Below are 144,179 nucleotides of genomic sequence, written 5' to 3' on the forward strand. Positions count from 1 at the left end.
TTGGGGATCAATAAAGGTTAAGGACACTTTGTTTTACATCTAACGGGTATTCTAACATTCTAACCTCCGTTAAAAACCCAATGAATAACGCAAATATGGGTTAACACCGTACTGTATCTGTCATTCTGCTTGTCACAGTAAGCTGCAGTTACAGTTTCACAATAAGGAATGCATGACTGTCTGTTTTAATGTGGCAAGCTTCCTCTATAAAAGTCTACTCTGAGGTCAGATAATCACTGTGATAATCTGACGGGCTACAATCGACCATCTGTATTTGATCTGATGGTGTGGAGTTTATCATGAACACTGAGCAGTATTGTAGGTATAAGTCTGGAGAGAATGGAGATTCTTTACAGTGGTCTAAGAAGGCCTTACTGCTGTGGGGCCACAGCCAAGATCAAACTGCCTATGGGTTGTTAGGCTGTTGGAACAACTTTATCTTTAGAAGACGCAAAGCTAATTATTCTTTTTTTAAGTGCGGTTTCAGAAATACAGCCTCGAAAGCCCTTGGCTTATTCTGTGCGTCTGCCGAGCAAATTCAACACAGTGTTTCTTCTCGGGGGCCATTTTGTCCTTTATTTTCGATGCAGTTTGTCCACCGCAGCGCATTTCTGACTCAGCTTACCCCGCTAATTGATTTGACATGGTAGATCCAATATCCTTTTCATGATAGTCAAACTTTAGTATGATAACTTTCCTCCCCTCTCCCCATTCCTTCTTTTATGGACATATAATGTTTCCACATGTTCTGTCTCGACTGCGCACTTTTTCTACATAAAGTCTTACAGGGAGAATGAAATATATACCGGGCCACATACAGCAGTTAAAGGGACGGAAAGATGACTCTCCTGCTATATAGGGTCAAATGATAGAACAACATTGATATACCAACAACATCTTACAACCATTGTGTCCCATAAATATATAAAGTTTATTCTTCTTTATTTTTTAGCAAATTCAAAATCTGTTAAAACCGCTGGTGTTGCTTATTATAACATGTCATGTGTGTGAGGTTCCATCCATTCAGAGTTTGTTACAATATTGTTTCTTGATCATTTTTGTGTTTAGACAATAAAAGAGCAAGTATTGACTAATCTGATGGTGATCAATGCCGCTCGAACGTCAGCACTGTTGATGCATCACTTGATGCTTACAGAGGTCGTGACCAGCCAGTCACTCATGGTATGCAGCTTGAGAAAGCCTCCGAACGAAATCAGTCCATATATGATCTTATTCCTAAGGGGGAAAAGAGGAGAAAAAAAAATGTGCCGGTCTATTAAACACGCCTAATTATCATAATTATCACAACTCCACCAGCTTCAGAAAAGTCAAATGATCCCTCATGTGGTTCTATGTGTCCATAATTGACCATTTGCACGGATGTGTTACACTGCCGTGTGGTTGAGCCACGGGTCCGAGCGGCACCTATTGTTAAATTCATACAACCAGCAGATGACCGTGCAGTGCTTCTGCGTGGGGTGTGGTGCAACTGGAAGGGAAAATAGATCCTCCTCCGCTCCGCTCCGCGTCCACACCATATCCATCCACCCCTGGCGTGTATTCTCAGTGAGGTGGACAGAAAATATTTGACTTATTAGTTGGTTAAAGAATTTTTTGCCCTAATATACATTTCGGTTAAGAAAATACAGAACACCATCCAGTATTCACAAAAAAAAGGATCCATTCGTACAAGTGACCAACTACAAACCCCTTATTGCATATACAGACTTGTAACAGTGGATTATTAATAGCTATATTAATGATGATAAAACCAAACATAGCATTCTACGAGATGAACTTCGGGATATCCTTATATAATATGTAATATAATTCTCAATAATTGTCTAAACCGTTATTAATGTCCATTTTGAAGAGTAAAAGTCGATGATGAACCGTTTATGCGGCAGCGTTTCTGCGCACAAATGAGTGCGCATTGTGCGCACATCACTAACGCGTCTACAAATCTGCTGTGTGGGGAAATATTCTCACGTAAGCGACCTGATTTCATAACACTTCTAATCTCTCAACACCCCAAGAAAAACATTCGTTTTCATTCTTCATTTTAACGTAATTAATATAATGGGTAGCGTACACTAAAAAAAAAACGTCCAAAAAACCCCACAACTACCCACAACTAGTTATACTAACAACAATAAATGCTTGTTTATATGTAAGGGAAATAATAATATGCAAGATTGTGTGCTTGTGTGCGTGTGTGTGTTTACACCGTAAACGTCTGATTAGTATGTGAATGCAGAAGTGTATGAAACCAATATGTTTCGTACTCTTTAACATAGTAATTACGATTTTTTAAATACAAAGAAGCCTTCTTTACCGGTCCAGCTTCATCCATCGTTAAACTTTCTTCCAAACGGATACTAGACTGCAAAAACGATGAGCAAAACTAAAATCCCTTTTGACGACAGACCCATACTCACATATAATAGTTATTTCATTGTTTTTATTGTTTTTATTCAAAGTCTCACTCGGCGCAAAGTACCGCGCGCAGCAGCAGAAGCGTGTGACACCACAAGCTGACCTCGCGAGGTCAACGCAGACAGAAGGGAGCCCTCCGCCACCCAATCACAACGCTCCCCGAGCCTCCCCACGTCCGGGTCGCCGACCAATCGGGAGGCGCGGCGCGGAGTCGGAGGGGACAGCGAGCGCGGATAAAATGTTTGACTCGCATCCATCCCGTTCAATCCTCGCAGGACTGTCAGTGACCTGCTCTTTGACAACAAACTCTCACCTCGGCCCTGCAACAATCCGCCACCGGATACCGGTCAGCGGCGTCTCCTCGTCTGTCCAACCTGTTACTGAGGAGGGGGGGGGGGAGGGAGGGAAGGAACGTGGGGTGGAGGCTGCAGAGCAGACGGGCCTTCACAGCGGCAAACAGAAGGCTGTTTTGCGGGATTAAAAGGGACCAACAAAGGCAGCATCGTTGAAAAGTGTTACCTGACACAGAGTCAGGGAGTCATGACAGCGCTCGCGGGAGGTTTACCGAGAATGATGAGACCGACTCCTCACCAGAACTACCCGCGGGGAGGATACTCTCTGGAAGGTAGGAGACCACCAGTTGCTGCTCACTCTCTGGAGAAAATACCATTTTTTCCATAACGGAAAAGTTATGAAAAGTTTTTCATCCGCTGAAATGTAATTATTGACGCCTTGTTTTAATGTGAGAGCTTTTATAGTTGTAGCCTAATGAAAACTATAAAAAATCAAACCGGTGTCCCCCGGGTTAGATCGATATTTACACTTTGTCTGACGTATTTACGTATTTATTCAATGTATTCTTTTAAAAGTGGCATCCCCTCCGAAAGTATCACGTCAATTGGGAGAGACATGACAAACTATTTTTGAAAAGTAATTCATTTTATTTCCTCATGCAACTGATTCAAACTCTCTCCTCGGCAAGAAAAAAGAAAAATATATATATATTTATTCTTTCTTTTTTTCGATTGTCGATTGTATTAAAGGTGTACTACTCGTGGATCATATCCAACAGGTATAATAAGGTCGGGATGAAAGTTATTTCTCACCACTCAAACTGAGCCCGTATCTAAAAACCACGCGCACGCACCGTACACGCTGTGAGCGCTGAACTAACTGAGTCCCACGCACGGCTGTGCAGTCTCCACTCCGCTAGGACAGGGTCGGGTCAACCAGCTCGGCGGTGTCTTCATAAACGGCAGACCTCTCCCCAACCACATCCGACATAAAATCGTGGAGATGGCCCATCACGGGGTCCGGCCGTGTGTCATCTCCCGTCAGCTGCGCGTGTCCCACGGCTGCGTCTCCAAAATCTTGTGCCGGTACCAGGAGACGGGCTCCATCAGGCCGGGGGCCATCGGAGGCAGCAAGCCAAAGGTGAGAGATCTAAGGACCTACAACTACTGTTAATGTACATCTGTAAAGGTGGGGAAAGTTATCCGAAATTCAGAAGTTATTTTGGAGAGGAGACACTTTATTTTTGTAATTTACAACCCACGTTGTCACTCTGTGGGAAATGTCATTTGAAAAGCGCACAAATATACAGAAACAATCTATAATATAATAAAATAAACAAAGTAAATGAGTTTATCAATACTTTTGGGTAAATAATCTTAGGATATTTATTACAACTTGATCAAGTTTGACATTAAGACAGTAAATTAAATCCCTATGATTCACATCCAAATTATGAATCAACTTTTCTGTCTCGCCTGTGATGAAAACCTTGAACTTAAAAAGACAAAATGTTTCCCCCTCCTTCCTCCCATCAAAGCAAACATCTACTCCAGAGGTGGACAAGAAAATCGAAGATTACAAGAGAGAAAACCCGGGAATGTTCAGCTGGGAAATCCGGGACAAATTACTGAAAGATGGGGTCTGCGACAGAAACAACGTTCCCTCAGGTAGGCGATAGTTTCTGCAGCTGCTATATACATTTTTTTTAATAACTCAAAAAATTCATTAGATTTCATTATGTTCTTTGTTATGATTGGATTTCTTGTGCAACTTATTTTTTTTAATTTTATTTTCTTCTCTAAGTGAGCGCCATCAGTCGCATCATGCGGTCTAAATTCGGCGGAGCCGGTGATGATGAAGAGGAGGATGATGACGTGGTAAAGAGGGAGATGGAGGAAAACGAACCACGGACCAAACACAGTATCGATGGCATCCTCGGAGACAGATGTAAGTGCAGGTTTATAACTTTACTCTGTTTGTTGTGCAATCCCAACGAAATGCGCCGTGGGGATGGTTGATTTTTTGGACTGCCGACTTGGACAGAGAACTTTTCAAAACAACAATAATGATACTAATTACATTAAGAAATAATGTGTAACATACTAATTTAATTGGTATTGTATTTACACGTTTTTTTAGTTAACATGCACGTGTTAAATACATTAAAGTTCCAGGTGTTTACGCATGCGTTTAGGCTTCTGAGATTTAACAAATGTGCAGAGTTTTTTTTTCTTTCTAAGTGGATAATCAAACATTTGTCTAACTTCCAAGCCTGAGAAACATTTTTTTTTTATTGCACACAATTGGACACTTGAGGATGAACTTCATGGGACAAAGGAGGGAGAGTCCATTGATACTCACACCTCAGTTTGACGAGCACAAAAGCCAAACTCCAGTGAGCGGCTCAGTGGTGTACAAAAAGACGCCAAGGCCTTTCAAAAAGGGGAAGAAAGGGAGAAAAAACTGTGGTGACAAAAGGCCGGGAGAAGACATTATGAACCCGCAATGAGCGATGAATTATTCAGGGACACCAATAGGCCCGGTGCGACCTGCTTTATAGACTCCTCAAAAAAGTGCCAATTTTGGGGGCTTAACCCCGCTGATATCAGTTTTTCGTTGAGAAAAAAAAAATGGGGAAAGAAGTGTCGACTTTAGGGAAACACCTGTTGATTTACGACCTGTTGGTGTTTGAGGAGTGCTGCCGCAAAAGGAGAGGTTGCTGTTGGAGACACACTGCCGTCTGTGGTTAATTATTGATGAGGGGGCCTGTTTTTGCAATAGCGTACAATGACGCACAGATTCATTCATGGCACCAAGCGTTGTAGGTTTGTTTAGTTTTGTTTTCATTGTCCCATGTGAAGGACTTGGTAACGAAAAAATACGCATGTCGCTAACGCATTTGAGGCGAAACGTCTGTTCGCCCGCGACACGTTAAAATCACGTCGGGCCTCGAACGGTGCCGTGAGTTTTGCGCACGGCGCTTTTGTCACAGTCTTTGCGCAGTGAGCGTGACGCCTTCTGCCAGTGAGCGCAGGGAAACCCTTCTCTCCACTAGATTCAACCTAAACCTTTTATTTCTCTCCACTTTCATCTCGGTCAAAGTCCGCCCCTTTCCTTTCCGCCCCGGGCGCACACATTCATGGCGTATCTGTGGGCACTTCCCTCTCCTTCTTTCTCTCGGCCAGGGGACTTCTTTAACTCGTTACTGCAAAACAAAAGCCCAAACTGGAACTAATAATCAGTGTACTGCAATTGATAATTAGGATGCATATCTACTTTGATTAATCTGCTTTGCAATGATTTTGTTGTTGTTGTTGTTGTTGTTGACAAATTAAAGCCCGGTGGTGTTTGACACAACCCCCAGAAAACACAAGGAAAAAAACAATTATTACTTTCATGCTGGTATGAATAGTTTGAAAGAAAACAACTAACATTAGCTATTTTACATCAAATAGGTGACATCCTACATGCAAACAGCTCAGAGGCACTTTCCCCCATTGATATACAGAGGAGCACTATTTCATTCTTGTGTCTCTTTGTGGAAGTAGTTGTTGTTTTTCTCTTTTATAGCTCTTCATTAGAATGTGAAAAGGGTGGTTTGGGGACTGAGAAGAGTGTCTTCTGGCCAAATATTGATTAAGTAGGTGTTTGCAGAGGCTATTGTTGTGCCGGAGAGAGGCCTGTTGCTCTCTGCCCCTTTCTCCTCCACCACTATTGTTGTCTTTCCTTAAGTGCTAAGATCAAAGCTGACTCATTTAGATTTATTTGTCTGGGAAAAGGACTGCTAAGGTTTGTGGGATAAAGTATACGGGCAGCCCCAGGTCTGCATGGCATTAGCAGGCTGGAGCATTGTGGGAAAAGGATGCTTGCTGGGATGAATCTGATGCTAAGTTGTTTACTACTCCTGCAACTGTTGTTTTATGGAGGTGGAATTTACTCCTGTGAAGAGGATTTTAACATCATGCAAGTTTGAGCTGCAAGCTTGAGAAGAATTATTATTATTATTACCACATTTAGCCATAAATCAGGATTCAGTTTATTTCTGGTAAAACATTTTTATTTGAAAAAGATTGAATGATGCAACAGTGTCCAGATTTTTTTGTTGTCGCCATGAGTGGTACTGAATTAATAGATCGCATCCTCTCCTCTATTTGTTATTGCTATAGCGCTTTAGCCTCATTTAACTAATTAAAGTAACTTAAGTCATGAAAGGGGAGTAGCTACTCTCGCAGGATCCATTTATGGCAGTGGGGGTGAAAGAGAGAAAGACGAAGAAGAAAAAGAAAGCTCAGAAATACAAACAGTCAAAGGGATAACTTTTCTTTAAAGGGAGTCCTGTGGTGCCAAATTGAATGAGGCCAGTTCTTTCAAATCTGCCATGGTGAACGCAGTCAACATGTAATAATTGGTTTCATTGAGGTGCATTCCAACAATCTGCTGCCATTCTCCTGTCTCCATTGTCCCAAGGCAGGCAAATAGCCAGAGGGACAGGAGGAATCAACTGCTGACAAAACATGAAAGATTTAGCTGCTTTTGTCAAAGGAGCTGAGTAGGACTTTGTTTGTGTAAATAAACTGGGTTACTGACTCCCTGTGATTTTGGCAGCCAAAGAGGGAAATTTAGGAAAACCATATTTGTGTTTGAGCGTTCACCATTTTTTAAAACCAGTTAAAACTTGTTGGTAATATATTCCGAGGAGGGGGGGGGGGGGGGGGGGGGGGATGATGACGGCAGCAAACTTCCATGAGCAGCTGCCACATTCAAGCCATCTAATCCAATTTGAAAAGTTTTCATAATTGATATTCCCATCAGACGTCTTAGAACCCTACAACCGATGAGTTTCTCTCACGTGCAGGGAGCAAAAAACCAGCCCAGCAGCACGGCCATAACCCACAACTGTGTACAGGGAGATAGACGTTAAGTGACCACAACTTGAGCCTTTGTTAGCGGCCCTTGCGTTTCCACGGTGAATTGAGTTGAAGATTCGAGGTTTAGAGGACACACAAGGCCTCAAATGTAACCAGAGGAATGTCTGCTACAGCTGCGTCTCCATTTTCCTCCCAGGGCTGGGTAACGGAAAATGTTTTCCCGTGTTAATTGTGCAAATGATGCCAGTTTAGCCTTGTGGGACGTTAAGTGAAAAACAACCCCAAATTCCAAATACATATTTCTTCCCTTCACAGCCTCTCCCTCTGTAGACCTTCTCAAATATAAAACGCTCAACACTTTCACGTTCTGCGTCGGAATCCCTCAGAAGGCAAGAGGAAAAATCCACACTGGCTGATCTGCAACTGAATGCAAACTCTATGCTTCATTAAAGCCTCTTTCTCAGTTGGCACCCGCATTGTGATCCTCCAATATTAATTCAAAGGACAATTAATGAATGCACGCCAACTTTGAAGTAATGGGCCGAGGTCCTGCCCTGAGCCGGCCCCTTGGCGCTGATGTACTCTCCACATTCTCCCCACTAACCCCAGAGACACTGTGAAGTGACTGAAAGAGAAGCAGTGAGCAATGGAAGGTCAAGGAGAGGAGCCCCAGTAGAAAAAGAGCTCTCTTTTTCCTTGGAAGTATTAGCCAAGCAAAACTCTGTGATGGGGAGGATAAAGGAGCGTGAGGAGAAAAGGGTCGGGGGCGCGGGGACTCTGCAAAGAGGAGCACAATGGGATAGTTAATTGAGTAAAGCCAGACAGCGTTGTCAATCACTTAACTTTGTTTAGCCCCAGTTTTTGTGGAGCGGTTTCGTCCAGGACGCTGCACATTATGGACACGCCAGTACAGCCCTGTTTCTGTTTTGATTAATGCCATTTCCCCTCATTCTGAATAAAGATATCTATAAAAAATATAACAGAAATGTAGCATATAAGTAAATGAAAAAAAAGTTCCAAAGTGCCGAACTTATTGAACAAACACAGGCATTAAAGCAACAAATAAAGGGGAAAATGTGCAAATGCAAAAGCTCAAATAATGACCAATAGAAATGCACATTTATTGAGGTGAAAGCGTGGAATGGGATGATGTCCTTTGCTGCGCGTTCGGTGCCACGCCGTCGTTACCTTCGGAGCAGTGCAGTAGCTGTGAAAAGGTCAGAGGCTGACCTCGGGGGGGCGGGGGGTGGGAGGGGGGGGGGGGGGGCGGGGGGGGGTCAGTTGACTGTTAAAACTATCAGGCCCCAGGAGAGGGAGGTTACAATAATGTTTGGAAAAAGACGACAACTGACAGACTCCAGCAAAGCACTTCTTTTGATGACCTGCACCTCTGAAGATACACAGTCTCGCTTCCGTTGGGTGAACCCAAGTACACTTTTTAGAGAGTAGGCCGCTTCTCCCGAGCGAGGTAATTGCCTGCTTGTTGGACGGGCCCAAAGGAGGCCGGGCTGAGGCCGGACTCCGCTGGTTAGTGCCCGTTTGACCGGAACGTGCGGCAGACTGGCCTGTTGCTTTGTCCCCTGCGTGGGCGCCGTGCCGTTGCTTTGTCCATACCCCGAGGGTGAAAATGCCACCGTGAAACTATCACCTAACTGCACCCCGGTGGAACTAAATAATAACCACCGCACACTGTGCGCACATAATAGCCATGAAGGGCCATTTGTGGCTTTTTGTCACCTCACCAAAATTAGACAGAGATACATCTTTCAAAGTCATATTGCCAGCTCTTTCTTTGTCCGATAAGTGCCAACCTCCTGCGCCTGTTCGCTTCATTTTCCCCCCCCCCCCCGTCCATCCCATCATCATCTTCGACTCTATACACCCCCCCCCCCCCCCTCCCCCCCGCCCCCCCCAACCCTCCATTCTCTTGTCCCGGGCAGCTGCGGGATCCTGGGGGCTCTTTAGCAAGTCAAGTGAGCTGCCCGCTCGCCCCCAGTTTGTCCCCTAACTGTTAACCCCAGCTGAGCCCATAAGCTGTCACTTCACTATTCTTTTCCTCCGGTGCATCTGCTCGTTCGGGCTCTACGTTGCGCGCCACCTTTTTATTCAGTGGCCCGCGCTCGCACCGCGCTCTGTGGCCTGAAAGGGCCTAGATCTACTCCCCTGGCCAAATAACTAGTTCATTTGTCTCCTCTGCCCTTTGTTTTGTGTTGCAAACACATGTCACCGGCTCAATTACCTTCTCCATTAACAGCCCCTGAGGAAGGGCTAGCCAGCCCCTACCAAGACAAGGCCGTAAACCGCCCCATATGCCCCGCTTCTCTTTCTCTCTGAGGCTGTTCGTCCCTTCGCTTTCCTTTCATTTCTGCCTCTCCTTTCACAATGTCTCGCTTCTTTCCCTCTCCATTCGGATTCTCTCTCCCTCGCTCTTGTGTCAGTCTTTCCACCTCCGTTCTTAGCTATGATCCTTGCGTGCATACACATGCGTGCATGTGTGCGTCTGTGCATGCCTCTTCATATTAACGTCAGTTGAACGCGCAGGGAGAGGGGGGGGATGCTTGGCAAGGCGAGCCTTGGCTGATGTAAACTACGCGGCGGTAAACAAGAGCAGTCTTTATCCTCGCAGTTGGAATCTTGTGCTTGTTTCTTTTGGCCTGTTTCGAGGCAGCACCGCAGGTGAAGCTAATGGGACTGGACGTTCACATCTGCGACCCTCTGGAGTTTATCTTCCCTGCCTGTCAGTCTCCTCTCTTGATCAATACATGGTTTACCTCAAGCTCTGCTCTTTTCCTGCTGAGCGTGCGTACATTGTATGTGTGCGCGCACACACACACACACACACACACACACACACACACACACACACACACACACACACACACTTGTAAATGCGCTTGTTTGATTTCATTTGTTTTTCATATTAGGTAAAGGAACCTGTTGAATGCACTTGTTGAATGCTCCTCTTCACTAAACTGTGCTACACCCCCCCCAATCTATGTTAAATCAATCCACCACCCTAAACCACTCCATAGCTAGTCTACAACTTTCTTTGTTTTGAAACGTCTGTTTTACGGATAACTCTCCAGCAGCCCCAATTTCCGCTTGAGGGATGATAATCTATCTTTCTATTAAGATTCTTGTCAAGGCCTCAGCCAAACCGTGAGCCGCTATGGAGTATTTTCAGCTCCCTATTGCTTTAGCTGCAGCGTAAAATTTGATTTGGGTGTTTAAGGAAGGAGGTCGAGGCCTCCCTTTGTGTGTTTTAGTATCCTCTTCTGCCATTTGTCGCGGGGAATGTGTGGGAACAACCCTCTCCGGGCTCCGCTTCTGCATCAACTTGCCTTGACATCAACCCACAGCAGCATGAGAGCCCCGTTTGAAATGGTGGCTGCAGCGAAGCCCACAGAGAGAGAGAAGTGAGGGGAATGGATCAGATGGAAAGGACAGGTTCGCGTTTTATGAATGACCAGCACCGACACCCCTTCGCCAGCATCTTCTTCAGGTGCCTTCATCCTCACATCCCCTCTCCATGTCAACCTCTTCAACCGCCCCATCCCCCCCCCCCCCACCCCCCCTTCCAGCTCTGTTCCCCCTCGGGGCTGGGGAGGGAGGGGGATGAAGGGGTGCTCCCCTGCTGTGCACCTCCACAGCCCCCAGTGGCCCTTCTCCGGACCCTTTTGTGCCCCCCCCCCCCTCCATTGCCCCCACCCCCCTTCACCCTCCCACCCTTCATTCCCCCACTCAGCCCCTGGCCTTACAGCCCAACCCCCCCCCCGCACTCCCCTGCTGGGCAGGTGACAGACCCCTGAATGCGGGCCCGGGCGTCCCTGATGGCTCCTACAGATGGAGCGTGGTAATCGGTCCAACAGAGGCCTGCCACAGGCTTTTCCCTGCTAAGATACAAAGGCTTGGCTTCATCACTTCCAAAAAAAAAAAAAAAGACAGCGAGTGAGAGAGGAAGAGACCTAAAGAGAAAGTGCAAGCCAGAGGATGACAAAGGCAACAATGTCATTTGCCATTAAGGGAGAGGCTGTGACGGAGTGTTTTCTCTGTAGTTACTAAAATAAAAACTGGGAGGGGAAAAAAGAGAGGGAAAGACAGAAATAAAGGGGGCAAAGGAGGAGAGATCCACCCCCACCCTGCAGTTAACGTGAGTTACAGTGCCAATGGGGAGCTTTATGAGCTCTTCTTCCCTCCCTCAGGAATCTTTTCATTTCTGCGTCGTCATTGGTTCTCTGCCTTATTCTTTCTTTCTCAGTTTCCTCCGTCATTAAAGTGGTCACGGCCTGTTACTCTGCTAGCTGTTTGTTTGCGCCTTTGTCGTGTGCTTTACGTGCTCATGAGTGGAAGTTTGACTTACTCACCCAAACCATATCGATGTGTTCAAAAGTTTATATTGGAAGAGTATAAAGTTGTCTCGCTGTGTGGCCCTCTGCTTGTTGCACCTAAAAAAAAAAAAAGAAGATCTCCAACTGGAAAGAAACCGCATCCCTCCTCATAGTGCACGTTCCAGAAGCATCTAAAGCCAAATCTGTGTGAGCCTTGATGCCAGCATGGAGCCCCTGGTTCCAATGCAATAAAGAGCTCCTCTCAGCCTCAGAATCTTGTGTGCTCGCGGCCTGGAGCACAGCAGCGTTCCCAGGGACCAAATCCTTGTGTAATGCCTGGTCAGACACACACTGGCAACCAGCAAAAACATTTCCTGCTTTGGCTCCAGCGGCTCCAGAGGCAAGGGGAGATCCCTGCTACCCCCCCCCCCCCCCTTCCACGTCTGACTTGGCACTTTTTTAATTAAAGCTTTGAATCTGGAGGGCGCAGAGAGAATGAGCACTCTGGGGAAACGGGCGAGTTTCAGTCCTTCTGTTGCTTACACCTGTCCGTATTTTCTTTCTCCCCCAAGCTTAGATGTCGGCTGCACAGTCTAAATTTCGAAAAGGTGCAGTGAAGCTTCCACATGAGGTTTAAGAGGTCGCTCTGGGGTGGATTTGGGAGCGAATTCCAACTCTCTCTCCCCGTCTTGTGTCCATCTGTGTTTGACACATTGTCATGGACTGCGCTCACTGGGTGAAAGCCCATAGTGGAGACGCAGCAGATGCATGTTTGTGAGTGCGCGGAGGCTTGAGAAAGAGATGGGGGATTGCAGACATGTAATGGCAGACAATGGCAGGCTGTCACGCTAGTTTGTGGAGCCTAATCATTATTTAATAGACGGGTAACCTCCCCCCCGAAAGGCAGCAATAGTCCTGTGTCTCTAGTCTCAAGCCCTCATTGATTCCCCTCTTCTGCTGAATTAGATCCCAATGGCTGTCTCACAGTTGCCCAGTCGCTCTTTGCAGCCTTCAACTGAACAAACAGATTAAGAAGCACCTGCAAAAGGCGCCCTGCTCTTTACTATGGGACCCTATCGTCATAGCGCACAGCATGGCTAAGACTGGGAGAGACACTGTGTCCCAGGGAATAGATCCCCCAGAGGGATCTAGTCCTCACTAATCCATGTTCAAGCAGCCTCTGGCTTTTGATCCCCTCAGGAACCGCTGAGGAGTTTAAGGGAGCAGGAGGACACAATGTAAATGTGCTCTGTGCCATGTGTTCAGCACTCAGCACAACGTATTCCAGTCTCAGCGCTATCCCGGCTTAGTATTTACCCCTAAAGTTCCATTCTATGTGAGCCCGAGTCCTCTGAATGCTGAAAGTGAAAACTGTCTGCTCTGCATTCGCAGCCAGCCACTCGGACGAGGGCTCCGACGTGGACTCCGAGCCGGGCCTGCCTCTGAAGAGGAAGCAGCGCCGCAGCCGCACCACCTTCACCGCGGAGCAGCTGGAGGAGCTGGAGAGGGCCTTCGAACGCACGCACTATCCCGACATCTACACGCGGGAGGAGCTGGCTCAGCGGGCCAAGCTGACGGAGGCTCGGGTTCAGGTCAGACACAAGCCCAGATGCCCTCTCTCCCCAGAACCTGTTCTCCACAGCGGAGATGTGTCGATCTGTCATGGGCGTGTGTCTTGTAGGCGTTAAATTGCCGAGGGTTGTTGCCAGACATTCCTTGCAGTCATTAGACATGTGTCCTCCACAACACCCTCGACCCCACGCCTGACCCCACATCTCCACATGTTCAGACACACAGACAAACACAGATACACTGAAACCACTGTGTGTGAAGAAGGCTCTATTTTTTGACAGACACTGTACAAAAAGGGCTATGTGTAAAGATCCCCAAATAGATGGCGGGTTTAGATAATGTGCTGATACAGGCTTTTGACTGTAACTGTTGCCCTCTGAACCCATTGACTTGCAGTAACACACAAAGATGTAATGTCCGTGGTTTTACTGCGTGCTCCAGATGTTAAGATCTTTATCAGTTCACCACCCTGTAATGGGCCAGAGAGGCCTAACACTCACACAGACACACACGTAGACACACAAATCACTTTAACATATATGGGCTGTACAAGGGAATTTATTAACTTATTAATTTGTGTTAATACTTGGGTCTCCGTTATGCTCCCAGGTGTGGTTCAGTAACAGGAGAGCCAGGTGGAGAAAGCAGGCAGGAGCCAATCAGCTGATGGCGTTTAACCACCTCATCCCCGGTGGGTTCCCTCCCTCAGCCATGTCTGGTCTGCAAACCTATCAGCTGTCTGACAGCCCCTACACACCCACTTCTATATCTCAAGGTCAGTTACACACCCTAACACACTTAAAATGTGGGATTTAGAAATGTGTGCAAATTTGATGTCGAGAAACGGGAAATAGTCTTCTAGCAGCAAAAGTATTCTGGATGAAACCGAAATGGGATTTCTAAGCCGAACCCTTTTGTTCTGTGCAGCGTCCGAGCAGCCCAGCACAGTCCACCGACCGCAGCCCCTGCCCCCCACCTCCGTGCACCAGAGTGGGCTCGGCTCGGCCGCCGGCTCCCAGGATGGAAGCTCGGCGTACTGCCTGTCCTCTGGACGCCACGGCTTCTCCGGGTACTCGGACAGCTTTGTGACCCAGACGGGGCACAGCAACACCGCCAACGGCCTCTCTCCGCAGGTTCGTCTCCACATCCACGATCACAATACAATATAGCAATGTAGGGAACGCAATGAATGCCTGCTTGTGAGCACGTTGTCATATTTGCACGTGAATTCAGTCTCAAACACACACACGTGTTGTCATAGCAGGAAACAGGGCACGGATGGAGTAATGAAACACACCAACACACACGGTCCCTATGACCCGAGAGGTGTCCTTGCCATCGACATTGATGAAAACCTTGTAACGCAAAGAAATACGGTAGCTCTTAATTTTTGTTTATTCCTGATGGGTTGTTTGATCAATTGAAAATGGGGCGAGCGTCAGTCTTTGAGGAGGGAAAAAGGACCAGATACGAGGAAGGACGTATGGATGTCGGACGATGACACAAATCAAAACTGAAAAGACAATTATGGTCGATTACACAGTCATCAGTGGGCATCGGTGGCGTCCTACCAGCCACGGAGATGGACTAACAGGCGTAAAACGAGCTTTTAACCGCCACAAAGGGTGGCCGGTCCACATGCAATGCATGCTGGGTACTAATTCCCATGAGAGAGAATCTCAGACTCCTGCCAGGCGTAGATAAAAAAAAAAAAAAAAAAAAAAAAAAAAAAACTGCCTCCTGCAGGTTTGTTACGACGTGAATGCCTAAGGAGGGATGCATCTTGAAAAAAAAGCAGAAGATCTTTGTTGTGGCCACAGATTGTAGGTGGCACCATTATGGCTCAGAAAAATGGACTGCTTTGATACACAAGCTTGAGTTATGGACTATAATTTGTTGTTTCGTCCTCTAGAACTAAACACATTAGCTCTTAAATTCTTGGTGTCGTCCTATTTAAATTGGAGAGGTAAAAGTAGGACCAGTGATGTTGACGGGGGGGACTTTTGCGAGTGAGTGGATGGTTTTCAACTGGAACTGAGGGCAGGCATGGTTGTGGTGTGAGTTCACACACACACACACACACACACACACACACACATAGTGACTTTAGCTCCAATAAAGAGGCCAAAGGTGCTGTGGGCCTGTGGATGGTTTCAGCATTAACCCTAGTGGGCAGCTCCGTACAGAATGCACATCTCATCTTGCGAGCGACGTTGCAGGCGTGGAATGTTTTCTCAGCCTGGAATGGCAATCATTGAACGTTCCAGTGTCTTAATTGATTGGAATGAAGTAATCTATCCCCTTGTAACAAACTGTGTAATTTATGCAAATGACTCACTTTGTTGGCTAATTTGTTTTAATTCATGTATTCATTGCAGCTGTTTGAATATATACTGCAATGCAGTTTCCCCCATCCCAGACGAGGAAAGAATTAATTCCCCGATTTTAACTTAATAAGAGGAAGGAAATGAGATGTGATTAAATTCTATGACATTGATAGTTAATAAGTGAAGACCTCTGCACTTAGAAAACTTTATGGCTTTTCGAGCCGTCACACAGCTCGGTCGATGTTGTGTTAAATCTTCCCCGGAATTATCCGTCAATCTCAACTCTCAACTCCTTCTGTGAAAGCTACTCCTTCTACGAGTGTCCAACAGGCGACTTGGGGGTCCAGTTCACTCCGGATTTTGGTCACCGTAGAGCAGATCCTTGATGTGGATAAAGTTGACTTCCCAATGTGGCTGTCTGAGCAGTTAGCAGTGTGTTCGGAGCAGGGCTTCCCCCCCTGCGGTGCGGGGTCTCTGGCGTCTCACCGCTGATCTGGTGCATACCAAAGAAACCCCTTTCTCACCAAGCAAGCGAGCGGCCGGGATTTGCACCCCCCTCGAGACCTAATCCCCGGAACAACCTCAAAACAGACACTGTCGGGGGAAACCGCTGCTGTTTTTCGGGGCTGCAGGCCGAGAGCGCATGAACGCATGAGCGTGTAGATAAACACAGGCATGAACTCTACAGAACACGCACACCACACGTTAACGTGTGATGTTGTAAGGTGATATGGCTAAACACCACTCGATAACCAAGTAAAAGAAGTCCTGTTGAATTCAAGCAATTCAAAAACTTGATTCTATATTGTAGTTAACAACAGAACGATGTTCTGAAATTACACTTTCAAAGGTTTTAAAGCAGCATCAAGATTTTTTTGTTTTCTGGGATCCATGCTCCTCACCTCTGTCAATACTCAAATTCAGATGGGACTCTGTGAGCGACAGACTTTTGTATTTTACGCGATATCACATATCTTTGGCAGAAGGATAAATATTGGCTGTGTCTTTGGCTTTTGACTAACTGTATTTTGTACACTGGAGGTTTCTTCAGTATTGTATAGATGTACATGCGTGTGGTTGCCAGCTGGTTTTCAGCTGGGAAAGATTCTTTTTTTTTTTTTACATCATCACATTATTTTTATTCTGTGCTTTATTATTTTTTCCTTTCCATTTATTTCATGTTTACTTGGGCATTTTAGAATTGTTTTGCTTGGCTTGAGATCTACTTTCTCCTCCAATGCCTGTGACTCTTCGTCTCTGTTCTTTAAATTAACATTTCAGATTTTTTTGTGACTTGGCTTCTCACGCAAACCCACATGCAGCTGTTCACCGTGTATCACCGATACCCCTACACCCTTGACATCAGAGCAAAAAATGCTTATATTACACATGACTGTGCACCCACGCACACACCACTACTGTTAAATACACAATTCCGCGCTTAGGAGAGGTAGCTCTCACACACAAACACACCCTCCTTGATCCCACGTACCCTTTGGCCTCTTCACCCCGGCCTCTCAAAGATACGGTGATTTCAGATGCACCAAAAGCAAGTGAGGGGTAGAAAACAGACCCAATACTTCAGTGGACACACTTAAAAAATAAAAAATCGTGATGAGGACATACACTCACCGGCCACTTTATTAGGTACCCCATGCTAGTAACGGGTTGGACCCCCTTTTGCCTTCAGAACTGCCTCAATTCTTCGTGGCATAGATTCAACAAGGTGCTGGAAGCATTCCTCAGGGAGTTTGGTCCATATTGACATGATGGCATCACACAGTTGCCGCAGATTTGTCGGCTGCACATCCATGATGCGAATCTCCCGTTCCACCACATCCCAAAGATGCTCTATTGGATTGAGATCTGGTGATTGTGGAGGCCATTTGAGTACAGCGAACTCATTGTCATGTTCACGAAACCAGTCTGAGATGATTCCAGCTTTATGAGATGGCGCATTATCCTGCTGAAAGTAGCCATCAGAAGTTGGGTACATTGTGGTCATAAAGGGATGGACATGGTCAGCAACAATACTCAGGTAGGCTGTGGCGTTGCAACGATGCTCAATTGGTACCAAGGGGCCCAAAGAGTGCCAAGAAAATATTCCCCACACCATGACACCACCACCACCAGCCTGAACCGTTGATACAAGGCAGGATGGATCCATGCTTTCATGTTGTAGACGCCAAATTCTGACCCTACCATCCGAATGTCGCAGCAGAAATCGAGACTCATCAGACCAGGCAACGTTTTTCCAATCTTCTATTGTCCAATTTCGATGAGCTTGTGCAAATTGTAGCCTCAGTTTCCTGTTCTTAGCTGAAAGGAGTGGCACCCGGTGTGGTCTTCTGCTGCTGTAGCCCATCTGCCTCAAAGTTCGACGTACTGTGCGTTCAGAGATGCTCTTATGCCCACCTTGGTTGTAACGGGTGGTTATTTGAGTCACTGTTGCCCTTCTATCAGCTCGAACCAGTCTGGCCATTCTCCTCTGACCTCTGGCATCAACAAGGCATTTCCGCCCACAGAACTGCCGCTCACTGGATGTTTTTTCTTTTTCGGACCATTCTCTGTAAACCCTAGAGATGGTTGTGCGTGAAAATCCCAGTAGATTAGCAGTTTCTGAAATACTCAGACCAGCCCTTCTGGCACCAACAATCATGCCACGTTCAAAGTCACTCAAATCACCTTTCTTCCCCATACTGATGCTCGGTTTGAACTGCAGGAGATTGTCTTGACAATGTCTACATGCCTAAATGCACTGAGTTGCCGCCATGTGATTGGCTGCTTAGAAATTAAGTGTTAACGAGCAGTTGGACAGGTGTACCTAATAAAGTGGCCGGTGAGTGTATATAAAAGTGAAAAAATGACCTCTACAACCACGAATTTGACAGGATAATTCAATCAGAAACCTCTAGTAGGCTGAAGGATCTCTTTAGCTACCATCAGCTCCCCAATCAGTCAAGAAGAGTAAAGGGAAACCATATGTGTGAGGAAGCCACTTTATTCATTTATTTCTGACAGACGACAAATAGAGTCCTACACGGCCACCTGATGGAACGGTGTGACAAAAGTATAAAAAGAAATATACCAATAAATTGTCAAATAGTTGATTTTGAAATGTCTCTCTGTGATTTTCTGTTCTAATGACCCAGTTTCCCTCTGTTCCCCCCCCTCAGGTAATGGGCCTATTGAACCCAGGTGGAGTGCCTCATCAGGCCCAGAGTGACTTCGCCCTCTCCCCGCTGACCGGAGGCCTGGAGCCCAACGGCGGCATGGCTGCCAGTTGTCACGGTTCCCAGCGCTTGGAGGCTCTACCCGGCCTGAGCAGTATGCCCACCTTGCCTAGCACCCAGTCTTACTGCCCCCCGTCCTACAGCACCCAAGCCTACGCCATGGACCACCACCCACCCTATCAGTATGGACAGTACAGTCAGAGCAAGGTATGCTTGAAATACACCTCACTCCTTAGGTGCTCACTGAACTTCTGTTTTTTTTACTGATTCAGGGCTTTCGTTTCTATATTTGTATTAAATAACCTATAAATGGTTAGAAGTTACACCCCTCTATAAACCCTGCTCTGGCTGTGCGATTTAGTTGATGTTTTCCAACTCACAACCCACGTTAATTGCTCGGCCCGCTCTGATGAGCTGGCGTCTCAAATCACCCTGCGCTGTGCTGAAATTACATGTATGACGGAGGGCACAAGTGGCCAGGTTACCTCAGTTTACATTATCATCATCCCAGTGTTCACTCGGCCTGATGCGGAGGCATGTACGCATCTCTCCCTGTCCTTTCATGAACCCGTGTGATGAGCTTTCCCGTCCAACCCGGCGAGTAGCGCACCTAGCCGTGTAATGACCCCTGTGTAACCAAGATAGCCGCCCAAATGAAAGGAGGCAACGTCCCAAAGCGTGTTTGACAGGAGGGGGGAGGGGGGGGGGGGGCACGGTGTGTTGCGCGGGGTGATCTGAGGTACACTACCACATGTTGACCGACCCATCAGTGGCAACATCTTGATTTCATTAATTTAGCCAGTCCTGGGAGAGACCCACATGTAGCTTTTTTTTGGGTGGGGGGGTTGGGGTAATGTGCACGTCTTTGTGTATGGGCCTATGTCAGTGCAGGCGTGTTTGTGTGTGTGTGTGTGTGTGTGTGTGTGTGTGTGTGAGTATAAAAGGAGTGTAAGGGGCTCTTTAACAGGCGATTATGGCCCTTGGCAGACCAGGATTAGAACCATGTGTCTGTCCCACTGGAGGTCAGATTTGGAGTTGTTATTGATCAGTGGAGTCTGACATACAGATCCAGGCAAAGGCTCACTCTCCGGCTAGTTTTGGCTACCACAGTGTAGTTTAGAAAAATATCAGGGACATTCCCAAAGCCATTCACCGGTTTTAAGAGGTTGGTCATTTAACATCGCACCCTAGTTCCCCATTCTCATCTGGTCTCATGTGCTCCTAAATGCCTCATATTCTTCTCGGACCCACCTCTTCCTGTCGACATGACACATCTCATTTGACTTCACGTTTTACTATGTTAACATCCGAGGAATCGAGCTGCGGAAAATTCAAACCTTTCCTTCTGTGTGTCCTTGCTCCCTTCAGGTGCCTTTCATTATATGAAGCCCCCGACATGGCCTGACCAGGAGGCTTCCTGGGCCGGCCTGACATGCATCGCTGGAGAACTTCCCCACCCGCTGCCTCTGCCAGAGCTCCTCAGGCCAGCAGGAGAGAAGCGGTTGAGGTGTTCTCCATCAGGAAGGGAACCAGTTTGAGGCGGGTGGTGCGGTGATGGCGATGGAGGCGGTTGGCGGGAACACTTCGGACCAAAGGGTGGCGTCTCTCCTGTTACCTGCCGATCGCTTTGCTTGTGCTTCCTGTCACGCTCCGAGGACCAAGCCCCGCAAGTAGTCTGTGCTTAAAGAGGAACAGAAGACAGGGGCAGGGAAAGGACATTCAAAGACATTTAAGATTGTGTGATAGATTTTTGTAACAAGTGGCAGAGAGGTGGACTTGGGAAAGCCTCTCGATGGGGGGAGGGGCTTACTCTTACAGTCTGGTTATCAAGAGGCCAGATGATGATGAAGTGTTGCGCTCAGCCACAATGCTCTTTCAAAGGATCTCTACATCATCATCTCTTAGAAAAGTGATATTTACTGGGCATTGACGTGATTATTTGATACGACTTTGCAAGTGAAAATACGACTACACCGGAAAAAAACAGCAGAACGGCATGAATCCAGGCAGAGTGGAGACATAGCGTAACCACAGCAACCCAAAGAAAGTGCAATACATTCATACCTCATGTGATGTACATTTACACGGATCAAATGTTCCCGACTATACCCTTAGAAAACCTCCTCTCTTTTTTAATGTAATTCATTTTGGGTTTTGTGCATTGATCAATCAGGGGAAATCATCAGGCGATGAAAAATAGAAAACCTATTAGTGATGTCATTATGCCCAAAACATTCTCTTTTTCAGTCTGACAAGTCATTTTTTAAATTTTGCTTATGTTCAAGATTTCACCAGGTACTTGCAAACATGAATTCCATTTCTTATTTATTTAGTGTTGCTCAGCTGTTATGTCTCTTCTGTATATTTTGTACTAAGTGCGCTTACGTGCTTAAATCTTACACAATGTTCATTATACATGATTTTTCTTTTGTATGATTTACAATTGCTTTGGCGTAAAAAGTTTTGTGTACAATACAGCACTATTTACTATTTATAATAAACTATATAAAATGTAAAGTTGGGACTTTGAATGTCATTCATGTGATACCATGGCAGTAACCAATGAGAAGACAAGTCATGTCCTCGTTTGTGTATGTCTTTTCTTTTCAGTGTGTTTAAATTAGACTTAGAGGCCAGCAAAAAGGTTTTAAATTAAATGCATACACAGCAAAGAGTTGAATTGACTGTGAGATTCAATTTGAACTCTAAGCTGGTGTTTATATTGGTCAGTGTTAAATAAACACTCAATGAAGTTTTAACAATTTAACTCGAAATAAGTGTCAAAATATATCCGCTCAGTGTTGAATAAAACGTCATTTAGCTGATGCTTTTATCAAAAGCAACTTATGTTGCATTTTTAACACATGGTGTTTACATTTTAGCCCAGGGAGTAATTCAGTGTTGGGTGTATTGCTCAGGGACACTTTGACATGGAACATGGGTAAGACAGGGTTTGAACCAACAACCCTGTGATTCCTGATGCACCCTCACCAATCCATCCGCCATATTACATTGAGTTAAGCCTTATACCAAGAACAGTGACACTATACAGTTACATTTCAATCCTATCAAAGAGTTAATTTAACTCTACTAAGTGTTGCAAATGAATCTGATCGTGACACTTGAAAATGACTCCAGCTCTTTCGTACAATTGACTCTGTAAGAGTTGAATCTTTTTGCAGTGTGATTTTATCTCTGCACTTCAACACTTTTGCCTAACACCGGAAAATTTTGCTATGTAGGATGTAAAATTCCACCGGAAGTGGACAGTACAAATCTAAGTGATCAAAAGATTACACAAATGTCATTTAATCCGGAACGTTTATCTTGTTTCCCTTTTAAACATGCTGTTTCCCCATCTTCCATCCAACTCCAGATGAGCAGCCCAGTGACAATGTGCACTCTGAGATCTGCACCCAATGTGCACGCTCCCTGAGCACTAAATTATAAATATATCCCCTTTCATAAACACTCCTTTTGGACAAATTCCTGCTCCCTAGGGGCTCCTTCACACCCTGTAATGACTAAAGCAGAGCTGCTGTAAATTATAAAGCACATAGTCAGTCACTGACATAGCTGCACAGGGTTATTGCTCTTAGCGCTACACACACACACACACACAAATTAAAACACTGTTCACCCAGTTGGCAGACTCCTCAAAAAGTTACAGATATCACTGATGCTTTTTTATCACTGCCTCGCAGTTTTTTTCCCAGGTATGCAGCTGTCCACGCCATACATAGTATATCTATAAAGTATAAATGCACCAAATGTTTTGCTCTAAAAACATTTTTGAATGCAATAATCTGGGTCTCATATTTGTTTGAATATATATGTTCGTCCAACACAGTCAATAGATAAGATCAGGGCAACATCACATTTTACTATTGCTTTACTCTCTATTTCTTTTTTTTTCTCCAACAAGTGCTCAACGTGTAGCACACAATGAGGGAGAAAGCTAAAGGGGTTGCTTTGGAGCGGAGTGTCAGTCAAGCAGCAACACACTGGAGACAACTTAACCCCTGACCCCAGCCCTCTTTGAAATGAGCAGACTACTTGACCAGCGCTGACAACAATCCAAGCGTCTCTGCAGCATCCAAGAACCCAAAATGAAAGAGAAAGACGGAGTACAAAGAGGACGGTCTGGGATGGAAAAAAATAGAGTTAAAAGGGAGCTTTAGAAAATGCTGTGAGCTAGGATGCGCTGGGAGACTTCGTATAGCATTCATTCATTCATTCATTCATAGCATATATGACTTATTCAGATTCGTTTCTGATGAAAATGACCAACAATTCTGCGGAATTCGTTCTTATTAAAAGGAGGTCAAAGTGGTTCTTTGTGGTCTGGCTGCATCTACCAGGGTGGAAAAGGATTGGGTTTTATCTCTCAAATGCCACCTTATCAAGTCTCTTGAAGAGTGTGTGAATGACTCACTGCGTGCCTTTCCTAAAGCGCGGAGCCTCTCATACTTTCCAGTCCCTTTCTCAGTCGCTCCGGTCCCTTCTCGGTCTAATGGTCATTTTGTTTCTGTCCAAACTCTCATCTAAGTCTTTTACTTTTGTCATGAAGCGTGTGAAGCGGACCATCCTGCTGTCTCTTCTCACCAGATGCCATCAGATTCTGGAGGACACTGGGATGGACGCCGACGGGCGGCAAATCAGCACGACCCCGTCCAGCCTCGCAGCGAGTCCACCGTCCGGCACCGGTCCCGTGTCCCCTATCACAAGTCCCAGGGAGACTTACGACAACGCTTGCTTTTACATTGTGTTTGTTATGGTCTTCTACTCCTTCCTTGCCATGACACTTTTAAAGTGCTTAGGCAGCGACGAAGAGCAAGAGGACCCCTCTGAGGAGTTCACGAGCGCACAAAAATTCAACACAGGCCGCATGGTGGACAAGCTTTCCTTTGAAGAGGAGAGCAGCTTGTGAGCTACGGGCTTTTTTTTTTTTTTTTTTAAGCAGAAGGAGGGAGGTTAAGAACGCATGAGGGGCGATGGAGGGGATGTTTTGACAGTCACCAAGCCAGAAAAACGTCAGTGCCGACCACTCAGGCAAGACCTGCTAGTGATTTTGCAAGAACCTGTAGCAAGTTCATTTTCCTCCCCCCCCCCTTCCATCTGACAATCAGAAATCTCATGTGAGCAGGCAGGCGGGAGGAGACGGCTGCCTCTGATGATCTGAGAGGAGGGTGGAAACATGGAGAAGTGTGGGTCAATGGCAGGCCGGAATCTCCTCCTGTGAGGCCCAATCAGGATCAATAACACCGGGCCCTTGGACATGCACACACCACGGGGAACCAGGGATATCTCAGCAGACAACATGGACGCTCTGTGTGTGTGTTCCATTCTCTGAATAAATTTCAATGTGACTCAACATATCTTTAAAGATTAAATCGATGTATACATTGGTCTTTAATGCGTTTATTTTAAGACTGAATTTAATATATGAATAAAAAAAGTGCTTATTTAAATGACTACGGTTGTAATACGCGTGTTCACTTAATGGTGCGCCATTGGTGCAGCATCATCCAGCACTTTAGCAAACTTGATGACAAAATACAAATGCGCTCAAGCAATGTTGCTGAATAAAATGACATCTCCCCTCTGTGAAATTGGCCCTAATTAGAGCTGAAAGGCCCGCGCGCACATGCGATGGACGGGACGGAGCGACATTCCTTCGCCATTACGTTGTAACTGATCTTCGGGGGACTGGACGCGCCGCTACGGGGCCGCTGCAACCTCCCGGTGACCTCACATGATCTAAGTTTACCAAGCTGTGGCGAAACGTGAACCCGCGACTCGCCCTGCACAATTAACTTCAATTGTGCTGCGGGATTTTGGAGAGCAGCTCGCGGAGAACACACGCTTCTGATTTGCGCCGAACAACGTGAGGGACGCCGTTGTTCGGCGCAAGACGGGAGGACGCATCAGGTCAACGGGGACGGGTTTTATTTATTTTCTGCATTAAATTAAAACATCCGGAGTCAAATGTGGGTCTGGACTGACGATGCTGGTCTAATTTGAACTATCCGCTCCTAGAGGTTATGCCGGTCCCCGAGGCCATGTGGACCTGTTTCTTCTTCTTCCCTCATAATGAAATCTCTGTCTCATCCTCCCCTTGAAGTGCCGGGGTCACCACATGTAGATCCTACACAGCCAAACAACACCGCCTGCAAGTTTGGGGCAACCTTCTTGAAACCCTTAACTAGTGCTGAATAAATACAAGGATCATTTATAGTGTTTAACAATTATCACATTATCTAAGTATGTTTTTTTATTTTGCACATTATTAAATAGGATGATGGGAAAATAATGTGATTGATACTTTTTTTACTTTTTACTTTTATACTTTACTTAAAATAATTTCACTAGTCTGATATGAGAGAAATTGATGAAAGTGAGATTTTAAGGGATCATCTTTATGGTCGTAATGAAAGTAGAAGTAGAAGCAATTCACTTTATTGCCATGGAATGTCCAGTAAAAACGAAGCATTGATGTCACAATTTAATTCCAATTCTGTGCACACAAATCACAGTATTGTAATTCACACACTTACAGCACTATGATATAAAAACCGCATAAGCTATCACTACTATTCTGACAGCACAAACTAAATGAGCTGCTAACTGCATAAGAATTGGTCTATATTTTGTTCATGCTAGTGAGACTGTGTGAATCTGGTCCAAACCTGCCTGCCTGGACAGGTTAAAATGGGTTGGATGTTTCCCATCTTCTGGGTGTAAGGTCCACAGCTGGATAGTTTTGAGTTTGGACCTGATACAATCTCTATGATCACATTATCGTTTTTCTTAAAATGGGGTTATAACGGAGACTATTTAACGCACAATCCCCGTTTTAACATGTGAAAATAGGGATAGGGGTGCCAATGTAAACATATATATTACCTTAACTCCTTTATTGGGTTACACAAATATCTGTTTCGTTGTTTTAACTATGGTCCTAAACTGCGGCCTTTGGTCGTACTCTGTGTAAATGCTGCCACCTGATGGTGAAGATGTGAAACTACCGGCAGATTGAACTATTGGCAGCTACCTCGAACCCAGGTGTTAGTGAACATGCAGACCCTGAAAACAACTTTCACAACATCTAGAATAGATGTATTCCAGAAAATAGGAGTTTTTGAAAGCGCGTTAATAAAACAAATGTATAATTAAATGTGTTTAGTATTGCAGAGTGATTTATGTTGGTTTTGTACTTATCTACTGGCATGGATGTGGCACTACTTTTTATTTCATTAAAGGTTAAAGGTTGGCAACGCTGCTGTGTTAACGTAAATCTATTCCTTCTATCCCATCCCATACCTTTTCAATTAAGAGTATTATTATCATGTGCATGTGTCCCATTCAACCGGTGCACAATACACATATTTAGACAGCAGAATATAATTATCCTTGATAATAATGTGGCACTGGCACAAATAAGACACATGTCATGTTTTGTAGTAAAACATGATAACACCCGTTCTAAAAAATATTTTTGATTAGTCGTATTTTCTGAACAAGAACAATTCCATAAAGCCACCGAAACAGCGCCCCCTATATTTTGGTGTAGGGTAAGTGAAACTGCACCCATGCAGTCGCAGACATACAGGGAAATCCAAATAAAGGGGGTTAGTAAAAAAATAAAAAATAAACTCAGTGTCGTCAATGTCCGCATTCCTGGAGAAGAGACTAAAGTGAGCGGAAGCCACGTGACAAAGCAAAAGAAAGGTGACACAAATCAACGTCCCCTGATAAATTAGTTGGCTTATTACTAAATTAGTTAGCCCCCGTTAGCAGCGATGCACAGCGGAAAGGAGGAGTTCAACAGATGAACCGAATCAATAAACAAACAAACGGCCACAACAACAACAACAACAACAACAACACGTGCATCTGTGGCGCATTCATCCATGACGGTTAACGGGCCTCCACGTCAGAAAATAGTGGCGTCATAGTGTCTGCGTAGCTTCTTGCATACGTTGTATTTGCCAAAAAGCATGCACTTTATGAATCATGTAATATAATAAAATACTAGAGCTACCTATTGCTGTGCTGGATTTTGATGGGCATTTTTGCACAACTTTTTAGCCATGGAGTACAGATCTAAATTTGTGAACATGTCTCACCCTGCTTCCCATTGAGATGACCTGCTGCCAGTCCCTGACCAACCCTGATGCTGAGTCAGAGTTCATTTAACAAAACCCTGCAGTTTAAATAGGTATTACAGTCAGTATTATTCAAATTCTGGCCCATCATCCTTCCTTTAAGAGTGGGAATATTCGCAGACCCTGATACAGCCTCTGTAGTCATCCAGATAACCCTTAATAGATTTGGTCTGATGTTCCTCCCCAACACCCATCGATACATACTGGATGGTATAGTTTTTTCTAAGAGTAGTGCAGATTATTACACTACATCTGCAGCCACACTGATGCTTTTATTGGTTTAATCATAGGCCTTTTCTCAGGCGATGTGTCTGATGGTCAGCAAACACATTTGGGCGACTGTAGTTAAGAAAAGTATAAATAAAGCTGTAAAAATGTTAACTTTATACCTCTTAAATACTTAACTGAATTTCCATGGCGCTGAAGGGACTTTACTTGAGCTGATGGTTGAATCCTTTTTCTGGTTTACAAAAATCTTTGCTCCCATCTGCTGGTGAAAACGGGACACTACTGGTTTCTTTCAGTGTTCTCCCAGCAACGAGGACAAGAACAGGGTCTCTGATGCTTCATGCAAAGAACAATAAATTCAACTAACAAAGTCGTATTGGTTGTGCAAGTGTACCGGTAGTACTGCTGTTTGTTGTGCAGGGTCCTGGAGAAGAAGACTCTGTGGAAGGTGTGTTGCTTACATCCACTGGTGTGGATATATTGCTGTTTGGTGACGCATCACAGACTGTGGACGTTAAAGTTAAGCTGGTATTGCAACCACACCGGGAGTTGCTGTTTGCTGTGCTGTGTGCTGAGGTACTTGAGACCTTGTGCTTGAAAATAAGGTTTAACAAAGGATTCTCGAAATAATGGCTGTTTATGAGTTACAGCTATAACTTAATTTCTATATTTTCTTTGTGAAAAGGGGTGTAATTTAATTTTTTCCAAGTCCTTTCTCCCAAAGTTCATTTAGACCTTTAGAAGAATCTTTAGGCTACTTAAAACCTTTACATAATTAAGCTTTTATTTTTATTTATATAAGAACCAAATTAGTTATTTGCTATTCTTAGTACCTATTTAGTTGTGAAAATGACATCAGTACAACTATAACTGATAAAGGACACCAACATGCGAGTTCTTCATTTAATTGCTTATAACATCAACTGAGGCTGCGTGTTGGCTAAAAACCTCAACGACAGAGACCTAATTCAGCAGGAGCCTTTTTTTTTACATTTTCTATTTTCGGTTGAACTATCAGACTATGTGTCAAGAAGGCAGATGAAGCCACACATGAGACTGAAATGATTTGAATAATAGAAACACAAATGTAACCATAGTGCGTGTTTATTAGAGCAAATACGTTTAAATAGAAAATGCACGGAGATTCCAATTACGCAGTACGACCAAGTCAAGCAACATTTTGTATAATAATTTATTGCACATTGATCGTCTTTCAAACAATAAGGGATAGTGATGAATAATCCCTTGTACAATAATAATCCCCCTTCATGCATTATCATTATTAAAGCATATGCACAGCTGTTTGTTTGGCAATGACACAAACAGTTGTCTGATATAAAGCCACAGAGTTCGATGAGAAGCAAAGATGTTTTAGATTTCCACCTTTTTAAAAATGAACTTGAAATAATCTTGAAAGAATGCAACATCTCTGATTGATGTGAGCTTAGTGTTACCCTGATACCCCTCTACCCAATGGTATTGCATTTATATCAAGGTGAAAACATTCCCGCTGAAGTTGTGTCTGGCAGTTGTGAGAGGAAATGTTGGCTCATTGAAAGATTGAATCAGCATCATTTCTGTCCGTTGGCTTCTCGTTAGCTGCCCCGATGATTCCTGCACGCGTCATTTTATGAGTCATCCTTGCATCATCTGATATTCACACTTTCCAGCTGTCTCCAAACTTTTTGATGCTCTTGGCCCTGGTACCATCCAGCTTCATCTGGTCGTTCCCTTTGTGGCCGTCAAAGTTCCCACAGAGACCCCCCACTTTCCTTTTATACAGGTTTGGTAAAATGATCTCTGTGGAAACAACATGAACATTGCAGTGTTACTCAATTCATGTACAACACTCTCTTAAAGGAAATAACCAATTAGGTTTACATGGGATGGAATGATATTGGGTTTGGGACTTCAGGATTTACACATTTTGACAGTGAATTCTATTGCTTAACTAAAGGGCAGATGAGTTACCTGCTGCGTCGCGTCCGTCAAACTCTACGGAGAGGCCGAAGTCGGTCTTCAGGTAGATGCGAGAGGAATGCAGGGAGATGTTTAGACCAGCAGTCGGCGAGGTGGGAGTTTTGGTTTCCCTTCCATCCACCTGGAGTGAGACCGAAGGACGACATTCATCATGTTTAACTAAACTTGTTTGATGTAGTTTTTCTATGATTGTGAGAATTCACAAAACATACATTTTTAGCAACACTGTCTTAAGGAGAGACTGCGGTGCTCACACTGAACTATTGAATGAATTCCCATGAAAGTGGATTCAGACATTGATGGTTTATAAAAACCTTTTTTTTAAAACAAAAATGGCACTCAAATTCATGCATGTTGTTGTACAATGTATGAAGTGGGATGCATATATCTGAAGAAGTAAAAAAAGAAGATGCATTTAAATACTGATTTAGACGTTGGGCACCATGTCATTGGTGAATGCTTTGAAGGATTTAAATTAACATTTTTTAAACTACAGCAAATTTAAAGATGATGCTGCTTGATATGCTAAAGCGTAATACCAGTGTTATTCTGCAAATAATTTAATAGGTGCAGAACATCTTAGAATTTACAGGACTCAAAATGACAAAATAAATCAATCCTCTGCATCACCGCTGCCTTAAAAATATGAAGGAGCAGTTATTTCCCACAGTGCTTTCACAAATGTCTGTGGGTGGACAAAATATGAGGATGTTACCCCATTAACAGAGTACCGTCGCTGAAAATGAAATTAGATGCCGGGAGTGTGTTGTTAAAATACCGTTGATACTCACAATCAGCTTGCGGTTCTTCTTGAAAACCACGGTGTGATCATACACTCTGATCTTAAGCTCTCGTAATCTGTGGTGTTCCTTATGCTCTTCACTGTCGTCATCATGTTTGCTGTCATCTTCATCATCTTCATCGCCGTCATCTTTGTCCCTCGAACGGCGGGCGTTGTCTTCTTCACTGCTATCGTCACCATGATGCCGACTATCTTCCTCATCATGTACGGTATTGGTGGCCTCGATGTAAACGTGTGGAAGGTAATACGGCAAGTTGTTGGTGCTGACCAGCACATAGGAGTGCTTACCCTCAAAGTCATGCTTCAGTTCATCAAATGTTCTGTACTCAGAATCTCCCCTGATAGTGCACTGTCCGAAGCCTGTCAAGCCACAAGTGCAGAGCGATTTATGAATGAGTGGACAAGATACAACATGGTTTAGACACTTCACAGGGTAAAATGTTGACATTTTCAGCACCTGTAGACTGGCAGTAATAATTTCCCTCCTCATTTTGAAGACAGACAGCCTTTCCACCGCACTCATCTTTGTCATCGCAGTCAATCTTTCCCACGCCGTCGTCTTTCTCACATTTACATTTCTTACTGCAGTGATCGGTGTACCACTCTTTATTGAACTGATGAGAAGAAAAACATTTTTTTTTTAATGTGAGAACATTTGTCCACGTGTTACATTTATGGCAAAAACCAAGTATTTGACCGTATATACGTCCGGTGCTATTGTACGAAGAGTCATTTTGACACTCACGTTTTGTCTGGTGCCGTTCCTGTCCATACAACCACATCGTTGGATAGGCACACAGGCTTTACTTGTACGCACAAAACCGCCATCACATACACATCCCTTCACACAACCCTCACTGTCACTGCAGTCTGATGGGCCGTTCAGGTGTTCACAGGTTGGACTGCATTGTGGTATGCAGGTGGTGTAATGACTGTTCTCAGGGCAAGAGGGTGCTAGGGAGACATAGTGGAAGGGACAGAGTACACTTTGTCAAACATTTATATTGTCTTGGCCTGGAAGCTAACATACGAGGTGGTGATTACACCATAAGAAACCCAATCCATGTTTTAATAGAGAAATACAAACATCAAACTTACTTGGTACATGTGTAGTTTGTGGTTGTGGTGTGGTTGTAGGCAGAGGTCTACCTATTGTTGAATAGGGTTTATTGGTTGTTGTACGTTGTGGGGCAGTTGTTGTTGTGGAATGTGGTCTAACTGGTGATAGGTGGGGTGCGGCTGTGGTTGGTTGTGGTCCATCAGTAGATGTAGCTGGTTGTTCAGGTACTGCTGTCATTTCAGGTTCTGGTTGCTCTGGAGTTCCAAGCCCTGGGTTCTCTGTTGTTGGCGGGTGGGGTCCGCCTGTGGTTGGGGGTCCATCAGTAGATGTAGCTGGTTGTTCAGGTCCTGCTGTCGTTTCAGGTTCTGGATGCTCTGGAGTTCCAAGCCCTGGGTTCTCTGTTGTTGGTGGGTGGGGTCCGCCTGTGGTTGGAAGTCCATTAGCAGATGTAGCTGGTTGTTCAGGTCCTGCTGTCGTTTCAGGTTCTGGATGCTCTGGAGTTCCAAGCCCTGGGTTCCCTGTTGTTGGCGGGTGGGGTCCGCCTGTGGTTGGAAGTCCATTAGCAGATGTAGCTGGTTGTTCAGGTCCTGCTGTCATTTCAGGTTCTGGATGCTCTGGAGTTCCAAGCCCTGGGTTCCCTGTTGTTGGCGGGTGGGGTCTGGCTGTGGTTGGGGGTCCATCAGTAGATGTAGCTGGTTGTTCAGGTCCTGCTGTCATTTCAGGTTCTGGATGCTCTGGAGTTCCAAGCCCTGGGTTCCCTGTTGTTGGCGGGTGGGGTCTGGCTGTGGTTGGGGGTCCATCAGTAGATGTAGCTGGTTGTTCAGGTCCTGCTGTCGTTTCAGGTTCTGGATGCTCTGGAGTTCCAAGCCCTGGGTTCCCTGTTGTTGGTGGGTGGGGTCCGCCTGTGGTTGGAAGTCCATTAGCAGATGTAGCTGGTTGTTCAGGTCCTGCTGTCATTTCAGGTTCTGGATGCTCTGGAGTTCCAAGCCCTGGGTTCTCTGTTGTTGGTGGGTGGGGTCTGGCTGTGGTTGGGGGTCCATCAGTAGATGTAGCTGGTTGTTCAGGTCCTGCTGTCATTTCAGGTTCTGGATGCTCTGGAGTTCCAAGACCTGGGATCTCTGTTGTTGGTGGGTGGGGTCTGGCTGTGGTTGGGGGTCCATCAGTAGATGTAGCTGGTTGTTCAGGTCCTGCTGTCATTTCAGGTTCTGGATGCTCTGGAGTTCCAAGCCCTGGGTTCCCTGTTGTTGGTGGGTGGGGTCTGGCTGTGGTTGGGGGTCCATCAGTAGATGCAGTTGGTGGCTCTGGACTTGCTGTTGTTTGAGGTTTCTCTGTAAATTCATGCTCTGGTTGCTCTGGAGTTCCAATTCCTGGGATCTTTGTTGTTGGTGGGTGTGGTCCGGCTGAGGTTGGAAGTCCATCAGTAGATGTAGCTGGTTGTTCAGGTCGTGCTGTCATTTCAGGTTTTGGATGCTCTGGAGTTACAAGTCCTGGGATCTCTGTTGTTGGTGGGTGGGGTCCGGCTGTGGTTGGAAGTCCATTATTAGATGTAGCTGGTTGTTCAGGTCCTGCTGTCGTTTCAGGTTCTGGATGCTCTGGAGTTCCAAGCCCTGGGTTCCCTGTTATTGGTGGGTGGGGTCTGGCTGTGGTTGGGGGTCCATCAGTAGATGCAGTTGGTGGCTCTGGACTTGCAGTCTCTGTAAATTCAGGGCCTGGTTTCTCTGGAGTTACTACTTCTGGGTGCCCTGTTGTTGGTGGGAAAGGTGTAGCTGTGGCTGTAGGTCCAGTTGTGGTTGTTGCTATTGGTTTTGATGTTATTGGCTGCCGTGGCTTTGTTGTTGGTAGATCCGTATTTTGTGTTAAAGTAGCTGTCAGTGTGGGCTGTGGTTTTGACGAAGGCGACGAATGTGTTTGTGTAGCAGTTGCGGGAAACTCTGGACCCACAGTTGCAACTACAGTCAAAGTTGTGAGAACAGCAATTGTCGGTTTAGGTAGGTCTGTGCCGTGATTTAAAACATTGTGTTGTCAGTTATGACGTATGTGATTGAATATTACTAGGAAGACAGAGTTACCTGTGCAGTATCCGCGATGAAGTATTACATCATCTATGGCAACATCAGACTGGTGGTTGGAACCTCTTCGGCCCTCAAATATGATCTAAAATAAAATACACATGTTACAATAGAACAACACGCTAAAACATTCTGATTCATTAAGTCCTATCACAATACTCTTGCAGGTAGAAGACATTCTAATTTCTAACATTAGATGTGTTTAATGTTCACCTGGAAAGCTCCAGTTGTTGTGATGTCCAACTGAGCAAGTTTCCAAATATTTCCATGGTCATTTCTTTCCCACCAAACAGCATCGGCTACTTTATTTTGTAGCAGGTAAACATGGAGGCCCATTGTATCTGCTGAGCCATACATATGGTACCAGAACTGCAGACATTGAGGACCAGATTCAGAACACTCAGAGCTGATGAGACGAGCCGTGTCTCCAAGATTCACACTGCTGGCTTCGATGTAAAGATAGTGACCATCTAGGAAAGAGGAATGAAATCATACAACTTTTCAATACCCCTTGCAATGTGATTACGATTTAGAATATTTCCACAATTAAGAATATATTACCACCAGTGTGGTCAGCAGATGGCCCAGTCATCGGGGTTGAGGTGGAACCATTTTGCCATGTCCAGTCAAAAGAATCTGTCACCATCTGATTCCAGCTACAAAGGTTGCTGTCAAAGCTACAGTCCATATTGCAGACTATAAGAGAAACGTTTGCAAAAAAAAACATGAACAAAATGTTTAGGCTATTATGCAACTTCCTAAATTTAGATTATACTTAACCTCAACTTATCATTAAAATTGTACAGTCAATATACATAATTGTTAATTTGTAACAACACTTGAGCTTTGTGATGGAGGAACAAGTGAACCATAAAATATTGCTTCCTGTGCACTTACTCGGAAGTGAAGGGATGACTACCGCTGTTAGGGAGGGAGGCTTAGTTCCACCAACCAGGCCAGGGAAGTTACCTAAAGCACGTCATTAATGATGTTGTTAAAACCATGAGATATCTGTTATTGCTATAAATATTGACTTGTTTGCAACATTGTGTTATATTATTATTATATGGTCAATCAAATGTAAAGTTTTAGTTGGAAGTGAATGTACCGGAACATGAGCTTAAGTGGATGGAAATGTCATCTATGGCCACATCTGATAGAGCATTAGAGCCTCGAATTCCCTCAATAATTATCTGAAAGAGGTATTAGTAAAGTAAAATGTGTTATTGCAAAAAAACAATGAAATATTTTAGGCTCTTTTATTGTCTTTATTTAGTGTTAGACTTACTTGGAATGGACCAGACACTGGAATGTCAACAATTCCTTGATGCCATTCTGGTCCCTGGTTGTTCATCATGACCCAGAGCTTGGTAGCTTTATTGTCTTTGAGCAGGTAGATATTGAGCGCCATGGATGTGGCTGAACCATACATGTGGTACCAGAAGCGCAGGCAGAGTGGGCCTTGGTAATTGCACATTGAGCTCCAAAGACGAGCTGAATCTCCGTGAGTTACATTATTTCCATCAATATACATGTAGAAACCAGCTAGAGAAAGTAGGAAAATAACACATTAAACATGAATGATGAGGTGCCAATGCAACAACACAACAGTGTGTGGCTGGAACTTTGGTTTACCTCCAGTGGTGTGGTCTTGGTCTGGTCCAGTCAAACTGGATGGGGTTGATCCAGAATGTCTTTTCCAATCAAAACTGTCCTGTAAGAGTTGCTCCCAGCCACACAGATTTTTTTCGAAGTCACAATTGACGGGACAGACTAGGAAAAATCATACAAACACAATGGAAATCATAAGTCTAAACAGCTGTTAAAAAGCCACTGATAATACACACCACTAACAGATAAACCCCCGCATTCCCTTACGAGAATGATCTGTTGTTGGAGAGGTAGCGGTTGAAGGTGTAGGATGAGCTGTAGTGGTTGGGGGCTCAGCTGCAACAGGGAGGACAAACAAAAAGCCAAACAAAAACAAACAAAAAAAGGCAAATGAGTTCACCGCCTTTGCCATTTTGGCACCCTAAAAGATATTTTGAGTTTGGCAAACCCATCAAATAACTGTACTATTTATGACATGTTTTTTCATATAGTGATGTTAATAATTAAATGGCCAACTGTTAACCGACCCCAAAATTATTTTGACTGATTAATCTTATCCTTCAAAGCAAAGAATACAAAGGGCATGTGTAATAATCAACACAATGAAAAGCAGTAGCTGGAAATGCACACATTGATCATCAGCCAATTGAAACCGGAAGATAATCAGCAGAAAGAAAGTTCTATTTTAGCAGAGAGTGGCAAACATTCTGTCAATCTATGATTGCACATATTTACATTTTATGTCACAATCATCCTCATATTTGACTCAAACTCTCACCGCAGGCTGTGTCTAACTGCCAGTTGAGCAGCTCAACTCCTGCAAACTGGCATGCTGCTGCATAGGACTCGAGAGAGTCGCATAGGGTGTGTTGGTCACCGTTGGTGGCGCAGTAGTCATAGACACAACTATTGACGTAGGTTTTTGGGTGAATGAGTTCATGGCAGGGTGTGAAGGCGTCCCCTAGTAGGGTGGAACACTCATTGTAGGCCTCATCCTCCTCATCATAATCACAGTGTCTGGGATCACTTGGATGGGAAATACACCTGGATGAAAAATGTTACAAAATGAAATAAACCTCTTCGACGTTTGAATGTATTGTTCGAATAAGACAGAACTGGGTTTATTAATCTGCAGTAGTCCTTGCATATAATACATAATTATTTATTAATCAGGTTAGCCAGGTTGTGCTAAATGCTTTCATCAGTATGCTAACATGCTCTTAAAGATAATGCTAACGTGCCAATGTTTAGCAGCTATGCTATGTTTTCCTTGGTCACCATCTTAGTTTGTGTGTTACAGAAACATTCAATAATTTGTTAATTAGCACAAAACACAATGGAAAACTGAGGCAGATTGGTGTATATATAGTTAACATCACTGGAAGCGTTGCAACCCCCCCCCCAACCCCCATTATGTTCTCCCCCTCTGTTGAGATGGCATATTGTTTTCTCCCTTTGGAGTGATTGAAATGTCCGAACAATCGTCCAGATTGTGTGTGCAGATACCCTTATTGTTGAAAGAAGAATAGCTTACTCATTATCGCCTGGCAGTCTCCAGCTGTCACCAAACTCAAATGACCCTGTAGCATTTTGTCCTCCTGGTGTTACGAAGTCATCATCTTGAAGTTCAGAGTAGGTGCCACACAGTCCACACAGTTCATGCATGTAACGCTCATCCACCTGCAGGAAGAGTCTGTTCCTTGCATCTATCGTCATTCTGAGGCCAAAGGTTGTCTCCAAGATGATATTGTTTTTCTTTAGGTAGACCCATACTGAGCCGATTGCACCATTGGTGGAATAGGGAAGTCGGACAAGGCTATTATTCACCTAAAAAGATGACAATCAAAGATAACAAACAAGGTACTTCCCCAAATAGCCAGACACAGTAATAACTGTCCCCTATAAACATGGGTGATCTGATACTAAAGTCACTAACCACAGTCATTAAGGAATAATGGTAGATAATACAGACCAATAACACTTTAAATCCTGTAAGCGGATGACTGATTTGTAAAACAGCCTCTGATTCACATGCCATAAACGAGCCAGGATTGTTTGATTCGTTTTGTAAGGAGATTTCATGCTTACATAGACCTCTCCGCTCTGATTCAGAGTGAGGTGTAGATCCTCAACCTGAAGAGCGACAGCTTCAAGCTTGGATCGGGTGAAGTCCTGAAGGCCGGGGTGCACGTTGTGTCCGATCACAGTGAACCGGACTGCGCTGTCCTCTGCACACGTGGTAGTCAGCGTGTAACTGCAGCCTCCTTGAAAGTCATATGCCAGCCCATCAAAGGTTATGTAGTGTGGATCGCCATAGACGCTGCATGTGGCGGGTTTAAAAGGGAAACAGCCTTTCACCCCATCCTTGACCTTGCAAACCTCTTTGTCTGTGCATTGCATTGCGGTGCATTGCATGTCATTGTTCCCCATGCACTGACACAGATGCTTGCACTCTCCCTTTGAGAATGTTGCTCCATTCTGCAAGCAAAAGGGGGTTGTGTGAATAAATTCACGCACTGGGGAAGGGAAAAGGTGAATATAAAACGATTATCCGCTAACCCACTTACCTCATAGTGCTTTCCATCATACCAGCACCCACACTCCTCTGCTGGGACACACTTTCCCCCACTGAGCTTTAAGCCAGAGTCACACTCGCATCTTTCCTCACAGCTTCCACAGAGGCCAACCATATCCAAACTGGAGCATACCTCGGGACAGCCATCGGCACATGAGTTATAGTGGCTGTTCTCACCACACAGTAGAGCTAACAGGAGGGCAAGAGAAAGGGTGGAAAGGTCAGAGGGCATTAGCTTACCTCTAATTTGCCACTATTCCGCATATTTTAATAACACTGGGTAACTGAATAATAGCACAAAGCAGTAAAGCTACATACGGCAGTGTGAAGAGTTCCTCCACATAGGTACGGAGGCTCCAGCCTCCTGGCAGATATCACTGTACACCTGTAACGCCCCACACAGTGCCGCCGGGTCACCATGGCTGGAGCACATGCTGGCCACACAGCCCCTGAAGTAGCTCTCGCCCTCCAGAACTGATAGGCAGTCAGCGAAGGGCCCACTGCTGGAGACGAGGCCTCCACAGTACTGCTCACTGGCATACTCAGCCACCTGCAGGGGGTCACACTGATGAGGTACAAGAATGGCTTCACAGGGGGAGGAGGCTTGCCCAGACTGCCAGCTCTGCGCAAAAGCTGTAGCGTTTTGGGCAAATGTTCCGTCGGGCTTTGTGAAGTCGTCTTGTCTGTCGTGGTTGTAGTTTCCGCACAACCCACAGACTTTATCAGAGAAACGAGACGGTAGGGTGACATGGACAGCGCCAGCGTTGTCATACGAGACCAGGAGGCCAAAACTGGTTCCCAGTTCGACGGCAGCGGGGTTGCTCTTGATGTTGACAGTGCCGCCGCCGAGTCTCAGCGGAAGCTTCTTCCAGACCCCATTGACCTGCGGAACAGTATCACTTTACGACATCTTATTGGCTGTCATCAGTAATATGGACTGACTATATTTACAGGTTAGCACAAAGAGCACCATTCTGGAGATAGATGCAACTTTGTGAATTGATAAGGCAGAAAACTCCCGGACACCATGACACTTAACTTGAAGATAAACTCTGTTTATCAGTAGATATGGATCTCCTTGATGCATTACAGTATAGCTCAACACTCATTGCATCACAAAGGCAGGGTCCTATAAAACTGAATTTGTACGCACCATATTAATGATGAGTTTTAAGGAACAAAAAATAGTTTCTTTTAGCCATGAAAAAAACAATTGTTGTGTGTGACATTTTATGTGTGATATCAATCATATAAATGATTAAACCAAACATAAACCAGTGCAAAAATGTGATAAAGGCCTCATAAAGTAGTGTAGTTTATAAAGCATAAGCCAAAAAATGTACTTTTTTGCACTATTTTTGTATAAACACAGAAAACTTGCCTCCCTTTCAAAGGGAGCATCATATTTTAGCTTTGGAGAAGAATTGTTCATATAATATATCGTCAGATGCCACAGGCATCAGTAATGGATCACGGTACTTCCTAAATTTCAATTCCCTTTTTCGAGTGACTCACCACAATCCGGCTGGTTTCCCTTTTCAGCAGTGACACTCTGAAGTTCCCCATGTTCACAACGACCTCCTCTACAGTTGGCAGAGGTGAGTTCCTGCTCTGCTTGTTGACCACTTCCACGGCGAACATGGGCATGGCCTCAGAGGGCGAGCAGGTCTTAGCCAGCGTGTAGGTGCAGGGCACCATGAAGCGGAGCAGCTCTCCATCAAAAGTGCTGCAGTCAGTGTGACTGTGCACAGTGCAAGTACCGGTGGACGCCTCTCTTTGAGGGGTGCAGGCTTGGCTCTCAGGGCACTGAGAGGGGGAGCAAGAGAGCTGGCCACCATGACAGAGGCAGCGGGTGGACTCATCGGTCCATAGCTCTGTGTCAGAGTCACACTGGGGTCCTACAGGGGACATGACATAGTAAATCACTTGGGAATGGTTATAGGAATAACTGGCTAATAACACAAACTCATTATTACATTTACTGTTAATAATATTACCTCAGTTAATCATTATTCACTATCAATCAAAGCAATTAAACACATTGTTAGTACCTTGGCAAATGATCAACTTCTAACACCTAAATTAAATCCCTCTACTTTGTTTTTAACATCTTTAATAGGGTTTTGTGGTCTTTAGCAGTGTCCCTAACTAGAATTGTCACTGTATGACAGTAATTGAATTAAATTTAACAAACCAAGTATGCTGTTCTCAATATTGTAAAAGACGACCAAAATAATATTTACCACATGAGCCTCTCCTTACACCCATCCGGTTAAATTCAAACTGTCCCTCCGTGGATGCTGCTTCGATAACGACCTGGTGTAAAAGCAGATTATCTATTTGAATATGCACAATGTTATATTTGAGTTACCCAATACAGTTTAATTACAGGTATGGCCATGTCACCTGAGTCCCTGGGTTGATGATGTCCAAGGGAACAAATACTTGTCTCCAAGCATCCCTGTGACGGGGAGGCAAGGTCCAGATTTCTATCAGACCACCGCTGCTCTTCAGCAGGACGCGGGGTTCTGTCCCATTAGTGGCAACTGGGGATAAGTACCAAAACTCTAGACAGGCCTCGCCCTCCAGTCTCAGAGGACCACTCTCTAAAGCTGTCACTCCGGCATCATCTGTAGGTGAAAAGGACGGTAAGAAAATGTGTTGCCTTAAATGCTTTCCTCCACATAATAAAAATGCAGATGTTTTTCATAAAAGGTCCTATGAAACACCGATGGGACAAATTCAATGACAGTGAACACACAAATCACACAATATAAACGGTGAAATACATTTTGTAACTACCCAGGTTCTGGAGGTGCTTTAATTTTGCATCACCAATTTAATCACATCAAAACTAGCAAACGTTGTTGTTATTGCAATAAAAAAAAGATGCAAATCTGTTTTGGTGCAGTCATCGTTAAATCCAAGATTGCTGTTTAGAGTGTTTTGTGCTAAAATTGAGCCTCAAGTGCAGGCCCCCTCCTTTCATTGTGCCTGGGAGAGCACCAGACTATAAAAGATTATTAGTCTGCCTGAGATCAGTTGTTGATACGCGGCGAGGCACAGTCATAGGCTGCCTGTAGATTAAAACAGAACTGTGGACCGATGTTCCAAATCCCCTGAGAAGGGGTGGGACCGCATTCAAGTTTACTACTCTCAAGTTATTTCTCGTTGTCAAAGCAAACTCTGAGCTGAACTGTAACCTACATTGATGACATTAAAAATTCAATCAATGGCTGTGCCCCTTTGCCCTGATCATCTGTACCTGTTGGTGCCTTCCAGTCGCAAAGGCGAGGGCCGGGGCTGTCGTGGACACACTGTGTAACATATTCTATGAAAGGAAAGAAAAAAAGGGGTCAACTATAGTAGTATGTACAGTATGCATGACTCTATCTACTTATGTTTGTTTATTTAATCCTTAAAATCCGTAAAACTTCATACCTGAATCTGTCCTCCAATCTGGTAAAGTAACTGATGAAAAGTCAATTTCACCTCTGAAAAAAAAAATGACCTTGACCTTAGTTACTGACCGTTAAATAAAAAGTAAACCAATCGAAACACAAACATCTTTCAGCATGATGACATTCCTATGATCACTATAACAATATTTAAATGAACACATCACTTTTAAACAGATTAATACCAAGTTATCCTGACACCCACCTGCACCGAGTAACTGTCTGAGTTACAAAGAGTAGAGTCCCTGTGACCAACACATTTGTGAGGATGCCTCCAAGCATAGCTGATCCTGTACCGGCAGGGTCTCGGCAGCTCTACCGTCGCTAATGCGCCTCTGTTTGCTCAGTCAAAGAATGAACGATGAGCAGGAACTGTTGTGCCCCTGCGTGGAAACTCACTGTACCGTCTGCACGGCGAGATGTGGACCCTACTCAGTCCGTCTCAGAACAGAAGGCGTGTTTTTAAAGCGTTAATGCCCCCCCCCCCCCCCCCCCACAACTAAATAGGTAACCTCAGCAGTGGGTGGAGAACGAGAACTAGTGGAGAGAAAGACAATGAGGGGTTGGACTTGGTCTCTGTGGCGTGTGTTCCCAGAGCGATACCGCAGCCGACACAAATGGTGATAGGCAAGGTCAGGGTTCATACTCAGTGAGGGACATTAATGACCTGTGAGTGATTTGGTTGGTCAGTACAGCATTTTTTTTGCCATGTTTGGTAGTGGTAAAGTTTGGATTATTGATAAGATATCAGCGCACAGCGGTAGAACAAGCGAAAGAAGAGTGATCAAAAGACACTTTGCGTGGGAGACTCGTCTCGTCTCCGATATTGTGGCATTCCTGAAGCCTGACGGCATGCGTCAACAGAGAGGACGGCCCAAGACAAATATTAGAACTCTTTAAAACTGTCCGGCTTATAAAAGAGGGTCATTGTTAGAGATCGCTGGCATAACATTACTATATATACATAGTGAACTCTTGTTGGCAAAAAGACAGCAATTCACTTACTATCTTAACTGCAGAGATAATTTACAGTAAAAAGAATACAGTCTGATTTCTTAACAGATAATACCTTTTTTATCTCAGTGTATCTTAAGTGTAAAAGGTGAGTGATGAATGTCACAGGAGTGAGTGAGTTACTTATAAACAACCACCCCCCACAGGTATGTACAGAGGAGCCCTGTTCTGTACCGCTACAGTCTGACAAACGGAATTATTGTACGCCCAAATTACACTTGGTCCATTGAATTATCACATGGGACCATGGAACCCTTTTTCATCACCATCATCAAAGGAACGCAAGTTGAATATCTTAGATAAAGAGTGGAATCCGTATGCCCAACATCTACCTGCTATTTACATCTTTCCTCTACTTTAGACCTCTCTCTCTCTCTCTCTCTCTCTCCTCCATCTGTTCAGCAGTCTGCAGTTCACTTAATTGTCACTGATTGATTAAACTGATTGATTAACCCGACACCAGTCACTCGACTGGTGTCGGGTTAATCAATGGTGGTTTAGTAGTCGCTCTGAGTGGTTTAGTAGTTGCTCTGAGCAGCACAAGATTCATACAGTATCTGTAGCAATAGATTTATTGGTGGTAAGATTTTAAATGTGACAAGAAGCAAACATGTAAATTATTTGAAATTCAAACAGAAAAAAAAGCTTGTGTTTCTTGACTTTGCATTTGAGGGTATCGACCGTATTCTCAATCTTTAATTCACTCGACTAAACCACTATGTCCAGAAAAGGAAAAGCCAGATCAGTTCTGTGCATGTGCAACTCTGAGCAAAAATGAGAAGTGAGTGGGACGCCTTAGTTACTTCCCTTATCACCTCGATGTATTACAGCTACTTGCCATTTTACATGTTCCCGGCAATGGGCAATCCTTGTTTTCGCACCTTGCTTTCTATTTTAGTAGGCCTGTAATAATTAGTGATTGGGAGTGTTCTGTCTGCTGATAAGGGTTAACCTGAGGTCAAGTGCATAAAAAGATATACCCACATCCGAGGAAATCATCATGATGTACAGTATCTGATCTGTAACCAAGATATTCACCAACATGGCAACGTTTCTGCCTCACCCCCAGTGTACGGGTTACATTACAATAATATACCAAATGGTTGCATTGTCACAATCCCCTTATGTTAAAATTAGAAAGATAAAATAATCAGCAAATTGTGCTGTTACATACAGTTCATATGAATTCATACACCTGTTTGGGGGAAATGTATCATATTGTGCTTATTAAATGTAACTTGCATTGCTTAGATCTGAACATATGTAGACTGGACCATCCAAACTCATCAAATATTAAGTGTTATCATTGCAACAGTATTTTATTTTGACTGCGGATGTAACATCCTGCTCGGCCCTCCCTTAACGCTCTATCATGGAGACCATAACAAAGCTGGGATCTCAGCCTTGGTGGAGGCCTCTGCTGACGGAGGAGGAGGAGGAGAATAGCTCCTAGATCGAGGGGGGCGTCAATATACACTGATATAAGAGCTCTGTTCATTCAGCTCAATGGATGGAGCTCTGGAGCTGAGTGAATAAATGAATGACCTGAATGAATGAATTATTTCCCTTTATCTGTTTAATAAATTGCGTAAATATACTAATATGCAATATACATTGTTATTGCTCATAGGGAGATTGAAAATACTTATTTCCACCACTAATTTGAGGAGGGGATCAGGACTCTAGATATTTGATTCCCCCATAAGGTGAGAGGCTCTCCTTAGAAGGACTTTGATATTTCCAATCAGATCCTGGATCTGTAAAAAGAATCCCGCCTGGGGAGAGACTTGTGATGCAGCGGATCTTTGTGGAGTCCCGCTTCCTGCACATTGTGTCCTGGTTAACTTACAGTACTTCAATGTGTGAATCCTTTGTTCGGACTATACATGAAGGGCACACTGCTGCACGTCTTCGGTCAAGAAATAAAAAGGCCATTAATTATCAACCTTGCTGACAGGAACTGGGGAAAAACGGAACAAGGGGCCAAGAGTTCAAAGTTCTATGATTTGGGCTTTGCCAAACATCGTTGTGGCCTGTAAATGCCCTGATCCATGACTAACAGTTAATAAGCTTACGTTGGCTCTTTGAAGTTCCACTTTGCCAGAGCCACTTAAAAAAAAGGACCCCATAGTAAGATAAGGATGCTATTTTGCAATAGAGGAGAAATTGTCAAAGTATATTATTCATTAGGAAACTCAAGTAAATATTTTCTCTGTGGGAGAGTAGTTAGCAAAATATGACCAAGCAAGTCTCAAGTTAGAGCAGTGGTTCTCAAACTGTGGGGCGCGACCCTCTGGTGGGGCACGGAGGTATTACAGGTGGGGCGCGAGGGGCTGCGGAAAATGTAGATTCTATTTAAATTTTCTTTTTTTTTTAATAAAAAAAGACATATTATTTTATTCATAATCCTTTATTAATCCCTCATGAGGAAATTATTCAAAGTGATTGCACTTTTTTTTTGTCTGATACAGCAATCTGGTTTACCTGAAAGTGACTTGAATTTTCTTTATTCTATTATTAATAAAAGGATGGATCATTTTGTTACATTTTTCTTCCTCCAAAGTGGGTCCAGACAGAAAAAGTTTGAGAACCACTGAGTTAGAGATTAGAATATGAACATACAAGATTATCAAGAACAGTTTCATGTGTGTTTGAATTAAGCAGCTAGTACGCACAAAGCTGACCTTACTGCTTAATGACAGTTTTGTTTGGCCACATCAAAATAAGGTCTCCATTTATAACATTTTCGGCCGTTCCCATAAACAAGAATAAAGGTGCAGGTGAGTTTTTTTTAAGGGTTTAGATGAGGTCCAGCCCACCAAACATAGTGGGGCTAATTCACATCCCTACCTTGCACCGTAGAATGGAGATTAATTAAACAACGCGTGAAATGCCACGCCAAGCTTTTGCGCTTGTAGAGAGACGGTGGAAATGGGCAAGACTGGTGAAGTGCAATCAAGATATCTACATATTACGTCGTCATTAGAGCTGCGTAATGAGTGTGTAGCAAGTGTGTGGTTGAGCGACGGAGAAGATCAGCTTGGTGAGATGGCATTAGTGGTAATGGTGTGTGTTGACCCACATAAGGACACACTTTAGAAATCAATCCACAGCCTGCAGTCAGGATTAAGCATCCTACCAGGGACAAGGAGGGCCGATTTTTAGAATATTTATTGCCGTTCGATGATGATGGGTCTAGCCTTTTTTAGAAAGATTTGTAACTGGCACCATGGCAGTTTTTCTTTTATAAAACTGACTTGCGTGGCTTCACACATGCACACAGACAGAAATCTCATTTCAGAAAGCAATTCCTTTTTTCAGAAAAACCTCTTGGTTTTTGCTGTTTAGCTGTTTGATAAGAAGGTTTGTTACCCAGCCCTCTTGTTGAAAATAATCAAGCCAAAACCGAGTACAAACTACTGTCTGAGGACAACAAAGCCCATTTGTGGCACATTTGATGAACCCCCTTTGTCCATGGTAAAACCTTTTTGCCCCATCTTTGAAAACTGTCCCTCACCCTTTCCATTCGAGCATGCTTTGACCTTTTGTTGGGGTTCAGTTGATACCAGACTGGCAGTCAAAGGTCACCCCTGATGAAAAACAGAAGAAAAAAAAATCAATCCACAGTGCAGCCTTTCATCTGAACAGGCCACTCAAAGGCATATGAAAATCCTCCTTGCACTGTGGTTGGGTCTGTGCTGTCTGCAGTCCCCGGAGAGGTCAAGGTCACTGTGGATGGATAACAAAGGTCAGGACAGGGCAAGCACTGAGCTCTCCCTCATGTCATAGCTTCAGCACTTTATTTCATTGGGATTTCATTCATATACTCCGTCCCTTTCCTTAGATTTGGGAATTAAATGTGGATGACTGGAATGGAAATGCTTGTTCTTTTGCTTTCTGAAAAGCAGATTTAATGTGTGGTTTAATGTATGGTCAATCCAAAGATTGCTTTCCCACTGGGACAGCAGGCCGGAAGACAGATTGTCATTTGTGTCTCAATGTTAAACAGAAATCCTTTCTATTGGTTCTAAAGGCCTTTTTTTAAATACATTTTACACATCAAATCCCTGTTGACTTCTGCCAAGGTAAGTGACAGTCATTCCCACAGAGAGGCTCAGGACCCACAGGTGGGGCACAGGAGTATTCCCTGCTGTCTTTAAAGGACATTTTTTATTCACATTCATGTCTGCAGTTAATATTTGCGTAATCCCAAATGTTCATGTTCCGATAATTTTAGTCTACTTTTAACAATAATGGATACAGAACATTCTGTTTTTTTCTGTGTGATGTTGATTTTACATGCAATTTGTGATTTATTAAACCAATGTCTTGTAAGTTTAATTATTGAAGATAGCTTGAGGTTATTTGAGGGAAATTACCTTCAAATGGACAGAAACGTTCATTTACACACAAATTAGTGTTTTTTTTTAAAGATTCTATCCTCTGGTCAACCATTATGTGTGAAACCACCATCTGTCACTTTTTCACTGTCTAATATTGGTTTTCTGTCTAAAGGTACATTACAGAAATAACAATAAAGCAAATAAATTACATAAATATATCTGTGTGAGCATATTTTACATTTTTAGATAATGTTCATGGTTTCTTTTCCTTCTCCTGCCAAATTTTACAGAACAAAATGTATGATTGTGTCAAAAACTGCAGGGGATTTTGTGGTTGTGAACTTGAACAATACAAATACCATACAATAATATAATTGAACACTGAAAATAGCAAATTAAGGTGGTCTATAACATTGCACTCTAAATCCCATGACTGTTTAGGGGCACTCGCTTCAATCTCCCAAAATAAAACAAGTCTATCACAGCAAATTAGACCTCAATATGCAGCGTCTGTTTAATATTCATTGAATCATTTGACTTCCCAGAGCATTTCTTAATTTCACAGGGAAAAGTCAAACTTGTTAACATTTTACCCCCAGGCCCCAAAGGGAACACGTGTTTACAAAGCAATAAAGCAATAAATAACGTGTGTCTCTTTCCAATTATTACTGCAATAAACACACTGTTTTTTGTTTAAGCTTCATTTTTTTTCCTTTTTTTTTGGACATGGTCACGAGCTGCCTGTCCTCCCTTTACTCTCTGTTCCTTCCTCTTGTCACGCTACACTGAGAAGTTTCCATGCCATCTCACGGGTGTTTCTTGGCCCGTGGCGCTTCGTTTCGTGAATCTGCCCCCCCCCCCCCCCGCCGGAGGGTTGCTAAACAGGTTGTTTAATGAATACAGGTGCTGTGGTTCTGCTCTGCCTATTAGGGGGACATGATCGATACTGTAGGCAAGCTGCATTTCATTGTCTTTTGTTGACAATGTGCGAGGAGGTGAGAGGAGTATTTGTTTGATTTTTGATCCTTTATCAGGTTTGAAGTCTAAGGGATTGTCGGTGTTTGGTGAAACAGGGCCATGAGAAAAAAGGAAATGCACATGGTTAGTGTCAAAAAAATAATTGTAACTAATGATGCTATCATATCCATCCTTCAGGGCTGCATATTAGAAAATCAAACAGTGTAAAAAAATGTCAAACCAGGAGGCTTCCATCTTTATGCACCAAGGTTGTTGTTTTGTTTTCACTGTACTTTATTTAAGCTATTTCAGTCAATAGATGGCCCATTTCTAATTTGCTAATAATAATAATTCAAGGGGGCACTTGGCACTGGCAAGTGGAGCAGAATCTTCAAATCATGCATCACGCCACCAGAAGGTGGCAGTCTTTCGCCTTGTGAAACCTACCTAAAGTGGCAGAGACATGACTTTAAAGTTTCTGAGGGTTTGCATTATTCAAACATTTTTGATTTTCTACCGCTGATTGAAACGCACAATGGTAAACTGAATTGAATTTTAATTCTACATTCATGGAAAGGCCCTGAAATACATTTTTAAGAATGAATGAAACAGAAACATAGTCAGACGTGGACATGGACTGGAACATTTTGTCTGGCACGTTTTTCATGCCATGAACCTGACCAGAAAACAGATTAACAGAATATGAATTCAATTATAATAACAATTGATTTCGCTATCTTGTCTGCTAAAGCAAGATAATTCCCATTTATGCGGTCTGATAAGGAATTATTTTTTCCTGGGTTCAGTGATTCTCTCACTGATAAACCCGAAGCCCAACCACATTGCCCCCACAGACAGTAGCCCAGTGTCCTATCTCCCCTCAATTAACTTCAAACTGCTCTCCATTACACGGTACAATGAGACACGCAATTTCATTACCTCACACAGGCCTATCTGCGCTACTAATTGTTTTTCTTTTCATTTTCAGCATCCTTCCATCTCCCAGGGATCGGGTGTTCAGATATCCCATGGACAGAAAGATAGAAGGATACAGGAGGTCGCTGGGGGGGAAGAGAGAGATTCCACATTTCCTGTACTTGGTGTTTGTGAACAGAGCTGGTTTTCGAATAACCTTCAACGGCCAGAAAGCTAAAGCACTCGCAGACACTTAATTCACAATCAACAAAAGGTCAACACAGACAAATACACACACACACACACACACACACACACACACACACACACACACACACACACACACACACACACGCACACACACAGGGTAACGGTGGTTCACGGTGAGCTAACTGGCCATTGTCAGTGTAAACACACTTTCTGTCCTCAAACAAAACAACTCATCAGGTGCTTTCTGCTGTATTTTGAAGTCTTTCTGTTGCACACCGAACAATGTTAGTCATAGTTGTGTGAAAAAAAACTGATTTCCTTTGAGATGCACTACTCCTACGGACTGGAGCTGAGACATCAGTCTCAATCTTGACTCCTTCCATTTGACAGTAATTGAAATAACAGTGTGAGGCGAATCTTCAGACCTTCACAAGAATAAGCTAAATAAAACAAATGCAATTTTGATCATTTTTATGCTTTTATTTTTAAGCGCACTATCTTAGCGACCTGTATTAACTTGTCCAACACCTGAGCAAAACAGCTCTTTACCTGCTAAATGCTCCATTGTGCTATTTTTTTCTATTCCTAATACATGAATACTGAATATAACAGCTGAATTTGATTTAAATGAATTTGTGTCAGGATATTGAAGTACTTTCTGCACCAATGCAATGCTAGGACTTTGTAAGGGTGCAGCACTGGTAATAACAGTGCTCGTGCACAGCAGCTCAAAGTCGAGGCAGAAAACACAGCCAAGGAGCCAAGACGACGTTACTGCCATTTACCCACTCAGAGGAAAGAAGTCCCCTTGTTAATAACACACACAGTAGTGCATAGGAGTTGTTGATGGGAGAATGCGTTTAAATTGTGCTTATCTAACACAATTTATCTATTTCTTTATGTTACCATTGGGCTTTTTAATTGGCCAGTCGAACTAGTTTTTGCACATTTCTTTCCCTTTTCATTCCTTGTGTAAGTGTGCTTGATTGTGTGAACCCGTGTTAGTTGCATCTGGAGGAGAGATTTTCATAAACGTTAACGCAGAAGATACCGCATGTTAAATTCCACGTTTACAAGCCCCTCTTGAGATCTTGTTCATCATTTCAGCCATCCTCTTACCCCGCTCTCCCTGTTCCTTCCCGAATATGAGCCGAATTGAGTTGAATGCATACCAAGGATTTCATTCGCTCACCCAAGCAAAGGTTTGATTTAAAACAAAGCCGGAAAGGTATCGAAAACGCAATACTAATTTGTAGGTCGATAACGGTGTTTCTATTTCTACTTGTATTCACGTATTTCAATTACTTTTGAGTATTTTGTAATTTGTATTTAAAAGGGCCGAAAAAAAATGTTATTTTGGTAGGGCCAGCCAATCAGTTTCAGTGCCAGTATGATTCAATGCAAAAACGATATCAAACATTGTCACGTTTGGTGCTGGTGCAGGCGGAAGCAGGACTCAAATGCAGGTTCTTCTGACGTGCTCTTTATTCAATACAAATCTAACAGAACGTGCACCAACAAGGACTGACATGGACAATGACGCGACAAAGGACAACTGGCACACAGGGCTTAAATACACAAGGGAGGTGCAGGTGATTGGACACAGGTGGAAGCAATCAGGCAATCACAGGACAGGAAGTGAAGTTACCCAGAGACACGAGACACAAGAAAGCTACAAAATAAGACAAGGGTCGGCGGCACGGGGTCGGGTCCCTCCGGCCGGGATGACCGCCGGACCTCAGGGTCTCGGGGGGCCGACCGCTACGGCGGCCGGGCCTCACGGTCTCGGGGGGTCTGCCGGGTCGGCGACCGGGCCTCAGGGTCTCGGGGGGCCTGCCGGGTCGGCGACCGGGCCTCAGGGTCTCGGGGGGCGTGCCGGGTCGGCGACCGGGCCTCAGGGTCTCGGGGGGCGTGCCGGGTCGGCGACCGGGCCTCAGGGTCTCGGGGGGCCTGCCGGGTCGGCGACCGGGCCTCAGGGTCTCGGGGGGCCTGCCGGGTCGGCGACCGGGCCTCAGGGTCTCGGGGGGCCTGCCGGGTCGGCGACCGGGCCTCAGGGTCTCGGGGGGTGTGCCGGGTCGGCGACCGGGCCTCAGGGTCTCGGGGGGCGTGCCGGGTCGGCGACCGGGCGTCAGGGTCTGGGGGGGTGCCGGGCGGTGCGGCTCTGGCGTTGTCGTGGCGGGGGGCGCCGAGCTGTGCGGCTCCGGCGTCGTGGCGGGGGGCGCCGAGCTGTGCGGCTGCGGCATCGTGGCGGGGGGCGCCGAGCTGTGCGGCTGCGGCGTCGTGGCGGGGGGCGCCGAGCTGTGCGGCTGCGGCGTCGTGGCGGGGGGCGCCGAGCTGTGCGGCTGCGGCGTTGTCGTGGCGGGGGGCGCCGAGCTGTGCGGCTCCGGCGTTGTCGTGGCGGGGGGCGCCGAGCAGTGCGGCTCCGGCGTCGTCGTGGCGTGGGGCTCCGGCCCAACCCCTGACCCCACCCCCCCTTCAAGGACCGACTTCCAGGCGGTCCCAAGAGGGTGGGAGGGAGGGGTCATGGTCAGGCGCCGCGGGGCCGGGACCGGGGGCGTGGTTCTCGGGGCAGGAACGGGCGCTGACGGGGTTCTCGGGGCAGGAACGGGCGTTGACGGGGTTCTCGGGGCAGGAACGGGCGCTGACGGGGTTCTCGGGGCAGGAACGGGCGCTGACGGGCGTCTCGGGGCCGGAACGGGCGCTGATGGGCGTCTCGGGGCAGGAACGGGCGCTGACGGGCGTCTCGGCGCAGGAACGGGCGCTGACGGGCGTCTCGGCGCAGGAACAGGCGCTGACGGGCGTCTCGGCGCAGGAACGAGCGCTGACGGGCGTCTCGGCGCAGGAACGGGCGCTGACGGGCGTCTCGGCGCAGGAACGGGCGCTGACGGGCGTCTGGGGGCCGGAACGGGCGCTGACGGGCGTCTGGGGGCCGGAACGGGCGCTGACGGGCGTCTGGGGGCCGGAACGGGCGCTGACGGGCGTCTCGGCGCAGGAACGGGCGCTGACGGGCGTCTGGGGGCCGGAACGGGCGCTGACGGGCGTCTCGGCGCAGGAACGGGCGCTGACGGGCGTCTCGGCGCAAGAACGGGCGCTGACGGGCGTCTCGGCGCAGGAACGGGCGCTGACGGGCGTCTGGGGGCCGGAACGGGCGCTGACGGGCGTCTGGGGGCCGGAACGGGCGCTGACGGGGCGTCTGGGGGCCGGAACGGGCGCTGACGGGCGTCTGGGGGCCGGAACGGGCGCTGACGGGCGTCTGGGGGCAGGAACGGGCGCTGACGGGCGTCTCGGCGCAGGAACGGGCGGTGACGGGCGTCTCGGCGCAGGAACGGGCGCTGACGGGCGTCTCGGCGCCGGAACGGGCGGAGGCGAGACTCTGGGGGCCCGTGTTGCCTTGCTGTAGGCAGCCTGCAGCCTGGCAGCCAAGGTGAGCACCCGGTCGACATGAGGGTCGACCCCAGGGAAGGGCCGCCAGACTAAGGGGGGTCCTGGTGCCGGAAAATGCCCGCTGGTGACCTCCCCTGAGGTCAGCGTAGGGCGGCGAGGGAGGCGAGGGCGGCGAGGGCGGTGACCGGAACGCTGCCCGGCGCCTGCTGGCGAGCCGGGGTTGGCGTTGCGCCGGGCAGCCTGCTGAACGCTGCGGGGCCCACCAAAGGCCAGACGGGTTCCCAAAAACGGGTTCTTCAGCTCAAACCCTGCTGAGTCCTTAGGTGGTCGCGTCATTCTGTCACGTTCGGTGCTGGTGCAGGCGGAAGCAGGACTCAAATGCAGGTTCTTCTGACGTGCTCTTTATTCAATACAAATCTAACAGAACGTGCACCAACAAGGACTGACATGGACAATGACGCGACAAAGGACAACTGGCACACAGGGCTTAAATACACAAGGGAGGTGCAGGTGATTGGACACAGGTGGAAGCAATCAGGCAATCACAGGACAGGAAGTGAAGTAACCCAGAGACACGAGACACAAGAAAGCTACAAAATAAGACAAGCAGACCCAAACCGTGACAAACATGCATTATTACTTTGCAGTTAAATATTTAACATTTATTCCAACATTCAACATTATAAGGACATCTTATTCAAACAATTCAGTATAATAATGCATACATATAAAAAAAACAATATTCAGAATAAGATAACTACCATAATATAAATATAATATTAAAGGATAAAAATATTACAATATAAATACATTTATATAAAATCTATTTGAACATGTATATGTATATATTGAGATGAACGTAGTTTGTCCCGTTCAGTGTGTTGAGGAAAGAACAACTCAAAAGCCCCTCAAAAGTTCACACAATGAACTTGTTATGATCAAATGTGCCTGTTTTCATCCACGTCCTGGTTGTGCGTCCTCACTCATGTGTGCGGTGCGTGAATATGCGGCGTTAGCACGTAGCAAACTAGCTCGCTAAACCTGCCAGTGTAGCATCTCTACAGCGTTGTGCGGCTTCCCGTTTCCACGCCGGTCCGGCTGATCTGGGCCCAGTTGTTTCGCGTCTAGTTTCAAACGGCTCTTTGAGTAGAGGGTCTGGTCTTGTTGGAGGGACACTGCTCGCCATTGTCGTGTCGCTAAATGGGCACGTCGCGAGACACGAGACTCGCCCTTGAAAAGTTGGAATGAAAACTCCACGTGTTTCTGTACCCACAATTCCTGTCTCAAAAAGAGACACACCATTCAGGGTTGAAAGAATGATGCGCTCCATGCTTCCATCAGTTTGACTGAGAAAGATTGTTCCATCCTTGGCGGTCCAAAGGCCTTTTTGTGCGTGTGTGTGGTTTGGGTGCGTGTGCGTTAACTCTCTTGGCTGGGTTATGTTTGCATTGTTGGTAAAAAGTTGTCTGACCCTCACTTCTCTGATGCAACTCGGGTGTTGATGCACTGATACACAGTGAGTTGTCCCCAAAGGACTCCAACACTGACACAGGGCTACGGGTACAGGCTCACCGAGTCGATAAACAATCTGAGCACCACAAAGGAACAATAGGCACCATTCTTTTGCCCACCCAGCAAACACGTCCTTTTGAAATGTCAAATAAAACAGCAGTTGCAAGGGTGCAGTGTTCTATTGATTCTAAATGGCCTCATCATTTGACCACCATGCCCAATTTATGGACTCCTTTCCATCTTGGATACAAAGTGGTTGTGAGGCCTAAGATTATTTAGGAAATTGCAGAACGACGCATGACATCTTTGAAATGTGCAATTTGGGGAAAAGGTGTGGAGGCCGACAAAGGCTTAAACGAAACACTCAAAGGCAAATTCACAAAGAGTTGACTGCGGCTGCTGATAGCATCCAGAATTGCAACACTCTTGACCCCTTTGTGCCCCGTCTCAGGGTCTGATTCACAAAAGATATTGTGCTATGATGCAACAGTCCAACGATCTTTTTGCAGTTGACTCCAATTTGCACGCCTCGTTATAATTATTCAAGTGGAAAGGTAAAAATGTTGCATCTGCGCCAAGAATACAGCAGGCAAAGTAATGGTAGGGTAAACAAAGAAAAAGGATTTCTGAGGCCGCAAGCTACAGGTCCTGACAGGTGGGACACTAACTGTGTTTGGCTATTAGCGTTGATCTTGAGTTGAAGCGTTTTACGATGCACCTTATTTGCATAGAAATGGGCCGATTTTGCACATTACCTCATTTAAATACGCGCAAATAGCACAGAAGCTCTGACATACTATTTGCTGGGCAGTGCAGGGGGACTGCAATTCACCTTTCGCCTGCACTTTGAGACAGACATGTTTTATAATAATATCAGTCAACTGTCAACATGATAAAAAATTGCAATGTTTGAAAGTATGAAAAATAAAGGAAATCTGCTAAATCTGAAAAAGAAAAAGAAGACCAAAGGGTTGTTTCACAGTAAATATTCTCCTTCTGGGGAGTCTCTCCCTCCCAGTCTGATCGGTATTCCTTTTTCAACCAGTCCAACCACCATTTTCCCCATCATCTTCTCTCCTCTGCTACCCATCCCCCATGCCCTAAATCCCCGTTCCTCCCCAGCAACGCCAGCCGTCTCTTTTTCCCCACAAGTCAACCTTTTTGTTTCTATGGTCCCATGTCACCTGACATCTTCTTCAATCCTCATACTCTTATTTCCCTCCAATAAAAAATGAGAAAAAAGTTCATACAGCACATTTAGAAATGAAAATAAACACGCACCGTGATTCTTGAATTGGAAGCAAATGAGCAAATTAGACACAGACTCGTACTGAAGTGGCTTCAAGTTCCAACAAATATTCCCAGGTGATAATCAACATTCATCCACACTTAGTCATGGTTGATAGCGTAGCACCGAATATCTTCTGTTCCTCTTTTATATTCAATACTTACCGTATATTGTAGTTTAAAATGTAACTTTGAATGTGGATATGCATTATATGATGTCCCTCCCCCCCCAAAAAAGTTCTATAAATCTATTTTATTTTACTGTTAGATTGTTGTTGTTCCTCAGTGAATACAGGTGAGCGCCACCCACTGTGTGCGGCAAGCTGGACAGAAAATTGTTTTGAAAGGCCAAATGGCAACAAATATAAAAACATGTGGTTTTGGAAAATTGGAATCACTTTTTTTCAGATACATTTTCAATTTTGGACTGAGGACAACTGGAGGGACGAGGACTGAGTCACTCCTTGTGTGTGAGAGAGAAAAGGTGGACTTTGCCCAGAATGTTTCTGTAAATTATTCATTTGTATCGTGGTTGATTACTCAAACGATCCTGTACAGCTTTAACAAGAAACAAGAAAGATGGAAAAAGTGGCAACTCCTTACCGTTGAGTCTTAATATATTAACATTCCTTGTTAATTTAGATTTCTTTTTTGTCTGTAAGGGACCACAGCTCAAAATAATCTAAACGGTATTTCATAAAGATGATTCTGTGATGTAATTTGTTCTTATTTCCATTGTTTACTGTCTGTTAACTTTGTGAGTTAACTGTTGTAATGAGACAAAATATTTTACTCTTCCTTCTGCACCATCTTTAGAATAGAATAATATTTAAACTGATTATAAGTAAACTTGTGCTGTACATTTATCACTTTGCCAAACATTAAATGCAACTACAACTGATATAACTTGATGATCATTAACATACTTTTTTATAACAGTATTGCTAAAACTGCTTTGCTACACTTAGAGGAAAGTTTTCATCATTGCAAAAACGCAACCATAATTTCGGAGTGAACAGAGCATCTCTGAGTTTAGTCATAATTGATTCTGTCAAGGCTCATAGGTGCCGTGCACAGACCTCGGAGGATCAGTCCACATGCGTATGGAAAACGCTGACAGGGAGGGAAAATATTCTGAGTGGTAAAATATGGACATGGACCCCTAATGTGCATCCAGAATCTCAATGTTCTCCCTGTTACTCTTCATGGCACTGTAAAACACCTTTCTGGCACTGTAAACGATGCATGAGGAAAAAAACAAAAGGAAGGATGTTTGGCTATTCTGCAATAAAATAGCTGATACTTCTCCCCTTGCGCATTTTCAGGAAGAGAGCGAGTGGAAAGGCATTCTTTCACAACACAAATGTCCACATCAACTGATTCTGGATGGCAAAAACTTCACATGCCATCCAGTTTATTCATTAAAATAACCAACGTGCAAATGTTCTGAATGACATTTACACCATTATACCAAGAATATTTGTAGAGTTTGTAGATAGAACATTTTGAGGAGCTTTTAACCCCAACAGACACGCTTTCTGATACGGAGATGAGGATGGAATATTCTAGTAGTTGGTCCATTTGGACCAAGAGTTAACAAATATAGCAAGGCATGGGATGTTTTTATATTTTTTTCTTCCTTACATTGCCTAGTCTTTTAGAACAGGTAATGGAGGATCCAAATATCACAATACTCCAATACACTCTTTCTTTACTGTGGTAAACAGCATGATAGTCTTGATACAATCATATTGTTTGTATTCAAAAATAATGATCAAACAAAGCAGATGAGGGGGGTTCGAATTAGTTTACCCCAACCAACATATGTGGCCATATGTCCCTGTTGGCTGTGCTTTCTACATTAAGAATGGTTAAAGCGGTTTAATTAGATCTTTGCATTATGGATGTAATAAATAAACGCATTTTGTTTTTCTATTCTGGCAAGCGACATAGAACAAACTAATTTTGATGTATGTTCATGGATTTAATGCAATTTCAACATTACTGTAATGTTGACTGTATTGTGGTAAATGCAAGTGAAAAAAAACTTTTCAATATGACTACATGTATGTCATTTGAATATGGGCCCAAGGAGGAGTAGTTATTGCCTTGGCAATGCGGATCCCAATTAATAAACCAAAGCAAAACTTCTAATTGTAAAAAGCTTCAATGCTAATCCCGCATTGTTCTCTCTGTGTCTGTGTGTGTGGTGCTGTTCTATGTGGAGTGTTCTTCAGGCCTCAATAGCTCTGTGATGAATCCTCATGCCCCAGCCGGCATCTGCCTGTATTACAGCTGGGCCAGACTAATGAACTGGACCCAGACGCAGTCATAATCAGATTAATGACTGTGTTCAGGTATAAAATGAGCAAAATCAATTGGATGAAAGCAAGCTAGTGAGATAGTAGAGCCCATCCATGGCTAAAGGATGATGGAGCCAAGGTCAGAGACACAACGCTTCCATTGCAGGCCAGAAGAAGCTAACTACGCCGGGGAGCAAAATAAATATAAAAGCTGACCAGGTAGTCAGAAGCATGCAACGTTATGTTGGCCTGCTGTTGATGCCTTATGGAAAGTTACACTGACTGAATGCAGATCACGAATATTTTTGAGAGGCATACTGTATGGGGAAAAAGGTCACATCCCCAAGGACAGTTTTGTCTTTTGACTGTAAAAAGGTTAGCAATGAGAGTGTTTACAACCATTCAAACAGGCCAATGTTAAGAAAAGAAAGCAAAGTCTGCATAGTGTAGCAAATGTCAGAGAAAAGTAAAGCTTTTGATACTTTATACACACTAACTCCATCATGAGGCTCTCATTGGTTTATTTCTATCCAGTGTATCTATGCAATGCACCAAGGTAAAAAAGAAGCTCTCTTTGTATGGTGTATTTTAATTGAGGTCGCGGGAGGCTAAAAAAACGCACATAAAAGTAGTGGAACCGTTTTAGGCAATACTGCAATTGTATTAAGAAAAAAATGTTTAACTCATATACCGGTTGCTTACAATGTTAAAATGCGTACAACAGGTTCCATTAGCTTCCAAAAGTAATGTCTCTGCTTTGCTCGTCAGAAGGTGTTTGATTACAACTGATTGTCATTTGGTTTAAAAATTGGCCCCACAAAATCTCAAAATGAGTAGACATGGTAATTTATTTGTTATTGACCCTTGAAGGGAAATTTTATTTGCAGCCTTTGCAACTGTCAAAATCGTATCTAGTGAACACTAAATAAAGAGTATTCTAAGTTCAAAATATTACATTTTCACTGTAGCATTTTGTTTGATGATGATCCACCATCATGCTGTTTGAATTAAAACAGATGCAAATGAATAGGTTCAACAAAAATAAATGAAGGACAACAGCAATGCTTCAGATCACTATCTACTACTATTACTATCTCACTAAAAGCTAAATACCCTTCTTGTGTTCAACATTGCAGATGTAATCAGAAGATGTAAAACATGATTCGTAATGAGAATTACTCAGAACATGGCAAATGGATGCGTGTCCATATCCTGTGTCGGGCACTTTGCATATTTAATGAATTTGAAGCAGGACAAGCTTTACAAAATTCATTTTCATTTATCAATTGTACCATTGATTGTGCTGTGGTAATCCTTCGGATTTCCTAATATGTTTCAATCAATATGTTTTTTCAACAGGTTGTTGATTTGAATGTTCTTTTCTTACTGTTCACACACACACACACACACACGCACACACACGATTTCCCTCATCCGACAGCGTACAGGGAGTCAGGCGAAAAGGCACATGGTTTCTACACAGCAGGCAAAGGAAACTGCACAAGAAAGGGCTTCTTGTTCTAGTGTCTAGACACCAACACACTTTTGTAACTTGAGGCCAATTTGTGATTGTTTGGAAAAAGATATGAAAAAAACATTTGACATGCCTAAAATGGAGAACCAATAACTCTCAAATGTCAACATTTCAAATAGATGTCTGAGTGCATATGCTTCCATTCAATCGTGTTAGTCTGATGTTAGATGTTAGTTAGATGTTGGCAGCACCACAGGATATTGTCTTCTTTTTGAAGTAATGGAAAAAATATATTTATTATTTAAGATACCAAAAAGGCATGTGATCAAATCACAGTTATTGACAGCATGCAAATTATTGAAAATGTTGTACTTATTATATGTATATATTATTTTTTAATTGAGGTATTTGGTCAAGGCACTGGACAAGGTATTGTCTTAGGCTTAGTCATTGCAGATACAACATTCAAAGTATCTTTTAGTTTACTGTTGGGTACTTTAACGTTTACTCATATGGCTTCATGTTTAACAGATTCTTTCTTTTGGGAGCATTGTTTTCGCCTGTCACGGATAAAACATCGCGTGGATTAGTCTGTAACTCTCAGCTCACTGTTGATCATCATTGTAGATGGAAATCTTTATTACAACAGGCTGCTGCTCTCATCACATATTCAAGAGGAACCATTTACCTCCATTTAGGTGAGTCTTTACTGACCCCCTTTACACATATTAAATAAATTAATAAAAACACATCAGGGTTGATCAATTATTGACTATGTTTCATCATCTAAGGAAAGCCTTGATGAAAAAGTGATATAAATTCAGGACGTCATGCAAAGTATGCAAACAAAACCCCTTTCTATTTATATGGTCACCAATCAAAAGAATTACACCTGACGGAATAATAGTGTGCAATACAATGTGGAACTGTTGTGCACAATGAAAGGGGAAACAGAGAAATCCTCTTCAACACATTCTACAACAACCTTTCTGGGAAACTTTCTTCCAAAGAAACCATAGAAGTGTGATGGTTTAAAGCCTCTGGATGGTAAATCAATACTTAATCGCAAAGGTGATAATGATACCATTTAAATACCCTCCAACATATTAAACAAAATAGGATTTTCTTCTATGTGTGTGTAGCTGAGGACCATGCACATGTCTGTATTAATACTGCCTGTCAGTCAGTTATTTATTGTGCCCTTGAACAAAAGCAACGTTTATTTTCCCACATCTCAAATGTATAACAAGAGCACATTTCCATGCGAATAGGCTAGAATTGCATCACAAAATATTTAAAATATCCACATTATCCCATTCTGTCTGTATCTGCTTTCTAGAGCTTAATAGTGAAGTGGTTCTGGCTGTCTATTTCTGAAAAGCGATGGGGCATGCGCCCATTTTCTGTCTTTTCTTGACAGCCCTGTGATGTGTACAGAGTCCCCATTCCTCAGCTGGGAAATCAGCCTTACTACAGCCCCGTCACAAACAATCAGCAGTCATTACCCACCACAGAGCACTGCACTCCACGCCATTTACCTGCAGTGTCTATGTGCCGCGGTGTCTCGGCGCGTTCAGCTTATGGCGGTTTTGCTTGTGCGCGGTGAATTGCCAGCTCTTAGATGGATTGCTGCTTAGCTTCCAGTCCCCAACTCGGTGAATGAGCTCTACGGTCAGACTCGACGTCGAATGTTGCAGAGCCCCCCCCGACCCTGCGTCAAGAAGACCAACTGTCAAATCAGAAAGGTGCGTTGAGCACTCCAACATTTATACATGTCCCCTGCATGGCCCCGTGTTGCTACTCCCTTCATCTCCGCCTCTTTGAAGGACATGACGATCACACCAAAGCCTTGTGTCAAGGCAGAGGGCCATTCCAGGACTGGTGAGTGTGATTGTCGAGGAGAGGCGTGAGCTGGTTGCTTTGTGTGTAAACAGATTACGGGCTGGCATAGATGAGACCCCCCCCCCCCACCCTCCCTTGGGGTGGCATAACATGGCTGTTGCTCCGTGGTGTGAAAAAACAAGCATGTCACTCATGAATTACACATGGGACGATGCCCAGCAATGCAATTGGGAGAGCGGGGGAAAACGAGGGGATATAAGGAGGTAAAAATAGGAGAACGGCTAAAAGACAAAGAGGGAGAGGCCTCTGCTTCATGACAATTAAACGGAAAACAGGTGTAGCCAACCATCAGGAAGCCAGCCGGCTGAAAGCAGGCAGCTCCAGCGCTTCTGCCATTTTCCATTGTTTGCGACGCATTGTTGCTGTTTTGTGTCCGTACCCTGCTGCTAACAATAAACTTGTTTTGCATACTCCAAATCATTGCTTATCGTGTTTGCCGAAGAAAGGCCCCTTCATGCACCATCTTTTGTTCTCCCTTGGAAGTGTGTCGTCTTCAGGATTAGTCTCTTTTATCTTTGCGAATAGGTCCCTTTTGGCCTATTAAGCTTCCCTCAGCACACTATGCTGCACTGCTCATTAAAAGGGCACACAATATACTGATATATACATAAACAAAAACATTATTTGGCAAATGTAGTCTGGGGGATTTCTCTATTAGAAATTGCCAGAACGGTTAAATGCCAATAAGTGGCCATTACACCAATGCAAACCACGTTTCTTTGGATTAATTTAAGCAGGCTATTAACATTTTTGAGGTTTTGTGTTTTTGGTCTTAATTGGATTTATTTATTTGCTTTGCCACAGCAGTCACAGCTTTTTGAGAAAATGTATCCCACCCAAGGCCTTCCTTTGCATATTTCACCAAATTATTTTAGCTGAGTTCAATGACAAAGGGAAGCAGAAGTTGGAATACGCATTGGCTGTGTATTGTATATATATATATATACATATATATATATCAAGTTGTTTTTTAACTTGATTTTGTTGTCGGTGTGTTGTGTGCGTTGTCTTCCGGCAGGTTTCATGCTTATTAGGAACCAAAGATACTCCCTCAGTCCAACACTCTAATTCACCTCACACATTTTCTAGACTACAATTGTAATTGAGCCTGGTATATTAAGGAAACAGACTGCATATTGAAATATGCAGCTCATTATAAGCCGGGAGATGCTTTTGGAAAAGAAAATATGCGGCAGGCGTTCTATATATTCCTCTCTTTTTCAGGGGTGACATGCCGTCTGGAGTAAAATTAACTACCTGTGCCTCAGATAGCAAGTTATTAAATATGTATAGATATTAGTCCCAGAACAAGGTGCCTCAGGGTTGATTCCTTTAAGATCTGCAAAAATACAGTACATTCACCGTATAAAACAGCATTCAAAAGGCACTTTTCATGAGTGACAATGTGGCAGACATGTTCGTTTTACTTACCAGTCGTCAATGAAACGGAACGCAATGCCTTATCTCTGTCACATTTTATACCAAAATGACACGGCCACTGCACCGCAGGGTCCAACCAGTGGAACATCAGCCAATTGAGTTGCACCTGATAATGATTGCAGCTCATTTCAAGAGACATGACAAAAAAATGAAACAAAGTCAGCACGTGGAGAGGCATCCCTTGATTGAGATTGTGCCCAACGAGCATCACCAGTGCAGCTCTACTCATCGCCTCTGTCCCGCGCTTTGCATTACGATGCGGCAGCGAGAAAAACCTTGATAAAGGTTTTCATTCACCCAAGAGCCATACTGATCACGCCATTGTTGGTCCCACTCGACGTATGAATTGGAAAAACTGCAGCCCAGCCCTGCATGAGTCAGTGCCAGCTTTCACTACACAACGCCAGGGGCAGGAGTACAGAGGAAAGTTCTCCTAAATTGCGGGGCGGGGCTAGAATCAAATGCACAATTCTTTACCGAAATGATATCGAAATACTGACCGGTGTGTTGTGTGCATGCCAACGTAATCAAGGCACACCGGCAACATATTGACCATACACTAGCAATGCAGATTTCAAAGTTCAAACAAGAATAGAGCTAAGTTAGACTTTTTAATGCATCCGTCACAATGAAGCATCAGAACACAGTGACAGTTGCAGTAAAGCAATGCCTCATTCTAAGAAGAGCTTATCCCCACGCATGATGGGTGTGGACAGTCTGTGTGTATTTCTATCAATGATGTGCCTTGTCACTGTCAATTTTCACTAGAGATTATATAGTGCACTGCTGTTGTTGGCCCTGACCCGGAGCTGCAGGGAAACACAGCTGACATAAACGTAAAAAGTTAGGCATTCAAAATTCACTGAATTATTCAAAAAGAGTTGAGAGCATCCACCCACTGTACGTGATTAGAAAGCAGTATGGGTTGTTCATAATTTCCTTTTCATACCTTTGTGAACATCTCGTCAACGATTATTCAAAGAGTTGAATAACTGACTTATAATGCAAGGTCATTATTTCTGTAATCAGACCTGAATCCAGCAAGTCACATCTAGCAGGTCGGGTGTTAAGTCAATTGAATTGCTATTGAAATATAGCTTGTATCAAGTAAGATTACATTCAGTCCCATCTGCAGCATCTTTTTTTTTGAGTGTCCTGCTGATGTGGCTCGGCAGCAGCCTGACGGTTCTGCGGTTGATGCAGAAACAGTCAAGAACCTTTGCAGCTGAAGCCCTCCAACGGGAATTCGACAATTAATCATTCAGACCCGAAGGTTCCATTTCTGGAGATTGTGTCCATTTGCCACGTGCTCAAAAAACTGAATAAGTCAACGGATACAATGAGAGAGAATTTGTTCTTGGCCAAGCCATCTCTCAAAATATCTCTCCTGAGGCTGAAATTGAGACGATGAGAATGGGAGAGGAAATGGAAAAGCCAAATGCATGTTGACTCTGTGCTCGGCTGTCTATTAAATAATAAAGATGTAACACTGAGGTCATACTTTATTTAGAGTAAAAGCCTCTTGTGATTTGGTTGTGATAAAGGATAATAATAAATCCTGTTAATGTGCGTTTCGGATTCTAACTCCTCATAATAACGTCAATTCAAGTCCTCTGCGAGGTTCCTACACTAAATTATAAGAAAAAAGAAAAATACAACAACAACAACGAGGTTATGCAGCTCCACTTACAACACTGACCATCAAGGGCTTCTCATCAATGGCGCATCAAAGCGTTTTCAGGAAAAGACAAAATGCTAAAATTACCAGCGCACACAGATTTCCATCTTTTTGCTGACTCAATGATCTGTGATTTTAGGCTTAGGGATGTACTGCTCAGGATTTACAAACAGAACATCCTAATTAGAACAATGATGCAAGAACAGATTTCTTATTGCTTGCTGAATTGGTTGATTAGGTGGATGAACTCATTCTCCTGCTTAATTAGCAAGGTGCCGACAATCTAATTTAACAAGCATGATTATGAGTTAACACTTCGAGTCCCAGACAGGATTCAAATGTTGTTGATTGAATTGATAGTTTCAAAAAGAAGAGGGATCCAAATATTGCATTTCTTTTAAAGGTAAGATGGTAAAAAGATGAAAAGATGTAAAGAAAATGTCAGTAACACTTTTCATCCACATGTCTGGATTCTTTTAGGGGCATTTACTGTCACGTTTACGACACGTTTTCTCCTAAGATGCTAAAGACACAACATGAAAAGAGTGCAATCTAATGACAAATAGGCTTATTGAGAAATGCTATTTTGTTTTGGTATTTCACACGTTCAATGCTTGAATAAAGGATCCGATCTTCCAAGGTAGCTTAAAAAGTCAAAAACGTTTGCATGTTAACTCCTACAATCCATTTCAATCAGTATGTTTCACATACTAAGCATGCATACAGCATTCTGCATCCGTGTGTGTGTGTGTGTGTGTGTGAGACATGCTGCATCTGCTTGAACGCTTATTTACCCCCCCTCACCCCCCACTGATGCAGCATGGGTCTCTGACCTGTCGCATTGCTTGATGATAAGAGAGTGCTGAAGGCACCATCGAGTGCTAGAGAGGTGCAGCAATACTGCCTCAAATTCGTCTCGGGGCGCGGTGGAGACCGTCACAGGCTTTCTCAAACTCATTTGATCTTTTATCTCTACTTTCTCCACACCACACAACCTTTTTTCCATTTTAGTGGTCTGACCATTTGTCCTCTCCTTGAGTTCCACTTAATGTGTGCATGCCATCCTCCATTATATTTAATGTCAGTAAAAACTGAGGCAGAAACTTGTAGCTCGCTAGATTGAGCTCTCGGATCGTATTGTGTCATGTCTTTCTTGTCTCCCGTATTTTGGCTTTTATTTATTCAACATTGAGATTATGTTATACTTTAGACTTTATTAACCTGAGACTTGATTCACGCTGTATTGTAAATAACGTTATAACTAAATAACGTGAAATGAATGAACACTCATTGGTAGCAGGCCGTGTCCATTACACCTCCACAGGTTAGTATGCGCTGCGTTCAGGGTCTTCAAAGAAACCTCATCTTGTGTGAAAATATAAAGACACATAAAGACAGGTTGTTACACTTTGAGCACAGAGCTACACTGTTCTTTCTGTTGTGTCCGATGTGTTGGCTGCTTGTTAGCGTTATTCAAGCAGTGCTTGAGCATTAATTACATTGTACAACTTTACCAAAGACAGACAGAAGAACAAGAAATAATTTGTTTTGATGATGAGCAATCATCATAATTGACAGCTGCTGCCAACTATTACAATAGGCTTAATTATACATGTAATATTTCCCCTTTTATTTGCTTTTACTAGCTATGATCATCAAAAGCAAGATTATACATGATTATCTGTCTAAACTTAATTTTAAATTATTTTGTTTCACCATATATAAATATTATATGCTGTAAAGTATACACACTTTAGAGATATTAGTATCTTAACACCCCCAATACTTGTGAATTCTATATTCTCAGACAAAGATACGCAAACCAAGTTTACAACTCTTTACTCTTAGAACTTTTCTTTTTATTTATCCATGACAAGTATTTTACTTATAAAATAATAATAACAATCAGCCTTAAAGGCAGAGCCTTGCATCAAAAATGCACAGCGATGATCTTTAAAAGGCGTCTTCGCTGCTCTCCAGGTCCCCTTTGCCTCCTCGATGCTGTGAATAGAACATTATCTTCCCTCCCTCTGTGTCCCCTCTATCTCTTCTGCCCTCTTGCCTGCTGATATGCTGTATGAAGCTAAACACTGGTGCCTGCGAGGTTGCACCCCATGGATTTTCATCCAAATTGCATGCATCACCTAACCTCTCTTCTGCTTTATATCCACCTGTAAGGCAATATGTGCTTAGGAAAAAGACAGGGGAAGGCAGACTGCGTGGCCATTACGATATTCTGGCTGTTTTGGTCGTGTCGAAATATTCAAAGCGACAGAAGCAATGTATCAAAATAATTTAGTTGGGCAGTCACTAGGCAGTCACTAAGTCACTAAGTGATTGAATGAAAATGCTCAGTAAATCTCAACAAAAATTCCATTTGAATTAATGAATAGATTAGGATATATATAAAAAAATAATTAAATAAACCTATTTAAATATCAAAACAGTCTAACTGCATTCATTTATAAATTCAGTTAATGAATTACTCATTTACATCTGCATTGTGTTTCCTATGAAATTGTTTTCCCTGATAGATGCACTTTTCTTCTGTCCACTTGTTTTAATGAATAACTTAATGAATCCATTCATCAGCCCTGGAGACGGTCAACATCCTTAGGAAGATACACAAAGGCAATTCCTATTTTTTGTTTCAAGTTAAATAGCCGTAGTCACATCAAAAAGTTGGGTGTATAAGTGAATTCAGAAAATTACAATTATTTTCTACATTGATGCCAACTAAGAGTGAATTTGTTCAATCATTTGTCAATGAAGTCTGAATAAAAAATAAAAGACATCAACCACATTGCAATTATGTTGCAATATCAGTGGTACTGAATTTCCATACTAAATAAGCACATATCTCTTTTCTAGTGTTTTGTTTTGCAGGTATTTGCAGATCGGTATCTTCTATTGTTTATCTGTAATAAGTTTACTTGCAAAGCACAATATGCAGTAGATAAACCACAGATTGCTGCAGTGTTTGCCTCAGCATATACAGCCGAACCCTGCTGAATCAGCCAGGCTCATGTTCACTCGATCCTCACAGGCAAAATCACCAATAGTCTCCCGTTGAATGAAGCTGAGGGGAAAGCTCTGTCTGGACGGAAAGCTTTGCAATCTTCTTCGTTCATCAGGGGTTCGCTTCTCCCTGTGGTTACTCCATCAGCTGATTAGGGGCGTGCGTTTAAAATTAACCAACCATATTTTGGCACCGCTTCCTTAAGCCAGTCCTGTCCTCGCTATCAAACTGTTCCTCTATCTGTTGCAGTCAGTTGTCATTTAGGGGTACAGATGGGATCAGATTGAACAGACAAAGAAAACGAGACAGGAAAACAGTGTCATTTTAAAGAAAAAGCAATAAACAAGAGACAAAGATACAAAAATAGTAAAGGCTATTTTTTACAATCAGCATTGGAAGTTTAACCGAGTTTTTTTTTTTAAATGTTGAAGTCCTCTACTTTTTGATCAGTGGAAGGTTTGTAGGGTTAATGATTTCTACTCAGATGTAGGCTCGGCAGCCTTCTAGTGCTCCAATATTTAGATTCAGTGTTGAATACAAAATGCTGATATGCATGAACCCAAAAGTAGTACAGGAATATTTTTGAAAATGCAGAACTTAAATGCCTGAAATAAGGTCAGTGGTTAACTCAAGTTCAAGAGATTTTAAGTTTTAGACTTCAAGATAATTTGTCAGTAAATACCTGACTCTTGAATTCTAAAGCCTTTTCTGTTCCAAAGATAAAGGGTTTTCTAACAACTGTGCAAAACGTCACTACATCGACTAGTCCGCCATGTTGTGTTTGTGACTTTGGTGTAGATCACTAAAACCTAATACAGAGGGGCCCGATAAGCCGAAGAAGAATGGGCACCTCTGACCTAATACACTAGATTTTTACTTTGCTGATTGGATTCATCCATTCAACATGATAACAGTGCTGTTCTTTTGTTGGCAACAGAGCTTGTTTTCCAATTGAAAAATCCCAGTAACGAGTTCAATGCCTACTTCCTAGTCACCCAACAAAAAAACCACACAACTCTATTTGATGGAATTAAATTAAAGATTTATATTTGTATGTGGTGTTTGAATCATACTAAATATTAACCCTAATGTGATTTGATAAACAAGATCATTTCGAAATGGCACCAAAAAGGTTGCCGACCCCTGGTCTAGACACATCTCTCTCCTGCATATGCGTGTCTGCATAGTTAGAAATGTCTCCAAGCATCTCTGATTGAATCAGCATGATATCAGATTTAGTGAAAACAGTTGGTGTGCTGTCATCCAACACAGAGCTGTCAGCATGCAACAAGACACGCAGAGTGTGAATTGTGAAGGCGGCCTCATCTGAGCATGCCCTCCTGTCTCTGTGAACGCTACCAGTTCTGTTTGGTTCCTGTTTAAATTTTTTGGTGTGATACAAAACAGAGAGTCGTCGCCTGAGTGGCTTCTCCTCTGGCAAATAAACATTATGATGCTGTAAAATCAGCAGTGCTTATTTTGGACATCGCACCAAAACATTGCCTTGTCACATCAAAGTGTGATTCTGTTATAAGCAGGTAGAATAAATCATTTAATTATCCGTAAATGTTGCCATTCTCTAACGTTGAGATCAATGGACAACCCTAACCGTAACCGTGTGTCCTAGCGCCCATCCACACAGACCGGGATTTGCACTGTATGCAATTAACCGTAGGTCTCATAGGATGCTCTTTGAGCGGTAAAATACAGACTGTTTACAGAACAAAAGCACCATGTCAGCTGCAGGAGGCACTGACCTTCGGGAGGCTTCTCCCCTCATACTTTATATATGTTTGCCAAAGAGCTAGTCTCCTGCTGGGTCCCCATACTGTTTCGGAAAGAGTCTAGTTTCCATGGAATCAGCTCTAGACTGAAGAAATGACCAACTGTGAAGTATTCAATAGGCAGTGCCCGAATCCAGCTGAGGCTCTGTGAGCTCGGAGGACAATCTTCGTCCACTCAGGAGAAGAAAAAAAAACGTATCACGGATACAGAAAAGAGATATGTTTTTTCTGATGGAAGCCATGGATGGAGAATACTTTTGCATTTTGAAGGTCCTGAAACAAGTCTGCTAAAGAAGTGCTCTGCCCTCTATGAACCTTTTGACACTCGTAGCGGTCTAGCAGATGGAAGACAGGTGGCCTGTTGGTGTGACCTTGGCCTGAGGCCAGACATATGATTAGTTTAAAGACTAAAGGCTAAGCAACTATGCCAGCTACTGCTGCTGCTGGAGATACTGGTAATGGGATAAATGCCCAAAATATATGATGAGGATCCAGGTTATTATTGACCTCCTCCTTGATAATGTTCTCTACTTGGATACAGTTGTCAACCTCATACTCAGTAGTATATGTTAAAAAATCCAATTACAGCACCACAAAAATACTCTGACAGACTGAAACACTATAGGCAAGTACACCAATACATAGCTGATTGTTCTTGAAAAGCACCATTCATTGTAATCCTGCAATGTAAGTGATTTAAAAACTGCAGATTCTTTCAAGTCCACTTTTAGATGGATAATATAAGACAACTGAGCTTTCTCAGCAGCTTTCTTCCACGCCACACCCGGTCATGCAGGGTCAGGGATACAAAGCTTTACGATGACTTGTGGAAGATTGGTAGCAAAAGGTGTAGGAAATTCTTGGCAAAGCTTCAATAATTGGACCTTAACAGTCTGCTGAACTGAGCCAAGAGGTCCTGACGTCCACCATCACTCCTATTTTCTTATTTCCAAGTTGGAGTTAGTGAAAGTAAATATGATGGCACTAAGTAGGCATCTGCATACCTGGTCACTGGGATGTCACAATATTAGAATTATGATATTTTACGTATTATTCATCAAGGATATTCCTATTGGAAACATGTACAAAGTTCAGGAAGAATGGAAGCTTTCATCAGGGTGATGTGACGGTTTTTTTTTCTTTTTTCTCCTTGTTTGAGGATGGTCTCCTTCTGGATCTCAGAGTATTTCACTGTTGATGTACTCCAGTACTGGCTTGAGAGAGGGCAGTGTGAGGAGTTTCTCAGAGGCCCAGCCATAGTCAACTCATGAAGACGCCTCAGGAGCTAGATCCTACAGACTCCTAATATCAGTGTCACTGGGGATAAGATAAGATCTGCATATGCTTCAATATCCATCTAAAACTACACTGAAAACTTACATCAGCTCCAAAAATCTAAAGAGATCATTTCAAAATTTGTGAATTAGTGAATGCTGATGGATGTTAAAGGCATCCAACTTCTTCTTTAATCCTTATTTCCCCAGTTAAGTGACCCCCACTGCATCAAGACTTGGCATTCTCAGACAGCAGATTCAACCTTCTTGACCTTGAGGAAATTGTTAGGTTAAAACCCCCCAAAGGGGATACTATAAAAGGCCCTTCTAATGTTTGGGTCATTCTAAATTGTAATTCCCAAGAAACATTCTGTCTTCATCTTCCATTATTCAAATGTTTTAAAACAATTTCAGCAAGCTTCCCAGCCGTGTGGTCATATGGCGTTTCTATGCAGTGTTGACTATGAAAGGTTATTTTGTGATCCTTAAAAGGTTTGAGTGTGCTCCACCACCACCACCACCACTGCTGGTCAGCAGATCATTTGTTGTTGAAACCATTCATCTTTTTCCATCGGTTTTCCCACACTGGCTCTTAAGTCCTTGCACATCTGTAGGATTGTGTTTGCGCAAAAATAACTTGACTAAAACATTTTATTGTGTTGCTGCCTTTTTCATCATATGAAGAATTCCATTTTTTTTTCCATGGTAGGAAATGGCACTGTGTCCTTGGAAATATGGCTTAGCGTGGTTTGGCTGTACAGCCTGTTGTTAATTAGCATACTGAGGGACATTCCACGGACATTTTGTAGATATCCAAAATGTTTTAAAGGTGCTTTTTGCGGATGTAAAGCAGGAGTCTGACAGTTTCACAGCTCCTCTTCTCCGTGCTGTAGGTGATTGGCAGCACAGGCCAACATGACATGAAAATACAAACAAACACAGTCAGACGCAGCTTATGTGATTTGTGCGAAAGGAGATTATACCACCTAATCAAACAAAGTGAATTGGAAGATTCATTTTCCAAGGTAAAAAATACAGAAATAGTCACATATATATTGTAGCTACTGCAAGGATTTGTGATACAAAACTGCAACGCATAACATTTGGCAGCAAAAGTTAAACTACGTATGTATACAAGTAGGATGTGACTGAAACTGGACTCACTGCTCCTTTAGTTGGAAAAAACATTCATTCATATCTTTCTTCTCACGGGTGGTGATATTTAGCTAAACCTATGTGTTGTAGATAGGGATCAAAAGCTAAGACATGGCCTGTGGTGGCAGTGATGACAGAAAACGCAACTGATATAAATATATATATATATTTAAACATCATGAAAATATGTGGATGGTTAAATTTAGCATATGCACCCCAGATGTTTTTGTGTCCCTGTCCTTTATGTTAATGCAATGAAATTATGTAAATGTCCCCCTCTGCGTTGCACCTCTCATTCCTTTGGTTACTACTTCATATTCATCTAAAATAAGGGCTCACAATGCATTTGGTAGTGGACATGTAAGGTTCCACACACGCTGCTTAAATGTATTCTGCAGGCTTCACCGTCTGCCCAGCGAAAGCTTTAACACATGCAGATACGTGCTCAAAATAATCTGAAGTCTCGGTGAACCTGAGCTCACAAATATATGAATACAAAACAACCGGAAGCAAAACCAGCTTCATTGAAAAGAATAAATGTTTTTCTGAAACTGTTTTGAGGTAATGCTTTGTTAAGCACCTACAATTTTTCTAATAAAAGACACTGTGATGAAAAATGAAAATTCCGATGAGAAAGTCACTTCTGTAAACGCAGTTAATCAATCACAGACAGCTTACTGCATGCAGTTAGCGGAACCACTGCACAAAACCATTTGAGTACTGTTGCTGTTGATATAAAGAGGCATGATGTTGCTATTGACGTGAACTGCTTGCAAATCCTTTGACAGCCAGATATCCAGCTGTCGAACCCGTTTAACACCTTCCACTTTCCCCCTTACGGCTTCACATGAGGACCACTGGGATTGATGGAGGCACAGGCGGTCATAATAATGGAAAACACAAATAGGATAATGGATACTATCTTTACTTCCTATGGTGGTCAATGAGTTGCGCAGTCTCACTCTGACATATCCAAAAACAAATCATTGAAGTGTCTCCTTTATCTGCTGCAATGACCATTTCATTTGGCTTTCTGTGTTGCTGAATCTGCTGAAAATGGAAGTCACCCCGGAAAATTTTGATAGAATTTTGGCATCATGGTACATTTGAATTATCAGTTACAGTGCAGGGAATGATGGTTCCTCCATTTAACTTGCGTTATTGCATGATTTTCCATGTATTAGCAAGTTTACAAAGTCACTGCTGAAATATAATTGATGAGAGAGAAAAATATAAATTCATGTCCTCTCCCTTCCGTGTCTACTCTTTCTTCTGCTCTGTCTTTTTTCTAGTCCATGGATAGCAATCAATAGTTATTATCTGCTGAGTGTTGCGATAGACACTGCACAGAGCCCCCATTCTGAGTTGATGGTGCTTTTTCATTATAGCTGACACTAGTCTAAACAAAGCAGGCCTATTTTCCTGCCACCAGACAAACACAGTCTACATAATGGCACCAGATAAAAGAGAAGCAGGAGGGAAAATTGAGTTTCACATAATGGGGAATCACTAACTCGGGACCACTTCTTTTCCTGCTCCATTTTCTCCCTCTTCCCCCATCTTTATATGCAGAATTTGGCAAATACGCAAACAGGCTGGTTTTTAATTTCTTACCTCTTGCCATTGATCTTTTCATTATTCCGTTTATTCATCCACCATTATCCAGTCCAATAATACGTTTGTTCATCCATCAAACATCCATGCAACCATGGATGTGTCTGTCCGTCCGTCCATCCATCCAACTGTCAGTCTGGAGCTGGTGGGGTTGTTTTGTCCTGACGGGGGTTGTTGTTTCATAAAATAAATAAATGATATCTGAGCAGTGGAGTGGAAAGCATAACGAATGGCGGTTGGAGAAAAGGCAATTTAGGGAGAAGTGCACTCGCTGGCAAAGAAACAGAATGGGTTTTTACTGTGAAGTATAACCAATGCATTACAAAACACATCAGAGGTTTATTGAAAAAGCAAAGTACCCCCACCCCTGAAAATAGCCAACATTATCATGGCCTACATGGTTAGGCACTGAAAGTCACTTTCAGAAAGTCAGGGGAGATGTTTTCATTGCAGTGGCACACAGAAATAGAAGAGCCCGGGTGAGTGACAGAGCGAGAGGTGGTCGTTTTTCAATCCACTTACATAAATAGGTGAAGGTAAGATTCATGACACACGGCAAGGGGGTCACCGGTGAGTGATGCTTTGTGATTTTATTCACAATGCGCACAACATTGCTGGTCACACGATTTCCTTTAGACACAATGGCTACACCTGAAAATATTTATTTTGCTGTCAAAGACAGTGAGGTATTGCTTTGTTTTTAATTCCATTTATTTCAAACTAGATCCTGCGTAATATCTGTTTCATATTGTGGTCAGCAGCTGTAGATTTGATTCGCCATGTTAGTAAAATTATTTCTTAAAAAGTTCAAAAAAATCTTTTCTCAGTTAGAAAATCAAGTCAGAGTCAAATGTATTTCACACTAAATGTAAGAAATACAGACATTTGGAAAATGCCGTTGTGCCTCCACGCCTTCGGGTTCATGTCTGACGGGCTTCGACACCAAGGACAGTCAGGTTTGTTGGCAGTGCCATTGACGAATAAGTCTACATTGTTTGACATCTAAACTGACCAATGTTCAGATTTGCAGTTAAGTTTAGTTTAACGTTCCTTTTCATTTCAATTATGTACAATATAATTGGATACTTTTAATGAAGAACGTCGCAATAACAACATGCTTCTTCAAAAAAGGTCCAAAATACGGTCTGGAAAAGTAATATCTCAAACCAATTACACCGAGCATAATGGCCACGGCCTGAGCATTAACTTGCAGGCTATCAGGACTCCCATGGAGCTTACTGCCATTGGCATTTCATGCACGGACGATTCATAACCCCACCGGAAATACTGCAGCCACTTAAGTAAATGTAGATACTTCCGTTTTTTTTCCTTATACTTCGGATGTGTTCGAATCACAAAGCCTTTTAGGGACTATTGTGATTTTGACTGGAAGAAAGAAGGAGATAAGTTTATTACGGCAACACTAGTCTTCAGGCTCACATAAAATAAACCAGGCTTTGTGACAAATATTGTAAACGGCCCTTGTAGCCAACCTGGTCATGCTACTTTATCTCTGACCAAAGGGATGTTTTTTTTTTCTTCCTTCATTTTGATGTCACTGCATTAAAAGACTAAATGTATATTATTCATTTTAACAGCTTCATACCACTAACCCTCTAAGGATGTTATACGATTGCTTTTTTAGCATGGTTCAAGTTGAAGCCGTTGCAGAAGTTGAACAAACAGGGGGTGCATGGGTACCTATTTAGCATTACCAACATTGGTTCTGAATGCAGCAATTGTTTTTCTTCGGGAGCTGATGATGAAGGTAGTTAAGGAGTGAGTCATCTTGCTTCTTTATCATCTCTGTTGAGAGTTGCACATGTGCAGTGCCGATATCTGAGAATGTACGGATTGGGTTCTGAGTTACTGGTGTTGTTGTTCCTTTGCATAATGAATGAGCTGATACATCCTTTGATAATGTGATATTGATAAGAAAATGTCAGGAGGAGGACTGGGAAATAGAGGAATAGAGAATAGAGTCTACCAAACGTGGCCGCATTCACCTGCTCTGCGTGTTTGACAGAGCTAATTCCAGGGGCTTAGTTGTCTGCTGGAGCCACGTAGCTACTCTGTCTCTGTATGTGTATGAGACTAATTTATGGTTATAATAATGGTAATCCTCCCAGCTTTGTATTCCTTTGCAAATATGGTAGGACTCCAAATGCATTTTTTAATGGTTGAAAGTCTTGAATCTACAAACCAACCAGGATTTCTTTGAAAAACACCAAAGGGCCTTTCATTTAATCCTTTATACCTGACTTGCATGCTCCAATCCACAGAGGCTGTAAATATAGAAAAAAACGCTGGGTCATTGATGTCACAAATTACATAGCCAATCGTTGGCTTTTAGCGGTGACAGAATGAAAACTAACTGTTGTTGATGTTAACTTTCATACAGCATTTTCTAAGCTGTTGGAGTAAATGTTTTAATTTGGAAATATAATATAATTTTATTCCTATTGATTGAATCCAATATGTGCTGTTTTAACCCCCTTCATACTTCAACCGGCATCTAATTTGCTCATTTAGAAACCTTCAGTTAGTCTTTTCAGATTTAGATCTTTTTTATCAATGCACAAGTTTGATTCACACTTGATCAAATATATGTCATCAACTTTCGATGCTACACAGATTAGTTGCATTATTCATGCTACGCTGCAGGGCGCGGTACTGTGTCTAATTGGCTCGATTAAATACATCTTCTGTAATCATTGTGCGAACACCTGGAAGGACGCTCCATGGGCAGCTGTACACAGTTGTTACATATGAGTGGACCGCAGCCTGCAGTCCCTCGTCTTACAGCTCTATAGAGTGGCAGTGGGAGTCCTTTGTGGGAAGGCATTATGCTGGGGATAATACAGCCTTGTAAAAAGCATGGCCCTTACACCAAGCAGATTGACAGACACGGACATTATCACATTAACACCTGGAGGCAGAAGAAATCCGCCCTTCACCATCAGTAGTAGCTTACCGTGAGCCACATTGGCAGATGTATTGCACCCAGAGAACATATTACATAGACAGAAACTTATATTAGTATAATCATTATTTTGCATGAAGCTTCTTTAGAATAACCATGACTGTAGGTGTAGACGAACCATAATGCCAAGAACAAACAAGATACGGGATTCTGCAGAACTCTGGATTACGTTCTGTACTGGAAATCGGTTGATGTTAAATTCAGAGAGCTTTCCTTATGTTCCTTATGTTTCCTTATGTGCTCATGTCCTTCTCCATCTTAGACCGAGTAGTTTTAGTAACTCAACCAAAACCTTACTAAAGTATGAAATGGGTTTGGAAGGCACTGACGATTGAGTTGGCATTTTGCATGTTCGGGCGGTCACATGAAAAGCTACGCATCTAGTTGTAATTTGATTTATCGTTTTTTTTTTTTTGCTTTTTGAAGTGACTTCTTGCCAGGATGTCGAGCTCTGCTTAGCTCAGAGTCAAACTGTGGTTCTGTGCTGTGCGATGTGTGACTTTCTTTCCGTAGTCCACCGCCTTTGCCCTTGCATGCCAAACACGTCCCGAGAAGAAGACTGATAATTTGTATTAACTGTGTGAGCGTAATATTTCCCATATCACAGTCTTTGCTGTGTAAATAGCTATCTCATTTATATTGCATTAAATTGCTTTGGTTGACATTTTATTTTTGTGTATGCACGCTCACACCACAAACGTTATCTATTCATAGGGCTACTGTTTGTTTTCTACTCTGAATGACCGTGTTTATTCCTCTACGGTAAGGAGTGTTTATTTTAGACTTGGATATCCTCACAAAGCTATAGGGGATACGTCGGTAATCTCAGCAGCACAAATACATAATATAAAGATGTTGAGATTAGCTCGCAGCCTTTTGTTTGCTGACTGGCTAAAGAGAAGGAAGGCTGGAGTCCTGCTTTTAGCTGCTCCAGCACAGATAAATGTGTTGTAAGGCGCTTTGTATATATATTACAAATTAAACAGGAGACAACGTCAGAAGTTGACCTTCTACAGGATTATAATCACTCTTTGACACATGAACTAAACACCATTATTGTGTCATCGGCGTCAAAGCTTTTATTGATGATGGACTGAGGTAATAAAACCCAGTGGACACCAAATGTACATAGACAAAGTTTTAAAGCAGTAACTTTTTTAATATTATGCATTAAAGACGTTGTTGTGGTCTCTAGTCTTTATAACATTTAAGCTTGGAGTAAAAAGTATTTGTGACAAACTATTGGCTTTAGGATTTGCATGTCTAAATTAAGCAAATATTTAGGTGGTATTTTGAATTATAAAACCAGTCATGCTCAGTTGTGGTCAATCTGCATTTAAATTCCATTCCTTTCATGAATGGAAAACCTACTATTTGTCTTCTTTGTTTATGTCGACATGCTGCAGCAATTGTTTCTTTTGAATTCATAAGCATGGGCACCGTAATACATGCTCCTTACCCGTTATTGATTCTTTTTCAACAGGGATTGGAAATTTGAGAATTCTGCAGCAGAATTAGAAACACAGAGAAAGAGGATCTGTATTTTAAAATATCCGTTACCAGCACTCTCTCCAACCCAATGGAACAGTGAGGTAAAGCGTGATATCTGCAGTCAGAACAGGACTCATTGTGGCCCGGTCACACAATATATCACATCTATGGATGTATTCCTATAATATTTGTATTGATTGTGAAACTGTTCATTGGTGATATATAGTGAGACTTTTTTTAGTGTGTGTCTGAAATGTAGATATCACAACACAGAAAACCACACGATCCTTCACACCTCAAGTTCACACTTTCTCTGTCACTCACAGTCATGTTTCTATCACTTTGTAGGACAAAACATTAATTACATGAATTTACTGGGATTCAACCACGACTTGTCTAAACCTAATCCTGACCCTTAATTTAACCATCCCGAGGCTTCACCCTTGAAAAGTGATGTCATTGGGACATGAATTACCACATTGGGACATTGTAAAAATGTATTTCCCCACACAATGAGTAACACACAGACGTTTACACACTCTCTTCAAAGACACTCGGGACAGTCACCTTCCCACTATGTGAGATGCTCTCTACCCTAGAAAAGCAAAGCTGAAATATTGGCATTCAGAGAGCAGAAAGAAGCCAAAGGCCAGAGAGAAGACCCCCCCCCCCCCCCCCCCCACACACACACACACGCACACACACACAGACACGCAGAGGCTGAAAAGACATTATTTATTGGATTTCAAACATATAACAGCATAACAGTATGCGTTAATAATTGATGATATGTTGACATTTAAAAATACTATAACCACTAAGTAGAAATTAGGATTGATGTAAAATGAATGTCACTGTTAGCAGAGAGCAAATAGTGTGTACTATTCGTCTTATTTTATTAGCATCATTTTGAAAATAAAATCGAATTTTCTAATTTTGAGATTATTACATATTGTAATGACACATATAATGAGAAAGCAACAATCAAAGGCCAACTCTGTGTCATTTGAAACTCTTTGCAAACAGTGCCTTTCGATACCAAAAGATGTTTTTTTCACAGCAAGGGAGAACACTGAAATTCGGATTAGCGGTAACAATAAATATCACAACGAAAAAATCATATATACATTTTCAAATACCACTCAGACTGCCTAACATTCAAGGAAGCATATGTTCACTCGTTCATTGGCACTCATACAGGAGTTTACATTTGGAAAGTACTCATTTGAATAAACATAAAGGGCTTAGTTTTTCAAGAAATGCTTTATTTCGAAAAGCATTTATAGGTCTTTACCAGAGCAAAACATTTTTTCTTTCTAGAGCATTTAGCCTCACAGCTAAGGCTAAATGGGGGTTCAAAACTAGATGGAAATAAATAACCTGCTGCAGCAAGAAGAGCCAAAAGAACAGCATAAATTGTTTTAATTTCCAGAGCTAACGACAGAGTGCTGTTAGTAAGAGAGACTGAGCAGCAGATGGATTTGGGCTTGACATTTTATTAGCTGCAGCTATTTTAATTGACTTGTTGAAATCATCAATAAGTATTCTCCCAGGTCACGTTGTCCTGCTATTGCAGCTTTAACCCTGCTAATGAAAGCCATCATGTTGTAAAGTTACAATCAGTGTACTGGATTGTTTTTGCATATTGGGTCAAGTTCCCCTAAGAGTGCAACAACATCAGCAGAATTGCTGAAAATATTCCCCAATGTTTATGCAATCCTTTAATTATTCATTTAAATACTCTGTCTGTTTGTCCTGATAAGCCACCGGCTCATTCAATTCTGTGCGGCCAAGTGAGCGTGACTGATTTAGCTAGCTTTACTGTACCTGCTGCTCACTTTGCTCCTTTCCACAATCAATGCCCCCCCCGCCCCCCACTGAAACAACTTAAACTCATCTGGCCTTGGTCTGCCTGTCTCTTGCTGCAATTCCAATAAAAAAATCTGCCATAAGATTCAATGCCATAAATATTCATTTTTTCTTTCTTTAACAATGTCTTTCTGCAACATATTCTAAACTTTTGGACAAAAGGAAAAAGTTTAACAATCTAGTGTTAAAACTTGTCAACAATCAAGCTTGTTAGCGGCGGAGCGCGAGGTGCGATCCTGCATTGCAGATATTTGTATTTCGCCTCACTTTATTGAAGAGGAGGTGTGATGAGAGGGGAGCAGAGGTAATCAGTCAGGCTTTCAAGGTCTCTGCTCTGCTTTCCCCCGTCTAATCAGGTGCAGCTCAAATTCTCCTCTGCCAAAAAACACACATGGAGGCCAAACTAATGAAGAGTGAGGGGCAGCCATGTCAGCCCAGCTTGAGGGCCTTGGGAGCCGGTAGTTGTTTTTCAAACATATCCAGCTCTCCTACCTCCTACAGGAAGATGGTGTAAGGAAAGTTTGTAGGTGATGCTCAAGTGCCACCTTCACATCATCCCCAACAGTGATGAAGTGGTTGTTTTTGGCAGCAGTGTAAACCTGGACCCAATCCTCTCATGTAATGATCTGGCACCTGTGACCTTCATGGGAACTGGTCCAATGGCCCCGCAGGTGGGGAGCTGCTTTTGCACCGATATTAGTGGACAGACAGACACCTCTTCAGGGGGATGGGGTAGAAATAAGGGGAAATGGTTGGCGCAGAAGATGGAGCAGCTTGGAGACACAGTCATTTGTCTGGGTCGGAGCAGAGTCGGGGTCACGCTTGGGTGATGGAAGAGTGTGTGCTAAAAGCACATGATGAGGGTGGACTGCTGCCTGCAGCCTAAAGTCACAGGAGAGGTTGAAAATAACCCATTCTGAACTCCTAAATCCCTCATTGACCCCCTAAAAACATCACATGTGACTGTAATAGACAGTTCTAATACCTATATATATATATATATATATTATTTGGAGCAGAAATTACAATCCCTGCTATTTAGACGTCATAGCTGTGCATGTAGGGTAAACATAGCTCTGTTTTGCAGTCATGCTCACCTCTTCATTAATCTTTTCATGAAAAGGAAAGCCACTCATTTGGCTTTTGCTGTGCAGAGCAGAGGTGCATTGTGGGGCCTGTGGCACTGTTCTGTTTACCATACTGTGAATGTAATTAAATCCAAGAACTGCCAGTATTTACTGGCAAAGGGGGGGGGGGGGGGGCAGCCTCTCTGCTCCTCGAACAACCCTCCATCTGTCTGATTTGATTGTGGTCCCAGGCACTACCAGACATGACATAGGCACTGGAGGGGGTAGCCTAGACTGAGCCCCCCCCCCCCTCCAACACAGCCTCATGCTGTTTTTAATACAATGTGACCTAGCCAGGGGGATTCAGAGGCACAAGATAAATGATACATGTTGTGTGTTTGTTTAGATATAGAAACATGATATCTGTTTACGTTACTTTTTGATTTACATGGGTCTTTATGAGACTTGACACGTAAATAAGCCCAGATGCATATTTTGTGATCATTTAACCATGTGACACTGGATTTGAATAATACATTTGGCTTGACTCTTTTGTATGAGGAACACCTTGAAAAGCATTTTTGATGAGACCAAACACATTTTCCTGGTGGGAGCAACTCAACTTTAATATTAATCGCATCAATAGGAGTTACAAACCACATAAATCCTCCCTACGATGGACTTAGTCACTTCACTTCCTCTCTGCCCACCTCTCAGAAAGCGCAACATATTTCTATTGGCAGTGTATATCAAACATGTTTGGGAAATTGTACTGAGATTCAATGTATTTTGTGCCAAGTGCATTTATCAGGTGACTGAGACAAAAGCCTGACATTTGATGTATGCCTTTGAAATTATCAGTGAAACCTCTCCTTTGGTGTGTTTCCTTCAAAAGCATGAAATAACATCACCATGGTTCCATTTCCCCCTGTTATTTCCTGTTCCTCGGACAGTGGTTCTTCCACAAGTACACAGACCATCAGGGACAGCGTGTCCTTTGCCATTAGCCCAGCATGGAAGCACTAGTCTTACCTATTACTCTCCTGCTTTACCTCGCCACGAATTGTGGCCTGAGATGGCAACAAAAATATGAAAAACGACAAAGCTGTGGACAATGAGAGTCCGAAGAGGCAGAGGTAGATAGATACTCCTTGTTTATGGCAGTTAGGGCTTCTTGTGGTTGGGGATAAAGGTAGTAATTGAGGTAAGGGCAAGTCCTTGAATGTCACAGCCAGAGAGGGATGGAGTGTAAACAATGGCAGTTATGATGAGGTCTTCCGGGTGTGGGCTTAGTGCTGAGCCAGTGGGGCCACAGTTGGAGCTGTGGGAGAGGGCAGAAGAGCCTCCTGTGGAGACACTGATCAAATACGCTGTAGAGTTGTATGGTGCCAGATAAAGACAGCCTTTGGTGTGAGTCCCAGGGAGAGTGAAAGCTCTGTGTGTGCTACTGTTCCTTTAAGACCGAGGAGGACGCTCAATGTTTCTGATTTCTTCCTTTCCTCCACTTTGCTTCCCTCATATACACACTCACAATAATAAAATACCTTCCCTCCCAATCTCTTTTTGCAGAGTCAATCTTGTAGAAATATATCTTTTTTTCAGGTTCCCCAAGGTTCTTGGCCTCAGAACAACCTTCATTCAGTTTACCCTTACACAAAGCAAGGTGGTGCAGGAATTCGACTCAAAGCGCTTTGGCTTCACACATTCCAACAAATATAACTTAAATACACTGTAACATACGCATGACGTTCTTAACATCTGTCTATCAGATAAGATGTGATGCACTGCACTCACAGCAAAGTTGTGCCAGCCCCCCTTCTTCCTCGCAATGTTATTAATGTACAGTATATTGCTTGGTCTTTTCTTCTGATTACAATTTTGTAGTTTCAATGAATCTGTGCTTCTCATTTGCCGTTTTATCACAAGAGCTTTCTCCACAATCTCCCTGTTCAGCTGAATGTCGGCATTCATCACATCATCCAGGAACAGTCCAACAGTTCCACTAATATGCAAATAAAGAGTGCGGGATTCCAGGTCTGATTCCTCAAAGCTGTAAATTGAAATAAAATCTCTGAAATGGGGGTCATTTGGAACTCCTCTGGTGAACCCCAATAAAAGCATTTTGTGGATACACTCCCACAATGCAATACTTGAATATCTCTCTGAAAATCTGATATCAAACCTTCCCAGGATGTCTGAATTTGAAACATGCTACACCGAAAGAAAACAGTACATTAGAAAGCTAATAATACGTTATTGCTTCGGATTAAATATGTATCTCCTTGACATGCTATCTCACTTTTATCTCACTTCCTTGCAACAACACATACTTTATCTCATGTGCAGGACAGCCACATGTATAATCCACAGCATGTGGGACACGGGGAGGAGGCTGGTAAAAGCACACAAGTCCTTATTCCGCACAGCACTTTATGCACTCAGTTGGCAGCACAAACAGGAGCAGTAAAAGCCCCGTACCACAAGTCTAAGACCCTTTCTCTTCTTAAAAATAAAAATGCTCATCTGTAGCCAGCAACATTTCCAAAACCAGGAGGCTTTTAAACGTTTGCTTTTGTTTTTTGATAATAATGTATGAAAAAGAAACAGTCCAAACTTATGTTGACCAAAGTTTTGACACAAAAGCAAGAAGAACAAATTTCAGAATTTCTAAAGATGAAAATGAGCATTGAAGCCGGAGGCCTGATGTATATAAGACTTTTTCAAGAGGAAAATTTGTTATGGAATGATAGGCAATTAATATTGCATTATTATGGTCAGTATAATTTTTGTTTTTTGATGTTTATTTAAACTGTTTTCTACTTTCCACTGTGTGAGGGTTTAATTTCTTTGTGTAACTGGACTTCAAAAACATAAAACGTTCATCATAGCCTGGAAGTATACAAAACAAAGGACAGATACTCACAAATAACACACCTCTGCCCAGGACGCCATTACTCCATGACATGTGTACATATAGCATACACGTGTGTGCTGTTCTTTTTGTGTTCATGATTCTTCAAGCAGACACATGAATACATGTGATAGAAATGGTTAATAACACAGCTTTTGAATATGATTTAAATGGAGAAATTGGGTGAATGGAAGGTGAAAGGTCAAATACATCCTTTATCTTCTATAAAGTTACACAGCCAATAGATGACACATCCATCACATACACAGGGAGCCCAATTTAACAGCTGTTTATGATGGAAGACAGCTGGGCTTCATTGTTGGGTAATGGGCAGAACATGTGACATTTCAAATTACTGTATACATATTATGCTTCATTAGGAAATATGCTTACCTTGATTCTTCTTGCCATGATTAAATGTATCACATTTAATGCTCACTTACATTACATGTCATTTAGCTCAGCACTCTTATCCAAAGTGACTTACATTAAGTGCATTTCAACCATAATGATACAAACTCAGAAGATCAAGAAACCAAAAAGTGCAATTTCATCAAATAAGCCGATATACAACTTGCTATTATAAGTACAATTGAAGTGCTCTGTTAGTGTATTTAGTCAAGGTACAGTCTGAAGAGGCGTGTCTTTACTTTGCGGTGGAGGATGTAAAGGCTCTCGTCGGTACCGATGTCATCAGAGAGCTCGTTCCACCATTTGGAGCCAGGACAGCAAACAGTCGTGATCTCGTCGAGTGTTTTGCTCATTGCATTTTACATATTGCTGCACTCATCAAACAACTTAGAGATGAGACAAATTCAAATGCATTATGAAGTGTCCTTTTGTTTTGTCTGTAATGAGCCGATGAGCCAGCGGGTAGCTGTTGACTCTTGCTGTGTCTTGTTCTTCATCAATAGTTTCCCTTTCAAACACACCTCACCGCCCCCCCGCTGCCCGCAGTGTCGGGTTGCCATTGTGCTTCAAGAGGCCCTGATGCTGACTCTAATCTTAAGACACAGCCGGCAGAGATCCTCTTTGTAAATGGAGAGCAAGGGCAGGATGTGTTCACAGAACATGACATATGTCTGAGAATGGGTTCCCGTTATGCTGATATGGTTCTTCCTGAGGCGTTCAATTGACAACCCGCAGCAGGTGACCACCGATTAATCTCTCAACCACAGAGTGGTGGCGGGATCCTCTGAGGCATGTCGCAGTGTCGGAGCGAGAATCGGTAAAGGGAAAAAGGCAGAGAGTCGTCGTTTGAATCCATCCCGCCGGTGAGGTGCTGCTGCGTCACAGGTAATACAAAGAAACCTTTCTTAATCTTGTGACCTGACACGTAGAAGAACATGTTTCACGGAGGCAAAGCTGATACTTCAATTTCCTTTCCCCCTCTCATATTTTACGAGTCCCGCTGATTTCCACAGTCAAGGGTTTTGACCTCCATTAAAACTGTTAATCCTAATATCAGACACGACACAATAGTAAACAGTGCAGTGCAGTGAAACTTACTCAGAAACCTTTGTGCCGTATCTGGCCGCCTGGAGTCTATTTGACTTGCTACTTTGGTGATTGATGGGTTAACAAACCTGAGCCGATTTGGCCATTAGTAAAGAACACAGGTTGTTTTCTGTGTCGGTGAAGAGCAGTTTTGTACTTGAGTAATAAACCAAGATTTATTAGTCTAATGATCTGAAACTCGTGAGAAATTAAGGCTGCAGGTTCTGAGGTGTGCTCCAAGTTCATCTTCCTGGAGGTGAAGCCAAAGCTTATTGATTGTCTCCCGCTGCTTCTGTCAACTCGGTGAAAGCCTGGGCGTGGAAGTACGCAGTTGCAGCGCTCCTCAGCACAGGTTCAAAGGAAAAAAAAGCTGTTTCGTTTTGCTTTGAAGGCACCAAAGTGGATAAATTCCAAGGGCATTGGTTTATTTGTGTTTTAATTCACTTGAAATAACGTACACGTGAACACAAGCTGTTAGTAGAAGGTTGAAAAGACTTCAGACTAATTCAGAATGTTTGCAGGGAATTTGAATAAACCATTTATTTATCTTCTCTACTGATTATCCTTGGAGGTTTGCGGGGGGGGGGGGGGGGGGGTCTGCAGTCAAACTCAGATAACATGGGGCGAGTGAAGGACCCTGGAATGGTCGCAAGTCAATTGCAGGGCAAAATTAAAAATGATCTTACAACTTGTTATTTACGGTGTCCGTAGTCTAAGCAGACGCATATGGGAAATAAATGAGCGTTAAAGAAAAAACTTTGAGTAAAAATCTTCTGAGCAAAAACAAAGAAGACTACCCTAATATGTCACCTAATTGTTCATTAATTATATCATAAATCACTGTGACAATGACAGCTAGTCCCAATTACAAATGTTACGGTTGGCCTGCTCCTCTATCAAGCTTTATTCTACCTAGAAATTCTAATGTATACAAATTGTCGGGTTTACTTAATGCCAGAGAAGTTATTTTAATATATTGTTAACATTCCAGAAATTGTTGTTGTTTTAGATCATCATCATCAAATGTGAGGGGGGGAAGAGTTGGAAAGGTTAACCTTATCACAGTGTGTTTTCTACTCTCAGTTATAGCTGCAAAAAAACAAGAAAGCAACGACCCAAAACCAAGGTGGCTACGTTCAATTTGCAAAAGCGTTTCTTTCTCTATAAGATCATGGAGATGTTGCTCCAGCTACCCGTAGATTACATTACATTACATGCTTTTATCCAAAGCGAATTACAATAAGTGCATTTCAACCATAGGGATACAAACTCAGAAGAGCAATTTCATCAAATAGACATCAAAATAATGTGTGCGTGCAGTGTTTTAAAGCAGGGGCGGGCGGTGGTCAGTAGGGTCTTAACCTTATGATTCTCTGAACCCTGGGGATTTACCCAGTGAGGTCTTGGCCCTGCTATACCTCATTTTGGGAGACTTTTTCTTCCTCGTCTGTGCTCTACATTTGTATTCTGGTTGTGTCTGGGTGGCGGCACAGACAGCTATTTAGCATTATATTTGAATGTCTTTAAAAGGACATCTTGAAAGGAGCACATGCATGGTAACAGGGGAGAGAACAAATAGCAGATGGTGTTGAAACTCTATGTTCACATCAGGGGGTGATGCAAATGTTCGTCATTCATTAATGCTGAGGACAGTGATTTGATGAAAACTGAATACATTTTCTTCGTCGTGTGTTATTCGATTCCTTGTGAGCTAAATAAGACCTGATTTCTCTGTGCGTATATTTAGCACGATGGAAAGAGGTCACTCACATTACGGATGCAGAAGACGAAGGCCTCATCATCTACTATGGGAGCGGAAGAGAGGAAAAGGGTGGACGAGAATGACTATCGGACGGTAAGGACGCAAACCCATTTATTAGCAGGGGTTATTGAGTAATTGATGAGGCTTTAGCGCTTGACCAGTAGCACGCAGTAACTTTCATAGCTGTTGCCGCTGTGCCTTACGCAGTCAGCCATCTCCACTGACCTTAATGGAATATTTCCCCCTAAACAGTTAAGCTTTCTGTGGTGCTCCATCAATACAGGAAATGTTTACATTAAGTCGATGTATTGTTTTAATGTAAACAGTTTCTGTCTTGAGACTAAACTGCTGCCTGAATCGTTATGCGGGCAATTTATTCCTTGTCCACATTGAGGTCACTGTTAAGACACCTACTGCCTCAGCCTGGGTCTCTGATATGTAATCAATAAATAATCTACGAGTAGATCTGCTCTACCTATCCCCCATCTATCACTCACTGATCTACCTTTGTAGCATTCCAGGATTTTAAAGGCCAGTGCCTGCATGCTAAAATAGAGCGCAGCGGTGGATATTCCCCTTAAATCTTTATACTCGTTTTTTTCACATTCGTTCACAGCTTCTAGGCGACATTTGGGCGACGCTGACGGCAAAAACACACACGGACACGGAGAACTTCTCATTGTCTCTGTTCAGAGGGTCTTTTTATTCTGCACGATCCGCTGGTCTTTTGACCTTGTCTCTGTTCTTGCCAAATGGACAAAGCAACGTTACAGTCACGCCTCCTGTCACAAAGTGCAAGACGCAAGATGCTTGTTCATCTGAACACACCTGGAACACCTGCAAGCGACTACAGTTTGGTTTTCTTCCACTGTGATCTTTCTTTATTTAGCTTTCTCACATTGTTATCACCTTTCCTCCCAATTCTCTTTTTAAAGAACTTCCTCTCTCTCTCTCTCTCCCTTACCTATCTCGTCCATCTTTTTCTCTCCTCCTCATCCGCTCTCTGCGTATTGACCTGCGTCGCTAAGCAGCGGGAGGTACACACACAGGCAGGATTCAGAGGTCATTTTACAAGAGTGGCTGCTAATTACCAGGGACGGAATGAATCATTTCAAAGGGAGACGGTATGGACACACAAACTCTTTTTTGACTTGCTTGTTGCTGCTTCTCTATTAAAAGTACTCCAAAAACCCTTGATCGCTTCTATTTCCATGGTCACTGACAGTGCTTGGATTAGCACGTTCCCAGGGGTGAGTGCCACTTTGACAAATCCAGCCAATCTTCTCAGTCTAGAGATGACATTTCATTTCACACGTTTAGTTCCTGCTCCGTCAGTTTTATTTATTTAATTCATTGACCTTAATGCGAGGTCCCTGAGCATCAATCAATCCTCACACTAATAGCAAGTAGGGATCCTCATAGAATCTGTTGTGGTGCACAAACAACGAAGCAAATATGCATGCGTTTTCCAAAAGATGAACATGTTGTACATATGTAAACTTTGGAGTAAATACAAGAGCACTACATTTGTAAAGTGCATCATCTTATGAGACAATAATTCTAATCCCTTATATTTCAAAGTGTAATTATATATAAAAAACAATTGCTATTAGGCTGTGTAATCTTTTGTACATAATAACTGGATGCCCACATGCCTTTGTATCAGATGAGGACCAGTGCAGTGACCAAGCAAAGGTATTTGAAAAGTTGAGTGTGAGACACAGTTGTTTTGGACCGTAGGAGGAAACCAGAGCACCAACATGAAACAGGTAATGTTTTTATGGTGTAATTCAATCTCCAACAACACTTGGGTACCTCTTTTAGGTTTCAGCCATTATCAGAAAAGTTGCAATTTAGTGAGAGTGTTTGACCTGGCAGGTTTAATAGTTAGCACTAATTGCTCATGCATAATACAAATTTGGTAGAACATTGTGAAAGATCAGCAGGAAAAGTGTGGTGAAGGGAGGCAAAATACATTCCTTTAGCTTCTTCTCACTTTATTTACCCTTAGAATGGTGGGACCTCTGTCATTGATAGGCTAACCTGACAGCTAATATCAGCTTCTAATCAATAATTCAAGCATGCGAGCGCCCATCCACATCACATGCCTTTCATTTCAGGCTTATTTGAGTGACAGGCAAACGTAGACATGCGTTTGTGTGGTAGTGCATAAAAAATAGGAAAAGCAGAGGTGTCTCGTTACAGGTGATGCTATTGCAGCCTAGATTGATGCAATAGTTCTAGCGCTGCCATGGAATCAATGACACGGCTGCCGGTATGAATCAAGCTCACAGTTGTCTGGATAGTGAAGTGCAAGCTGAGAGCTTTGAATGCACACAACTGGATGGATGGTTTTAAACAATATTCAACAACAATGGGTTGGACGATATAAATTGGAAATGTTTATTTCAGCTTGTGAGTGATTGAGAAGGCTGAGAAAAAGGGTAAAGCTTTTTAAAGGTTTCTCTGAGATGATAAGCAAGGAGCCTCTTAGTGAGGAACGAAGGGTTGGCAAGTTAATGAAAAAAATGATTTTACTACATCTCGCTGTATCTTTAAATTATTAATTAATAACGATAATAATTCTCAAAAAGGAACTTGATTAACACATTGCATTCACACTGTTACACACTGATGGTCCTTCTGTTATAGCACCAGATTGCTTGATTTGAGCATCATCAACTGGATGCGGTGTGTACCATCAGTTCCTCCTTACACAACGACTCTAATGCATGACCTGACTGGACATCATAAGCAACACTCTTACACTTTCAGAATAAAAAGTTCAACATATAGGATTACATTTCTGAAGACTTTGTATGTAGAGTAGAGCCAAAAGAAGCGTAGCAGTCTTTCTTTCTCCCTTCAGAACCTACTGGAGCTTTCCCTTGACCTGCATCAGTTGTAACACTTTACAACTGATGGTCAATGGTAATTTGGTGTTTCATGAAGAATCTTTTTGTCATTTGCCTCCATCAAGGCCACATTTCATCAGTCCAATCAGCAAGGTAATTTAGAGTAAAATGTGAATTATAGATGGAGTGCATGGGAACCTTGGTTTATAACAAGGTCACAATGCTGACAGCATTGCTTCAGGGCCCAATAATTCAAAACATTACACTAACAAAAAGGATAATTCTTTTTTTTGTATGTTGGAAAAGCCATGTGAATGTTCTGATGTGTACACATCAGTGTATATGTTAATGGTTAAGAAATAATAATATAAGTTCATACGTGTACTTAATCGGGTGTTCAGTAAATCTTGGTAGTTGCACATAAATTACAACAACTGTTTTCAAATGCAGTACCTCACTGCTGAGGTTAAGCCTGTATTTCACTCTGATTCACTGAAAGAGTGGATAGCATGTTCTGCTGCGTCCGAGCCACTGGTTTGTGACTGTCAGATAATGTGCCAACTGTCGGGAGGACGGGGCTCCACAAGGCAGATGCTTAGGAAAAACTGCACAATCATCAGAAATTACGAATGTAAGTATAATGCGAAAATAATGGCAATCCAAGATGAAAAGCAGGTGGAGTCAATCCACCCACCACACTTGAAATGGGATTTCATCAAATTGCTGTATTTTAACCCCAGGTTAAATTGTGATTAGCAAGATTCTGGTAGTTCTGAAAATCCAGCTTACTGCTGCTAGGAGCTGCAGGGGAGGCCCGGGCAGAGTTTTAAGTCTAGAGTTCTGCTATCAGGTGAACAAGACAGAAAGCCACAGAGGGAATGTCGTCATGGGGCAGAGTCTGCAAAAGTCGTTTTTGTAGGGAGTGAACACTCTCTGCTGAGTAAGGCCAAAAAGTTTTGGATGAAAAAGAGATGAGGAGACGTGTATCCTACTGTTGCAGAATTCTATGGGGACGGAGACTAATCTTTCCCTCAACTTGTGCTTCAGCTCCATCTGCGGTGCACTGTATTGTGATGAATGATTCAAGGTAGTGAGTTTGATTGAAGGACACTGAGGTTGCTTGTTGTACACTTTTTGTCTTTTCAAAATGAAAAGACAAAAAATTAATTGTCCCACAGCTCCTGAACATGGACCGTGGTCAAGGTCTACAAACACATGACAACTGGAAATCCTTCACCAGATTCATTCTGCCTCTTTAAAATCCCAGGTTTAAGTGGGTTTTGTCAGGTAGCGTAGCTGGTGCGGAGGAAAGGCAGGACTCAAACGCAGAGTTCACAAACAGGTGCTCTTTATTCGAACCAAAAACCGAGGAAAGTGCACCTACGACGACGGGAACATAGACAATGACGTGACGAGGGACAACAGGCACGCGGGGCTTAAATACACATGGGAGGTGCAGGTGATTGGACACAGGTGGAAACAATCAGGCAATCACAAGACAAGGCAGGAAGTGAAGTTCACCCAGAGACACGAGAGACAAGAAAACTACAAAATAAGACAGGAAGAGGACCCAAACCGTGACAGGTTTTGTTAAAAGAAATATAAATCCACATTTGCTTCAGTGGAGATGGATGTATTAAGCAAATTTATACATGAAATACTCTCCCCTAATATACAATACCCTTGTCAAATCAAGGTCCTTTAAACATCTTGCACAGATATTGCACATGGCATCAGAAAACCCTTTTCACATTATAATAAAACTTTAAAAAAAAGATCAAACGCAACTATAAATCTTTATTGTAATTATCTCTGATCCTCAGATGCTTACTCAGTTTCTGTCTTTGGGGACATTGACATCAAACAGCGTATAAGAGGGATGCAACTTTAGGATTATATCCTTTGCTTTTAAACTATATCTGCTATTGTTTTAGGTTCCTTAATTAAAGCCAGTAGCCAATAGTGTTTTTTTCCAGTCAAATGCTGGTCCTGAGCTCAAAGGGAAGGAAGCACATCACAAACATCCAATCTGGTAATAAAAACTGAAGTCTTTGATATTGGTCCCCCTGGTCGCAGTCCACTTGCAATTGGGTTGTGTAAATCCTCAAAGACAGCTTCCACTAAAGGGTCAGAGCTACACTGGGAAATAACACATGCTGAATACATCTGAAAAATGCTACGCTTAATTATTCAAACCAACCTGCATGTAGGGAACAGGTTTATTATCATCATTCAATGAGGTACATGGAAATGCATACAGACTTATTGCACTAAAAGCATAGAATGCAAACCAACAGCTTCAATGACTCAACAACATCTTAATGACTATATTTAACCAGCCAGACGCACATCATTCAAATGGTAGAAATGGCATGAATATGAAAATAAACCTAGTAATATAGAAGCAAAAAATTTTCTTGCCTTCAAAAGTAATTACTTAATGCAATATCTTGTCTGGAAACCAGTCAACCGTGCAGTATCTATTTAACATTTCCACAATTAAAGAAATAATGAGCCAGTGTCTTGCTGTGCTTCACATCCATCAGGGACCATGCAGAAAAAATACACTGGCATGTTTTCAATGGCCTAAATAGAAACTTTAGCCAGCAAACAATGGGATTAAACTGCCCTCGACCTTGAATTGCAACACTTCCTATCCTATCTTGTGACTTAATCATTGCACAAAATAGATTTGTTCCACTGAAGCAAGAATACTGTTACCCTAAGGTTATATGACTTTCTGTCCAGTTATCTAATCAGCAGATAAAACACCAGTCGTTACTATTGTTGATAATGAATCTAATGAAATGTGATTCATGCAGCCAACTCCTCTGTGTCTTTCTCAATAAGACAGATTGTCTGTAATATGTTTGTACCCCTTATTTATCTTGCAGTTTCAAATACAGTTTTTTTTGTAGCCTGTAAAACAGTAAACCAAATTGCCCATACCGTAACACTTAATGTAATCATCAACTCATACAATCAAACTGTATAATCGGATCCATGTTATATTGAGCTGAGAGGCATGTTCCCTTGGTGATGGCTCTGCTTCTTTGTACATTTTAGTAATGCCAGCTCATATCCGTAACATGGTGCCCCACCTGTCATGTTCCCAGTCTAATTTCAATTGTCTGAGCCAACCGCCCTCCTTTTGAAAGGCTCATTGTGGGAGATGTTGCTCTCTGCTTCCTAGGATCTCATTAGAATCCCCCTTAGCCATTCTATCACTATCATCATTAATGACAGCAAAGACAATCATTTGACTGAGTGAGACTGATTTTTTTAATATTAACGTTTGTGAATATAAGTACATTGTTGAATTTCCTCCATTACAACATGCACAGACATTCTGGCCTACTGGCCTCACATGCGTATACCATCCGTGCCAAATTCATAAACATTGTGATCAGGTCTCCCCTTGGTACCTCTTCATACACCCTCAACTCCTCCGGCCGGCATAGGTCTGCGATTGGCTTGACAGCTCCATTAAAAAAAAATAAGGTGATTGCATTCTATTCCCTTCCCCATAGCATGCATGACTTAACAAGTTCAGCAGCAAGTGGGAGCAACGCACTTGAGCTCTGTTCCATTGGGTTTATGTCAGTTTTAATTCAACGCTTTAATGTCAGGGTGGCTGTAACTTGCACCACTGTCCTATGAAGTGAGGATGTTGACACATAAAAGAACCGGGATACTGGGAGGAATACAATAGACGGTCAGCAATCAGATTGTTCTCCTGTAATTTCACCTATTTCTCAATAACCAAGGCAGCTATATTTTTGGTCTTATTCGTGGGTATGTAGATTGGTTCTTGTCATTGTGAGAGGACAGAGTTTATAATTGCTAAGCTTGTAAATTGCAATTTACTTTTTTGTGGATGGCTCCCTCAATTAGAGATTGTTCAATCATAACTTATTAAATGTTACCATAGACTGAAAGACTAGAGCTTGAAGTGGATGGGCTCTAATAAAGACATAGGAGAACAGTTGTGTATATATATATATCTGTATATATATATAAATGTATATAAAACAACGTCACACCCCCGGTTTACAACTTCAAACTCCCGCCAGCAGACAGGCAGCGTATCGGAAAATGCCGGTGTCTCGTACGGAGGCGGTGGCCGAAGAGAGACTCGTTTTCAGTCGCCCTCTGATGGGGATCCCGTAGTAGCTTTGCTAGCGGCGAACTGATGTCTGCTTCCGTTAGCACGGCTCGTTAATGGCGCCCTCCCATGTTTGAAATATCTAACCGTCCTGCCTTCACATTACTTACATTCTGCCCGTCCCGGGTCTCTGTCACAACTCAAGACATGCGTGTTTCCATATGTAACGTCAGCTAGCCACGGTTAAATCTACACGTCCCTGGCACAGTGGATGACTCCTGAGCTACTGTTTTTAAGGCCATCGAACTTTTCACTTCACAAACGAACCAGCTGGTCACTAACGAGCTCCCAGGGGCACAGACAGACAGTGATTTAACCCACACCTCAAACAAATGCCCCCTGGAGCAAAACTAGCCGGGTTATCCAAAAATTAATGTGATTGTGAGAGACACAAGACTCTACCGAACGCATGAGTGTAGTTTTCATGTCTCTGTGTTTTAAAACAAAACATGTTTTTTTAAATATGTCAGGAGATTTGTATACAGACTTTGTCTCACTCGGTCTCCTCACGCAAAAAGTAAATAAATGTGGGATTCCATACTCATATGAGTCCGACCAGCACAAGCACGGCATCATTTTAATCCAGAAATGAAGCCTGAAAAGTGAATATTGTGGCTGTAAAGGAAAAAGTGCCTTTTTTTTTTTACCGGATTCTGACTTTGCTCACACTCTAGGTTTCCGGAACATTCCAAAGCTGCCCTTGAACTTTCCACATAGAAACACATGTAAAACTCAGAAACTGACCCAAAAACTAATGAAACATGATTAGTGATTATGAAAAAAGTAGAATAGACAACAATATTTAAAAAAACAGCTTGATAACCCTTGTGTCAACATTTTAAAGTTTAAATGCTGACAGATTGGAAAAGCTGAAAGTTGAAGAAGTTTTGAGAGAATTTGAAAATTAACTATTGGAAACCATGTTAAAAAAGTTGATGATTTTAATTAATATAAATTCAATTATAAGAGCTAGAAAGCTGAAAAGTCACAGCGCCCCTCTCCTGAATGAGCTGAACATTTTAATATTTGAATGGTCTTAATAGCTGAAAGTGTGAAGGAGTTGAAAGGGGGCGCGGAAGAAATATAATAAGTCGAACAAAGATTCGATATGCATAACTGCATTCCAACAAATATCAATAAGCTTGTTCAATACTTTTTCCCTGTGTCATTTCACATTATTACACAGAACTTTATTTCTGAACTTCTTTGTTTTGGTTTCTTTGTATGTATTACTTGGGTTGTTACCAACATCTGGTGAAATGTCATGTCAATAGGTTCTTTGGAAATATATTTCCAGAGAAAAATGGTGATCAATACTTATTTCACCCACTGTATATATATATATATATATATATATATATATTGCTAGATTTGTGCTTTCCCTGACAGAATTAAAAACTTTTCTACTGGTTTCGATTGATGTGTCTACAAATGTTCCCAAAACAAACAAGATGAATAATCATAACCTTGTTGGTGGACCCCAAGACCCCTTGTTGAAACAAAAACTCACACCCTCGCTTGAATGATTGAACAGTGTTGATAATAGTTCAAATGTTGGTCATTACATCATTATTGTAGAAAGATCTTTACACAATTAAAAAGTAAAACTGGCCTTTATTTTGACCAGATTGAGAGAAATGTATTCTGCATGTAAAAAACCTCATATCTAAATGAAGAATGCAAAAAGTAGACAGCATTTCTGCTCCGTCAGCCCTGTTGCAGTTATCTTCACTTTAGCTGGAGCTCTGCATCTTTCATTTAGGTGCCTTTAAAGTGACATCTTCCCTTGGCAGTTTTTCTAGATGCTGTATTTTTAAGCCCCGCATGTCAAGGTTGACAAAATTCTCCACAGGGTCAGTTTAAAGAGGGTGTAGTAGTAATGTATTCTCTACAACGTACTTCGTAGCTATTTCAATGTTGTGTAAAAATTCAAGTACGGATAACATTTAACTTCTATATTTTCTTAAATTGAATATAGCACTTTGTAACTTCTCCTGACATTGCCCACGAAAAAACACCACCTATAATTCCCAACTTTTGGCGGCAATTACATGGCTGTCCTAATCCCATCAGCTGGGGAGCCAGTACGAGGGACAGCTGTTGGAGTGTTTCGTTCTTATCTGGTGCTCGTACCCTTTTCCTCTCACTTCCTCCCTCCTCCATCTTCCTCAGGCTGGGTGGCTGGCACATCTAGTGACAGCAAGTCCTTGGCTCCATCTGACACTGGCTCTCCCTTTCACAGCACCGAGCACTCGCCGGCAATTATCCGAGCTGTGTTTGCACTCCGTTCTTCCTCCTCTTCCTCTCTCTTACAGTAAGAGCAGTTGGTCAATTTAAGTGATCTGCTGTGTGACTGCAGTAGGACAGGCCACAAACAAAGTGCGTTAGATCTAAATCTGCATCCCAAGTGAGCCGGCCATGGAAATCGATACCGGCTCATCTCAATATGTGAAGCACAGGCTGCTGTCGTAAAGCTTTGCTCCTCTCTCAATTCTCCACTGAACTACGGGTTGACACATTGTGAAAATACAAAAAAAATCCTGTTCTTTACAGAAGCGCTCATGTGACACATGCAAATTTCAAATATTTACCTTAAATCTCACACTTCAGATCCCAAAAAAATAGCTCCCAACAGAATCAGCATCGCCTTTGTGTAGTGAGCAAATTGTCTTTCTGGGCTTGTTTTCTCTGCCCGGATGACAGTTGCTTTGCCGCGTTCTGTCCAGTCCGTGAGTGGTCTGTCCTCCATGTTCATTTCGGATGACAGATGCAATCTTTTCCTCCATGAGATGACGGGTCAATCCATACCTCATTACTCTTTCCAAACAATATAATCTTGGCTGGGATTCACAATGCATCAAAAAGAATTCAGTTCCAGGGATATCATGTATGTCTTCTTTAGTAAAGCTCCCTTCAACTGCAGTCTAGGGGAATAAAAGCAAATCTTTTTGTTTTATTGTTGCCTCTAACGCAATCATTTTGAAAGATATTAAATGCTTTCACCCACATTTACACTTAATTTTCATCTTTTACGCCCAAATCTTCTTCCCTTGCATTCTCCCTTTTTACTATTATACACTTTTTTTCCAGGGCAGTGCTAAAGCAGGCTTTGCTCCTGTGATTTACTTTCTATTAGGGGATTAAAAATCAATTATGCAGGAAGCCATGCGTAGGCGTGATTATAGCTGCGCATGACGGCACCATTCATCACAAGACCACTCATCTCTACCGCCGTTAGTTACACAACACAGCCATTTCTTACCATGAACCCTGCCCTCATCTTTTACACTTTGTAAATGGAGTAGATCCGCCACAAAACAGCTCAGTTTAAACAACTTTTGTAAAGAAAAGGGACAAATTTGATAATATGAAGTGTTCAAAATGGTGATTATTATATTTTTATTAAAATATATTATTAAAAACTCAATTCTTTCCCTAAAGATCTGTTGTGTAATCACATATGTTGGTAATGTAAAACTCACAATCCCTTTAATGATCTAATCTACAGATGAGTCAATAATTCCTTAAGAGATGCAGTAGTTTTATTTGAATGCACACACAGGCAATCGTTGAGCAATGTGCATTGTGATTATTATTTTCTTTCCTGTTTGCTAATACTATTTGAGATCATTCTTTCACCAAATGTTGTATTTAATTATTGTTCTAATACAACTTAATTATAACTCCAATTGATTAACTTTGAGGCATATTCTACACAACCAAAATAAAAAATGTTGGTCTTAGAACATTTCTCCTTTCATTTGAATACATTTTTTGGACTGCATGAATAACATGGTGAAACTGTGCATTGTGCACACTGTGTGTGTCTTCTGAAAGAGGCTAAAGATTTTTTTAAACTACTCATCTGTGACGGCTGGAACACCGATGTGTGCAGTGGTTTCCCGGGGAGAAAACATCAATGCTGGGGATGCAGACAGGACAAACATGTTGGGGATAAAGGCTGCCTTTGTCGCAGGGCTGGGTCTGAACACCCTGGAGGCATAAGCGGAGGAATAAACTGAACTCCATCTGAGACGACCCTCCTCGTCCTTGCCCTTCTATCGTTCGCTGACACAGCTACAGAGCTTCTTCAGGCTGGTTCCTCCAAGGTGCAACACCAAAACACAGAGTGCCAGCCACCATCAAACTTCTTCCTGTTGAATTGGATGGGGCCTCGGGCCGATGGGGAGACCAGGAAGCAGGACCGCACAGTGGCAGGCTAATGAGCTACCATAGGCTGCCCTCAGTCCATAATGGTTTTTACTGTTATTTCTGAACAAAATCCCTCACTCATATCAATCCCACAATACAGTATGCTACCCCTTTTATTTCTGTCTTTTTCCAAATGCACAGGGTGAACTTGCATATGCACCGTGAAAAACAATACATATATGGTGATTGACAATTGAAATGTTTTTTAATAGAACACTCAGTATTCCCCACTATTCGAATCATTGTAAAATAAATACAGTACATGTCTCCACTTACATCTCAATGCAGATACAGATAAACATTGTATTTCAGTCAGAGATATTTAAGACACAAATTGATTTAGAAAAAGTCCAGCTCTTTAAGGAAGCTCTCAATACACTGGTCCCTAAATACATTGCATACACTGGAGATATAAGAAGAGGTGCTAAAATCAACTAAAAGCATAGTTAAAGTAAACAAAACAAAAAAAAGTAGCGTAAATAAAATCATTTTAGCCTCATTCATACTAAAATATGTTTTATGTTTGGACCGCTGGTCAACAAACCCGTGATTATGTAGCACGGATGAAGCGGTGGATGCTAATACAAGCACAATTTATTCATTATTTATAAGAAGGAATACAGTAGGTTGCTTTGCATCTGAAAGGGTTTTACTATAACCTCAGACCTTCAAAAAGTCTCGCTATTTGTACTGCTTGAACATTTAACAGAAGCGAATAAAAGACACTTTGAGTTTGTTTTTTTTAACTACTGGCTGACATTTTCAAATGAACTGTGGTAGATAATCAGCCACTGTTTGTGTCTCTAAAGTTTCTCATGTGATTCACCTGCTTGTACGACAAACAAATGACAAACAAACCAGCATTCAACACACTTTTCGTGCCGCAAAGACTACAGGCTCCCGGAGAACTGAATGTCTGTTTACTCTGAAAGATTCAAAGATAATTTACCTGGATTAGAGGAGCCATCTGTGCCTGCCATCCCAGATTGCTTTCGAAGTGTCTCAATAAATACTGAGCAGGCTGCGTGGCAGGCGGTGCAATGGAAAGGCAGCGAGAGGCTTGCACTGAACCACGGCCTAATGCACCTTTTTACATCAATTACTTCTGGGTGCACACTGGTGACAGACCATGACCTCTCTTTATCACTGCTCTTTGGAAACTAGCTGTTTCTCTACCCCACAGCACACGCCAAACAGTAGAGGACATACCCGCTAAGCTAAGCTCTTCTCCACCAAATACACTCTGCAGTGGAAGTATTAGAACTCTTTAACATTTAAAATGTGCTGGAGAAAAAAATGTTAAAGTGTGGATTTTGGAAGTGTTCTTATCCAGGACCATGTAGCATCAGACTCACGCTTCGCTTTGCTCGATGCACAACCAAAACAAAAGGATTGTCCCACAGCCGCAATATTCCTGACAGCGCTAACGATGTGTGAGAGATTCAAAAGGTTTGTAGAGACAGATCTAATGAGACCGACATCTATTCAGGATCCTGAGAAGCAAACTTAGTCAGCCACATCCTGGCATCAAGGTTGCGTTGACCTGCTTGTTCCAGCAGCTTCACCTTTGTGGAGGATGTGGATTTCTCACCTCAACTCTGTGCTCATCTGTAGTGGTGTGAGCCAGAGCAGACGTGTTTGTAGATTTAATAATACTCCATAAAAATGATATGCTGTAAACCTTTGTGTGAGGGGATATTTGGAGGTGAACTAAAACAGCTGTTACACACCCCCCCCCCCCCCCCCCCCCCCTTGGGCGAAGAGTTGAAGAAAAAGAGATAAAATCGGCCTGTATGCGCGATGCATTTAGTGGTTTCTCCAAATATACTTTCCTTCTCTATCAATGGAACTCACAATCTCTCAAATTTTGGACAAAGTCATTTGATTTTATGTAGGAGTTTGACAAAGTGACTGCTAAATGAAGTCAGGAGGTACCATCACCTTGGGCTGAAGTGGGCAGAGATCCCACCAAAACTACTCTCTTAACACAATTCAGAGGTACATACTTGCAAGTTTGTTTTTCAGTTTTGTCGTATTTAATCCTCTCTTTCGAGGTGAAATATCAGGAAAAGCAGGTGTAGCAGCTGAGTAAACCTTACATTGAGGAAAGGAAATTATTTTTTTTCTATCCTTGCTGTGATTAAAGTTGTGAAGTTTGGAGCCAGGAAGCCTGCTTATTTTCCAACTGCTGTAAACAAGAAAATGAAACAGCTACATTCATTTCGAGAGATGATGAGAAATGGCATTCTTGGATGTCGGGTCTAGCATCCCGCTGTGCATGCATGAACCAATGAACAGTTGGTGTGCCAAGCATGCCCACACACTCCCATACTTGCCTGCAGAGGTTATTTCACCGAGGATGTGTGAGGAGGTTTTACAGAACGCCGCTGATGCATCAGTGCCGCTGATAAACCTTCCTTTACAGAGGAGCCAGGGGGCTATATTCTGCTGACGCTGCGTATGCCCAGGGGTGCATCTCTCTCTTACTCTTACCCACACACACACACACCTGCATGCACGCAGATACTGCACATGCGGCCCATTCCACTGCGTCACACAAACACAACAAACCAACAAGTGCTCTAAGCTCTGGGATTAAACCAGAGTAGAATCAGAATGGACGATAGGGTGAACTCTGTGAAGTGTATATGAAGGTGTAGAAGCAATCCGTCGATCATGAGGCAGCCTTTTCTGCCTCCCGACCGTTTTTTTGTGTAAGACAATCTTTCGCAGACCGGTATTGAAGGAGTGACGGAAAAAATGCGACAAAATGACACGTCTAAAAGGGCCGGGGGGGTGGAAAAATATAAGGCACTTCAAAATTAGGCACTTTTGCTTAGTCTTAACTTTTCAGAAGCTGCCACGTATTGATCACCAGAGCAAGAAGAAGAATTTCAGCCTGGTATCTCCAATAACAATATTATAATGGTATACACATTGTTCTTCAGAAAAAGCACTGTAGCCTTTCAATGGTGGAGTAGATCTTAGAAAAGGCCATTGTCAGACCTTACAGTCTGGTTGGTAGGTGCTGAGAGATTTGAATGATTCATGAATGAATTTGCTGAGTGTGAATGTAGTGCTTGAAGGAGCGTTTCACTCGTAGGTGAGGCTAAGCACTTGCCCGAGGTCAGGGGCTTCGAGTCTGTAGTTTTACTCCTCAGGCTACACATATCCAACCTGAAAGCAGTTAGAGGCAAAATGAGGTCATTTGCAGCCTGACTTTGGGTCAGACAACCAGAGGTGGCGGATGTTCCCGACATATTCCCCGTGTCTTTACCCAACCCAGTCTCCAAAAAAAGCGTGAAATAGCTACGTTGGTCCACCGTGATAAACGTAGTCATGTTACGTTTCCCCTCAAAATATCGTAACTATGTTACGTTATTTTGGCCCATTCATTTACATTGCTTTGCAAATAGGTCACGTGACTATCACGTTTCCCGTTAGTGAAAAGAAAAACATGGCGGACGGTCAGCATAATCTCCGTGAAAAACACAATATTTTAAGAAAGCATCAGCATTTGTATGCATTTCGATGGCATTTCTAGCGAGAAGTATGCGTTATTCTTTCATAATCTTCTATCAGAGACTGTAGAAGACCTTCCGTTTATTCGTTTCTGCGAAGATTTGAGTGTCTCTTTGGGAAAGCGTGGGAATGCAACGTTTGTTTCTGCGGTCATTTTTTTTCAGCATTAAAGGCACTAATCGCCAACACAAAGCACTCAAATCACATTATGACTTTTCAAACATAAATTGGCATATTTTTATGAGTTTTCATTGAAAGAATGCATACTTTCCGGGGGCTTGAATGCTGAACGCTTTAGCGCATGTGTGTCTCTTTCAAAACCTTCCCTTCCGTTTCAGGCTACGATTTCATGGTTACGTTGCGGTGGTTGCTATGGACGCTGGAATTGCTGCTCGGACACCTAGTTCAGTGATGCTTAACCCGGGTTCGATCGGTTAAGTCACTCTCAGGGGTTCAGCAGACACACACTCCGGTCAAGTGGTCCACGACTTCAAAAATAATGTATATAGTAAAAGTGATAGACGGGCTTTTCGATGGTGGATGGCGGAAACGGTACTCTTTTAAGGGAGATAAGCCCCGCCCCTCTCAGGCGCGAATGTGTGCGTGTTTGTGTGTGTGTGCGCGCGCACGCGCGAGGTTCGGTGAATGCGCTGATGAAGCTCGCTGCCTCATTATGTAATGATTTTATTTGAATAATCCTCCTGGCTGTTGTTTGTTTGTTTGTTTGTTTGTTTGCTTCTTTGTACGTAAATATCTGCCTTTGTACCAAATACTCTGCCAATAAAGGTTGATTAGAATAAAACAAACAAAAAATACATTTACATTGTCAGACGCACTGGTCACGTGAACGGTCACATTTAAATAAAGTTGCAAGAAGAAGAAGAAGAAGAAGAAACATGAGGAAGTCAGGTTTAAAAAAAAAAAAAATGAAATTTTTCCGTGGAAAATGCAATATGCAATAATGCTACCAAGTTTCATATTGTCTGAGTCATTGTCGTATTTGTCATTTATGTTATTTACTGTAAACGTTAACGAGGGGTCGTACATCTAATTCCGGATACTATGAAACAATTAAAAGGAACTATGAAAAAAAAAAAAAGGATATTAAGATATACCTGCATCATAACTCTATGCCGCATGCACAAGCGGGTCAGGCACAGTACGGAAACTCAACTGGGACAATACATATTAGGTAAGGGTTTGAGGTTTTAGTGTTTGAACTTTATTTGTTGTTTTGAACATAACAAGACATATGAACATAAAAAATATATCTATGTCATTTAAGACTTGGTGTCTTCCTTGGCTACCCACTCGAGGGGCCAGGTCTTCCCACTGTGAAAAAGATTTGTTATTATATCAGCAATGAATGAAATTCAAAAACATGTCAATAGAGAAGAACAGTTTTGAGTCAATTTTTTTACATGAATTCAGTAACCTGATTACTGTAGTTGACATCATTATGAAAGTTTGATTAAGGAGTACACATAAACTATTTTGATGCTTCACCCTTTAAACTGTTAAAACAATAATGAGAATAATAATAATGCTATTTCTTTGCTAATATTTGAGACGATAGAATAGAATGAAGAGACATATTGCATACCACATCGAACAGGGCTCCCACTCAATAAGTTCCATTGTTTTTCCCTAGACAGTATTAAAACATATTAACCATTAGTAAGTTAACATGTGCTTCTGTAAAAAAGAGTTTGTAGTAAATAGAAGTATCAGCATTTTCACCTGTAGACAATGAAGTAAAAGGAAAAATAAAACCTAGATAAACAAAGAACTATTATTAAGTATTAGTATAAATATGAAATTCACCATTTAAAACAGTAATATGAAAACAACATTCAAGTATAGAATATGGGATCCGACCAAAATGTGTACAAATAAGCAGTATATTCAACAGTGTGTGAATGTATTATTAGTATATATATATATATATATATATATATATATATATATATACAGTATATACACACACACACTAATATCACTGGTCATTACTTGCACTTTCTATATGCACTTTCTATGTGCATATAGAAAGTGCATATAGAGAAGTAATGACTAGTGATTTTAGTACTTATTGTATAGTTTGATGGCATGCGGCAGGAAAGATTTCCTGTATCTTTCCCTTTGGCAGATATTTCATCTCATGTTATGAGAAAACAAACCTTAAGCCTTTTGTGGTTTACGACCCTCTTGACTGGATAAAATGTTTCTGTACCAGACATCCTATGGCTGCATTCTAAAAGAGAAAAATAAAGTATACAGTTACAATGTTTTGCATGTTAATATCAATCCTTTTGACAAAAAGAAATGAAGTCAGACACAGTGGATGAAGGACTAAAATGCTAAAAATTACCAAGAAACTGAGTTCAGTGCATTATTCAGATTGCAGGGATCTTAATAGTTACTGTTAGTCCAAAAAACAAGGATAAGAAAAATGACAGGGCCACATAACTGAGTTGATCTGCATACTAGTTATTAGTATAACTAATATGCAGTAATATTTGATTAATCTTCATGTTTAATTAATTGCCTACCTCTGGCTCTGAGGGTCCTGGTGGATGGCTGGACGGCGGGGCTGGTGGTGGTGAACCTGCGGGATGGCTGGATGGCGGGGCTGGTGGTGGTGAGGCTGCGGGATGGCTGGATGGCGGGGCTGGTGGTGGTGAACCTGCGGGATGGCTGGATGGCGGGGCTGGTGGTGGTGAGGCTGCGGGATGGCTGGATGGCGGGGCTGGTGGTGGTGAGGCTGCGGGATGGCTGGATGGCGGGGCTGGTGGTGGTGAGGCTGCGGGATGGCTGGATGGCGGGGCTGGTGGTGGTGAGGCTGCGGGATGGCTGGATGGCGGGGCTGGTGGTGGTGAGGCTGCGGGATGGCTGGATGGCGGGGCTGGTGGTGGTGAGGCTGCGGGATGGCTGGATGGCGGGGCTGGTGGTGGTGAAGCTGGTGGATGGCTGGACGGAGGGGCTGGTGGTGGTGAGAATGGTGGATGGCTGCTGGTCAGTCCAACCTCAATGAAATCAAAACACAATTAAGGTTAATTTATTTTTCAATAGTAGCAGACCCTATATTACCTGCAACTGGTATTTAGAAAGTCCTCCCCGTGTCTGCGTCTATTTTCTCCGGGGACTCTGGTTTCCTGTCACAGTCCAAAGACATGCATCTTAGGTTAACTGGTGACCCTAAACTGCCTGTAGGTATGAATGGTTGTCTGTCTCTATGTCTCAGCCCTGCAATAAAGCAGCAACTTGTCCAGCGTGGACCCTGTCCTCATCCATTAACAGCTGGGATGGGCCCCAGCAACTCCTGCAATCTAATAAGCATAAGCAGTTACAAATAATGTATGTATGTATGTATTTATAAAGACCCTTGCTCAAATTTGTACTTTTAATGTATATGGGTCATCTAAAATATGCCCCTAAATACATCTGAGGTTGTCACTAAGGAGGAACTTTCATATTCCTCCACCTGAAGAGATCTTTTTGCGTGTTAGTAAAAGGTGAGATTATTGCACAACCGACACATCATCTCAAACTAGGTGTGACTGAGGAAAAACACAACCTCAATCCAAATTCAACTTCTCCATCTCAACAATGATGCTCTTCGTACAAACCTAACAGATGCAACAGTGGTGAAATTTCACAGCTCTCAGTGAGAAAGTAAATGTTGTACTGTGTGTGCTATTACCATTTTTATGCAGGAAAACGTTAAATTTGTTAAAATAAGTATTAACTATCAACTACATATTATAGAACATAACTGGAGAGGTACATAATAAAATAACAGCCTAGACTCAGACTACAAATTGATTTTATCCGTAAGTGTGGAAAATGAAAATAGCTGTCTGATCATCAGGCTTTAATAAAGTATTCATGAGATTCTGATTCTGATTCTGATCAGTTTTTATAGTACTAGGATATGTTGACAATTAAAGGTATCACAGATACAGTTCATGGGCTTACCGTCAACTACCACCTCATATAAGGTCTTCATCCTGTCGAGGCATTCCACAGCGTAGTTAGAAAGCTGCCACTTTGGGTGCAGGATATTCCCGGACCAGTTGCCAGGCGTTTTGCCTGGTTTGCGGATCATAATGATGGCCTTGTGCCCCAGTGCATGTAACTTTTCAACCTAAGTATTAAAAATATAAATTAAGATATCATACAGAATTTTCACAAGCATGAATCATACAAAAAGACATGCAACACATACCAAAATTGATGCCTCATCCATAACATGTGAGATGGTCCTATTCTTTTTCTGCTTTTTTAGCCAGTCATCTTTTTTTGCTTGAAATTTCTCAAGTCTTTTGGCAAGTCTTTGCTTTTTTGGCTGTACCGCCTGGCAAGACTTGCACGTCTTCGCAGCCACAGGAATACCTGCATTGCAGCTCGTGCAGCTGGTTGTGGTTGACCCTCTTGGCATTTTTGACCTGGAATATAAAGCAATATTTATATCTAAGCAACCAGAGGCCTGTTCTTAGCAGCCTTATCAATGTAATTAAGATAAGATACCATATCAATATTATCTCAATATAGATATAAAATCAACAATAACAGTAGATTGCTTACATGAGGAAGGATGGACTGTTGTTATAGGGTTTATATAGCACGTTAATTAGTGTAAATTGCACATTGTTGATTAAAAATGCACATTACTGATTAAGAGATATGAATACAGTGATAGTATTGCACAAATTAACATGCAAAGCTTAATTTACAACCCCCTATTCTAAGACAGAAATGCAAATACACAGTGCAGAAAAGGATCATACAGTTTACAGGTAAACTTAAAACTGTAAACAGGTTGTTCCTAGAACAAATTAATTTATAAAAAATGAAGAAAAAGATTTAACAGGATTTCTTTTGAAGTCGGAACCTGTTCTCTACACTACACTCACAAACGCACCCCCATGTTTTCTTGAAGGTTATTCATTCTTAATGGTCCTAAAAAGGCGACTAAATAAAAACGTGTCTTTCGTCTTGCTAACTGCCTAACTGCTGTTATTAGCGAGCTAGCTAGCTTGATTAGCTAGATGATGAGGCCCATGACGTTCCTTAATTAAAAACGTGACAACGAGGTGCTCACGTGCCACGTGTAATTATATTCAATAAAAATATATTCAGACTACATGAAATATTAATTACCCGTCCAGCTTCAGCTACACTGCCGTGTAAAGAGTGCGTACAGTTAGCGCCAATATGTGCACGACCCGCCTTATTCTGCCTCTGATTGGCTTACTGTGATCTGTAACCAATCACCAACACAGATAGCCAGATATATATATATATATATATATATATATATATATATATATATATATATATATATATATATATATATATATATATATATATATATATATATATATATACATATAGATAGATTAATTTAGATAATATAGAAAAATTATGAACAAAAGCTTAAACAAAAGCTATGTACATGTATAAAGCTGAATAGGTAAATATATACACATATACATATTTTTATATATCATATATCACACAGAAATATTTTTTTACTTTGGTTTCACTTAACTCTCTCTGTAGCTAAGGCTGAGAGAGAGTTATTTCTGTGTGTTCACATACCTGGCAATAAAAGTGATACTGATTCTGGATAGTAGCATATAAAGTAAAGAGCAGCATACAAAATAAAGTAAAATAAACACGTGGATGTGGGTTAGGGTTGGGGATGTATGTAAAGCTTTGGGGGAAGTCGTTCTCTCCGTGCCCTCATGACCCTGTCTGCCAGAGGGGAGTGTGCTAAAACGACATTGCCCAGGGTGTGAACAGTGAGACCTCATCTTACATCTTAGTTTCTCAGCCGGGCAGAGTAGATTCGTTCCAGAGATGGAAAAGGGACACCAATGATCTTAGATGCACCCTTAATTAGTGCCTGTCCTTTCTCTCCTCTAAGGTACAGTTGCAAAACCCCACATGCATCCATAGCCCAGATCACTTTATATGGTGCACTGATAGAAGTTGGTGAGGAATCTGTTGGAGCCAGGTTTTTCCGAGGGTCCACTGTGGGAAGAGTCTCTGCTGGGCCTTCTTCACCACTTCTCTTGTGGTCACCTCCCAGGTCAGGTCCCCTGAGAGATGATCACTTATGTAGGTGAAACTCCCCACCTGTTTCACTTCCGGTGATCACCAGACATGTATTGTGCCTCTGTGTTTTATTAAGTCTTTGATAAGCTCCTTTATCTTGTTGTTGAAGTGATTGTTCTGACACCAGGATGTGAGGGCCTGGACTTAACCCCTAACCCTAACCCTAGAGAGTGCACTACTCTATGCTGTTGTCTGCTGGGGGAGTGGCACTACAGATAAAAACTGTAGGCGCCTGGACAAAGTGGTGAAAAAGGCCAGTTCTGTTGTAGGCAGAAGACTAGACTCTCTCAGTGCTGTGGTGGAGAAACAGATGAAAAGGAAATTATATTGTTATGGATAATAATAAACATCCCCTCCACAACATCCTGGCGGGTCAGAGGACCAGCTACAGTGAGAGGCTCATCTCTCTGCACTGTAGGCCTGAGAGGTTCAGGAGGTCCTTTGTCCCCACAGCCATGAGGGTTTTTAACAGTGACTGCTGACATGTTCTTCTCTAATTTATTTAGTCATTGATATTATTGTTGATAGTATATAATCATTGTAAATATTTATATATTTACTTTTTAAGCTACTCTACTAATTTGAATTTTCCCCACCGGGGGATGAATAAAGTATTTTTCTATTCTATAAGAAGGCGAAACAGCCATCCTGTTATTACACATAATTCAGATTAAGAAGGGTGACTCTCAAACATCTGTAACTGTGTATTCTATACTGTGCATTAAATGTACAGTTTATCTTTACAGGTTAAATAATGTAATGTAGTGCAAGAAAATGTCACAATAGTGGAAATTAAAGTCATTTATTTTATATAGGAACACACAGTATGCACAAACCATATAACAATTGCAGACATTTACAATGGAGAGCACGTTGGTGTGGACTCTGCAGGTACAGCGTCAGACTGCAGTGTTCTCCAGAATGAGCCCAACGATGGCTCCCATTAGTCTTCATCTGTTGACGAGCTACTATCCAAGTTTTCTTCCTCAGAGGAAGAGTCATCCAAAGACACCATGTGTTGTCCCAGGATATGCAGATATGTTGCGCGTGCTGAAGTCTGCTGTGCTTGAACTTCACACAGTCTTCTTTTTAATATGCAGAGTAGTCCCTCACGTCCACTCTCTGTCAATGCTTCAGTGCTGCCTGAGATTGTTTGACATCAAACATTTAAATAATTAGTTAGCTTTATTATCATTATCATCAGACAAGAATAAGACACAGAAGCATATATACATACTTTGACCTGTGATTCCTTCAGAGAGCTGGGAGGAAAGATCTTCAATCTTTCTAGCCATGCTCCGCATGTACTCCCAGTGCTGCTTAATTTCCTGAACCACAATTACGGCTTCTTCCTTAAGTCTATCCAGCAGCATTACTTTGTCATAGACTTTTTTTTTCTCGATCATATCACTGTGACCTGCAGTTCATACCATCAAACATGTTAGCAATTATAGAAAGGTTTGTGCATGGGCAATTTTACACACTAAGTATCCTACTTACATTGCCATGGCCAGGAGAAGTTTTCTTTGACCAAGAGCTCGTCAGGAGGAGGGAGTTTGTCAGCATCCCCCACAACAGTGTTGTAGTCAGCAATGGCCTCGTCCAAAGCTATCTTTTCTGCCGCAATCTTTTTCCTCAATTTATGTCTCTGCTTACTGCCAACTGAAGGGTGAAACAAAAGATGATTGTGTAAAATAATAAATTTACAGGGTAATAAATAATAATAATTAAAAAAGCTTTTATGGTCTCACCTGTCTGACGATAGAGATGAAACTTTCGCTGCTTGATGCTCAGATAGAGTCCTTCAATAGTATTCTGTCGGCTGTCATTTGGAACAGTTGCTCCTTGTGAAGACAAGTAAAGTTACTTCATGTCACTCTCTGTTGACAATTAAACCAATTTTCTCCAAACCTATAATGAGAATGTGTACCACAAAGCAGGTTTACAAGATATATTGCAATATCTGGGTTCAGTAACCCCTGCATTGATTGTGGTTAACTATTAGGACAAAACTTGCTCAGTTAACCCTGACATTATCTCCAGATGTAAATGTGTTCAGTGACAGAAGCTACATGTCTTTAATACAAGTAACATTGTCAGAAACAAATATAAATCATAAATAAAAAATCAGTTGCAGCTGCATCAAACAGAGATATAAAAAAGGTGAAATGTACATTTGAGCTACAATGGGAACAAAATACTTTAAACCATTTTCAATTGATGTTATTTCCAATTAGTGGGGTCTAGATGAGAATATTCTGTAAATAGGCATAATGCACAATACTCCTCTCCCCATACTACCTGTTGTCCACTGCTGAACATCACACACCCATTGCTGTACTGTGTCTTCCTGAATAGCCAACTCGGTGGTAAGTTGTTTAAGATCTGTTGATGCATCTGGAATCCTCTGTACAGTCTGTCAAAACAAATCCAAAAACAGAAAACTGTGTCATGGAAGTTTTTGGTCAGACAAACTGGTGACAAGTTTGTCAAACAACTCCTTATTAAGAAGAATTATCCTTCTCCCCCTACCATTTTGCTTTTGTTTGCCTATTTGCACAAAAAGGGTTCTATCAGTTCTAGGACAAAAACATGCTCACACCAGGTGTTGTCTAAGTAAACATTCTGTCTGTTCTCCCTTAACTCTTACCAGTCCCACTGTGTCCCTAGGTTACACTTTGTATAATTATATAAAACAATACTGAGTAGAGTATAATTTAATAAGATTATCTTTGAATATATAGTTTTTCCATTATAAGTCAATATAGTCCATACCTTGATGTATCTTTTTGCTAATGTCCGGTCAAGGTGTTCTGCCTTCCGCTTGTTCCAGCCACTTGCCTGGATGGTAAGCATGTCTGTGCGAACTTGAAAAAAAAGCACATTAGGGCAAGAAACCAGACACTAAACAAATTAAATAATTTAGATGAAAAAATATTTACCTGCTTTTGCCATGAACTTAGAACATAAGGCTGCTCGAGAAAGGAAACTGTTTACTTGTTCAACTTCTTCTCCTAAGGTTGTACCAGCTCCTTCCTGGTTACGTCCTCCCCACTTCAACTACAAAACATTTAATGAATTGTTAGACTTTGAAAAAACATAAGAGTGGGGGGGTTTATAAAAACAATGTGTCAATAATTACCTCACACGTCCATGAATGCGCTTTAGCATGCATAATCGAAAGAAATGGGCGCATGTTCAACAGGTCTTGTAGCTCTGGGCAGAAACGGACCACCCTCTCCAGATATGGCCAGTATTTGCACACTACATCTGAGCAAAAATACTTCACAGTCTGTGAATTCAACTGTTTCTGGAGATATAATGGGTATGCAAATATTTCCCCACGGAACATATTCAGTCCTTTGAGCAAGACCCCGTGACGGCAGACAGCAACTTCCACGCCTTCCTCATCCAATTTGCTTGCTGACTTACTCGCAGACTCTCGTGCTGCCACCCATTGACCTGCACCACATCTTGCTTTCGCAGGATTCTAAAACGAGATGAAAGCAGACATATATAGATGAACTCAAACTGAATTAATTTAACAGTGAATGTCTGTAACATGTCAATGTGGTTGTCATAGTAAATACAAATTGTAAGTATACTGCATGTGTTTATCAAAATGTTACAATAAAGAAATGTAAATGTACATGTTTGGTTGTCCCATGGATGTAGTCAACAAAGGAGGACACTTCAGCATCCTTGGCCAGAAACACTCCATCAAAAAATCCATTCGGTCTAAAAAATAAATAAATAAATAGAAAGGATTAAAATAACTATTACAATAGCACTGTCCATTTTAATTTGAAAAAAATACTACACACCCCGGTTGGCTCTTAAAGCGGTAAAGTTTTCGGTTCCCATCCACTGCAACAGCCAGCATGGAGGGTGTGCATGCAGGGCACTGAAAATGCTGCACCAGAGACATCCTTTCCACTTCAAATTTGGCATAGATCCATTCCAGAAATGCCTTCTGCATAGTATCCCCACATATCTGGCCGCTCTAAAAGGAAAACGTAAAAGTAAGGCCATGATAAAATTAGATCAATACATTTGAAAATCGTCGCATTGAAAAAGAAAAATTACATACGAGGGGACATTTGCCATTACATGTCTGGCCAATACCTAGCCAAATGTTGTTTCCTCCGGTGTATGCTCCCCTGCTGACTAGAACCTTGATCTTTCTGCCTGCTTGATCATACTACCTAGGGGTCACCCCTTTGTTCCTTCCTTTCTGACTTTGTCTGGGACCCATCCCTGCATTCAACTCCAATAAACTTGCACCATCTCAGCAATCTTGGTTGTTTTCTTCAACAACATCTTGTACTCACCCGACCAAAGACTTTTGTGCGGTGTTCTAGCATGCTAACAAAAGCTTGCCGTGACATTCCTGGGGCAGTGATCTTGAGATCCTCAAATGTACTGAACAAATCCACAGTGTACAAAGTGTCAAAGTTGGCTGTGGCTGGCCAATAACCACTGTCAACGAGATCACCTATGTCCAGTGACCAGGACTTTCCGCAGGGGCAGCTGACACATGGAAGGGACAGATTGTAACGACCTGAATATCAAAATAAAAATAAGTTACTCCAATATACAAGGAATATAAAAAGGTCAATACTGTATTAAAAGACTAGTTTGGAAAATCCTTACCGTTCATTCCAATCAAAATTACTTGCTTTCCTGGAGAAACACTTGTTTGTCCATAGGAACAATCGCAGTGAGGAAGCCTGATTGGTAAGTAACACTCTACAGAATAAAATAAGAACATTTCACATAATAAATAATTGGAAAATAAGGGTGTTTTTTTAGTGTGATATAGGTTAATATTGAATTTAACACATTTTAATTACAAAATAGCTCACATAGTGATTAATTGGTTACCTTTTTCATGGTAGGAGAATTTTCCTCCCTCATCTTCCTTGATGTATGTGGAAGGTGACAATGGCCTAAAAAAACCCTCTATCATAGAAGTTCTGTTATGGAGTACCATAGACTCATGTATTGCAATATCACACGCAGTGCAGTAAAGTGGTCTTGGCAAACAATCTCTGCATGTCACTACTGCAAGCTTTTGTCCACAGTGTTGGCATAGTCCCTGTTTAGGCCTCTGTGATGATAACATCTGGTTAACCATAAAGGGCCTTAACGTACTCCACTTTTCAAAGGTTAAACGTTGCCTTTCCTTCCACTGGGATGAGACAGGTTCTTCAACAGGACATTCCAAGAGGTCTTGAACTTCTTGGATAAGGGAGTCTAAAAGACAAAGGAGAAAATTAGCTGTAAAGTAAGGTTAAATGTAGCTAAACACAACAACAAGAAAACAAAAACACGAGAAGAGAGAATAAGAAAAGTAACCTAAGTTTTGGCTGGTCTCTGTCTCTGCCTTTTGTCCATATGTCGACGAACAGGAAGGTTCTGCGCTCCCAGACGTCACTGCCAACAGTATAAAGATAATTAGAATAATTAGAATTAATAATTTAGTTCATTAAAATAAATAAATAATTATAAGCTAGCTATAAGCTTGAAGACCACGAACCAGTGGCGGGTCCCCGTTTCCGTTTCTCCCCAGTCCTACGTCTTTTTGGGAGAGGTTGGCCGTCTTCATCTTCTTCAAGCCAAACACCTTTTTGGTGGCTTGAAGCTGACTCTTTTCTTTGCTTGACGTGAAACACAAACTCTTTAATATCAGGCAACAGTAAAAAAAAACGTTCCATACACACTACTTCTCAGAAATAACTATACGTTTCAAGTGACTATATTAAACGACGCTACCAAGGGCGAAGGTGCAAATTAGGAAAAAATATCTCGGCACTCTACATTTCTCAGAATATATTCTTCGTACCTTATATTCTTCTAAAAACAGGTCGGCAAGAAATAGCTGATCTTTCTTGTCGTCTACGATCCTTACACGACTCTTCCTCATGTTTTTCTTTTTCTTCCTATCCTCCTCCTCCTCCATCTTTTTTCTTCTTCTTCTTCTTCTTCTTCTGTTTCTTCTTCTTCTTCTTCTTGCAACTTTATTTAAATGTGACCGTTCACGTGACCAGTGCGTCTGACAATGTAAATGTATTTTTTGTTTGTTTTATTCTAATCAACCTTTATTGGCAGAGTATTTGGTACAAAGGCAGATATTTACGTACAAAGAAGCAAACAAACAAACAAACAAACAAACAAACAACAGCCAGGAGGATTATTCAAATAAAATCATTACATAATGAGGCAGCGAGCTTCATCAGCGCATTCACCGAACCTCGCGCGTGCGCGCGCACACACACACAAACACGCACACATTCGCGCCTGAGAGGGGCGGGGCTTATCTCCCTTAAAAGAGTACCGTTTCCGCCATCCACCATCGAAAAGCCCGTCTATCACTTTTACTATATACATTATTTTTGAAGTCGTGGACCACTTGACCGGAGTGTGTGTCTGCTGAACCCCTGAGAGTGACTTAACCGATCGAACCCGGGTTAAGCATCACTGAACTAGGTGTCCGAGCAGCAATTCCAGCGTCCATAGCAACCACCGCAACGTAACCATGAAATCGTAGCCTGAAACGGAAGGGAAGGTTTTGAAAGAGACACACATGCGCTAAAGCGTTCAGCATTCAAGCCCCCGGAAAGTATGCATTCTTTCAATGAAAACTCATAAAAATATGCCAATTTATGTTTGAAAAGTCATAATGTGATTTGAGTGCTTTGTGTTGGCGATTAGTGCCTTTAATGCTGAAAAAAAATGACCGCAGAAACAAACGTTGCATTCCCACGCTTTCCCAAAGAGACACTCAAATCTTCGCAGAAACGAATAAACGGAAGGTCTTCTACAGTCTCTGATAGAAGATTATGAAAGAATAACGCATACTTCTCGCTAGAAATGCCATCGAAATGCATACAAATGCTGATGCTTTCTTAAAATATTGTGTTTTTCACGGAGATTATGCTGACCGTCCGCCATGTTTTTCTTTTCACTAACGGGAAACGTGATAGTCACGTGACCTATTTGCAAAGCAATGTAAATGAATGGGCCAAAATAACGTAACATAGTTACGATATTTTGAGGGGAAACGTAACATGACTACGTTTATCACGGTGGACCAACGTAGCTATTTCACGCTTTTTTTGGAGACTGGGTTGCTTTACCCTAACTGAGTTCATGAATCAGCTGGAGGGTTCTATGGGATTTTTTTGGTCCTTACAGCATTTTCCCTCTCTCTCTCTCTTTCTCGCACACCCACCCACAGACACACACATACACACAGACACCAACACACACATTCTGACAGAGGTAGATGGTGATAGGGACGAGGATGGAAGACATGTTTCTGGAGGAGAGGCAGCCAATGTTATTTGTTATAATTCAGCTTTAATTTCAATATTTTCAAACCTTCCCGGAGATTTATATGTGCTGCCTGAACCAACATCAATCTTGACAGAGTCCCGGCCGGCTCCTCAACTGTGCCTGTGTCACATGATCGATGTTTTTCCCTGGCCCCCCCCCAAACATTTCTCGGGGTCACTTGGGCCTCTGTCAAGCTTGGTTAATTTTGTATTCTCAGCTCCACGAGTATTAGCATATGATTATATCCTTATAGCATACATATTCTATAGCCATGCATGGGGATTTTCAAAAAGTGCTCCTTTTTTTTATGGGGGAATGTGAAAAGACCGGAGGAGACGAAGAGGAGGAAGGAGTGGATGGGGGCTTGGCAGGATGTTTTCACAGCTGTCATGGTGATGAATTGGGCTCTTATGATTAATCTGTATTTAAGTATAACACAACCATCTCCAGACAGTTGAGCCCAGCCCAGTCGCAGTGGAACGGGGCCGATCAACAGCAAAACATGTTGATTATATTGAACGGAGAAAGTCGTTTTCACTTAACTGCATTATTAGCCCTATTAGATGAAAGTCATTATTTACAGCCTGCACATGGGCACTCTCCAAAGTTAGAAATCAGTCAACAGTGTAGTCATGTGAAGTTCACCTCCCAGTATTGTAGTAAAATTGTAAGAGACCGAATGGGTGGCCATCAAAGCGTCTTCATCCATTGACTCTGTGAGGACAACCCCCCCCCGCCCCCTCCCATCTTTATTGTTTGTCTTGGTGATATAGCTTTTTGGAGCCAAGTTAGACCAAAAGCCAGATTTGGGCTCCCACCCCGGCAATTTAGTTCCCACATGACCTTGCGGCGATGCAAAAACGTCCGCGGCTAACAGCTGCCAACTGGGGCGACAGATTTCTGTGGGCCAAATCAAACCTCTGAAACTCCAAACAGCTGAACCGAGCGGCGAAGAGCAAATAAAAATCACAACGTTGCATGTTATTGCTCTTCTGAGGCCCTTGTGCTCTCCATTTCGAGGCTTCAGCTATCATTAGTCTTCATAATAAGAGCTTTCCCATATGCTTCTGTCCACATGATGTTATGATTGGGACATAACATGTTATGACTGCACATTCCAAAGCAGTGTTACAGGTCAAGTGAGGGACGGACTTAGTGGGGGTGCTAAAGGGTGAAGAGCTGCCAGAGAGTCGTGGTTACCGGTGCTGACAGACATCAAACACGATCTGATGGTAACCGAGTTGGGCATGCTGGAGTGACACTGTACGCTCACTCTGTTATCCTGCCTTTCTTTTTTTTTTTGTCAGTTGACTGTTAGGAAAAAAACAAAGTGCTCACATTGGGGTGTCTTCGTTAAAAATTAGACTATCACAGTGTATCATGGGAAAGTATTTTATTTATACTTAAATGTGTATTTTGCTCTATTTTTTTTATCATTTACAAATTGAAGTAACCGCTGTTTGTATTCGTGAAATGAGGTGGTCGGACTCATCTCTGAATTCGCGTCTATAAGATTTAATTAGAAAAGCCATTTAAAGGTGACGGATTGAAAGGTCTTTGGAGATGTCCGTAGCTTCCCTTGGCTGAGCTGATGGGAGAAAGGGAGATAAGAACGCAAGAGCTGACAATGATTAATGAGCTGGTATGTCTACCTGCCTAATCCAATGCACCAGACGCTGTAAATAACGCTTAAATATCTCTTTAAGCTCTTTCTACAATTACTCTAAAGGCCTTTGTTTATTTACATATTCATGACACCAGAAGAGAAATAAATAGTTTGACGTATTTGACAGGCGGAGGGTTTTAAAGGACTGGAATGAGGCACATTTTGATAGTGAAGCCACATAAAATGTGTCATGTCGAAAATATATATGTGATTTAAATTCCCACACACCACTGAAATCTCCCCACCTTGAAGTTCCATCCACCCAATGTGAACGCCAGCATTTACTGACCTTGCCTTTTATGCTGCAAGCTAATTTATACAAATGTAAGCATTTCTTTCCCCTTCATGCTCTATAGCTGGCGTTTGTTAGCCTTTTCTGGGTGTTTTGGGTCTTTCCTTGAAAACCCAAATCTCTTCCCCTTTCTGGCTGCCCCCATGGAATAACAAGTGTGCGAAGAGATAGAACAGGGAGGGGTGGGGGGAGGGGGGGTCTGAAATTAAGGCTTTGCAGCGGTTCACTGCCTCTCCACTTAAATGAAAGACATTCATGCATTTTAAAAAGGGATGGAGCATTTTAATGAAAATGTATACTCTGTGGCAAATGCCGTTGTAAAACTCGAATAAAGAATTCGATGGGCAAGGTTAAAAATAAACAGGCGTTGTGGAGGATAAACAGAAGGAGGGAACATTACAGATGTACATGGTTTGGCTCCGTCATCGAGGCTGATGCCTCACTGTGTAAATTTACCTTAGTCTTTGCGGGTAATTGATTTGCGTAGGCTCTGCTTTGCGGTAAGACAATGGTGCAAAGACAATATTGTTTGAGTAAAAATTTGAATTTGAAACCAAATATATACTATGGAAAAAATTACATCAATCATGACAAAGAACATCAACATAATCCAACTTCATTTTCATTTTCAGTTCTTCTTCTTTTGCAGCATGTGGCGTCTAGAGAACGTGACCGCCGGGTATTCACAGGAATAACTATATAATAACAGAAGCATGACAGTATGTGGCTTATTATGAAAGCCCATAAGCCACACAGCTACCGATGCAAAATAGTGTACATTTCACACCAATCAACACACATGTAAAAAGTCTGTTTTCCATTCTCCTGCATTCCTTGTCCTGTACATCATCTAATAGTTGCTCTGCAACAGCATGGTGCAATTACTAAGACGCAGTGGATTCCTCTTGATAAAAAACAGACCTCTCTTTATAAGAAGAAGCTGATAAGCCAAGAAAATGTTTTTTTTTTCTTCTGTTTTCACCAGTGCTGTAGAGGTTCCACAACAGCTCCGACAGAGTACGGCAAACATTCAGTGTCTCTCTGGCAATGCGCAGGAAAGAGGAGAGATAAAATGCTTCAGTTTTACAGTCTCAGGCTGTGTCCACTACAAGCTGACTGGCTGGCTGTGACACTTTGGACCAGGCAGCGGCAGATGGCGGTCACACGTCTGCACTGGTCAGGGGCTGCAGAGAAAAACACAACGGTTCCATGAGAAAGGGGAGACTGTGGAGAAAGCTTTCTTGGCAGATGTTGGTACTCAGCCAGGAGGAAGCCTCGGATGCCGGTGGGACCGGAGGCCACGAACATGGAGTGTACAGAAAGTACGCCGACCCACAGACATCTAGACTGGGTTGCACCTAGTATAAGGAATGATTGAACCTGAGGTTAGTTCTGAGTTCTGAGTTTAGAAAACGCCTCGTTAATCTAAGCAGAGCTTGTTGCACAATTACATACAAATCTTAGTTCTATAAATCTAACTCTAAACCAAAATAAAGACAGTTAAATTAATATGAATATGCTTGCCTACCCAAATTATAAAGAAGAAATGTTCATTTGCAGAACAAGAACTTTTTTTCTCTCCAACTCTTTCCACGCTCGGCTGAGGAATTCAGCAACGGCATCATTGAATCATTATATTATATTATATTATTATATCATTATAATAATTATTTTTGGCTAATCCATCTAGAAAAGAAAACCTCCTCCAGTCGAAAATTGATCACATCTTAAACAGTAGTTTTATCATCCCCGGTTATTTTAAGTTTGCTGTAGTAATGCAAGTTCAAAACATGATTTAATGGGGTAAGTAATGGATTGTGGTGGGAGTGACCCAGCCTCAGTATTGATATCACATGAACCAATGCTGTTCAAGGTAACACGCAATCTAGTCATCCCAAAGGAAAACTAACTCCAATATTCATCACCGGGGAAAAGATGTGTTTTGGTAGTTGTTACCAGCTCCAGCTCCAACAGTGTGTAGCTGGTATTGATTTCCCTACTGTTGGCCTTTGTGTGGGTGTGTGTCATTGTGGTAGATGTACTCTTTGAGACACCAAGCGGGAACTACCTCAAAAGCCGATTTGAGTTCAACGCCAGGTTTTTTTTCTTTTTCTGTGGACAGATGTTGTCACAGGTTGCAGAATACATGTTTAGATGAGAAAAAAAAAGAAGACAGTGTTGAAGGTGTGGTCTGTGCAAGGGTGCTGGCAGTAGGCGAGAATAACTAAGGATCCTGCTTTAACTTCACTGCTGATCTGATGCAATTGCGATAGACTGCGCAAATAAGGAGTTAGTCTGACTTCCTGCTAAGGCAACATATGTGTGTATTAATGCTGACCATTTAGAGGGATTGTGCTTAGAAAAGCCAAATGTATAAAAGTTACCGTAGGTATGTTGAACTTGTTTTGTGGTTCACATCCTTGGTTTTATTCTACCTAACTTGTTACTAGTAGTGGAATTCCAGTGCCATTGGAAAAGCCAAGCGGTAAAACCAAAGCCTTTGCATTTACAGATGTATCCCAGGATTGGTCACTTTTAGGTCCGTCATGATTTGGTCTTCATTGTGAGCTTCTCAGTTTGCACGAATTGCAGGGCTGGTTTTAATGGTAAAAAGATTCAGGAATAACAATACAAGGAGTTTTCAAGTGAACACGGAGCAAGTCTTTTTTTAAAGAGATTCTCCTAAAATTGGTCCCTTAGGAGCTCATTTCAAGCCCTAGTATATTTTTCTGATACAGGGTTTTGAAAAACACAATATTACTATTTCAACCTCATCAACAACATGAGCACGAACAGGGGAGAAAACACGGATGTTGCATGCATTGGAGAGTGAAGGACTGTTTACAGGCTGGTCAGACACTGCAGTGTAATTTCAATCAGCCTGACTTCACCCACATTCAAAGCACAGCTCATTAGCACTCACCTCTGTGGACACACTGTTTTGTCCCCTTGATTGAAGGGCCTCGGCTCCAATTAATATCCGAGAGGGCCGACATTTCAAATGAGAATCTGTCCTCTCTTGTTTGGAGCACATTGCAACATTTAATGAAGGTGCACAAATAGGAATTTCTAGTATCGATGGCTAAAGGTGTTTACCTTTGATCTTTTTTTAATGTGTGCATATTCTCTGCAAGTGCTCCCTTTATAAAAAATATCATTGCTTCATATTTAACAAAATTGGATGTTTGCACAATAGTGAAGATATTCACGCTGTGATTCTTGAGACTAGGGATTAAATGAGTTGTGTTTGTGTGTGTGTGTTCACAAGGTTTATTAGTGTGTCTTAAATTGGGATTCACACAACACCCTGTTTCATATGCCGTTAGCCATCAGTTCACATAACCGCTTTGGTGGATTTAAGGCCAGTTTCTGTGTCTTTCTCCCGCTCGCACCTAGTGTCGCTCCGGGTGGCCGTTTTAGGGGTGTTAAGTAACACGTGCCACGCCGTTTCCCTTCCCCCCTTCCCCCCTTCCACACCAGGCCCTACAGGTTGTTTAGCATATCAGACAGGGCTCTTTTGTTGCCCGAGCTCAAGGGCACTTATAGGGATGTCGTCCCCTCACAGCTAATTGGTGTGCCCTTCTCTTAACGAAACAAGCTCAGGAAATAAATAACTAATGTGCCCCTTGGTAGGCTCATTAGCCAAGCGCAGATTTGCTGCTCCGCAACTTTTTCTCGCTCTCACTCCATCTCACTCAACATTCACGCCACACTCCGAGCCCACCTACCACACACCCACATCGTTGGATTGTAGTCTCCCTCGTTTTCCACCTGCACGTTCGGTCTCTCCCTCTGCCAGGAGAGATCAACGTAATGAGGATGTTAAATTGTCTTTTGGAAACTCCTCGGGTTTAAACAAACCGCTCTGTTCACAGGGCAATAAGAGATACTGTTGTCGTTGCGGACATAAAAGCCGCTGAAGACATTAAAACTAAAAATTCTTTTAAGTGCAACTCAGTGACGTGCGTGGGCGTTGGGGAAATGTCAGAGCCGTGCTGTAATTAATGAAGTACCGAGCAGTTGTGTTTTTTGATACACCGAATGAATCTGCATGTTTAAGAGATCACTTGGCAAAGTAATTGTAGTTCATCGAGGTCAGTGGTTTGAAAAGAAAATATCTTTTGAGGTCCTCAAGGGGATTTAGGCAGGTTCCGACATACATTTGCTTCCAGTTCGTCCAATTTCTTTTGATTTTAATAAATTGTAAAAAGGACATTTTTCTTGCCACTGGACGCACTTCATAAACACTGTTGTTACATTTTGGATGTCCTAGCTCAGAAGAAAGGTCTCAGATTTTCCTTGGTGAATATACCTGGCAGGGATGTCAGTTACCTCAATGAAATATGAATTGCTTAATAAATGATTGCTCCTGGCAGGAAAATGATTTATGGATGGATATACCCCTCTGCTATTTTGTCGAATAGAACATTTTAATACATTTAATACATTTCTTTTTGAAAGGATACATTTTCTACCTAATGGTCAGGTACCTACATCTGAAGCATCTTGCAGCCGAGATATATAACATTTTTTGCTGAATACACATTTTGTCTGGAATAGAAAGCTTTGGGGATTACACTGGTGCTGGTTTGAGACGTCAAACTATGAATGATGACACTGCCTGTGTGAAATCAAAAGGGGAGAACTATTTGAAAAGTTGAAGCGATATATTTTAAATATGAATCTTTGGGATATTAAGTTTAATTTAGGTGCTATTCAATTTATAGACTCAATCATGCTCAATTATTTGGTCTGCTTAAGCCCAGAAATGTAAAAAAATATATAAAGAGTATATAGAGTAGTTAAGTATCAAGGCATTGACTTAAAAAATATACATTTTACAATAAGACCACAAGTTTCTCCTATTGAAGGCTCAAAAGGCAAACTGTCCTTGGCTAAGCACAGGCCTTAGCCTGTTGACACAGTTCCATTTGTGAACCATAACCGGCGCATTTCACTGAATTGAGGCGCTCTCAAGTGTAACTTCAATAAATATATGACACAACGTCATCTTTTAGTGGTTATCTTTAACCTTTTTTATGGATCTTTCTCATTGTTAAATGCAGCAGCTTTCTTGTACCACGGTAAGTTTAGCAAATGAAAATGTCATCCCGCATGCCGTCATAAAGGGTAAAAGGAGATAAGAGCGAATGGCTTAAAGCACATTTCCCATTGGAGCCTGTTTTCAAGTACAAAGGACTATATATCTCTGTAAAACAGCTCCTGGGGGGATATGGGATAATGTAAATAGTTCACTGTATGCAAAAGCACAAAAGCACGCATGCTTACAAGGCATAGTTCATATGTGAATTCAGACATGCATACAAGCAGACACACCCAGCGCTCTGTTTGGCAAATGAATGACTGGCAGAGAGACATGAATACCCATTAGTCCCTAATGACTAACTTTCCAAACGTACAACTCTCGACTACAATCGAGCAAATCATTGATTGCCTAAGAGAGACTGTCTAAAAAATGAATTATCATGTTCCATGTTGTCACTAAAGCCTGAGTAATTTCCTCTTTAGTTCTGCAGCAAATAACCTGCATTCAGAGACCATGACAATGAACATCGTTCCTCACGAAACTGCTTTGAATCTTAAACACTTCACATATCGGACCCTCACAGCAGTGGTGCACAGGCAACCAATAAAACCTGTATCAGCTTACTTTAGATGAACCGTGCTCGGGCAGCTATTCCTTAACTTAATGGCTCTGCTTCAGGTAATGGTGGAGAGCCGGGGCATCTTTTTAAATTAATTTTGATTTCTGAGCTCAGTTGAAACATAATCAGGTTACGCCAGAGTGCCACTGCTTTGCTTTTATAGATTACCCAAAACACACACACACACACGCAAACACAGACAGGGTAGTATTACCATCTTTGTGAAATCCTACATTCACTTTCATTATTCCCAATTGATCACCCTGATCCCCTCCTTAGCATGCCCCTCCCCAACGCAGGAACAGTGCTGGGCTTAAAATGTAGATTGAACATGTTACTGTTGAATTAGGTTTAGTATATAGTTAAGATTCTTGAATAGTTTTCTTTTATAATAATAATGTTTACTCATGTACGACCAGTATATGTTCATTTTGGCAGGTGCTTGTCAGCTAGCTGTTGACTGGTATTTGCAGCATGCGTTGGGTCACTTTGCTGTGTCAAGACAATTGTCATTTACAAGAGTGATGGATGAGGAAATCCTATTTGCAATGTGCAGTTTGGTTCCACATGTTAATTGGAAACCGTAGGGCACAGTAAATTGGCAATTGAAGAATGTGTAGGTGAGTTACGGTGTCGTGGAAATAGAAGGATTTAAGACAGATAGTGATACACCAGGGTTAGAAAATGTACAGCTTTATAATGATTACAGAAGGAATCTGTGCTTTGTACTGCAAAAAAATGATCAATTTGCTCAAAACTCCAGATCCACGTTAATCCTGTGTGGACAATTAAGTTTTTTATCCCACGTGGGGCTGACCAGCTTTAGGCAGCTCTCTGTTCAGCTGACCGACACCATCTTGCACTTTCACAATTACCTTGGGCATTGGGAGAAGTCAACCTTTCAGGAGATACATCCAGCAGTGCATAAATTACGTGGAGGAAGACACATTTTGTTACTCCTGTATATGTTTTGCAAGTGAAGTGAGGATGGAAGAACCACAAAACATGAACTACTGTTGGCCGTTTGGTGAAAGACAGAAGAGGAGGAATATAGAAGCCAGGAAAGGAAATATTTTCTAATATTGGAAATGATTTTGGGTCAAATTGACTCAAAGTTCATGTCTGTGACATACAGACCCTGGATGTCTCTGTTCAATTTAAATTTAACCTGTAACATAACAGGAAGACACCACACCCTTACAAAAAAGGTATGACACCACAGAAATTCCTCATGTTAATAATTGATACCTGAGCTTTCTCCTCCCTATGTGATGTAGAACAATGTCTGGGCTTCATTTATAGTCACGGTGCAGAGACTGCTTCATGCATTGAGATGCTATGCTGCCAGAAAAAAGGCATGAAAAAGCTAGTGGATTGAATTGTCAGGTTGGAGCCATTTTAAGAGAAATGTTACTTCCCCTGACTTAATTATGCCTCCTTCTTTGAAGATCTGTGGTCTATGGCTGGATGAAAATGGTCAAATTTGCTCAGGGAGGTTCCTCACTGAGTGAAATGACCCGGAAGTAGTGTAGGTGGCCGCCATGATAAGAGCTGTTTGTATTTTCTAATGCAAGGAAAAGGAGCTTCAATGCTTCTCTACTTAGCTCCTTTAGCACAGGTGTGACGAATCATTCGGCTGTTTACGAGAAATGACCAAGAAACGCAGATCATGTGAGTTACCCTTAGCATAACTCATTTACATTGCACCCTTAAAAAAAAGTAACACTTTGAACCTGGTAGTTGGATGTCGTCTGCATGACTCAGCACTGTAACAACACACAGACGAAGGCATCTAAATGCCTTTCTTTCAAGTCCGTAAGCAGAGAAACTGTAGTTTTCTCCGCTGCAGACTGACGTCATTAACTTGCGTCTCCTGTTTCCACAGATGTCAATTAATTGTGATTGTGAATAGACACTAGTAGGTCATTCTTTGACAATTTGAATCTAGCCCTTGTGTGTGTGTGTGTTTCAGGCTCGCCACACTCGTCGCTGATGAGCAGACCTGCGACGTTCTCTCTATTTAGCTGAACCCTTTATTTTCTAGTTAGTGGGGGTGTTTGGTTTATTGTTTTGGCCATTGAGACCCTGATGTCCTTACTCTGGTCGGTTTTATATTATGGTAAATTGATGTTCAATAAATGTCACGGTTACTAAGCTATTATAGTTATTGTCCGGGGAAAAACTGAGGTGCAGACTATTGTCTCTCCTTAGAATAACTAAAATGAAACACAGTCTGCATTTTCTTTACAAAGGAACTTACAACAAAAACTCACCTCCATCTGTGTGTGGAATGGTATTTTTAATTAGAACCAAATGACCCTCAACTATGTAAGACTAATGAAATCAACTCTCCAAAAAATGCTCAATTTTCGATGTATTTATTTCCAATATTTCTGCCATTGCATTTGATTAATCTAATTGCTGGATGATTTGTCTGAAATGAAATGCCAAACACTACAAGACTTTGTAAACTTCCCAAGAGGTTTGCTTAAGGGGGGGAAAAAAAGTTATTTACTTGTCAAGATACTCGTAATGTTTTGAACTTAAAACACGTGTCCAGCAGGTGGGGAAAATGAGAGTTAGTGTCATGACCTGGCTTCTTTTTTGGAGATAGGTTAAGACAATGGCAAACTGTGCAAACACTGATATTTATGCACATAATCATACACTCCAGTCACCAGAGCTACTTGTCAAAATCGGGAACCAATCTGCAAGAGTGATTAGTTATGCCTGAATGAGTTTGCTGAACATTCTCCATCTGCGTGCTCTAGTAATGTATGGAATAAGCAGAGTCTGTAATCAGGCTGCAGACTGACAAGGTTAAGCCGATGCAGATGCAGGGTAAACACTCTGGCATGGACGCAGGTCACTAAAGGTGTGACACTTTGAAAGGTTCTCGTACATTTTCTTACTTCCTCAGAAAGAAAATAGAAGATGAAGAAAAATGTGTGCGCTGCACTGCCATGACTCCGCTGAAATGACATGTAATGTAAAAGGCCACACATACAACCGCTGGGCCTTGGATCCGGACTGCAGTGAGCCTATTCATGACCCCGGCTATATATCAATTTTACATTGTACAACATGACGACATTTATAAAACTTAATAATATGTAATAAAAATCAGTTGAATGGGGGCAGTGATGGCTCTAACAAGCTGTATCAACAAGCAAGTGGTTAGCATAACTGAGACATGTTGCCAGAATGATTGAAAAGCCAACACAAGACTCATGAACTCAGCCATTTACAGTTGTTGAAAATTGCACCACAATAAATCCGTCCACTTTTATCACCAGTATAATATCCTTTTCCTTGTGTTTTCAGATATTGAAACCGCATTGACGGGTCAAAACCGCTTGCAGGTTGGTTCTGAACTCCTCCATTTCAAACAAATGAGCACAGCTGTCTCTGGAAGAATGGGCTGCTCTTACCACAAAGTGATAAACGTTCATTTACAATATAAGACTAACAAAGAGTAACTATGCTTTATATGTGAAACTATTATTTTTTCTCCAAGATGAATCGGTGGTGGAAAAAGTTTCCAGGATCTGCCATTGCTCTGCGTCTGTATTGATTCAACACATAGCAGACTCAACCACAAATGTGCACCACAGCCATTTAAAATGTCATCTTCGGATGATGAAGAGATTTGTCTGACCTCTGGGCATGGCTTTTAAACGAAACTTGTTAAATGACACAGTCCCCTAAAACTGTATTAAGAGATTATGTATGCGGCAAAATCCTATACCAGTGATGATACCCACCCAATGTGTCCCTCATCACGTTATCTTTTTCACTTAAACAAACTGATGTTTCAATCATTTTTGTCAGAGAGGGATTCTCGTCAGAAATGATTCATTTGATTTATAAGGCTAACAACAAAACATACTCAGTTACTATGAAGCTCAGTCACAAAGGTCACGAAAACGTCACTAAAACGTTTTAAAAAGTACAATGTTCTTTCGGTATATGCATTTGAACAGACGGTATCAACCTGCCACTTGCAGTAAAGATAACCTGCTTTTGTTAAGATCACTGAATGTCTCTCCCTACCTGAGGCATCTAAACAGCAGCAATGCGTGAATCTTTGCACCATCTTTACCCAACTTTGTGTTTCTTTCTATTGAGAATCAATATGTGAATGCTGTCTGACTGGCATAGACTGAATGTAGTAAAGCCAAAGGATCAAGTCATCCACCTGGGAAAACAGTTTGTTGGTGATTAATCATTTGAACGTGGTGTTTATTTTTAATTGGTGTAGGAGTTTCTAGAAAAGTGAAGGGAAATCACTGAATAAAAGCACAAAATGCTCTTTTATTTGGCCAACAAATCGACCGTGGCGATTCTATGGTCCCTGTACGCTTAGTAAGCAAACTGCAGGGCATCCAGCTCATCGGCTGCAGCAGACTCACAGAGTTGCTCACAGCTCTCTTGAGAGATTTATGGAATCCCTTCCAGCTTGTAGATAAAAAGAGGCTAAGCAACATTTTTTATTTTTTTGACAATATACAGTAATGAAGATTTAAATACAATTGTGATATAATCCCATTTTCTCATTTGGAAACTCTCCCTCCGTATGTTGTCACATGTGTGGTCATTTCCCAGCTTTTACCTTCCATGCAAGGGTTTCCCCACTAGACTTAACGATCTACAATAAAATCCAAAACATGCACGTTTACTTTCAGATATTAATTATGTAGGTGACAAGGTCGGAGCATGACAACCCAGTCTCCAAAAAAAGCGTGAAATAGCTACGTTGGTCCACCGTGATAAACGTAGTCATGTTACGTTTCCCCTCAAAATATCGTAACTATGTTACGTTATTTTGGCCCATTCATTTACATTGCTTTGCAAATAGGTCACGTGACTATCACGTTTCCCGTTAGTGAAAAGAAAAACATGGCGGACGGTCAGCATAATCTCCGTGAAAAACACAATATTTTAAGAAAGCATCAGCATTTGTATGCATTTCGATGGCATTTCTAGCGAGAAGTATGCGTTATTCTTTCATAATCTTCTATCAGAGACTGTAGAAGACCTTCCGTTTATTCGTTTCTGCGAAGATTTGAGTGTCTCTTTGGGAAAGCGTGGGAATGCAACGTTTGTTTCTGCGGTCATTTTTTTTCAGCATTAAAGGCACTAATCGCCAACACAAAGCACTCAAATCACATTATGACTTTTCAAACATAAATTGGCATATTTTTATGAGTTTTCATTGAAAGAATGCATACTTTCCGGGGGCTTGAATGCTGAACGCTTTAGCGCATGTGTGTCTCTTTCAAAACCTTCCCTTCCGTTTCAGGCTACGATTTCATGGTTACGTTGCGGTGGTTGCTATGGACGCTGGAATTGCTGCTCGGACACCTAGTTCAGTGATGCTTAACCCGGGTTCGATCGGTTAAGTCACTCTCAGGGGTTCAGCAGACACACACTCCGGTCAAGTGGTCCACGACTTCAAAAATAATGTATATAGTAAAAGTGATAGACGGGCTTTTCGATGGTGGATGGCGGAAACGGTACTCTTTTAAGGGAGATAAGCCCCGCCCCTCTCAGGCGCGAATGTGTGCGTGTTTGTGTGTGTGTGCGCGCGCACGCGCGAGGTTCGGTGAATGCGCTGATGAAGCTCGCTGCCTCATTATGTAATGATTTTATTTGAATAATCCTCCTGGCTGTTGTTTGTTTGTTTGTTTGTTTGTTTGTTTGCTTCTTTGTACGTAAATATCTGCCTTTGTACCAAATACTCTGCCAATAAAGGTTGATTAGAATAAAACAAACAAAAAATACATTTACATTGTCAGACGCACTGGTCACGTGAACGGTCACATTTAAATAAAGTTGCAAGAAGAAGAAGAAGAAGAAACAGAAGAAGAAGAAGAAGAAGAAGAAAAAAGATGGAGGAGGAGGAGGATAGGAAGAAAAAGAAAAACATGAGGAAGAGTCGTGTAAGGATCGTAGACGACAAGAAAGATCAGCTATTTCTTGCCGACCTGTTTTTAGAAGAATATAAGGTACGAAGAATATATTCTGAGAAATGTAGAGTGCCGAGATATTTTTTCCTAATTTGCACCTTCGCCCTTGGTAGCGTCGTTTAATATAGTCACTTGAAACGTATAGTTATTTCTGAGAAGTAGTGTGTATGGAACGTTTTTTTTTACTGTTGCCTGATATTAAAGAGTTTGTGTTTCACGTCAAGCAAAGAAAAGAGTCAGCTTCAAGCCACCAAAAAGGTGTTTGGCTTGAAGAAGATGAAGACGGCCAACCTCTCCCAAAAAGACGTAGGACTGGGGAGAAACGGAAACGGGGACCCGCCACTGGTTCGTGGTCTTCAAGCTTATAGCTAGCTTATAATTATTTATTTATTTTAATGAACTAAATTATTAATTCTAATTATTCTAATTATCTTTATACTGTTGGCAGTGACGTCTGGGAGCGCAGAACCTTCCTGTTCGTCGACATATGGACAAAAGGCAGAGACAGAGACCAGCCAAAACTTAGGTTACTTTTCTTATTCTCTCTTCTCGTGTTTTTGTTTTCTTGTTGTTGTGTTTAGCTACATTTAACCTTACTTTACAGCTAATTTTCTCCTTTGTCTTTTAGACTCCCTTATCCAAGAAGTTCAAGACCTCTTGGAATGTCCTGTTGAAGAACCTGTCTCATCCCAGTGGAAGGAAAGGCAACGTTTAACCTTTGAAAAGTGGAGTACGTTAAGGCCCTTTATGGTTAACCAGATGTTATCATCACAGAGGCCTAAACAGGGACTATGCCAACACTGTGGACAAAAGCTTGCAGTAGTGACATGCAGAGATTGTTTGCCAAGACCACTTTACTGCACTGCGTGTGATATTGCAATACATGAGTCTATGGTACTCCATAACAGAACTTCTATGATAGAGGGTTTTTTTAGGCCATTGTCACCTTCCACATACATCAAGGAAGATGAGGGAGGAAAATTCTCCTACCATGAAAAAGGTAACCAATTAATCACTATGTGAGCTATTTTGTAATTAAAATGTGTTAAATTCAATATTAACCTATATCACACTAAAAAAACACCCTTATTTTCCAATTATTTATTATGTGAAATGTTCTTATTTTATTCTGTAGAGTGTTACTTACCAATCAGGCTTCCTCACTGCGATTGTTCCTATGGACAAACAAGTGTTTCTCCAGGAAAGCAAGTAATTTTGATTGGAATGAACGGTAAGGATTTTCCAAACTAGTCTTTTAATACAGTATTGACCTTTTTATATTCCTTGTATATTGGAGTAACTTATTTTTATTTTGATATTCAGGTCGTTACAATCTGTCCCTTCCATGTGTCAGCTGCCCCTGCGGAAAGTCCTGGTCACTGGACATAGGTGATCTCGTTGACAGTGGTTATTGGCCAGCCACAGCCAACTTTGACACTTTGTACACTGTGGATTTGTTCAGTACATTTGAGGATCTCAAGATCACTGCCCCAGGAATGTCACGGCAAGCTTTTGTTAGCATGCTAGAACACCGCACAAAAGTCTTTGGTCGGGTGAGTACAAGATGTTGTTGAAGAAAACAACCAAGATTGCTGAGATGGTGCAAGTTTATTGGAGTTGAATGCAGGGATGGGTCCCAGACAAAGTCAGAAAGGAAGGAACAAAGGGGTGACCCCTAGGTAGTATGATCAAGCAGGCAGAAAGATCAAGGTTCTAGTCAGCAGGGGAGCATACACCGGAGGAAACAACATTTGGCTAGGTATTGGCCAGACATGTAATGGCAAATGTCCCCTCGTATGTAATTTTTCTTTTTCAATGCGACGATTTTCAAATGTATTGATCTAATTTTATCATGGCCTTACTTTTACGTTTTCCTTTTAGAGCGGCCAGATATGTGGGGATACTATGCAGAAGGCATTTCTGGAATGGATCTATGCCAAATTTGAAGTGGAAAGGATGTCTCTGGTGCAGCATTTTCAGTGCCCTGCATGCACACCCTCCATGCTGGCTGTTGCAGTGGATGGGAACCGAAAACTTTACCGCTTTAAGAGCCAACCGGGGTGTGTAGTATTTTTTTCAAATTAAAATGGACAGTGCTATTGTAATAGTTATTTTAATCCTTTCTATTTATTTATTTATTTTTTAGACCGAATGGATTTTTTGATGGAGTGTTTCTGGCCAAGGATGCTGAAGTGTCCTCCTTTGTTGACTACATCCATGGGACAACCAAACATGTACATTTACATTTCTTTATTGTAACATTTTGATAAACACATGCAGTATACTTACAATTTGTATTTACTATGACAACCACATTGACATGTTACAGACATTCACTGTTAAATTAATTCAGTTTGAGTTCATCTATATATGTCTGCTTTCATCTCGTTTTAGAATCCTGCGAAAGCAAGATGTGGTGCAGGTCAATGGGTGGCAGCACGAGAGTCTGCGAGTAAGTCAGCAAGCAAATTGGATGAGGAAGGCGTGGAAGTTGCTGTCTGCCGTCACGGGGTCTTGCTCAAAGGACTGAATATGTTCCGTGGGGAAATATTTGCATACCCATTATATCTCCAGAAACAGTTGAATTCACAGACTGTGAAGTATTTTTGCTCAGATGTAGTGTGCAAATACTGGCCATATCTGGAGAGGGTGGTCCGTTTCTGCCCAGAGCTACAAGACCTGTTGAACATGCGCCCATTTCTTTCGATTATGCATGCTAAAGCGCATTCATGGACGTGTGAGGTAATTATTGACACATTGTTTTTATAAACCCCCCCACTCTTATGTTTTTTCAAAGTCTAACAATTCATTAAATGTTTTGTAGTTGAAGTGGGGAGGACGTAACCAGGAAGGAGCTGGTACAACCTTAGGAGAAGAAGTTGAACAAGTAAACAGTTTCCTTTCTCGAGCAGCCTTATGTTCTAAGTTCATGGCAAAAGCAGGTAAATATTTTTTCATCTAAATTATTTAATTTGTTTAGTGTCTGGTTTCTTGCCCTAATGTGCTTTTTTTTCAAGTTCGCACAGACATGCTTACCATCCAGGCAAGTGGCTGGAACAAGCGGAAGGCAGAACACCTTGACCGGACATTAGCAAAAAGATACATCAAGGTATGGACTATATTGACTTATAATGGAAAAACTATATATTCAAAGATAATCTTATTAAATTATACTCTACTCAGTATTGTTTTATATAATTATACAAAGTGTAACCTAGGGACACAGTGGGACTGGTAAGAGTTAAGGGAGAACAGACAGAATGTTTACTTAGACAACACCTGGTGTGAGCATGTTTTTGTCCTAGAACTGATAGAACCCTTTTTGTGCAAATAGGCAAACAAAAGCAAAATGGTAGGGGGAGAAGGATAATTCTTCTTAATAAGGAGTTGTTTGACAAACTTGTCACCAGTTTGTCTGACCAAAAACTTCCATGACACAGTTTTCTGTTTTTGGATTTGTTTTGACAGACTGTACAGAGGATTCCAGATGCATCAACAGATCTTAAACAACTTACCACCGAGTTGGCTATTCAGGAAGACACAGTACAGCAATGGGTGTGTGATGTTCAGCAGTGGACAACAGGTAGTATGGGGAGAGGAGTATTGTGCATTATGCCTATTTACAGAATATTCTCATCTAGACCCCACTAATTGGAAATAACATCAATTGAAAATGGTTTAAAGTATTTTGTTCCCATTGTAGCTCAAATGTACATTTCACCTTTTTTATATCTCTGTTTGATGCAGCTGCAACTGATTTTTTATTTATGATTTATATTTGTTTCTGACAATGTTACTTGTATTAAAGACATGTAGCTTCTGTCACTGAACACATTTACATCTGGAGATAATGTCAGGGTTAACTGAGCAAGTTTTGTCCTAATAGTTAACCACAATCAATGCAGGGGTTACTGAACCCAGATATTGCAATATATCTTGTAAACCTGCTTTGTGGTACACATTCTCATTATAGGTTTGGAGAAAATTGGTTTAATTGTCAACAGAGAGTGACATGAAGTAACTTTACTTGTCTTCACAAGGAGCAACTGTTCCAAATGACAGCCGACAGAATACTATTGAAGGACTCTATCTGAGCATCAAGCAGCGAAAGTTTCATCTCTATCGTCAGACAGGTGAGACCATAAAAGCTTTTTTAATTATTATTATTTATTACCCTGTAAATTTATTATTTTACACAATCATCTTTTGTTTCACCCTTCAGTTGGCAGTAAGCAGAGACATAAATTGAGGAAAAAGATTGCGGCAGAAAAGATAGCTTTGGACGAGGCCATTGCTGACTACAACACTGTTGTGGGGGATGCTGACAAACTCCCTCCTCCTGACGAGCTCTTGGTCAAAGAAAACTTCTCCTGGCCATGGCAATGTAAGTAGGATACTTAGTGTGTAAAATTGCCCATGCACAAACCTTTCTATAATTGCTAACATGTTTGATGGTATGAACTGCAGGTCACAGTGATATGATCGAGAAAAAAAAAGTCTATGACAAAGTAATGCTGCTGGATAGACTTAAGGAAGAAGCCGTAATTGTGGTTCAGGAAATTAAGCAGCACTGGGAGTACATGCGGAGCATGGCTAGAAAGATTGAAGATCTTTCCTCCCAGCTCTCTGAAGGAATCACAGGTCAAAGTATGTATATATGCTTCTGTGTCTTATTCTTGTCTGATGATAATGATAATAAAGCTAACTAATTATTTAAATGTTTGATGTCAAACAATCTCAGGCAGCACTGAAGCATTGACAGAGAGTGGACGTGAGGGACTACTCTGCATATTAAAAAGAAGACTGTGTGAAGTTCAAGCACAGCAGACTTCAGCACGCGCAACATATCTGCATATCCTGGGACAACACATGGTGTCTTTGGATGACTCTTCCTCTGAGGAAGAAAACTTGGATAGTAGCTCGTCAACAGATGAAGACTAATGGGAGCCATCGTTGGGCTCATTCTGGAGAACACTGCAGTCTGACGCTGTACCTGCAGAGTCCACACCAACGTGCTCTCCATTGTAAATGTCTGCAATTGTTATATGGTTTGTGCATACTGTGTGTTCCTATATAAAATAAATGACTTTAATTTCCACTATTGTGACATTTTCTTGCACTACATTACATTATTTAACCTGTAAAGATAAACTGTACATTTAATGCACAGTATAGAATACACAGTTACAGATGTTTGAGAGTCACCCTTCTTAATCTGAATTATGTGTAATAACAGGATGGCTGTTTCGCCTTCTTATAGAATAGAAAAATACTTTATTCATCCCCCGGTGGGGAAAATTCAAATTAGTAGAGTAGCTTAAAAAGTAAATATATAAATATTTACAATGATTATATACTATCAACAATAATATCAATGACTAAATAAATTAGAGAAGAACATGTCAGCAGTCACTGTTAAAAACCCTCATGGCTGTGGGGACAAAGGACCTCCTGAACCTCTCAGGCCTACAGTGCAGAGAGATGAGCCTCTCACTGTAGCTGGTCCTCTGACCCGCCAGGATGTTGTGGAGGGGATGTTTATTATTATCCATAACAATATAATTTCCTTTTCATCTGTTTCTCCACCACAGCACTGAGAGAGTCTAGTCTTCTGCCTACAACAGAACTGGCCTTTTTCACCACTTTGTCCAGGCGCCTACAGTTTTTATCTGTAGTGCCACTCCCCCAGCAGACAACAGCATAGAGTAGTGCACTCTCTAGGGTTAGGGTTAGGGGTTAAGTCCAGGCCCTCACATCCTGGTGTCAGAACAATCACTTCAACAACAAGATAAAGGAGCTTATCAAAGACTTAATAAAACACAGAGGCACAATACATGTCTGGTGATCACCGGAAGTGAAACAGGTGGGGAGTTTCACCTACATAAGTGATCATCTCTCAGGGGACCTGACCTGGGAGGTGACCACAAGAGAAGTGGTGAAGAAGGCCCAGCAGAGACTCTTCCCACAGTGGACCCTCGGAAAAACCTGGCTCCAACAGATTCCTCACCAACTTCTATCAGTGCACCATATAAAGTGATCTGGGCTATGGATGCATGTGGGGTTTTGCAACTGTACCTTAGAGGAGAGAAAGGACAGGCACTAATTAAGGGTGCATCTAAGATCATTGGTGTCCCTTTTCCATCTCTGGAACGAATCTACTCTGCCCGGCTGAGAAACTAAGATGTAAGATGAGGTCTCACTGTTCACACCCTGGGCAATGTCGTTTTAGCACACTCCCCTCTGGCAGACAGGGTCATGAGGGCACGGAGAGAACGACTTCCCCCAAAGCTTTACATACATCCCCAACCCTAACCCACATCCACGTGTTTATTTTACTTTATTTTGTATGCTGCTCTTTACTTTATATGCTACTATCCAGAATCAGTATCACTTTTATTGCCAGGTATGTGAACACACAGAAATAACTCTCTCTCAGCCTTAGCTACAGAGAGAGTTAAGTGAAACCAAAGTAAAAAAATATTTCTGTGTGATATATGATATATAAAAATATGTATATGTGTATATATTTACCTATTCAGCTTTATACATGTACATAGCTTTTGTTTAAGCTTTTGTTCATAATTTTTCTATATTATCTAAATTAATCTATCTATATGTATATATATATATATATATATATATATATATATATATATATATATATATATATATATATATATATATATATATATATATATATATATATATATATATCTGGCTATCTGTGTTGGTGATTGGTTACAGATCACAGTAAGCCAATCAGAGGCAGAATAAGGCGGGTCGTGCACATATTGGCGCTAACTGTACGCACTCTTTACACGGCAGTGTAGCTGAAGCTGGACGGGTAATTAATATTTCATGTAGTCTGAATATATTTTTATTGAATATAATTACACGTGGCACGTGAGCACCTCGTTGTCACGTTTTTAATTAAGGAACGTCATGGGCCTCATCATCTAGCTAATCAAGCTAGCTAGCTCGCTAATAACAGCAGTTAGGCAGTTAGCAAGACGAAAGACACGTTTTTATTTAGTCGCCTTTTTAGGACCATTAAGAATGAATAACCTTCAAGAAAACATGGGGGTGCGTTTGTGAGTGTAGTGTAGAGAACAGGTTCCGACTTCAAAAGAAATCCTGTTAAATCTTTTTCTTCATTTTTTATAAATTAATTTGTTCTAGGAACAACCTGTTTACAGTTTTAAGTTTACCTGTAAACTGTATGATCCTTTTCTGCACTGTGTATTTGCATTTCTGTCTTAGAATAGGGGGTTGTAAATTAAGCTTTGCATGTTAATTTGTGCAATACTATCACTGTATTCATATCTCTTAATCAGTAATGTGCATTTTTAATCAACAATGTGCAATTTACACTAATTAACGTGCTATATAAACCCTATAACAACAGTCCATCCTTCCTCATGTAAGCAATCTACTGTTATTGTTGATTTTATATCTATATTGAGATAATATTGATATGGTATCTTATCTTAATTACATTGATAAGGCTGCTAAGAACAGGCCTCTGGTTGCTTAGATATAAATATTGCTTTATATTCCAGGTCAAAAATGCCAAGAGGGTCAACCACAACCAGCTGCACGAGCTGCAATGCAGGTATTCCTGTGGCTGCGAAGACGTGCAAGTCTTGCCAGGCGGTACAGCCAAAAAAGCAAAGACTTGCCAAAAGACTTGAGAAATTTCAAGCAAAAAAAGATGACTGGCTAAAAAAGCAGAAAAAGAATAGGACCATCTCACATGTTATGGATGAGGCATCAATTTTGGTATGTGTTGCATGTCTTTTTGTATGATTCATGCTTGTGAAAATTCTGTATGATATCTTAATTTATATTTTTAATACTTAGGTTGAAAAGTTACATGCACTGGGGCACAAGGCCATCATTATGATCCGCAAACCAGGCAAAACGCCTGGCAACTGGTCCGGGAATATCCTGCACCCAAAGTGGCAGCTTTCTAACTACGCTGTGGAATGCCTCGACAGGATGAAGACCTTATATGAGGTGGTAGTTGACGGTAAGCCCATGAACTGTATCTGTGATACCTTTAATTGTCAACATATCCTAGTACTATAAAAACTGATCAGAATCAGAATCAGAATCTCATGAATACTTTATTAAAGCCTGATGATCAGACAGCTATTTTCATTTTCCACACTTACGGATAAAATCAATTTGTAGTCTGAGTCTAGGCTGTTATTTTATTATGTACCTCTCCAGTTATGTTCTATAATATGTAGTTGATAGTTAATACTTATTTTAACAAATTTAACGTTTTCCTGCATAAAAATGGTAATAGCACACACAGTACAACATTTACTTTCTCACTGAGAGCTGTGAAATTTCACCACTGTTGCATCTGTTAGGTTTGTACGAAGAGCATCATTGTTGAGATGGAGAAGTTGAATTTGGATTGAGGTTGTGTTTTTCCTCAGTCACACCTAGTTTGAGATGATGTGTCGGTTGTGCAATAATCTCACCTTTTACTAACACGCAAAAAGATCTCTTCAGGTGGAGGAATATGAAAGTTCCTCCTTAGTGACAACCTCAGATGTATTTAGGGGCATATTTTAGATGACCCATATACATTAAAAGTACAAATTTGAGCAAGGGTCTTTATAAATACATACATACATACATTATTTGTAACTGCTTATGCTTATTAGATTGCAGGAGTTGCTGGGGCCCATCCCAGCTGTTAATGGATGAGGACAGGGTCCACGCTGGACAAGTTGCTGCTTTATTGCAGGGCTGAGACATAGAGACAGACAACCATTCATACCTACAGGCAGTTTAGGGTCACCAGTTAACCTAAGATGCATGTCTTTGGACTGTGACAGGAAACCAGAGTCCCCGGAGAAAATAGACGCAGACACGGGGAGGACTTTCTAAATACCAGTTGCAGGTAATATAGGGTCTGCTACTATTGAAAAATAAATTAACCTTAATTGTGTTTTGATTTCATTGAGGTTGGACTGACCAGCAGCCATCCACCATTCTCACCACCACCAGCCCCTCCGTCCAGCCATCCACCAGCTTCACCACCACCAGCCCCGCCATCCAGCCATCCCGCAGCCTCACCACCACCAGCCCCGCCATCCAGCCATCCCGCAGCCTCACCACCACCAGCCCCGCCATCCAGCCATCCCGCAGCCTCACCACCACCAGCCCCGCCATCCAGCCATCCCGCAGCCTCACCACCACCAGCCCCGCCATCCAGCCATCCCGCAGCCTCACCACCACCAGCCCCGCCATCCAGCCATCCCGCAGCCTCACCACCACCAGCCCCGCCATCCAGCCATCCCGCAGGTTCACCACCACCAGCCCCGCCATCCAGCCATCCCGCAGCCTCACCACCACCAGCCCCGCCATCCAGCCATCCCGCAGGTTCACCACCACCAGCCCCGCCGTCCAGCCATCCACCAGGACCCTCAGAGCCAGAGGTAGGCAATTAATTAAACATGAAGATTAATCAAATATTACTGCATATTAGTTATACTAATAACTAGTATGCAGATCAACTCAGTTATGTGGCCCTGTCATTTTTCTTATCCTTGTTTTTTGGACTAACAGTAACTATTAAGATCCCTGCAATCTGAATAATGCACTGAACTCAGTTTCTTGGTAATTTTTAGCATTTTAGTCCTTCATCCACTGTGTCTGACTTCATTTCTTTTTGTCAAAAGGATTGATATTAACATGCAAAACATTGTAACTGTATACTTTATTTTTCTCTTTTAGAATGCAGCCATAGGATGTCTGGTACAGAAACATTTTATCCAGTCAAGAGGGTCGTAAACCACAAAAGGCTTAAGGTTTGTTTTCTCATAACATGAGATGAAATATCTGCCAAAGGGAAAGATACAGGAAATCTTTCCTGCCGCATGCCATCAAACTATACAATAAGTACTAAAATCACTAGTCATTACTTCTCTATATGCACTTTCTATATGCACATAGAAAGTGCATATAGAAAGTGCAAGTAATGACCAGTGATATTAGTGTGTGTGTGTATATACTGTATATATATATATATATATATATATATATATATATATATACTAATAATACATTCACACACTGTTGAATATACTGCTTATTTGTACACATTTTGGTCGGATCCCATATTCTATACTTGAATGTTGTTTTCATATTACTGTTTTAAATGGTGAATTTCATATTTATACTAATACTTAATAATAGTTCTTTGTTTATCTAGGTTTTATTTTTCCTTTTACTTCATTGTCTACAGGTGAAAATGCTGATACTTCTATTTACTACAAACTCTTTTTTACAGAAGCACATGTTAACTTACTAATGGTTAATATGTTTTAATACTGTCTAGGGAAAAACAATGGAACTTATTGAGTGGGAGCCCTGTTCGATGTGGTATGCAATATGTCTCTTCATTCTATTCTATCGTCTCAAATATTAGCAAAGAAATAGCATTATTATTATTCTCATTATTGTTTTAACAGTTTAAAGGGTGAAGCATCAAAATAGTTTATGTGTACTCCTTAATCAAACTTTCATAATGATGTCAACTACAGTAATCAGGTTACTGAATTCATGTAAAAAAATTGACTCAAAACTGTTCTTCTCTATTGACATGTTTTTGAATTTCATTCATTGCTGATATAATAACAAATCTTTTTCACAGTGGGAAGACCTGGCCCCTCGAGTGGGTAGCCAAGGAAGACACCAAGTCTTAAATGACATAGATATATTTTTTATGTTCATATGTCTTGTTATGTTCAAAACAACAAATAAAGTTCAAACACTAAAACCTCAAACCCTTACCTAATATGTATTGTCCCAGTTGAGTTTCCGTACTGTGCCTGACCCGCTTGTGCATGCGGCATAGAGTTATGATGCAGGTATATCTTAATATCCTTTTTTTTTTTTTCATAGTTCCTTTTAATTGTTTCATAGTATCCGGAATTAGATGTACGACCCCTCGTTAACGTTTACAGTAAATAACATAAATGACAAATACGACAATGACTCAGACAATATGAAACTTGGTAGCATTATTGCATATTGCATTTTCCACGGAAAAATTTCATTTTTTTTTTTTTTAAACCTGACTTCCTCATGTTTCTTCTTCTTCTTCTTCTTCTTGCAACTTTATTTAAATGTGACCGTTCACGTGACCAGTGCGTCTGACAATGTAAATGTATTTTTTGTTTGTTTTATTCTAATCAACCTTTATTGGCAGAGTATTTGGTACAAAGGCAGATATTTACGTACAAAGAAGCAAACAAACAAACAAACAAACAAACAACAGCCAGGAGGATTATTCAAATAAAATCATTACATAATGAGGCAGCGAGCTTCATCAGCGCATTCACCGAACCTCGCGCGTGCGCGCGCACACACACACAAACACGCACACATTCGCGCCTGAGAGGGGCGGGGCTTATCTCCCTTAAAAGAGTACCGTTTCCGCCATCCACCATCGAAAAGCCCGTCTATCACTTTTACTATATACATTATTTTTGAAGTCGTGGACCACTTGACCGGAGTGTGTGTCTGCTGAACCCCTGAGAGTGACTTAACCGATCGAACCCGGGTTAAGCATCACTGAACTAGGTGTCCGAGCAGCAATTCCAGCGTCCATAGCAACCACCGCAACGTAACCATGAAATCGTAGCCTGAAACGGAAGGGAAGGTTTTGAAAGAGACACACATGCGCTAAAGCGTTCAGCATTCAAGCCCCCGGAAAGTATGCATTCTTTCAATGAAAACTCATAAAAATATGCCAATTTATGTTTGAAAAGTCATAATGTGATTTGAGTGCTTTGTGTTGGCGATTAGTGCCTTTAATGCTGAAAAAAAATGACCGCAGAAACAAACGTTGCATTCCCACGCTTTCCCAAAGAGACACTCAAATCTTCGCAGAAACGAATAAACGGAAGGTCTTCTACAGTCTCTGATAGAAGATTATGAAAGAATAACGCATACTTCTCGCTAGAAATGCCATCGAAATGCATACAAATGCTGATGCTTTCTTAAAATATTGTGTTTTTCACGGAGATTATGCTGACCGTCCGCCATGTTTTTCTTTTCACTAACGGGAAACGTGATAGTCACGTGACCTATTTGCAAAGCAATGTAAATGAATGGGCCAAAATAACGTAACATAGTTACGATATTTTGAGGGGAAACGTAACATGACTACGTTTATCACGGTGGACCAACGTAGCTATTTCACGCTTTTTTTGGAGACTGGGTTGAGCATGATGTTCATAGCAGTGAAATCGTCTAAAAACACATCCGGCTGCTTGACCTTTTCTGTCTGTACACTTTACCCGCCTTTAAGCATGTTTTGAAGTAATACATTTTCATCTGCCCTCCACTGCTGCTGCAAAAACATGCATGGTTGGAGAAGCAAAGTACATCATCACGGCTCCATTTCCCAGAGCTCTCAGCTGGAAAAGCAGCAGCGCAAGGAAACTCCCATCTCCCTGGGTGTCAGTCACATCGCAGTCCATAGGAAACGACACGTGAGCTGGCCACATGCTGTGCCTGCTTGCTGGGATAAGAGGAAAATGTCTAAAACCCTTTGCACCTTAATGTGATTTGCTTTAGAGAGCAACAGGCTTTTACAGGGCACAGGTAATTATATTAGGATTATGGTGCCCAGAAATGTGGGCTTCTTAGACCAGAGAAAACACTTGTCAGCTGTCAGTCATCAATGGTGTCTAAGGCTGTGACACCCCCGCTTTAATAATTCATAAGAGGGGGTTGTTTCACAAAATACTGAAATCGTAAGTGCTTAGAAAAACAGAGTATAGCTTATCAAGGACTAAAAGCAGTAAGCGGAATGCGGGGGGTGTTGATTGACACATACAACCCCAAAAGCCCTAATTACAAAACTTCAGGGGTCTTTAAAATCCTAAAACAATTACTTGTAACGTGCATTGCCGCTGGGTATTTTTTTTTTTTTTTTACACTAAGTACATCCACCACAAAGTACACGTTTGAGGCTTAATGTTTACACTGTATAATGGAGCCTCTATAAGTATGCTACCCATTAATGTCATGATGTCCCGGGGATGGCATACAAAAATAAATGCATTTATTCTGGAAAATTGCGATTTGTTTATCTGTAGTTTCAAAGTATGTAAAAATGACGTATCTTTCATCCAGCTTCACTGGAGGTCTTAATTTACAGCCAGTTCATCATGCTGCAGGATGGAGCATCTCACTCTGATGAAACTAATTAGGTCAAAGAGAAATCTAAGTGTATTTTCTTTTGCTGAGTTGACAAAACTGACCCGCAGTGCAGGAATTGTCAATAATTAAGTACTTGCATGGCAAAACCTTCTAGGTTCACAGCTTGCATCTTCGCTCTATTTGATCTTCAAGGCTGGTGCGGTGTGGCATCGTCTGTCTTTAATGTGGGTTCAGGGAGGATTCCCAGGACTGAACCATTCCTTCTTCACCGCTATCTTGGTCCTGCGGCTGGCGGGAGGCTCAGATGTGCCTTTTCTATCAACGGGCTGAAGGTGCCCCCAAACTGAACGTATTTCTCCTGCTGCTCTGAGAAAACGCTTAATTCTATACTGTTTCATACCAGTTAAAATGATCAATGCCCGGATAAAGAACCTGCCTGACATTGATATTCACACTTTTGCTGTGTAATGATGATGATAATGTACTCATCTACTATGGTAGATTGTATGAGATGGTTAACCTGGTGAACATTATACCTTCCAAAAACCAGCATTGCAATTGTCATTGTGAGCATGTTAGAATACTGAGCCACTAGCCACGCATGCTAGCATGGCCTGCAGGCTCCCATTACTGTTGTGAGATGCAGCAGCTACACTGTTCAGTGATATATGGGGGTATTTTATTTATCCGCTCAATATATTTACCACCAAAGGAATACAGCAAATCTAAAATGATCTACATGCAATCAATCCTATTGTTATGCGAAGTTTAAAGGAAATCTCCATCTAAGGACATTTCTAAATTAAACAAATTAGCAAAGTGGGAAAGTAAAAGGAGGAATTGAATCAGGTGGACACGTTTGTCTCTGTGACGCTGTGATGACGGTGCTCTTCTGCATGCCCCAGTGAATCCGTAACAGAGGATGACAGAAAGCAGCTTGTTTAGTGACATTCAGATCAGTGTTTTATGTGTTCGAGCCACCATGCTGTGTGACTGTTTGGGCAAGACGAGATTTAATGTAGACACACAACTAGAACTGGTCTCAGCGCTGTGCCCAGTGTGCCATCACGAGGGAAGCGATTACTCATGTGGCGTCAAAGTGTACCAAAGTAGCTGGCCTTTAAATAGAATCCAAACAAATCAATAATTTCAACCCAGACAGATGTCTCAAATGAAGATAAAGCATTTTTTGTCTTTAATTGATGGCTCGTTTCTAAAGGGGGGGGGGATTTCTGATGAGCGATATGCTCAGAGCCTTTTCATGTTTCCCTGGTTTGCTTTTTTGAGTCTGTTAATCCCCTGGCAAACTCCAATGACACTGCAACTCCCATGGAGTGCTAACAGCACATCAATAATGCATCCGGTTCAGCTGCAGCCACGAAACACCCACGCAGGCACACGTATACACATTCACAACATTCCTGCTCTGTATCTCTCTAAAGCACACATACACACACTCTTTCCATTCTCCCCCTGAACCGGGGCTTGACTCCTCGCTGTCAACGTCATGAAAGCCTTGCATTATTTATTCATGGAAGACTCAAAATATGAGCTAAAACCAGAAAAGAGGTGACACCTGAAGCCTTTTCAAAAGGCTGCTGTGTCATTCAAGAACGGACGGATTGTATAGTCTGAAAGGAAGGTGACACGTTTTGTTTAGGCTTCAGCTTTGGTACCCGTTGCCCCTGTGTTAACACTTAGATAGCATTATTCAAGGTGCTGGTCAGGGAATGCTAAATCGTCTACGTTATTCCACTCGGCCAAGAGGTCAGGAAAAATTCAAAAGACGCTCACAGAATTGCAGTGGCAACCATCCAGAATACGTATCTGACTAATTTCAGTGCATACGGTGAGCCCCGCTTTGGTCTATTTCTGAATGTTTATAATCTATTGAGACCTTAGTCAAGGCCAAAGTGGAAATATCTCATTTTACTTGCATATATAAATGAAAACTCAGACTGCCAGTCCCCATCTGGTCAACTTCTGTGTTTGCAACACAGACCAAGGTTGAGAACAAAAAGCAAGGACATCACTTGCAGATTGAGAAAAAGGAGAGGACATTGTTGGTGGTCTGTTTGTTTTGGGTATTTCCTTCTGAGCAGACACATTTCCAACTAGCCAGCAAGATGTCATCCCTTTATCATGATAATTGACTATCTTAGACACGTTTCAAGGAGGGGCTATTCACCTTCTGCCAATTATCAGAGTTATTGCTTCTGATTGATGAGTTCCATCCGATTAGCACAATGATGGATGAAGCTGTTAAAGTTTTTCACTTAATGGATCCCTCTAAGTCGTAGACGGTGTGCTGGATGATTTTTAAAACAACTGAATTTAAAAGTTTTCTTCAAAATATTCTAGACACTTATTGTTAACGGGGTGGAATTTATGCCAAGAAGATACCACAATACCAAAGGGACCAGCCAGCTGATTATCCCTCTGATAGATAAGAAATGTTTTATTAGGCCGTACTCAAAACAACAAATAATCCACAAGCAAAATTAACTACCTTCTTAAATATACGGAAATTCACTGTGCTAGAAGCTTTAAGAGGAATGATGTCTATAGTCGACTGCTTATCAACAACACCCCCACCCAGTCCTCTCTTTGCATGGCTCCACCCTGATTTTCTTCAGGTAACAATTGAAATCAGATTGCTTTTTGGTGCTGGCCTATTTAGGATGACTTGGCTTATCAACACCTCAGCTGAACCAACCATGTGTCTTTGGTCTGAGTGACACCAGTAGTAAAAATAAAAAGTATTTTTTTTTTTTACTAATTATCTGGGTTCATGTCTTTTTGAGAAGGACTACCAGGTTTTTCGTATTTGACAGATCCTTCAAACACACTCACAATCCGATGTTCTGATCCTAACACTGTATGTAAAAAGAAGACCTATCACCACTATACAATGATTTAATTTTTCTTGGATACTGTTTTTTTATGTTTCATCCATCTGTCCATATTCGAAACCAATTATCCTGACCAAGGGCACGGTGTAAAGAGGCCTGTAATTGCATGTTTTGCAAATATCTTATACGCAGAAAAGCTCCTTCCATCTTCAGACCCAGGACCCCCTTGATATGAGATGACTGAACCAGCAGGACTCACTTAAGCTTCATTCCAAGAACATCTTTCCAACTTTATTTTTGTTGGATAGGTTGAGTAGATGTTGGGACTTGTAAATAATCTGATTTTGATTAGTTTATGTGATTACTGTTATTGAAATAGCGGTACGCTGATCATCAGGTTACGTTATGTGTCTTTATTGCGTTGTTCTCTTGTTGGTTGCAAGCCTTTTGCAGCGCTGCCTCTTGCTCTGCAGACTC

At 42.0% G+C, this 144,179-nt stretch overlaps 4 protein-coding genes and 2 long non-coding RNA genes across 9 annotated transcripts; 3 read left to right on the plus strand and 3 right to left on the minus strand.

The window, feature by feature from the left end:
- The first annotated feature begins 2,718 nt into the window (after positions 1-2,718).
- Positions 2,719-21,689, plus strand: pax3a (paired box 3a). Its single transcript, XM_037459206.2, has 9 exons — positions 2,719-3,061; positions 3,635-3,870; positions 4,268-4,397; positions 4,534-4,677; positions 13,319-13,518; positions 14,108-14,273; positions 14,426-14,631; positions 19,002-19,265; positions 20,427-21,689. The coding sequence occupies exons 1-9, from the start codon at positions 2,977-2,979 to the stop codon at positions 20,442-20,444; spliced, it is 1,449 nt and encodes a 482-aa protein (XP_037315103.2). The 5' UTR covers positions 2,719-2,976; the 3' UTR covers positions 20,445-21,689.
- Positions 21,690-28,550: 6,861 nt separating this feature from the next.
- On the minus strand, positions 28,551-41,431 carry LOC119209771 (zonadhesin). 4 transcript variants are annotated; one of them, XM_037459311.2, is made up of 25 exons: positions 41,215-41,431; positions 40,993-41,045; positions 40,817-40,882; positions 39,958-40,181; positions 39,795-39,867; positions 39,067-39,449; positions 37,870-38,434; positions 37,544-37,740; positions 37,065-37,454; positions 36,511-36,803; positions 35,755-36,020; positions 35,244-35,312; positions 35,001-35,138; positions 34,654-34,910; positions 34,474-34,558; positions 34,263-34,334; positions 33,930-34,061; positions 33,579-33,835; positions 33,366-33,450; positions 31,335-33,290; positions 30,982-31,190; positions 30,694-30,850; positions 30,226-30,596; positions 29,426-29,555; positions 28,551-29,254 (listed from the first exon to the last, which is right to left on the minus strand). In XM_037459311.2, exons 1-25 carry the CDS (start codon positions 41,289-41,291, stop codon positions 29,112-29,114), a joined length of 6,648 nt encoding a protein of 2,215 aa, XP_037315208.2. In that variant the 5' UTR covers positions 41,292-41,431; the 3' UTR covers positions 28,551-29,111. The 4 variants fall into 4 exon arrangements, with proteins under 4 accessions (XP_037315208.2, XP_037315210.2, XP_037315207.2 ...); XM_037459313.2 differs by having other exon boundaries at positions 31,335-33,245; positions 33,927-34,061; XM_037459310.2 differs by having other exon boundaries at positions 33,927-34,061.
- A 59,779-nt stretch (positions 41,432-101,210) lies between these two features.
- LOC119199479 (uncharacterized) lies at positions 101,211-103,273 on the minus strand. The gene is made up of 3 exons (XR_005114760.2): positions 103,158-103,273; positions 102,786-102,859; positions 101,211-102,255 (listed from the first exon to the last, which is right to left on the minus strand). It is a non-coding gene; the product is annotated as an uncharacterized LOC119199479 (long non-coding RNA).
- A 4,086-nt stretch (positions 103,274-107,359) lies between these two features.
- LOC119205320 (uncharacterized) lies at positions 107,360-113,596 on the minus strand. Its single transcript, XM_037457389.2, has 16 exons — positions 112,574-113,596; positions 112,268-112,388; positions 112,087-112,164; positions 111,613-111,984; positions 111,382-111,477; positions 111,060-111,289; positions 110,553-110,731; positions 110,379-110,466; positions 109,871-110,218; positions 109,671-109,788; positions 109,504-109,595; positions 109,030-109,144; positions 108,480-108,572; positions 108,229-108,390; positions 107,966-108,145; positions 107,360-107,871 (listed from the first exon to the last, which is right to left on the minus strand). The coding sequence occupies exons 1-16, from the start codon at positions 112,688-112,690 to the stop codon at positions 107,672-107,674; spliced, it is 2,589 nt and encodes an 862-aa protein (XP_037313286.2). The 5' UTR covers positions 112,691-113,596; the 3' UTR covers positions 107,360-107,671.
- Positions 113,597-127,264: 13,668 nt separating this feature from the next.
- Positions 127,265-132,911, plus strand: LOC134105276 (uncharacterized). The gene is made up of 16 exons (XM_062557858.1): positions 127,265-127,698; positions 127,884-128,004; positions 128,108-128,185; positions 128,288-128,659; positions 128,795-128,890; positions 128,983-129,212; positions 129,541-129,719; positions 129,806-129,893; positions 130,054-130,401; positions 130,484-130,601; positions 130,677-130,768; positions 131,128-131,242; positions 131,700-131,792; positions 131,882-132,043; positions 132,127-132,306; positions 132,401-132,911. Exons 1-16 carry the CDS (start codon positions 127,582-127,584, stop codon positions 132,598-132,600), a joined length of 2,589 nt encoding a protein of 862 aa, XP_062413842.1. The 5' UTR covers positions 127,265-127,581; the 3' UTR covers positions 132,601-132,911.
- A 4,087-nt stretch (positions 132,912-136,998) lies between these two features.
- On the plus strand, positions 136,999-139,061 carry LOC119213085 (uncharacterized). Its single transcript, XR_005119878.2, has 3 exons — positions 136,999-137,114; positions 137,413-137,486; positions 138,017-139,061. It is a non-coding gene; the product is annotated as an uncharacterized LOC119213085 (long non-coding RNA).
- Positions 139,062-144,179: the final 5,118 nt, after the last annotated feature.

This window comes from Pungitius pungitius, chromosome 15 (assembly GCF_949316345.1).
Source record: "Pungitius pungitius chromosome 15, fPunPun2.1, whole genome shotgun sequence".
NCBI classification, from domain to species: Eukaryota; Metazoa; Chordata; class Actinopteri; order Perciformes; family Gasterosteidae; genus Pungitius; species Pungitius pungitius.

Excerpts from the sequence above, each read along its gene's own strand:
- pax3a (XM_037459206.2), top strand. The coding sequence starts at position 2,977 with ATGACAGCGCTCGCGGGAGGTTTACCGAGAATGATGAGACCGACTCCT. Across the intron at positions 4,678-13,318 it reads TGGCATCCTCGGAGACAGAT|CCAGCCACTCGGACGAGGGC; the intron begins GTAAGTGCAGGT and ends CTGCATTCGCAG. Across the intron at positions 13,519-14,107 it reads TGACGGAGGCTCGGGTTCAG|GTGTGGTTCAGTAACAGGAG; the intron begins GTCAGACACAAG and ends TTATGCTCCCAG.
- LOC119209771 (XM_037459310.2), bottom strand. The coding sequence starts at position 41,291 with ATGCTTGGAGGCATCCTCACAAATGTGTTGGTCACAGGGACTCTACTC. Across the intron at positions 35,313-35,754 it reads GCAGTTAGACACAGCCTGCG|CTGAGCCCCCAACCACTACA; the intron begins GTGAGAGTTTGA and ends TCCCTGTTGCAG. Across the intron at positions 33,291-33,365 it reads TCATCGCGGATACTGCACAG|ACCTACCTAAACCGACAATT; the intron begins GTAACTCTGTCT and ends ATCACGGCACAG.
- LOC119205320 (XM_037457389.2), bottom strand. The coding sequence starts at position 112,690 with ATGGAGGAGGAGGAGGATAGGAAGAAAAAGAAAAACATGAGGAAGAGT. Across the intron at positions 109,145-109,503 it reads TAGCAAAAAGATACATCAAG|ACTGTACAGAGGATTCCAGA; the intron begins GTATGGACTATA and ends TTGTTTTGACAG. Across the intron at positions 108,391-108,479 it reads TCATCTCTATCGTCAGACAG|TTGGCAGTAAGCAGAGACAT; the intron begins GTGAGACCATAA and ends TTCACCCTTCAG.
- LOC134105276 (XM_062557858.1), top strand. The coding sequence starts at position 127,582 with ATGGAGGAGGAGGAGGATAGGAAGAAAAAGAAAAACATGAGGAAGAGT. Across the intron at positions 127,699-127,883 it reads TGTTTTTAGAAGAATATAAG|CAAAGAAAAGAGTCAGCTTC; the intron begins GTACGAAGAATA and ends TTTCACGTCAAG. Across the intron at positions 128,660-128,794 it reads ATTCTCCTACCATGAAAAAG|AGTGTTACTTACCAATCAGG; the intron begins GTAACCAATTAA and ends TTTATTCTGTAG.